This window comes from Abramis brama (assembly GCF_963993115.1).
Source record: "Abramis brama genome assembly, chromosome: 1".
Classification (NCBI taxonomy): domain Eukaryota; kingdom Metazoa; phylum Chordata; class Actinopteri; order Cypriniformes; family Leuciscidae; genus Abramis; species Abramis brama.
The window spans coordinates 67,712,121-67,856,299 of record NC_139963.1 but is presented as its reverse complement, the minus strand read 5'-3'; the positions used below and the strand labels follow the sequence as shown (position 1 = coordinate 67,856,299).

At 40.2% G+C, this 144,179-nt stretch overlaps 9 protein-coding genes and 1 pseudogene across 10 annotated transcripts; 4 read left to right on the top strand and 6 right to left on the bottom strand.

Annotated features, from left to right (window-relative positions):
• Positions 1 to 39,815: 39,815 nt before the first annotated feature.
• LOC311098265 (uncharacterized protein) lies at positions 39,816 to 49,536 on the bottom strand. Its single transcript, XM_084138367.1, has 10 exons — positions 49,323 to 49,536; positions 47,809 to 47,893; positions 45,740 to 45,864; positions 45,559 to 45,649; positions 45,263 to 45,369; positions 44,994 to 45,077; positions 44,847 to 44,914; positions 44,664 to 44,747; positions 43,316 to 43,370; positions 39,816 to 41,295 (listed from the first exon to the last, which is right to left on the bottom strand). The coding sequence occupies exons 2-10, from the start codon at positions 47,891 to 47,893 to the stop codon at positions 40,207 to 40,209; spliced, it is 1,788 nt and encodes a 595-aa protein (XP_083994493.1). The 5' UTR covers positions 49,323 to 49,536; the 3' UTR covers positions 39,816 to 40,206.
• Positions 49,537 to 56,630: 7,094 nt separating this feature from the next.
• On the top strand, positions 56,631 to 61,028 carry LOC311096093 (galactose-specific lectin nattectin-like). The gene is made up of 6 exons (XM_084135055.1): positions 56,631 to 56,811; positions 57,184 to 57,219; positions 58,248 to 58,327; positions 58,777 to 58,908; positions 60,672 to 60,777; positions 60,869 to 61,028. The coding sequence occupies exons 1-6, from the start codon at positions 56,754 to 56,756 to the stop codon at positions 60,928 to 60,930; spliced, it is 474 nt and encodes a 157-aa protein (XP_083991181.1). The 5' UTR covers positions 56,631 to 56,753; the 3' UTR covers positions 60,931 to 61,028.
• Positions 61,029 to 63,505: 2,477 nt separating this feature from the next.
• Positions 63,506 to 69,273, bottom strand: LOC311066428 (uncharacterized protein). Its single transcript, XM_084087612.1, has 8 exons — positions 69,100 to 69,273; positions 68,773 to 68,850; positions 66,866 to 66,931; positions 65,628 to 65,723; positions 65,321 to 65,419; positions 64,435 to 64,453; positions 64,281 to 64,332; positions 63,506 to 64,177 (listed from the first exon to the last, which is right to left on the bottom strand). The coding sequence occupies exons 1-8, from the start codon at positions 69,170 to 69,172 to the stop codon at positions 64,115 to 64,117; spliced, it is 546 nt and encodes a 181-aa protein (XP_083943738.1). The 5' UTR covers positions 69,173 to 69,273; the 3' UTR covers positions 63,506 to 64,114.
• A 440-nt stretch (positions 69,274 to 69,713) lies between these two features.
• Positions 69,714 to 72,834, bottom strand: LOC311082220 (uncharacterized protein; the record flags this gene model as incomplete). The annotated part of the gene is made up of 5 exons (XM_084112954.1): positions 69,714 to 69,832; positions 70,179 to 70,256; positions 70,736 to 70,852; positions 71,996 to 72,298; positions 72,501 to 72,834. The coding sequence occupies 5 exons, from the start codon at positions 72,832 to 72,834 to the stop codon at positions 69,714 to 69,716; spliced, it is 951 nt and encodes a 316-aa protein (XP_083969080.1).
• A 2,946-nt stretch (positions 72,835 to 75,780) lies between these two features.
• Positions 75,781 to 82,419, bottom strand: LOC311082209 (junctional adhesion molecule-like; the record flags this gene model as incomplete). The annotated part of the gene is made up of 6 exons (XM_084112943.1): positions 75,781 to 76,038; positions 76,203 to 76,298; positions 76,499 to 76,603; positions 81,506 to 81,856; positions 81,942 to 82,286; positions 82,380 to 82,419. The coding sequence occupies 6 exons, from the start codon at positions 82,417 to 82,419 to the stop codon at positions 75,902 to 75,904; spliced, it is 1,074 nt and encodes a 357-aa protein (XP_083969069.1). The 3' UTR covers positions 75,781 to 75,901.
• A 1,524-nt stretch (positions 82,420 to 83,943) lies between these two features.
• Positions 83,944 to 89,911, top strand: LOC311067810 (acetylcholinesterase-like; annotated as a pseudogene). The gene is made up of 4 exons (XR_014609558.1): positions 83,944 to 83,976; positions 85,390 to 86,908; positions 88,501 to 88,662; positions 89,527 to 89,911. The product of XR_014609558.1 is annotated as an acetylcholinesterase-like (transcript).
• Positions 89,912 to 96,778: 6,867 nt separating this feature from the next.
• LOC311096111 (galactose-specific lectin nattectin-like) lies at positions 96,779 to 106,053 on the top strand. Its single transcript, XM_084135083.1, has 6 exons — positions 96,779 to 96,838; positions 97,228 to 97,263; positions 104,462 to 104,541; positions 104,984 to 105,118; positions 105,652 to 105,760; positions 105,891 to 106,053. Exons 1-6 carry the CDS (start codon positions 96,781 to 96,783, stop codon positions 105,947 to 105,949), a joined length of 477 nt encoding a protein of 158 aa, XP_083991209.1. The 5' UTR covers positions 96,779 to 96,780; the 3' UTR covers positions 105,950 to 106,053.
• Positions 106,054 to 118,821: 12,768 nt separating this feature from the next.
• Positions 118,822 to 123,233, top strand: LOC311079076 (galactose-specific lectin nattectin-like). The gene is made up of 7 exons (XM_084108243.1): positions 118,822 to 118,897; positions 118,971 to 119,044; positions 120,535 to 120,570; positions 121,758 to 121,837; positions 122,263 to 122,397; positions 122,848 to 122,959; positions 123,071 to 123,233. Exons 2-7 carry the CDS (start codon positions 118,987 to 118,989, stop codon positions 123,127 to 123,129), a joined length of 480 nt encoding a protein of 159 aa, XP_083964369.1. The 5' UTR covers positions 118,822 to 118,897; positions 118,971 to 118,986; the 3' UTR covers positions 123,130 to 123,233.
• Positions 123,234 to 127,836: 4,603 nt separating this feature from the next.
• Positions 127,837 to 132,375, bottom strand: LOC311082198 (interferon-induced very large GTPase 1-like). The gene is made up of 2 exons (XM_084112937.1): positions 128,442 to 132,375; positions 127,837 to 128,382 (listed from the first exon to the last, which is right to left on the bottom strand). Exons 1-2 carry the CDS (start codon positions 131,441 to 131,443, stop codon positions 128,217 to 128,219), a joined length of 3,168 nt encoding a protein of 1,055 aa, XP_083969063.1. The 5' UTR covers positions 131,444 to 132,375; the 3' UTR covers positions 127,837 to 128,216.
• LOC311082187 (GTPase IMAP family member 8-like) lies at positions 131,828 to 135,812 on the bottom strand (the record flags this gene model as incomplete). Its single annotated transcript, XM_084112926.1, has 2 exons — positions 135,361 to 135,812; positions 131,828 to 133,356 (listed from the first exon to the last, which is right to left on the bottom strand). Exons 1-2 carry the CDS (start codon positions 135,782 to 135,784, stop codon positions 131,828 to 131,830), a joined length of 1,953 nt encoding a protein of 650 aa, XP_083969052.1. The 5' UTR covers positions 135,785 to 135,812.
• Positions 135,813 to 144,179: the final 8,367 nt, after the last annotated feature.

Sequence of the window (144,179 nt, the reverse complement as noted above, 5' to 3'; positions counted from 1 at the left end):
TGTACCAACCCTGAAAAAGTGTATTCGTAACAGAGATATTATGTCGTACATCCAAATGGTTCATTGAACCTTTGCACATGTTTAGCATGAGGAATACAATTCTTTAACTGTGTTGATAAGTTAGAATGCATGAAATACCATTAGACCCTCCTTTACACTGTAAGATTAGAAAGGAGCAAGCACCAATTAGGTGGTGAAATGCACTATACATTTAAATCACTAGTGAACAGAATAAGAAATATGACACCCTTCTCACTCATGGATTCAGTGTTCTGTGAGAATTTCTTGCGTTTTTACCTATAACCTATCTTACTCTGCATCGACTTAACTTACAGCAGTGACGAGCCCAGAAATTTTAAACTGAGTGGACCTTGGTGAAATAGGGTGAACTTCAATGCCTACTCTTAAATTACATAATTTTACAATATAGTGGTTAAACGAATTACAAAATAAAAGCAAAAAATGTAAATAAGGAAAATAAAATAAGAACAAATCAAGACATTATAAGCATATGGAAATAGAAAAAACAAAGTTACAAATAAAGTAAAGTATAACAGTAGTAATTAGATACAGAAATACAATAAAATAAATAATAACACTGTCGTCTTCATTCTATAAATTAAATTAAATGTAATTAATCATTTTAAAGCTGCAGAAGTGATTTTCCTTTTGTCTTCTGTTGTTTGATTAACATAACGACACAAACATAAGCAGATTTCTTAAACGTACTGCCAATTTACGATAGAATAAACACTGACACACATCTGATTTCTTTCTGAGCTGTTTGCGGTCACTTTAAGACATAGCTAATTGGTTTTATGAGAATAATTGCCAAGACTTTGTTATTTCGAGATTTGCGCAATTCGAATTTTGCGCGTATGTTTCCTGTAAAGTGCAGAAAGTGTTTGCATGCTTTTTGAAATGCGCGTCTCCGTGCTTAAGAGTGTGTGTCCATTTCAGTATGTGTGTGAATGTGTGCACAGAAAACAGCTGACTTTAACATCATCTTGCGCTCAAATTGATTACAATTGCTTGAATGTTAACATTTGCAAGGTTTAGTAACACATGCAAATATACTTTCTATATTATTTCTTTATAAATGATGCATGTTTAAGCGATTATTATGAAAGAGATTATTATAATTTGTGTGTGATTTCTTTTGATTTATTTTGTGTCTCTTCTGACTGTGTCAGCCAGCCGTCAATCTGAGTGGGCCAATGCCACCCTGGCACTTATGTAGCCTAGCAAATGAGTCACAGTCAGTTTTGCAGCTGACATTCCTTGAATAAGCAAGGTTTGGGACCATCAACCTTGAGTTCAGGGTATATATGAAGATTTTGGTTCCAAAAATGTTTGTTATGATGTTTTTATTGTGTTTTATTGTGTTACTAAGATGTATTGTTTTATTTATGAAGGCAAAACATACCAAATGCAGTTTGATTGATATTATTTGGAATGCACACTCAAAAAACAAGATTTTTGAAAAATGTATCTTGTTATGAAACCAAACTCTTCATATGATGGTAAGTTAATCTTGCTTTCTGGTATACACCTCTTTTGTAACACTGACACAAATTTTATTTTTAATTTTTTCTAGTGTGTACCCCGGAAAAAGTTACACATAGGTACAAGCTTCTTCTGAGAACATACAAAAAAATTCGGAGTGTTCCTGAGTGCTTGAAAAGGCACAACATAGACAAAGCCACCTTGGCCTTGTCTAATATCGTCGCAGAGGTAGGTATGAGTACAGACTTATTTATAATTTCAGTCATGTTGTTAAACAGCTTGCAGTAAGTATAAATTATTCACCACTCCCTACTATTACACTACAATATTGATGTTAATTTCCTTATTAAAAATGCAGTCAAATCTAAAAGTCCTGCAATAAGTCATCCTTCATGAAGGTGATAATTTTAAGAATATTTAGTGATTTAAAAGTATAATCATTTTTGCAATGTGCACAAAGTTAATGGTGCTAAAGAGTCTTTTCTATTATTTTATCCATCCTCTTTATCACTGAGCCTAGGCAAAATAACAGAAACGCACTTCTTTATTGCTATACACTCCAACAGCAGTATAAAATATAGCCTCTAGTAAATTACTACCTATTAAAGGGCAGGTTTAATGGTATTTGATGCATTCTGATGTATTAGCACAGTTGAAGAGTTGGATTACTCATGCTAAAGATTGGCAAAGGTTAACAAAAGAAGTTAGAGTATTTCTAGGCCAAAGTCATACCTCCTCTTTCCTTAATTTTTTTTAAATCACTTTTAACAGAAAACATGATGTACTTTATAAAACAAGTTGATAGTCAAATTCAGGTACATGTCTTGACTGAGCAGTGCTTACTGCTTTTGTAAATAAATTTAGAGTTTTTTTCTAGGTTTTTGTTTTTATTTTCCAAGTAGTCTTATAGACCCTTGATGCACCACTTTTATTATATTCATTAGAAGCTACTGTATTTATTCCTTAGCTTTCTAAACTTATGATATGATCATCATAAGTTTATGATATGATCTGTACTGTTATAAAATGTATATACCCGCTGATATATGTATAGTCTTAATTTGGGTGGTCAATCTGTACATAGAACTAGCTAAACCAAGTAGAATTACTCTAAAAGTCATAAATACAAAAAACATATGCAATTATTAGTGAATGAGACTATTGGCCCTATTTTAATGATCTAAACGCGCTGTCTAAAGCGAACGTTCTAAACGGCGTGTCAGATTCCACTTTTGCTAATTTAACGACGGGAAATTTGTTTATGCGCCAAGTGCACAGTTTAAAAAAGTGTTGTTCCTATTATCCTTATGAGTAATGGGTGTGTTTTGGGCGTAACGTGCAATAAACCAATGAGAGTCTCATCTCTCATCCCCTTTAAAAGCCAGTTGCACTGGCGCTATGCCTAATCCCTATTTAGATGGTGGAATTTGTAAACTGAAAAACTAAATGGAGGAACAAGACCACCAGTTAAAGATTGATGTTAAAAATTGTGTTGTTTTTATTTGTATTGAAATTGTTTTTTTATTTTTATTAAAACCTTTAAAAGCCGTTTTCTTTCAGTCGTGGAAGTAAAAATAGCAGGCTTTTAATTGCTGTAAATGTATAGATAGCCTACATAATCGCTCATAAAATATTTTGCAAATATGCAAAAAAAGGTTTGTACTCTAAAAATACTTTATTTTTAACAACAGGAGATAAAGAATTTACAAACGTGTGGAGAACCGAAACATTTCAGCACTCAGACAACACCCTGAGAGTTTTAAAAGCATTACCGGTACTTAAAAATGTTTCTCATCTCATCATATCCAGAGGTACAAAGTCATCATATACAAATAAATCCGTGGGGTAGCATTTAAAAAAACATTTAAAAATAGATGCAATATTTGCATTTGTTTAAAGCAAAACATTTAATTACTTACCAGGCTACAGGTGAAGCAGCTCTTTACGCCTTCTAACGTCTCGTAATCGGTCCTCATTTATGTCCAAGAGACTCAACAATAATCTTTTACATTTTAATCCTTTAATTTTTCATATTATAAAAAGGGTTGTGTGCTACTGTGCATCCATGTGTGATAAGCAAACGCGCATTGTCGTCCCGTATTAGCCTACTAATGCACTCATTAAATAACAAAAACAATATTGCGCCATTGACTTTAGACTTTAGAGCAGGTTTTAGTTGGTCAATGGCGTAGTCTATTTTAGTTGCCTCAAAATAGCAATGCGTCAACAATGTGCCTGAACACACCTCATTTTTTAGACCAGAACGCCCATGGGCGCAAAATTGGCACAAATGCATTTGCTGTTTAAACAACATGGCGCTAAACGTGAAAATGATCATTGCGCCGGGTTGAAACTAGCAAAAGACACTTGCGTCAGGGTGTATGATGGGGCCGTCACTGTTTATGTAATACCCAAAACATTATTGGTGCACTAGTGCAACCTTTTGTGATATTCTACTAACTACATTTCTGTACTTGTGATTACAGGTGACAATAGCATCAGATGGGGAACAGTTTTCTGTCCCTGCATATACCCCAGGGACCACTCTGCAGTCCTATGCCAAGGACTTGCAGCAATTTGTGGCCTCCTGTCCCCAACTTCAAAAGAAAATTGAGGACATGAAAAAACAAAACAAGCTGCTACCTGTAAAAAATAAGTTTCGGCATAGATTTTTATTGTGTGTTCAATTTGTTTAAACCAATTGTTTGTTTTCTCTGTTCAACTGTTGCCGATTATTGTTATTTATACACTTTGTACAGTTTCTGTTCAGTTGGTTTAATTGTGCTACTGTTCTTATTACTAATTTTAAGTACTAATTTAGAAATTTGTTGATAATGCTAATGGTGAAGCTAGGTTTGTCTGTTTCAGCATACTGGTTTAATGTTGTATTTACCCTGTAACTACACAGAACAAGGGGGTAACAAGCTCCACTTTAATTTACAGCCCGCAGGAGTTACACTTACCCTGTAACTACACAGAACAAGGGGGTAACAAGCGCCACTTTAATTTACAGCCCGCAGGAGTTACACTTACCCTGTAACTACACAGAACAGGGGGGTAACAAGCGCCACTTTAATTTACAGCCCGCAGGAGTTACACTTACCCTGTAACTACACAGAACAAGGGGGGTAACAAGCGCCACTTTAATTTACAGCCCGCAGGAGTTACACTTACCCTGTAACTACACAGAACAAGGGGGGTAACAAGCGCCACTTTAATTTACAGCCCGCAGGAGTTACACTTACCCTGTAACTACACAGAACAGGGGGGTAACAAGCGCCACTTTAATTTACAGTCCGCAGGAGTTACACTTACCCTGTAACTACACAGAACAAGGGGGTAACAAGCGCCACTTTAATTTACAGCCCGCAGGAGTTACACTTACCCTGTAACTACACAGAACAAGGGGGGTAACAAGCGCCACTTTAATTTACAGCCCGCAGGAGTTACACTTACCCTGTAACTACACAGAACAAGGGGGTAACAAGCGCCACTTTAATTTACAGCCCGCAGGAGTTACACTTACCCTGTAACTACACAGAACAAGGGGGTAACAAGCGCCACTTTAATTTACAGTCCGCAGGAGTTACACTTACCCTGTAACTACACAGAACAAGGGGGTAACAAGCGCCACTTTAATTTACAGCCCGCAGGAGTTACACTTACCCTGTAACTACACAGAACAGGGGGGTAACAAGCGCCACTTTAATTTACAGCCCGCAGGAGTTACACTTACCCTGTAACTACACAGAACAAGGGGGTAACAAGCGCCACTTTAATTTACAGCCCGCAGGAGTTACACTTACCCTGTAACTACACAGAACAAGGGGGGTAACAAGCGCCACTTTAATTTACAGCCCGCAGGAGTTACACTTACCCTGTAACTACACAGAACAAGGGGGTAACAAGCGCCACTTTAATTTACAGCCCGCAGGAGTTACACTTACCCTGTAACTACACAGAACAAGGGGGGTAACAAGCGCCACTTTAATTTACAGCCCGCAGGAGTTACACTTACCCTGTAACTACACAGAACAAGGGGGGTAACAAGCGCCACTTTAATTTACAGCCCGCAGGAGTTACACTTACCCTGTAACTACACAGAACAGGGGGGTAACAAGCGTCACTTTAATTTACAGCCCGCAGGAGTTACACTTACCCTGTAACTACACAGAACAAGGGGGGTAACAAGCGCCACTTTAATTTACAGCCCGCAGGAGTTACACTTACCCTGTAACTACACAGAACAAGGGGGGTAACAAGCGCCACTTTAATTTACAGCCCGCAGGAGTTACACTTACCCTGTAACTACACAGAACAAGGGGGTAACAAGCGCCACTTTAATTTACAGCCCGCAGGAGTTACACTTACCCTGTAACTACACAGAACAGGGGGGTAACAAGCGCCACTTTAATTTACAGCCCGCAGGAGTTACACTTACCCTGTAACTACACAGAACAAGGGGGGTAACAAGCGCCACTTTAATTTACAGCCCGCAGGAGTTACACTTACCCTGTAACTACACAGAACAAGAGGGTAACAAGCGCCACTTTAATTTACAGCCCGCAGGAGTTACACTTACCCTGTAACTACACAGAACAGGGGGGTAACAAGCGCCACTTTAATTTACAGCCCGCAGGAGTTACACTTACCCTGTAACTACACAGAACAGGGGGGTAACAAGCGTCACTTTAATTTACAGCCCGCAGGAGTAACACTTACCCTGTAACTACACAGAACAAGGGGGTAACAAGCGCCACTTTAATTTACAGCCCGCAGGAGTTACACTTACCCTGTAACTACACAGAACAAGGGGGGTAACAAGCGCCACTTTAATTTACAGCCCGCAGGAGTAACACTTACCCTGTAACTACACAGAACAGGGGGGTAACAAGCGCCACTTTAATTTACAGCCCGCAGGAGTTACACTTACCCTGTAACTACACAGAACAAGGGGGGTAACAAGCGCCACTTTAATTTACAGCCCGCAGGAGTTACACTTACCCTGTAACTACACAGAACAAGGGGGTAACAAGCGCCACTTTAATTTACAGCCCGCAGGAGTTACACTTACCCTGTAACTACACAGAACAGGGGGGTAACAAGCGCCACTTTAATTTACAGCCCGCAGGAGTTACACTTACCCTGTAACTACACAGAACAAGGGGGTAACAAGCGTCACTTTAATTTACAGCCCGCAGGAGTTACACTTACCCTGTAACTACACAGAACAAGGGGGTAACAAGCGCCACTTTAATTTACAGCCCGCAGGAGTAACACTTACCCTGTAACTACACAGAACAAGGGGGTAACAAGCGTCACTTTAATTTACAGCCCGCAGGAGTAACACTTACCCTGTAACTACACAGAACAAGGGGGTAACAAGCGCCACTTTAATTTACAGCCCGCAGGAGTAACACTTACCCTGTAACTACACAGAACAAGGGGGTAACAAGCGCCACTTTAATTTACAGCCCGCAGGAGTAACACTTACCCTGTAACTACACAGAACAAGGGGGTAACAAGCGCCACTTTAATTTACAGCCCGCAGGAGTTACACTTACCCTGTAACTACACAGAACAAGGGGGTAACAAGCGCCACTTTAATTTACAGCCCGCAGGAGTAACACTTACCCTGTAACTACACAGAACAAGGGGGTAACAAGCGTCACTTTAATTTACAGCCCGCAGGAGTAACACTTACCCTGTAACTACACAGAACAAGGGGGTAACAAGCGCCACTTTAATTTACAGCCCGCAGGAGTTACACTTACCCTGTAACTACACAGAACAAGGGGGTAACAAGCGCCACTTTAATTTACAGTCCGCAGGAGTTACACTTACCCTGTAACTACACAATTGAAACGGGTAACAAACACTACTTACTATGTAACAATATGGAACAACACTATTTGCACAGTAATTACAGAGAAAGGTACTCTTATTAAGAAAACAAAAAAAAAACTTTTAATTACAGTATATTGTGACATTTAAGTGTCATTGCAATACAATGTGATGAGGTAAGTACATGGTACGTTCTAAATTAAAATCATAGCAGAAACTCTTTTTTTTTGGCTTAACGTTAAGTAGATTAGTAAGAAAAGCCAATAAATAAATTTTTTTATCATACTGTGCTTACATACAGCCATATATAAGTTTAATTTACAACCCACAGATGTCAAAATTACCCCGTAACTACATTGCACAAGAACATATTTTGCCAGAAATGTGATAAAAACTTGAATATACAACAGACGTACAATTTTTGCCTGGAATATATTAACAGAATAGGTACCTGTTAGTTTTAAAATAATTACATTATAAATAATTTGCTTGTATATCTGGTTGTACCCCTTTATTACCCAAAACTTAACATATTGTTCCCTTATACCTACACGGAGGTACACTATAATTACAGAAACGTACACCGTAATTTCGGTTTACTTACGCAGTTGTTTGCGGGTCGTAATATAAAGTGTTACCTACATTTCTTGTCTATTACCACTGCAGCTTATACCAACGACATAGTTAGCACATCCTTTGTAATTGAAAGGGTTTAATGACTTGTATGGTTATGGGATAATGCCATGATGTGTTGTGCGTGACTCTTTAGCTCCGCCCATGACACGCCTCCAGGAACTCGGCTGTTTCAGAAAGAATCGGTACAGCACATCTGTCTTTTATAAATCTGATCAAACTAAAGACTCTTCGAAGATAGGAATGAGGCAATACTACTCTTTACTCAAGATTAACATGAGCTTGGCAGAAACTGTCTGTGTTATGTGCCCTTTATGGATTTGCAATGATTAAGACATGTAGGCCTATATTTGACATTAAATGCCCATGCCTTCGTGTCTTTAAGTAGGCTATTATTTGTCACGTGTCATGTTTAAGCCCCATCCCCTCACTTCCGGTTCTGGTGCTTCGGCTCTGCAGTGGTTTCTACGGAAAACTCAAACACACGTGATCAGTCCAGTTGAGCACTTAATCCATAACGCTGCTTCTCAATCAAAACGTATGATGTACAAAACTCGGCAAAAAAAATAAACAAATCTTTTCAAGTGTCTCTAATCAAGCAAATTTGTACTTTATATACACTCAGTTCTCGTGGCACTCACAATGTGTCACTTACCGCGTCACTCCAACAGCTAATGCAATCCACAGGGAAAAAACTGTCCTTTATCCAATTTTTCCCCCGATAATATTCCTTATCGAACAAGCTTCTCAAACACGACACAACACACCACTCTTCACAATAACCACCCGTCAAATATAAAGATTTACCAAAAATAATCACTTTTCAAAATGAGTATAAATGGGCTCGTTCTGGGCTTATCTGCTTGCTTCATCGATGAGGTGTATCCTTCAACATTACTAATGCATTAAAACGCGTTCAGCGCTTCCACATTGAGCATTTTAAAATCACTAATTTGCCTATAACCTGCATGAGACATACATGCACAACATAAAACAAAAGCTACATTATGAATAATGAAAGAAAAAAAATTATCTAGGCTCTGTTCTGGGAATGTTCCAACAAAACATTCCCAGAAAGCGCATGATTCAACACAGGTTTTAGGAAAAGTGCAATAACAAATTAATGTAAATGTGAAAAAAAGTCAAACCTGAGAAAATTGGTGTTCCAAACAGCAAAACCGAGTTTTTCAGCTGGACAGTAAAACAGATGTCTTGTTTTCTTGAATTCTTCTGCTGTATTCTTTTGCCGTTACGTTGTGGGCTTAAATAAGTGTACTCATGTAACGTAAGATGCACGTCAGCCAATCAGGATCTGCATCTTACTGAAATGTCAGATGTCTGCTCTCTCTTTCCAGTAAATCACATGACTTATACCACAGGAAAAATACCACAGTATGGGTCTGGGTGGGAGAGTGGCAGAGTGGGAGGCAGAATTGTGACTGTAGAAAAGAACATGAATGTCTTATTTGATCTTGAGATGTCTCAAGACACATAATCTATGTGAATGTGGTGGGGTAGTGGAAGGGCAACAGTTACACTTATGGACAAAATAGAGCAAAATAAAGAGCAGACTACGCCAGGCAGCATGTGTCTGCGGCTAATTGTGAAGTATATTATTGTTATTGGTTGTTTCTTTCAGGAGCTGAAGGCCCCCGGTGTAGGGAAGCTAGCTGTCCTTGCCCTTTTGGTGGTGGTGTTTCCTTCACCGAGTGTTTTGCCGTTGGCACCTGCGTTTCTTTCACGTAGCGAGTGTGAGAGTGAGTGTTTGTGTGGAGTAGAATTTAGTGAGTTGTATCAACAAGTTATAGTAGAACAAGTTCAAACTACGAAGGAGGTCAACACTTTGCAAATTACTGGCCACAGAAGTTGAACAGGCTGGTGTGACCCAAGGAGTTTACTTCAAATTGCCATTGAAGCCCAAACATTGGAGCAGCCAACTGCTATAAACAAAAATAGAATAAAACACAACAAAATAAAGTCAAACAATACAAAATGAAAACAACAATTAAAGGTAGGGTAGGTAGGAATTGTGTTTGTTTTGTTTGTTTAAACTGTCTTTATATACCAATACATAATTAAAATGTAAGTGCTCTGAAAAAGAGAGTATACAAATCGAGTGACTGTAGAACTTTTAATCTGCAATAAACACAGCTCATTATTTCCATCCGGGACGAAACAATTGATTGGTTTGGGCGACTGTCACTCTCTCTCGCAACCATGGCAACCACCCCTGTTGATACAAGATCTGCCTACGAAGAGTAAAATTATGGCAGAGAAAGAGCATTCAAAATTCAAAACGACCTCCTCTGCTTCGCCCTCGACCCCGGACCTGTCCTCGAACCGACGATGCGGTACTTGTCTCCGGAGTGTAACGTTAGTCCTCATCAGAGTCAACAATGTTTTCATCATGGAAACTCTTACATGCAAAACACCGTATATGTTATGAATCTTACACGAAATTCACCTTCATCACAGTGTAACTGATGGTAATGGAAAAACGTGTATCAATGCAACCTGTTTTAGCTTTATTGGCTTATAAATATAGCTCGTTACCTATAAATATAGCTTGTTACCGAATCAAACAAAGTATATTTTAAACTTTACCAGTATCGATATGCTAGCTTGATAGTGAGTACTAAAAGCCATCTTATTTGTTTATATTTATAGTGATAAAGTTAGATATTTTATTACATGTGATTCTGACATGATGTCACTGCATGCACTGCGCTCCGTCCTCTCCACTCGTCTCAGGTAAATAATAAATGCGTCTTCCAGCTGAGCCTGAGCGTTTGGCGTCGCGTGTTCATGTGTTTTGGGGGCGTGGCTTTGGAAGGAGGAGGGGGTGGGAGTGAATGGAAATAATTAGCTGTGTTTACAACAGTCGCGAGAGGTCTACAGACACTCGATTTTTATACTCTCTTTTTCAGAGTACTTACATTTTAATTATGTATTGGTATATAAAGACAGTTTAAACAAATTTGGAATGTTTTTTTTTAGAAGATTCCTACCTACCCTGCTTTTAATTGGACAAAACAGATTAAATCACAGAAAAACAAATCCAAAAGGGAACGTATCAAAACAATAACGAAACGGTCACATCGTAGTATTAATGGCAGCAGAACAAACAGTGCAGTCTAACAACGTTGTCTAGGGAGCATTTTCCCCGCAGTCCACAGATACGAACCGCTCACGAGCGGATTGACGCACCAATAGTAGATCGCTAGGCCCACAGAATATTCAGTTCCTCACAGCCTTGTTCATAATAGGCAAACCGCAAATGTACAGGTGTTCCATCTGATCAAACACATGAGCTGTGATAAGGACAGCCTGCACCCAAGAGCAACGTCGCACCAATCCGGACCCTAACCTGGCTCCCGCAGAGCTGCGCGCGCACCCACACAGAAGCGACCGTGACAATGATGCATACCCAGGTGGCTTGAACTCCGCCTTAAATAGGCCAGGGGTAGCTGCCGATAGGCTGTCACACCCATCACTCAGGTGACAACCACGAATAATAGGGCGGGATCTAACCCGCCTTGCCACATATACAAACCAGATGACTGCTGAATGTTCATTGAATGCATGGTTTGTCATTGTTATACATAACTATACTGTATATTATTGTCAATTTGGCACTGATTTGATGCTATGGGAAGGATGTGCATCAGTTGAATCAGCTCACTCGTAATATTCCCCCGCCTGCTGGTTGAAGCTCTTCAGGAATGACAAAGACTCACTTGTGCTGCTTCTTTATGGAGGTTCAGTTTGTTGTTATACAAACCGTCCTTCCTCTGTCATTTACACTGATGTCTTCTTCAAGCTCTTGCTCTTCTTCACTGTAGTCTTCGTCTGTCTGGCAGTTTCAACATGTTCTCCTTACCCCCATGGTTGGTTAAGAAACATTACGTTCAGGAAACTAACTCAGGAACGATGCCCGTGCATCCCACATCAGAGCCCACCAAGATGGGCGTGGCTTATAGCTATAAAAGACCCATTATTTTGCCATTTTCCCATTATTTTGTCATTGCTGTGTTCAATTTCACACTAACATTCTCACTTGGAGCAAATAATCTCTCACACAATGTAACACTGTCCATCAATAAAAGGTTGAAAGAAATACTGACGAGGTCCTGATATTGATGAGGGAACGAAGAATTCGCATCAGCTGTGTGTGTGCTTGGCCATGCCAAAACACACAGATCACTTTGGTTTTGTCAATGGAACCATTTGGCAACTTTTTAAAAGTAAACTTAAAACGTAACGTTCCACTCATCCACTCAAAGTGTAACGTTAACCAACTCTTTGGCCAGCTCGCAAGCCCAAACAAGTCTGTGCGGCATGCCTGTTGTTTTGTTTCCAGTCTAGCTAGATCCGGTGTGGTGTTGTAGTTTTACTTTCAGACAGGACGCGGAATGCGCGGCGCTACGCCAATTTTCAAAACTTTTTGGATGCCCCCGTTTCTATTGGCCGCGCTGGTAATCGTCACAGCGGCAAATGTTGAAATATTTAGAATTTTGACCGCGGCATATGCGCCGCTGTGCTTGCGCTTTGGTCGATGAAGCAACAAAACGTCATGCCGCGTCCTGTTCATAGGTCCTGTTGCAAAAGCATGTGAAAAAAACTACAAAGTTTGCTAGGCCAAAAAGACTGTTAATCTCGCCAATAAAAGAATTAACGCCGTTAAAATGGGTTTGCGTTAATGCCATTAATAATGCGTTATATTTATATATATTAGGGCTGGGAACCGATAAAAAAAAAAAAAAGAATTAATCGCACAATTAGCTGTGATTAATCGCAATTAATCACATTTCCCCCAAACTTGTAATCATCAATATTTAAACGTGGAATCACTAATAAAATTAAACAACACGCACAAAAAAAAAAAAAAAAAAAAAAAATGTCCACACAAATTGGACAGAAAATAGCCCTATATTAAAATATTAAACATCAATATATCAATATATTATTCTTCAGTCAGTTCTATGCAACATACTCAGATTTAACAGACTAATTGTCAGATTTAACAGATTTAATTTGACTAATTATCAAGATAAAGTATAGTCATACAAAGCTATTATTACCAGAGCATGTGATAGAGCAGGTCATTTTACCATTGTTGCCCATCATGACTATACCAGGGCTATTCCAAACAGAAGTCTACTACTGAGAAATTTCACATTATTTGAGCGGACTTTGCTTTTCCAGTGCATGATCGGTACATGATTGGAGCGTTTGGGCCGTTAAGACAGAGCAGAACGCGCAGCGCAAACACGGAGTGGAACATTGAGCAGAGAGCACTGCGCGCCGACACACACACGGAACGGAGAGCACGGCGCACACACAGAGCGGAAAAGACCCGCTCTTGAAGTTACTAAACAAGCTGCACGAGAATGAGACCTGATCGCCAAACTCGAAGGGGCGGGGCAGCATATTTTCGGCCTTTTCAATTGCAGCCGCAACAGGAAGTCATTAAAACGAGACAAAAAAAAAAAAGGTGCTGCGTCAATTGCGTTATTTTTTTTATGCGTTAAACATCTCAAATTAAGATTAACACGTTATTGCCCCAGCCCTAATATATATAATACAAATCGAATGTTGTATTTGTAGCGAGATACCAGCAGTCACGTGACAAAAGAACGAAGGCCTCAGATTTGAAAGATGAACTAATCACTTCTGTTTTTGCATACAGCCTATGGGTTTGTGACTTGAAGAATGAAGTTCAGGATGATTTTCACATAGTTTTGTAGCAAATACAGTATTCTAGGCTATGTAGGCTAGATACAATTTTCAAAAGTCTTGTGAAGAAATAATCAGTATGGGTTTCATGACCTTATTTCAGTGACAATTTTTTTATTGTTTTTTTTTACAAACCACGCATAAACATAATTTTCTCAAAACTACAAACTTTTACATACATTCTGCTGACATTATTGTAGCAGAGTTTGTGCTGAATACAGTGTAATCAGACTTTAGCCATGAAAATGTCACAAGTAACAGAAATAAGCACCACTAATCGCTCACTGAAAGAGCTTCTGAGTCCTTTAAAAACATAGTGTAGTGGATGGCCTTCAAAAAGTAAGACCATTTTTAGTTTTGACCTCATCCTCTTCTCCACAGTAACCTCAAGTACCAATAACTGAACCAGCTCTCTTGATGAGCTTATTTATCCTATTTTTGTCATCAACAGATATGCTGCCCCAACCCCTGTTGTTAGCCTAGGAAGGGTATTTTACAGCCAATGAGAGCAAACCTGTCCTCCAATGAATGCTGTTATTATATGTTTAGTCACAGTGAAAGTGATTTCACCAAGAACTGGAACAACATCTTTGTTGATCTTGGAACAACATCATGTCTAACTTGGCAAAATCACTGTTAGTCACTGTGTACATCTCAGTAGATGTGCTGGAAATGTCAGATAAAAATAATGACACAGTGTATGGGAATAGTTAGTCTGTTTTTTATTTGCGCTCCATGAGATGACGCATAGGAACAGTCTGTTGCTGTTCATGGTCAGGGACTATTTTTTTCCAGCGGAAGGAAGGCTTTTAGGGATTTTACTTCATGAAAGATGCATTGATACATATTTTTTGGCTTCAATATTTGTATTGTGTGGTAACCATTTTATAAAAACAATAAGGTACTGGAGACTAGTGCTGTATCGTGAATAAGTCACGGCTGAAGGGGTTACTCCGCTTCACGTCATGCCTAACAACACCCTTCAGTCGTGACTTATTCCCAATACAGCACATCCTCGAGTATCTTATTGCTTACATATGCTGTCACAGTGTCTGGTTGTGTTTCCCCAGGTCTCCACTAGATGTCCTCCTTACGCCCACGGTGTCTTGCACTAAGAACTTCATCTCCCACAATTCTGTCTGTAAATTACACCCAGGTGTCTGTAGTTTGTAATCACCAGCTGTCTATCGTTATCCCCTTGTCATTCATGTATTTAAAGCCCTGTTTGTCTTGTGTTCCTTGTGGATCAATGTTAGATGTCACACCGCTTTGTTCCCGAGTTTCCTGTCTCCAGTCAAGTTGGTTGTTTTATGTTTTTGGACTGATATTCTGGATTTTGACCCTTGCCTGTTTGTTGATTACCCTTTTTGGATTGCCCTATAATAAAACCCCGTTTACTGCATTTGGATCCTGCGCCTCTCTTCAGTTTTAGCGTGACCGTGACAGATTGATCCACCAAGAGATGGATCCAGCAGGACGGGGTTTTGCGCCCGGTTTTTCTCGGGAGAGAATTGCAAGGTACGCAGCCTTAAGGTCTCTCCGTCAGAGGGGGACCGACGTATCGAGCTTTGCGCTCAAATTCAGCGCTGCTGCGGAGGGACTGACATTGGGAGAGATGGCTTTAAAGGACTTATTTAATGTTAGTCTGGATGATCCCTTGCCTCAGTGGGAGATGAAGGGGCTGGAAATTTTAGATTTTCCGGGCTTCACGAAATATCTCCACCATCGTGCTCGGTGGGATGCATCGGACCCGCCTGCATCATCGCTGCCCAGCCCAGAGTTTGCATCCCCGCTGCCCAGTCCAGAGAGTGCATCGCCGCTGCCCAGACCAGACACCGCTCAAGCCCCAGAACCCAGTTCAGAGCCTGCACCTCACTGTCGTAAGCGACGGAGGAGGAGAAAGACCCCCGATTCCCCCAATGTCCCGGAAGCTTCCGCTGCGGAGGAGCCGGTGGCGTCTGTTCCTGAGCCTGAGCCGGTGGCGTCTGTTCCAGTACCCGAGCTGGTGGGGCCAGTTCCAGTGCCCGAGCCGGTGGCGTCTGGGACATTATCAGATTACTTCGAGCGTCTGGTCAGAATCCTGGAGATGCCTTTTGGACCCACAGTGTCTGTTCCTGAGCCGGAGCCAGTGTCTGTTCCTGAGCCGGAGCCAGTGTCTGTTCCTGAGCCGGAGCCAGTGTCTGTTCCTGAGCCGGAGCCAGTGTCTGTTCCTGAGCCGGAGCCAGTGTCTGTTCCTGAGCCGGAGCCAGTGTCTGTTCCTGAGCCGGAGCCAGTGTCTGTTCCTGAGCCGGAGCCAGTGTCTGTTCCTGAGCCGGAGCCAGTGTCTGTTCCTGAGCCGGAGCCAGTGTCTGTTCCTGAGCCGGAGCCAGTGTCTGTTCCTGAGCCGGAGCCAGTGTCTGTTCCTGAGCCGGAGCCAGTGTCTGTTCCTGAGCCGGAGCCAGTGTCTGTTCCTGAGCCGGAGCCAGTGTCTGTTCCTGAGCCGGAGCCAGTGTCTGTTCCTGAGCCGGAGCCAGTGTCTGTTCCTGAGCCGGAGCCAGTGTCTGTTCCTGAGCCGGAGCCAGTGTCTGTTCCTGAGCCGGAGCCAGTGTCTGTTCCTGAGCCGGAGCCAGTGTCTGTTCCTGAGCCGGAGCCAGTGTCTGTTCCTGAGCCGGAGCCAGTGTCTGTTCCTGAGCCGGAGCCAGTGTCTGTTCCTGAGCCGGAGCCAGTGTCTGTTCCTGAGCCGGAGCCAGTGTCTGTTCCTGAGCCGGAGCCAGTGTCTGTTCCTGAGCCGGAGCCAGTGTCTGTTCCTGAGCCGGAGCCAGTGTCTGTTCCTGAGCCGGAGCCAGTGTCTGTTCCTGAGCCGGAGCCAGTGTCTGTTCCTGAGCCGGAGCCAGTGTCTGTTCCTGAGCCGGAGCCAGTGTCTGTTCCTGAGCCGGAGCCAGTGTCTGTTCCTGAGCCGGAGCCAGTGTCTGTTCCTGAGCCGGAGCCAGTGTCTGTTCCTGAGCCGGAGCCAGTGTCTGTTCCTGAGCCGGAGCCAGTGTCTGTTCCTGAGCCGGAGCCAGTGTCTGTTCCTGAGCCGGAGCCAGTGTCAGTTCCCGAGCCCGAGCCAGTAGTTCCCGAGCCGGTGGTGCCAGTTCCAGTTCCAGTCCCTGAGTCGTTGGTGCCAGTTCCGGTGCCTGAGCCGGTGGTGCCAGTTCCAGTGCCAGGGCCGGTGGTGCCAGTTCCAGTGCCTGAGCCTGTGGTACCAGTTCCAGTGCCAGTTCCAGTCCCTGAGTCGGTGGTGCCAGTTCCAGTGCCAGTTCCGGTGGTGCCAGTTCCAGTGCCAGTTCCAGTGGTGCCAGTTCCAGTGCCTGAGCCGTTGGTACCAGTTCCAGTGCCAGTTCCAGTCCCTGAGCCGTTGGTGCCAGTTCCAGTGCCAGTTCCGGTTGGGCCAGTTCCACTGCCAGTTCCGGTGGTGCCGGTTCCAGTTCCTGAGCCAGTGGTGTCGGTGCCAGTTCCTGAGCCGGTGGTGCCAGTTCCAGGGCCAGTTCCAGTGGTGCCAGTTCCTGAGCCGGTGGTGTCGGTGCCAGTTCCTGAGCCGGTGTCGGTTCCTGTTCCTGAGTCGGGGTCGGTTCCTGTGCCATGGCCGCTTGAAGGGTCGTCTCCTTCCTGGTCTCCCGAGGGTTCGTCTCCGCCCTGGCCGCCCGAGGGAAAGTCTCCGCCCTGGCCGCCCGAGGGAAAGTCTCCGCCCTGGCCGCCCGAGGGAAAGTCTCCGCCCTGGCCGCCCGAGGGAAAGTCTCCGCCCTGGCCGCCCGAGGGAAAGTCTCCGCCCTGGCCGCCCGAGGGAAAGTCTCCGCCCTGGCCGCCCGAGGGAAGGTCTCCGCCCTGGCCGCCCGAGGGAAGGTCTCCGCCCTGGCCGCCCGAGGGAAAGTCTCAGCCCTGGCCGCCCGAGGGAAAGTCTCCACCCTGGCCGCCCGAGGGAAAGTCTCCGCCCTGGCCACCCGAGGGAAAGTCTCCACCCTGGCCGCCCGAGGGAAGGTCTCCGCCCTGGCCGCCCGAGGGAAAGTCTCAGCCCTGGCCGCCTGAGGGTTCTTCACCACCGTGGCCGTCCGAGGGTTCTTCACCGCCGTGGCCGTCCGAGGGTTCTTCACCGCCATGGCCGCCCGAGGGGTCTTCACCGTCCTGGCCGCCTGAGGAAGAGTCTGCGCCATGGTCGCCGGATGAACTGCTTGCTCCGCCCCGGCCGTCCAATGGGCTATTTGTGTCATACTGGCCCCCTTTGAATCTGTTACCCACTGTTTCTGTTTCCCTTCATGGACCTGGCCCCCCGTCCCTCCCCCTGATCCTCCACCGTGCCACCTCCCTCCTGAACTTTTGTTTTGTTCCATGTCCTGTCTTGGAGTGTCTGGGAGCCACTCCGTAGAAGGGGGGTTATGTCACAGTGTCTGGTTGTGTTTCCCCAGGTCTCCACTAGATGTCCTCCTTACGCCCACGGTGTCTTGCACTAAGAACTTCATCTCCCACAATTCTGTCTGTAAATTACACCCAGGTGTCTGTAGTTTGTAATCACCAGCTGTCTATCGTTATCCCCTTGTCATTCATGTATTTAAAGCCCTGTTTGTCTTGTGTTCCTTGTGGATCAATGTTAGATGTCACACCGCTTTGTTCCCGAGTTTCCTGTCTCCAGTCAAGTTGGTTGTTTTATGTTTTTGGACTGATATTCTGGATTTTGACCCTTGCCTGTTTGTTGATTACCCTTTTTTGGATTGCCCTATAATAAAACCCCGTTTACTGCATTTGGATCCTGCGCCTCTCTTCAGTTTTAGCGTGACCGTGACATATGCACTATATATGCATCCCCGAATGCACTTTTTATTGGAAACCCAAACAAGCAGTACATGTAAGAGAAACAATGTTTGATATTGTTTACTTACTTAATGATCAAGTAAGAGAAACAATGTTTCATATTGTATGTAGCACCTCACTTTAAGCAGCATGTGAACCGATCATCTTTTCTAGTTATAGCACGTAATAAACATGAACGAACATCAGAAGGTTTGTTGTTTCAACCGCAGAAAGACATTGATGCACACCATATTTTAAGTTTGAGTACATAAACCACACATCTCACATATTTCAACAGGGTATCTTGCTTTATTATTATTTATAATGAATTTCTTAAATAAACAAACTTCAACAACATAAGGGCCGATCATTTGAGCACTGCTGATGACACTGTGAATTGATGCTCGAGTGATCAAGTATTCTAATGTATAAAAAAAGCTTTCCTTCGATTCCTCCGTCCTCCTTTTCTTTCCTTGCAGCCTTCCCTCGCATCCTACAGGGGGAGGAGCTGAGACGCGAGGAAAGGAAGCGAGGAAAGGAAACGAGGATGCACAAATAAGAAATGAGAAGCACTCATGGTCACATTGGATCATGTGAGATGATTGACAGCTGTACAGCGAATAATAGAGCTCTGATGTCATAACTGACGCAAATTAGGAAGAGGAGACCCATATCTAGCTCTGATCGCTGTTTGAGCTCTTCAGATCGCATACTTCAGTGAATAGAAATGTTATTCTGTATGACAAAATATTTTACAAACATGTGATAATTAATCATTATTTCTCCAAATATGCGCAATATAGCCCTGACGGATGCTGTATATTGCATGTATTTGAACACAAATAAACCGGAAAAGACGTGAATGAATGTTGTATGATTGATGATTTCTATTCAAAATAACGAACGTTACAGATTCATTATTTTGCACTCCTGGCATAAATTAAGAAATTAATGTCACTGCAAACCAGTTTAATCATTAACAGTGGTCAAATATCAAAGCTGGAGTCTTAAACCTTTCTAATGATGCTCAGTTTGTCCAGATCAAGTAAGAGTGTGATGTTATAATGAGTAGCCTAATGAATGTTGAACAACAATAATCTGGGGCCGTCTGCGATCTTTGAAAGGTTCCTTTCTCTGGTTCCAACCTCTGGCGAACTCAAAGGTTCAAGGATCTCTGATTTTTTTTTTTTTTTTAAGAATGTAGAAAAAATAGATGCTTTATTCAAACACTTTAATAACTTTTTAATCTATCTAATTACAGTGAGTAACAACACAAATCAAATGCAAATAAGCACGCAAAACAAAGGAACAGAGAAATAAGGTAGATGCACCATTGTTTGAAACTGTGCTAGAGAAGTCATGTAAGTATGTCAGGTGCTTCAACAAACAAGACTTCTGTATAGGATGCACCTACTTTATGTTTTATCTCTAATGAGGAAGCATTACACTACTGAGAAGTGCACATGCAAAACCAAAATGGGCATTTACCAATCAGTGGCCAATTTCAAACTACAATAAATGTTTTTCAACAATTTGCTAAAATCATGAAGGCCCTCCCCTAAACCAAGCCCCTAGTGGATTAGAGAAAATCAGGGTAAAGCGGTTGAAAAAGTCCATTGTGGTTTGAAAACGCCCCACTGATAGAGAAACACCCACTAGTGTTCTGCAGAAATACATGCCTGAATGATCTTGTGCTCATCAACAAATCACTGTTAGTTCAATGTCACTGTCTCCACCCATGTGTGCTATTGAATTTCATCAAAATTTCAATGCTGATCCAACACACTTTAAACATTTAAATGTCAATCTCAACTAAAATGATGGTTTGGATCAAAACTCAACATTGCATCAATGTCACCATGCTATCTGGGAAACAAGGTAATTAATCACACACAGCTGAACAGAATGACGAATCAAATTAACATCCATGACATTAATCGAAACTAACTTTAGCTGGACAGTAACTTCATTCTAGAGCTGCTATAAAGCCAAAACAATCTCTGTGACTAAAATTTCCTATTATCACTGTAAAGCTGCTTTGAAACAATTTATATTGTTAAAAGCGCTATATAAATGATTTATATAAATGACTTATATATGACTTTCCCTTTCAGTCGATGTAATGGCCTTCAGAGTAAAGTCCCTGTTTACTGCATGAAGTTGTGGTTGATTCACCGGTGTGGTTGATTCACCGGTGTAGCGCCGTGAGGTGTTCCTGGCTGTTTTAGCTTTTTTCCTTATGCTAGAGACTCAGCTTCATTAGTTAGCAGTAATGTGTTCGAGGACCCGCTTATGCCTTCTCATGCACTCTGCTGCTAACTAAGGAGGCAGACCTGGTCTTTGGCCGCCTACGGGCTCTCTGAAGCTAGGTCTCTGCCTCCGAACCGTTGCCTCATTCTGAGTAGGTCTGGCATGCTGAGCCTTTTGGGGTGGTCAGTTGTAGCGCTGAAAAGTGTTCCTGATCGTCTCGATTGGTTCGTGTATTTTTGACTTGGCTAAGGCGATTCAGTTCGTCTGGCACCCGTTCGGCCCGGTGCTGCCTGTGTCACTATGTGTGCAGGTAGTACCGTGACGAGCGTGGTCATCGCTTCCCACTGGTGAGGATTGCGGTGAGGCCATTCCTCCAGCCGATATAGAAACGGGTCTCTATGGGATCCGTTTCTGTAATACTTGGGTTACAGTGAGTTCATTGGGATCTGTGTTTACTGTTCGGGCCTTCAGGTAAAACTGTGGGTCTTCAGTGGTTGCAACAAAGGACCTGCTGGATCAGTACTTTGGGCTCCACTCTTCCACGAGACATGGGTCATCCTGTGCCTGGCGTCTGGGGTGGAGGTCTCGGTACGGTCCTTACCCTACGAGTGCTGCATAGCCAGTGGGGTTCGCAGGTTACCTGAGAGGGGTTCCTTTCCTAAACAGAGAGGAACCTTTCTTAGTCTGGAGGTGAACTTGGTTTACATGTTTCCCATGGGACCTATCCGTGTTGGGGTGAGAAAGGGTCCCACTGATTAATTTCAGAGGCTCCTGGGGCATGTGTGAGACGCAGCCATCCTGGATGGTTTCCTTCATGTGTTGACCATGTGGCTTCCTCGCTGGTCCAAACTCACCTGCCACTACCTCCGATGGGGCTGAAGCTGGGTACGCTTCTCCACAGTAGAACTTTGGCCTGCTCAATCATGCCGCCTCAGGGCCTCATGATAGTAAACGCCATAAGAGAGTGGAAACCCCATCCCCCTAGGTGTCAGTAGGGAGGATTATCTGGGCTGCACTGGGTCATCCGTGCTGCTTTGGGTATTCCCCTATCTTTTCGCTACTCACTGGGGAACGAACTGACGGAACGAACTGACGCCAGGGTTCACGCTAAGGGCGTTTCCCGGTGAGCTTTCTTGCACGTCAGTGTGCTATGTCAGATTGGAACAGTCTTCATTTGCCCTGTTCCGGCCCAACTAGACTTATTCCTCGAGAGCCTTCTGACTTCCTCTGAGTCACTCAGAGATGGGCATCGATGGCACCCACACTGAGCCCTAAACGGCAGCTTGGTTGTGGTGGTTCAGTATCTACCTCTGAAAGAGCTATGAATACTAATACTTCTGCGTGAGCCCCCTCCATACTGGAGGCCTGCTTGTGATCTGAAGTAGAACCAGTTCGTTGGCGTTCTTAGAAATAAGAACCCCTAAGATGTTCAGTCATTTTGTCACTTCCCTCCTGCACTAGAATTGTGGGGTGCGGCTTCTGCTCCACCTTTCTGGGTGACGATGTTCTCATGGGCACGTCACGGTGCGTCTTCTGAGGGGGGTACAATTTGATCGTCTGGTTCCTGAGCAATGCAAAGGGTCATCCTTCTTGCATAGCTCTTACCTTCTCGGAGACTTCTCCAGTGCCATGCACTCGGAGCGGTCCCCTGAGTAGTCAGGTAGCGAGTTAAAAACCTGTTTTAAGTAACAGTTCACCTATTGTGTTTTACTCCTCAGAGGGTGGGAATTTGCATCATTTCAGTTGACGAAGTGTGCCTGGATTCGAGCCAGGGCTACTCCTGCAGGGGAACCTGGCCTGGATATATGCCAAGGCTCCCATCTCTCCTGTAATGGGTATAGATATTGAGCCTGCGAGCGCTGCCTCGGAGGAGGCAGACCCAGCCCTGACTTTTCTCTGCTTCTCTCGCTCTGCGGTGGTAGAACAGAGCGCAAAGTCTCGGTACCGGACTAACTACTTGTCTGTTTGGGGACCAGCAGAAAGGAGTGCAGTTCCCTGTGCGTTGGTTGGCCCACGTGGGAATGTGTGGCCATCATCTTGGTGGGTTAAGAGTCTCTCCATCTGGAGTGTGTGCTCTTTCCTAAGCGTCCCCCCTCCCTTCTGCAGCTGGAGCCACCTCAATGACCTGTTCCATATGTGTTTTCCACATGTTACTCTCATGTAGATGTGGCTTTGCAGCGTAGACCTCTCCTTCAAGGTACACTTTCCCAGTGGTCCTGTGGAACAGCAGTGACTTCCTGACCTAAGCTCGACCGTCCGCCATGCGGAGGCTCTTGCAGCTTTGTGTTTAGGCACTGGAAGGTGGCAGTAGTAGTGGCGTGTTAGAGGATCCCATACAGTCGGTATACGATCGACTAAGTCGAACATTACCCGACTGAAAGGGAACGTCTCAGTTACCAATGTAACCCTCGTTCCCTGAAGGAGGGAATGGAGACTTAGTCCCCTTGCCACTTCTACTGGACCACCGCTGACTGGGGCACGATCTGCTCCTCAGCGAAAAACAACTGGTAGGTGTATCTACTTCCGTGTTTATACCCGCAGGGTAAGGTGGGGCGTTGATTACGCACCTGCCAATGTTGTTGATTTTAAGAGTAATCAGAGTAATCGGGCTCACTAGGCGTTATCCCATACAGTCGGTATACGATTGATTAAGTCTCCGTTCCCTCCTTCAGGGAACGAGGGTTACATTAGTAACCGAGACGATATAAATGACAAACTAACCAAAGGCAAGACGGTGCAAACTGAAAACAAAGTCCATCTGATGTGTGTGAGTGTGACAGTCATGCATTCTAATAATGCGATGCATAGATTCTCGTCTGTGGGACGCAGCATTTCTGGTTTTTTTTTCGGTTAATAGTCATGGATTGTAACTTGATTTAATGAAATAATAATAATAATAATAATTCAACTCAACTACTCGAATCTTGACAGAACTACTGCTTTCTATGTGGTCTCCTCACCAGTCAGAGGCCAAGAGTGTTTGAGGTTTTTTCCAAAAGATTTTTTTTTGCTTTAGAAGGAGGAGGGATGTTTCTTATTTCAGCTTTCCCACTGTTGCCACGTTCTCATTTTGTGAGTAACCAGTCCAGCAGGATGAGGCTGCTTATTCCACCGCTTTTATGGATACTGTTGGTATCCAATTACCAGGTTTCTACTCAAAGTCGGTAAGTTGAATTTTAAATATACTGTTTAACATGTAGGTTGATTTTGTGAATTATTATCATTATTATTATTATTATTTTCACTCATGAATCAAATAACAATGACAGATGAGGACAATCTTGAGTAACTAGTTTTAGTAGTTCAGAAGAGCAACAGAAGCCCATGATTAAATTAAAAAAAAAACATAAAATGGTAAAAAACTTGCAACTCGCAACATAGTCCAGTCATTTTAAGCCAAAATGGAGGTCAACCTTGAACAAATTGCAATAGAAGCAAACTCAACTGATTATGTATCCTCAATATGTCCTGAGTAAGGAAAAAAAAAGTCATGAAGAATCCCATTAGGGGAAAGTTTCGAAAAAGACCCAAATATAGCCTATTCATACGCCTACTCATTCTTACGTGAATAGGGTAAAAATGTTAACCTTTAGATATCACCATGAAAATTACTGAGTTGATTACTTACATCAAGACAAACAAAAAAATGTATTACAAGTTTTTTGAAATTGTTTGTTAACATGGACAAACAGTGCATGATCTAATTACGTATGTGCTTATTTGCATAAATACCACAACAGATCTAAACAGTGGGTATAGCCAGGTGAAAATGTCTTGTTGAATCTTGTTGACATAACAGTAAAATACTTAATGTTAAGGTCTGAATGGAACCCATTTAGGCTACCCATGAGCATTAATATATAGAGGCAGGAAGAAATACTTTAGAAACCTGCCTTTATTACTTTTTTAGAGATGGGGTTTGGGGCTGGGTCCGTGGGACTGTTTCTGGGGGACGAATCTGAGGCAAGAACAGGAGACAATGGTAAGGAGAATGCAGAAGACAAAAGGTAAGTAAAATAAACAGTGAATCCCCAGAAACAGTCCCACGGACCCAGCCCCAAACCCCATCTCTGCAATAATAATTAATCAAGGCTGGTTTCTAAAGTACTTCTTCCTGCCTCTATGTATTAATGCTCATGGGTAGCCTAAATGGGTTCCATTCAGACCTTAACATTAAGTATTTTACTGTTATATGTCAACAAGATTCAACAAGACATTTTCACCTGGCTATACCCAATGTTTAGATCTGTTGTGGTATTTATGCAAATTAGCACATATGTAATTAGATTATGCACTGTTTGTTCATGTTAACAAACAATTTAAAAAAAACTTGTAATACAATTTTTGTTTGTCTTGATGTAAGAAATCAACTCATGGTGATATCTAAAGGTTAAAATGTGTACCCTATTCACGTAAGAAAAAGAATGAATAGGCGTATGAATAGGCTATGTTTGGGTCTTTTTTTAAACTTTCCCCTAATGGGATTCTTCAGGACTTTTTTTTCCTTACTCAGGACATATTGAGGAAACAAAATCAGTTGAGTTTGCTTCTGTTGCAATTTGTTCAACCTTTTTTCATAAAATTACTGGACTAACAACACGTAACACATTGAATTAAACATTAAATTATTAAATAGAAAGACTAAAGTTTTGTTTTGTAAAATATATATTAAAAAAATAATTGCAAATTAATTTTTACATTAACTTTTACAGTGTAAATTAAATCTGTTTGTAATATTTGAAATGATCTGCTCTTCAGAAGACTTGGATTAAACTTCTCAAATAATGTTACTTGTACAATGTTTTTATGAACGTCAAAGTTTTGGGTGGAAAGCAGAAATATCTGATGTGTCATCAAAAATATATTTTTGGCATTGAAAATGAACAGGAGTCTTATAGGTTTGGAACGACATGATAAATGATAAAAAGGGGTGAATAAATTATCTTTTTTTTTTTTTTTTTTTTGGATGAACTAACCCTTTAAATACAATAGAATGTTAAGTATTTTGCTTGTGTTTACAGTGGCAATCAAGCTCTTGACTCGGCACCAGAGTAAGTACATAACTATTCTTGGGATTTAAGCATTCAGCTCTTCAAAATGATAATTGATTAAAATCGAGAAATTTATAATTTTAACCCGGCCCTAGAGTGCTTAGTATTAATGCAGCTGACCTGTGTCTCCAGGGCTGTAAAGCGGTTTATCAGTTTGAAGGAAGATGTATCCAGACCGAAACGACACCATGATAATTTTCACAGCTTTGTGGAAACTCCCAAATTCCGCAACCAGTCTCACAGTTTTTTACGAATCTTTTTTCAACAGGTTTGGATTGATCTTATGAAAAGAAAAGAAAAAAGATTTTATGTGCTAATTACTTATCTCAAAGCTTTACCTGATTTACATTTCTAGTTTCTACACACACAGACAATAAAAACACTTGGTCTTCTGAGCCAACCTCAATGGTTTTTAGATCACTATAGTAGTTGTCTGAATTGAGGATGGCAGAATCCCGCTTCAGGACGGATTCCTTCCCGAATGTATAGACAATGATTTTGACTGTGATTGGCTCGGACAGGCTGTGCGCCTCTAGAAAGATATTCAGTTTGGTTCCAAGTCTCTGTCTTGCTGGAACTATATTCATTCATTACATTATACATATACATTATACATTGCATATACAAATACTTCATTACATTAGTTCCATTTAAGTGTGTGAGTTCAGATGAAGCATGCCTATTTCTGAAATAGCCTCCTTACATCCATCTAAACAATATACATTTTATTTTTTATTTTACAGAAATACAAAATACAAATGTGTTATATTATGCTGATACATTATTTTTTACAGTATATCAACATGCCACTTTACAAGCTTCTTTTGTAGGCTGAACTAATCCAGACAAACAGTAATATTTAATGTGCTGAGAACATCTAGTGGATTTAAACAGCACTGCAGTCTCTGACCTCTGTATTTAGAAGAATTAAAAAAAAATTCTCTGCTTTTGATATTTTGATACTCTGACATTTACTGATTAATCTATGTTAGCGTTATTCGAACAGTGAATTATTAGAGGAGGATTATTTTTTTTTATTTTTTTTTTTGCTTAGGTTACAGTGAGTAACCAGGATGGATCTCCAGCCCCCAATATCCCTGTTAAACTCAACTTACTTCAAAAATCAATCAATAGACACAGAGGCACTATCAGTGTCTCCATCAACATGCCTGACGAAAACAGGAATCATATGTTGAAGGTACATTGAACACCATAGAAACTCATTCAAAGTTAGGTATTAAGTTAAGGTCCATGACTCCACACTGGCATTTGGGACAGGACTAGTATACACCCTTAAAAAAACACGTTCCAAAAGGGGTTATTCACAGTGATGCCACAGAAGAACCGTTTTTGGTTCTCCAAAGAACCTTTAGGTGAACAGTTCTTAAAAGAGCACTTCTTCTTAGATGAAAGAATATTTTAATAATCTAAAGATACACTAAACCTTTTTTAAGGCTAACTAAACCAATCGTGATTGGTGTTGCATCATGACGTAATGTGAGACGACATACACGGAAGCTAAAAAAGGACGCCAGCACACAACAGAGTTAGCTTCTGTGATGAAGCAAGACGCTCCCATGCAGGGGGAGGTGTGGCAAAGGGACGCAGTGTCTTGTTCCCTTCTCAGGGAACAAGGGTTACAGTCGAGCACTCATGCACCCGGCGTAGAAGGGAGGTCCAGACTATAAAACCTTGTGAGCGTGGCTCAGCCAGCCACATCACATACCTCCTGGATAGGGGCCCCTGAAAGGAGGGCTCTAGAGGACGCCAAGCTACTGGTTGAGTGAGCCCTCACGGCCAAAGATGAAGGCAAATTGCGCACCTGACAGGCCAGGGAAATAGCCTGAACTATCCAGTTGCTGATGTACTGTTTAGAAGCGGGGAGCCCCTTCTTGGGTGACCCGAAACACATAAGCAACTGGTCTGACTTCCGCCAATGAGAAGACTTCTGAACATAAATATTGAGAGCTCTGACAGGGCAGAATACGCCAAATGGTGAACACATTCCATTTTAGGCCAATTTTAGACAATTTCCTGGTGGATGGAGCTCTAGAGCTGAGTATGATCTCGATTGCTTCTGCTGACAGGCCAGCTTCTAGGTACTGTGCCTCCTCAGGAGCCAGACCCAGAGCTTCCATAGCTCTGGCCGAGGGTGAAGCAGGTCTGCCTGTGACAGCAGGTCCCGCCTGATGGGTATTAGCCATGGAGGGCCGTCCAGGACCGATTTCATGTCTGAGAACCATACTCAGGCTGGCCACAACGGGGCTACTAGCAATAGACTGACCCTGTCATGACGGACCCTCTCCAGAACTCCCGGGAGCAGAGCGATGGGGGAAATGCATATCGGCGGGGCTAGATGCTTGAGAGAAAACCACAGTGGGACAGTGTGTTGTCTCTTGAGATGCAAACAGATCCACTTCCACTGGGCCGAACCTCTTGCATATCGACTCACAGAGACCTCATAGAGGGTGCCCTGATGATTAGATAGGACACCAGTGACATATTGTCTGTTCTCACAACGTGGTGACCTTTGAGGTCTGACAGGAAACTCCTCAGAGCTCTGAAAACCGCCAGCATTTCCAAGCAATTTATATGCCTGGAAGAAAGATGGTCCTGCCATAGACCTCTCGTAAAGTGGCTGTTCATGTCCGTGCCCCAGCCGTGAGGGAGGCGTCTGTCGAAAACTGCTTCCCGGCGACATGACGCTTCCAGCACGGGACCTTGGGACTGGAACCAAGATTTCTTCCACATAGATAGCATCTGCGCGTAACCCTGATCATGCGGAACGGGTTCTCCCTCTGGGAAAAACCCCTTGGTTTTCAACCACCACTGCAGGGCCCTCATGTGCAGAAGGCTGAATGGAATCACATTAGATGCTGCTGCCATGAGGCCTAACACTTTTTGAAAATGATTTAGAGTGATGGCCTGGCTTAGCTTTATCCTGGACAACGTGGCCAGGATGGACCTGATCCGTGCAGGAGACAATTGGGCCCGCGTCGTAACCGAGTCCCACACCACCCACAGGAATGTAGTTCTCTGGGCAGGTGCCAACACACTTTTCTTGTGTTGAGTCTCAACCCCAAGCTCTGGATGTGGCCAAGGACCAAAATCCCCGCCTTCGATGCTGAACACATCCACTTCCTCAGAAGCAGACAGCTCAAACATGGGGTTCTCCACTCTTGCGGAAGAAGTCAGTGGGCGGGCTTTCGCACGAGGAGGGAGAGCATCAGAACTGGCTGAGGAATCCTGAGAATGTGCCTCAGCAGTCTCCGGGTCCCCTGTCAGATCTATTTGCAAACTCCATGATGTGAGCTGCCGCGCACCACAGGGAGCGCAAGCCTGACCATCATAACTGAAGATGGCCAGGTGGGAGCGCAGCACTCAGATTGGCAGTGCATCACAATCCGCACAAGAAGCACCCTCGAGAGCTGCTTGAGCATGCTGCGCTCCCAAACAATGCACACACAATTTATGTGTTTCCCCACCCTTAACCCTCTGGGGACCACAAACGCGCCCGCGCGTTTTGCTCGTTTTTTTTTTTTAGCAATCAAAATAAACACTAAATGCTCTGTTAATTTTGATCTTTCATTTTCGTGTAATACATCAATCGATCCTGTTCAGTTTCTATTTTTTTTCTGTATACTCACAATAAAAATAAAGTGTTTTGCTTTTTGACAAATAAAGAAAAATTAACATGATGCGATTTCTGCCTTCTCTCTGTCAGTAAACTCCCATTTGAAACGCGTTCGAAAATGATCTATAACTCCGCGAAAATTCAGTCAAACAGGCAAACAGACCCACGGGCATAAAGCTTGAGATCGCATCTTTTAAATGAAGTCATTTATATAAAAAACAAATATTCTCAGCTTCTGTAATCTGTATAAAAAGAGAGCGACTCCTGTCGAGCTCATTAGGAGCTCATTCACAGTAATGTGACCACTCCCCGGAGAGCGCGTGCTATTCAAACTCAAATTCTGAGAACTATTTCAGAGCTGTGAAACGCCCACATCAGCTGTAAACAAAGCGCGTCGCAACTCCTCGCGAGTGAGACATTATAGCCTACCTTATGGAGAAAATATTCCTCAGAACAGTGCTGATGAGGAGCAATATCTCCTGAAATGAGGAGCAGATCCCGCTGAGGAGTGAGGTAGGCTGTTTTCTTTTCTCACGTGTGGAATAACGTTATGGAATAACGTTAGTGTAGGCCTATGTAAACCGCAAAAAGATGAATCGCATTTCTATAATATGATTCGCCTTTCTGTGAGATGAATGAAGGGGACATATTTGTAAAGACTGTTTAGCCTAAATATGAATCGCGCGTCTGTGTGTGAAAGAATAAACTGCTTTGCTATAGCCTACTGAGATGTGGAATATGTTGAAATAAAATGTATTTGTATAAGCAACGTATTAAACTGCAAAAAAAATACTATTTTTGTCAAAAATAAATTCATAGACTAAGATGTTACTGTAGATGTTCCAATGTTGGCTATATTCAAACTAATGAATACATATGATAAAATGTAGGCCTATAATCTTTTTTTTTTTTTTTTTTACAAAGAAAGAGTACACTTGAAATATTGTTGAAATTGTAATTATTGTTGTAATTGTAACATTTTGAATAAAATAGCAAAACATATTTACAAGAGAGATGTAAGCGAAATCTTAAATGGTCAATATAAGTCTTCTTCTAAATACATCTTTTGTCCTTGCATTGTGGCTCAGTCAGTTTCACACCTGAGTGAATGGCTCATTATGCAGAGTGGGTGGGACATTCATAATCTAAGGTGTAAACTACTCCTCCCCCTCGCATATTGGCTTTCCAAGCAAAACCTGTTTTACACCATTTAAATCAATGTATATTTTTTTGTGAATGATAAAGCAAGACTATTTTTACATCATTTTGAAGCTAGAACTCAAAGGGACAACATCAATTGGTCAAACTTCTTGTGGACACATATTTAATATGTGTTTTGTGGTCTTAATTCAGCAAATTTCATTTTAATTTTTTTCAATAACCACGCATAAACATTATTCTCTTAAAAATACAAACATCTACATACACGTTGCTCGCATATTATGGTAGCCCTGTTTGTGCTATATAGAGTGAATTTACACCTTTGCCATTAACATGTTTATAAATAACTGAAAAAAGCACAAATGTCAAGGCATGTCAGAACATCTCAAGGACCCCAAAAACAGCTTGGTCCCCTGAGGGTTAATGAATCGAGGGCAGGGATGCAAACATCTCTTGTATTGCTGACTCGCCATTTTTTGTCTAAAAATGTACATATATAGGAGATATATTGTTATTGCTTGTGACAGACAACACCAAATATGACAAACAATAACAGAGAGCGCTTGCTGAAGAACAGAAAGCTAACATTGTGTGCCGGCGTCCTTTTGTAGCTTCCGTGTATGCCGTCATGACGCAACACTAATCACTTGTGGAAAGATTCCATGGATGTCGCAGACAGGTTTTGTGGAACCACAGCTTAAAATTAAGAACTTTAAAAGTGAATATGTGTGTCTTATTTTGCTTAACATGTCTGTACATCTGTAGGTAGAAACAGCACTTCCTGGTGTGAATGCAGAAAAGCAGGCTGTCCAGGAGATGTCTCTGGAGCCATATTTAGGTTTTGATGGCTACAGTAAGAACTACCTGCACATCTCAGTGGGTGCCATCCAAGTGGCGGTGGGCAGCAGTCTTAACATCAAATTGTACATCAAAACAGCCTCACCAGAACACAGAAAGCTTGTGAAGCGGCTGACATACGTTGTGAGTGTTGGTAATATTGGGAAGCGTTATACTATATACTATTGCTATGACTGCAATACAGTAATCTTTACATAAACAGTGCTCTCTTTTCCTTACTTCTTCCTGTCTAGGTTTTGAAAAAAACAACAACAAAAAAAAACAAAACACATGGCCTTGCAGAAACAAAGCCAAAAATAATCATTATTCAACTGTTTAAATTGATTAAATTGTCAGGTTAATCACTCAATTTCCTATGCACTTAACATACATGCTAGTCAACTACTGTACATGTTCACTCTTAGTACATTGAAACCTAGCAAAGTTAGCGTCACATGTAACACATTTCTTCATAAATAACTACTTCAACAAATATACAAATTGTGACCAATTAAACATTATTTAAACAGTTATCATGAAAATATAGATTAGATTACCGGTTTCAGATGTATTCCTTTCACATTACATTTCAAATGATAACTTTCCATATTTCAAAACCACTTAAACATACAGTATGTAATTGCAAACATGGTACTCACCAAGGAAAAAGTAAGTGAAAGAGGAAAATAAAATAAACTTTTCTTTTTGTTTGGCCTTAATCTAGATAGTTTTAGTCTTCTTTCATGTGCATTTCTAACTTTTTTTGTTTGTCTCGATCTTTCTTTCCTTCGTCTCCTACTTTTGAGGATATGTTTCTCTATAAAATAATCTATTTTTAGATTATTTAAATTCTCTTTTAAGAGCTATGAACACAAATGAACACAAATGCACTGTCTAGCGTCAATCTGCATAATTTGCTTCGTCACGCTGAGAGAGCTGCTCTTGTTTTGTTTCTTCGCGCTCTACTACAAACTCACTTCCCGAGGCGGGACTAACCTCCGACCCAGGAGCACCGCCAGCAATTTTGGGCCCTATGAAAGAATATGAGGTTGGGCCCCTACCACACCCATTCCATTAATAAAATCGATCTCTGGGGCCCCCAAAAGTGCGTGGGCCCTTAGAATCGTCATAACTTTCACCCCCTTAACACCCCCCCTGCTCCGACCTCATCCAATCAAAACTTTCTTTGGCCAATTTCTTTTTTCTAGATTTTAATTTATAATATATATTAACTTAAATCTGCATTCTTTTGTTATAAATACTATAAAAATGAAATGCTTATAATTACTATTGATCTAGTCAGTGACCTGGGTTAGTTTGTTACATTCACTTCTTACAGATGTAGTTAATTTAAACAAATTTACATTTGCATCCCAACTTAAACTCAATGTTTCACTGTCCATTTCCATGATACAAAATCAAACACTTATTGTTGCCATTGTGGCAAATGACTCTTAAAATTCGGTGGCAGTTAAATATTCAGCAAACGTGTAATGTGATTTTCAGAGAGAAAATTATAAATCTACATATTTCAATAATATCTTCATAATTTTTAAGGAATGGTTGTTGAATAAAAATTATGTTGATTAAAATTAAAAGTAAAAGTAAAAAAGCACCACCATGTTACATTTAATAAATTAAATATGGTTGAGTATAACAAACAAGTAGCCCTTTAGATTATTCTATCCCTTGAGGTAGCCCACGCTCACAAAAAGGATGGAAACCTCAGATCATCTGAGGGATTTCAATGAGCTTGTGTTGTGGTATGAATATTACAGACATGAATACTGATGTTTGATTTCTGTTGCTGCAGGATCACAGAACTGCTGCTATTAAAGAACAGATATTTACACTGGATATGGCTCTGGATTCTGTTGATGATATATATGACGGCTGTGCAAAGAACATGAGACTCCAGGTGGAAACAAAATATCTGAAGAAGGAACTCGCTATCTCTAAATCTGATTTTAAAGGAGCTTGGCAAGATGGTGAAAACAACTTTGAGCCGCCAGAACAAAACTTGACAAGGATTCATTCAATTGCCATGTATGTGTACACAGACAGAGAAGTCTATGTTGTTTTCAATAATGATAATCGTCATGGTAAACAAAACTACCCAATTGAGGCATATGAATGGTATTCACTTCACTTTCTGTTAACTGAGGCGATACAGATTCTAAAGAAAACACAAAATGAATGTATTCGGACTTATCGCCGTACAAATGTTAAATTTAATGTGAATGTACTGAACACAGCAGTTCGTTTTGGCTCATTTGCATCCTCTTCTCTTGATCCTGACATAATTCATTTTGGAACTGTATCTTGTTTTGACATCTACACTTGTTACGGTGCAGATGTGTCAAACTATTCTAGGTTTCCTTATGAGAAAGAGGTGCTGATTCCTCCGTATGAGACGTTTAATGTCACTGATGTCAAGTCAAAAAGAGATCAGGAAGATCTCCAGTGTGAAACCGTCTACACTTTGAAAAGCATTGGATATACAAGTTACCTGAACTGTTCTTTATTCCCAAGACCAAGGCCATAAAGAAGTCCAATGTTCTCCACAAAATAAATGTATTTGTCAGAAAACATACAGCACTTTCAACATAATGAAATAGTTATTGATTTTATATACTTTTTTGTACTTTTATCATATTACTGAACAATTTCATAAGGGTTTGCTTTGTAGCAAACTCTTCTATATCAATGCAGCATAATACATATTACCAATATCAAATATATATATATAAAAAAAATGTGTTTAATTAAAATTAAAACAACTTACTTTCATCCCATACAAGACCATTCTGTTTCATTTTTTTGCATGCTAACGTTCACCATTGCTGACTAAAAAACAAAATGTTAAAGGCTCAATATGTACAATTTTTTGCATTAAAATATCCAAAACCCAATAGAACAATGTTATATATTTTGTTAACTTTTACTTACATTATCCAAAATGTTTCCAACAATGTTTAAATCCAGAGAAATCAGCAATTTTAACCAGTAATGGCCTGTTTCATAGCGTTGCCTATCAATAATGTCATATCCGCCTTACCCCCTGATTTCTGGTTTTACATAAAGACGCTTTAATATAGAAAAAGTAACGCTTTACAAGACAAGTTATGGATTCATGCATCAACCCAGCTAGCAGGGAACGTTCTCAGAACTTTGGCTAACATTCCCTACAAGTTTGGTTGATGTTTTAAAGAAAACATTTGAATGTAATGTTCAAAGAATGTTTTAAGGATGTTTTCTCATTTCAAATAATGTTCCTATTAGGCTAAATGTAAATGTGACAAAGCAAGGGTTTTAGGGCTGGGCGGAGCACTAATTATGCCCGTGCTCAACAAACAGATTGCTACAATAACCAAGTTGATAAAAAAGGGCATTGACATGCAGCCACACTCATCTCATTGAAAGGTTCAATTATCACTGACAAAGGAACCGGGGCTTACCAACAGGGGCCGTCTCAGACAGAATAATGACCCTTAAATAAAGAAATCACTATAATCACAGTGCACACACACTAGCACACACGCCGACTAATGTCAGTGAAGAGCAAGACACACGGTGAAGGACACACCACCACCCAAAGAATGTCATTCGTCTGCCCCGGTGCCCAGATCCTGTCCAAAACAAGAGAGAGATAAAAAATAGAGCAGAGATATGTATGAGCAAACAATAATGCAACAATATAAAGTATAAATTAAATGCAGTTCAGGGAAGGGACCAAATACTATGTTCTACCCGGGTCTGCATAAATCAAATCACAAATAACAAAAACCAAAACATAAGCAAACTCAAATTAAAGAAACAAACTTATAAACAAATAACCAAATATCTTCAGCCGTACAGCTCAACCGTAACGGTCCGTGTACTTTTGCGTCCATTCCTTTTTCCTTTTTTAACTTGTAAAACGAAAAACATGTTTTCTTCTTTAATTAATTTTTATATTGTTGAAAAAATAATCACATAGCCTACTTATTTTCCTTATATACAATACTTATTTAATTGAAAATCAAATAATTGACATTCAACTTTTTTTCCGTTTTACAAAAATGTAAAATTTGATTTCTGCATTTCATTTGCGCATATCATGGTCAATGTATTGTCCAGAGGGCTTGTCCGACCCGACTTTCTGCGGCTCGAATTCCCTTTGCTGACAAATAACCGGTCATCAACTTACAACAGAATTTTCCTGCCTGTAGAGTGGTGGAACAAATTAATGGCCTGGTTTCACAGACAGGGCTTAGACTAAACCAAGATTAGGCCTTGTAAGTAGCTTTTATAAACATGCCTTTGAAAAAAAGAAGAAGAAAAAAAAAAAAAAAAACAGTACTGGTGTGCATCTTGAGACAAAATATCTCAAGTCTCTATCTGACTTAATTTAAGATATCTCAGTGCAAGTTGCTTTCAGTTAAAACATGCATGTTAGTCTGGGACTAACTTAAGCCTTATCTGTGAAACCGGGGGTATATGGACTACAGACAACAGACTGTATAACAGACAAGCCTATATTAGTTGACTTTTTCTCAGCGGAGTTGGTTCAATCAGTGTTTAAGCAGAGGCAGATCTTTGAATGCTACTGCATTTAACTGTCACTGTGAACAAAATAAGATGCGCGATACCAACGTCTGTGTGCTCTAGGTTACGGTGTAATCAGATTTGTTTAAACCTGCCATCCAGTGTATGTTAAGCCATCTTCCGAGTCAAATACACATCAATGAGCATTATTGACGTATAATTTTTTTTAACTAAAAATTTGATTTGTGCAATTTAAGACTCGAAGCACATGTTTCATGTTTACCCCTTTGAATTCAGATAATTTGAGTTTAAGGGCACATGAAAACGGGTTACAGTTCACTGTACCCACTAAAATGTCACGATTCCAACAACAAAAAATACTTTATCTGTAAAAATAAAGTATATAAAAAAAAAAAAACGTAAAATAAAAATCTGTACCAACAGGGCCAGAAGGATTATCAAGGATCCCCATCACCCCTGCAACAAACTGTTTGTAACCCTCAGGTCAGGCAGACGCCTGCGCTGTCATAAAACACGCACAGAAGAGGATGAGGAACAGTTTTTTCCCTGCGGCAATCAGAGCCCTGAACTCTGCACTCTGAACACTTTAACTTTTAACACTTTTAAACCCAGCCATATTGAACTTTAACATTTGTACATCTGCCTGTTGATCTAGTTTTAACTTATATCTATAATAATATTCTTCATTCATAACTATTGCACATTTATTTCATTACTATTGCACATGTAAATTAGGCATAATCATAACTTAATTATAACTTAATAATAACTTAATTATAACTTCCGCTAAAACCTTTATTGTATTTTATCGTATTTATTGTATTCTATATTATTTTATTTTACTTACACTGCATTATTTCTATTTTTTATTTTTACTTCAATTGAGCACAGAAGTACAGTACATGTCACAAAAACATTTCACTGCGCATCTTGTATGAGTATGTGACAAATAAAAACATTTGAATCTTGAAACAATTTAGATAAAAAAATGAGCACATCAAAACGAAAACACAGATACTTGACAAAAGTAGAAATGTCTTTTACCTGTTCTCTTCGACCGACAGATAAGTGAATGCAATGCTCCGTCTCCTTTAAAATGTTTCAAAATGGTGGAAATGTTTATCGCGCGATCGCGAGAACAGTGATCTCTAGCCTACATAAATATCAAGTCTCGTGTTGCCAGTAGTCCTGTCTCAGTAGGGCTGTTGCCATCTGTAATTGCATTTTTATTTTATTTAAAATTAAAGACATTCAAATAATATCATAGATTGTGTATGAATGTTATGTGTGACAGCACACATGAAGCTGCGTGGGCGAAAAACATGTAAACAATTTTAAGACTATTTTGGCTATACTAATCGCTGGTCTAAATCAGGGCTATTGCCAAGCCGTTAAAAGTTGACCACTGATTGCCTCGATTTTGCCGGGTGGGCAAAAAGCAGAATGCACATTGCCCGTCTAATTCAGAGCTAAATCTACAGATCGACCATGTCATGAAATGACACTTGCACCTAGATATTATTACCAATGCGACATAATGGGATATCAACCATCTCATACGCTGCCTGGACAAAAAAACTACAATTAATCAGTTTCGACTATAAGTGGGCTACAAATAGCCGGTCTGACTACGAGCTAAATCGTGGCTATGCACAGCCTACACACAGAACATGTCAAAGAAATGAAACCAAACACCTTGTAATCACAGTTGACTGTGCCTACATGATGGAATATCATACATCTCGCAAGTTATTTTGCAAAAAATGCCATGTAACCAGATTCAACGTTATTTTGGCTGAAAGTGGGTTGTACATAGCCGGACTATATCAGGTCTATAGTTCACAGAGACGGCGAAATGACGGCTATTGCTTTCTGGGAACAAACTTATGAAATACTGTCTCGTCTAGATGAAGTAAAACCTGAATCAGTTTTATGAATTCTTTAAAACAGTGTGAATGTGAAGAGATAAGAAGGTAGACTTATTTACAAGTCATGTTTTTAATGTTTTCACAGTACATATCGTTTCAAAGCAGCTTTACAGAGATCTGTGTCTTAGCGTCAGTAGCTTTAATGCATTTGACAGTAGCTACGTGTTCAGTCTATAGGTATGTACGTTTGAATATATGCGATGTTGATATATGTGCGCAGGCATAGTCTTCCTTTACAAATTGGCATCGTCAAAATTACTTAAAAATTCATAATACAGAATTTTTAGTCGCTGAATTACTATTCAAAATCTTACAAAAATCTCAAAAACTTACGACTTCAGTCAATATTAGGCAGTTATCATGTTTTTCACTTTAGATACTGATCCAAATAATTAGTAGTTCCTTTAGAAAGATTTAGTAACACTTGAGTCATTACTAGTGAGTTACCATTAACCTTTATTATAAATTATGCAGTATTCGTGTTATGAACCTGTATATATTAGTTCTCTGGAATGTATGAAAAAAAAATAGTTATTGATTAGCTCAACTGAGCGCTATTACTTACTAATTCGTTAATCAGAGTTTATTGTTAGTTAAAAGTAGTTACTTTGCTCGAACAACAACTGCTAAAACTTGAAATGGACACTGTTGTGCTTTATCATCCTCCTAAAGCACACAAAGATTTTTCTAAATTAATTTGTGAATTTTCTTGGGGACATCATATCAAACTTTGATAAAGTAATAATTCTTGGAGATTTCAACATTCATGTGTGCAGCCCGTCAAACACATTTGTCAATTCATTTATTAGTCTTACTGACTCCTTTGATTTAATTCAGTGGGTGAAAGGCCCCACTCATTTCCAGGGCCACACACACTCGATCTTGTGTTAACGCATGGTGTATCCATTGAAGATCTGGAACTGGGCGATTTTGGTATTTCAGACTCCTATGGAGTCTCCTATGAAGTACTAAGGAAAAAAATTACTAAATTCTGATTTTGAAAAGCACGCCTATTACACTGGTTGCCGGTCCACTATAGAATAGATTTTGAAAGTCCTTTTAATGGTCTATAAATCTCTGAGATCCAAATCAGGGACTATTAGTGGTTCCAAGGACTAAATTAAAACTAAGAGGTGACCGGGCATTTTGACATTGTGGAATAGTCTGCCGGTTAGTATTAGGACTGCGAGTACTGTGGGAAATTTGAAACCAAAACTGAAGGCTTATTTGTTAGAAATAGCTTTTAATCGATGATACAGTGGCATGTCATCGGTTTATTGTCTGTAATTTGTTTTAATTGTGTTTATGTTTATGTGATGTACAGCACATTGGTCAAAAGTTGTTGTTTTAAATATTGCTTTATAAATAAAGTGACATTGACAAATCTAGATAACATTAAAAACAAGAGACATCAACTTGCCGACAAAGGCTTGGATAGTCAAAACTATGGTTTTCCCAGTAGCAACGTATGGCTGTGAGAGCTGGATCATAAAGCTGAGCGCAAACTATAATTGGTGCTTTCGAACTGTGGTGTTGGAGAAGACTCTTGAGAGTCCCTTGGACAGCAAACAGATTAAATCAGTCAGTCCTAAAGGAAATCTGTTCACTGGAAGGACAGATACTAATGCTAAAGCCCAAACTCAAATACTTCGACCACATAATGAGGACCCTGATGCTGGGATTGATTGAAGGCAGGAGGAGAAGGGTAAGGCAGAGGATGAGATTGTTAGATAGTGTCATTGATGCAATGAACATGAAATTGGGCAAACTCGAGGAGATAGTTGAAGACAGGGAGGCCTGGCATGCTGTACTTCATGGGGTCGCACGAGTCGGGCACGATTGGGAGACTGAACAACAGTCTCAATAACAACAACAACAACAACACACTCTGTCCATTATTTATTTGTCTTTAAACTTAAGAACACTTGCTTATAAGAATATTCTCATATTGTGTATAGAATCCTTTAGATACAGGTTTGACATTAGTGTATTTAATTATAAAGGGAGTAAATTAAATTACTTTTTTACAACAACAATGAACCATCACAAAACTTACTTAAGCTGGACTGTGACACTGTTTTCTTCTAGAAACAAGAAGAGCTATATAAATAAAGGTGACTTGACTTGATATAATCACAAAAACTCAACCTACACACAGGAAGTCTGGTTGTTTCGGAGCAACACATTAAATATTTAGATTGATTATACAAAAACTCTTCTTTTTTTTTCTCTTCACTCGGTAGGATGTTACCCGATTCTCTGACTAGAATCATATCTATATGTTTAAACAATTTAAATCATTGTCTAATTCTCTGTCAAACCTGGCCAATTCTATATAGTCTTTTAGTTCCTCTCTTGTTTTTTGTATTTCCTTCTGGACATTGCAGAGCTCATTATGTGTTCTCCTCATCTCTGCAATGGATTTGAGGACACTGGATTTGACCTTTTCTGGATCATCTACTTTTCCCTGTCTCATCTGGTGAATGTCTACAGAATCCATCACTATGAAGGCGACATCAAGGATGACTAGTAGTCCACTCAACACTCCTGAGACTGCTTCTGCCACAACTCGTCCTACTCTTGCAGTCTGAGTAGCAATTCTGCTAATGTTTGCCAACAGACCTAAATTCATGAGTTGTGTGGCATTTGTTTTCCCTAAAACATTTATTTTGTCTAAATTGCATGATATTTGTACATTGTCAAAAGTCGAGTTGGCGAAAAAAACACTGAACTTTGTGATTTTTCTCAGTACCTTTCTCAGTGTGTTCAGTGGTGTGAGAATTGGTTCGCTTACAGATTTATACTTCTGCTGAATTTGTTCAAGGCTCTCTCTGAATGATTTTTGTTGTACAGTATTAGTAATGGTGGATGCAGCACCTGTTACTCCACCTGCAACTCCTACTCCAACACCAACACCAGCAACAATCAGAGACGCCCCAAGAGTGAATGGAGCCAAGATTAAACCAACTAATGCAGTGATTCCTCCAGCTGCTCCGATCACTGAACCTGACAGACTCCCCGCTGTGGCGCTGTAATGCGCAGACTCCATAGAATCCGTTATTCTTCCCCACTCACTAACTAAGACCTCAATGTCTTTATGGTGCTTGTTGTAGGCCTTATCGAAGACGCTGACGGACTTCATGAAACTCTGTAGCAGTGCCTCTGGCGTTCTGCTGTTTCGGTCTACTGCATCTGCCAGGAATGGTTTCGCTAGAATCTCTTCAGCTGAAGGTCTGTCTTTAGGGTCACGGCTGAGCATTTGTCTGATTAATTCCCGTAGTTGCTCTGAGTATCTCTCTGAGATGTGAGGGAGGCTTCCTGCCATGCTGACAGCATGAAGTATGTGACGCTGCATGCCATCTGCCTGTGGAGGAAAAAAGAAAACAATTAAGAATCTGGTTAGTGTCAGTAGGGGTTGAAGAAAAAAAAAAAAAGGAAAGTAACACTCCTGATCTAGACGCAGGTGTGACACATGAGGGTAAATCAAAAACCATGGAAGCAAATAATAAAGACAAAGTAATCTTATCTGGCAAGAGTACAAAACACAACTTCAAACTCAGGGGCAATTTACACAAAGTCCTTTGTGGATGAGTCTCTGGTGTTGCGGTTGCCAGCTTCACCCAAGAAAGTGGATCCTCCGGCTGCTGGTCCCAGCACTCCACCTCCCCCTTCAGCCTGTAGTCCCTACGGCTCCACCTTGGCCCCTCCCTCGGGCTCCACCAGGCTCTTTCGTCCCTACAGTTCCACCTTGGCTCCTCTCTCCCTCAGGCTCCACCAGGTTCCCTCGTCCCTACGGCTCCACCTTGGCTCCACCCTCCCTCAGGCTCCACCAGGCTCCCTCATCCCTACGGTTCCACCTTGGCTTCTCCCGCCCTCAGGCTCCACCAGGCTCCACCAGGCTCCCTCATCCCTATGGCTCCGCCTTGGCTCCTCCCTCCCTAAGGCTCCACCAAGCTCCCTCGTCCCTACGGCTCCACCTTGGCTCCACCCAGCTCCCTCGTCCCTACGGCTCCACCTTGGCTCCACCCTCCCTCAGGCTCCACAAGGCTCCCTCAGGCTCCACAAGGCTCCCTCATCCCTACGGCTCCACCTTGGCTCCACCCTCCCTCAGGCTTCACCATGCTCCACCAGGCTCCCTTGTCCCTACGGCTTCGCCTTGGCTCCTCTCTCCCTAAGGCTCCACCAGGCTCCCTCGTCCCTACGGCTCCACCCTCCCTCAGGCTACCTCGTCCCTCAGGCTTCACCAGGCTCCCTCATCCCTACGGCTCCACCCTCCCTCAGGCTCCCCCAGGATCCCTTGTCCCTACGGCTCCGCCTCGGCTCCTCCCTCCCTAAGGCTCCACCAAGCTCCCTCGTTCCTACGGCTCCACCTTGGCTCCACCCGGCTCCCTCGTCCCTACGGTTTCACCTTGGCTCCACCCGGCTCCCTCGTCCCTACGGCTCCACCTTGGCTCCTCCCTCCCTCAGGCTCCACCAAGCTCCCTCGTCCCCACGGTTCCACCTTGGCTCCTCCCTCCGTCAGGCTCCACCAGGCTCCCTTGTCCCTCAGGCTTCACCAGGCTCCTCCCTCCCTCAGGCTCCACCAGGCTCCACCAGGCTCCCTCATCCCTACGGCTCCACCTTGGTCAACCCTCATCCCTACGGCTCCACCTTGGTCAACCCTCACCCTGCCTGCGCCACAGACTCAAGAACCTTCCACATTTTACCACCTCGGACATTCTTTGCTGCAGCTATGCCTTGGTTGCCTGAATCATGTGTTGCTCAGTCCTATTGGCTCTCTGTCTGCGCCTAGGGCTCTTCTGTCAATGGCTGATTCTCCATCTGCCGTCCCCTGGATGTCATCAGCCAATACTCCATCATGGCTCATCCCTCCGTCGACTCCGCCATGGGCTTGCTCTGGTGTACCACATGTCCACTCCTCCCATCATCGCCATCCTGGTTCCTTCCACCAGAGCTTCCTCTTCACCAGTCCTCCGTCCACATCCGGAACCACCTCCTCAGCCCCAGCCAAGAGGGGGGCGTTCTGTCACGGTTATGCGCTTTACTTTAATTTTTACTGACTTTGTGTCTCTTCAGTCACGTCTCATTTGTTTTAAGATCTCGCCACAATCTGTTGTCATGGACACTGATTCAATCATCACACCTGCTAGTCCTGTAGTTCGTTATCTCTTTGAGTTTTGTTCCTCAGTTTGATCTGTTGAGGGTCCTGTATTTGTGCACAACACACTGTTTTGTGGTGTTTGCTCATTGTTTAGATTTCACGTTTTGAGTTATTTAATAAATGTTTTATTATTTGATCCTTTTGGCATTTCATCATCATCATTGGACTGAAAGTGTGACAGTAATATGGTGTTTTTTGAGAAAAAATAAAAATAAATACTCACCCACAAATCAAGCATGCAGAGATCATGGAGCAACCATCCCAAAGACCAAATGTCACTAAAACAGCCGATGCATGACAATGAAAATCAAGAAGTATGTGTACACTGTAAAACATGTTATATGCTATCTACTTAAAAATATAATGTGTAGTATTGCTACCATAATTTTTTTGTGTATTATAAGGCTTTTGCCCTATTCGGACAGTAATGGTTTCTCATGTGGACGTCTGTAAAAACACCTCAGTGATAAAACATATGCATTCATATGTTATATATATATATAACATATGGCAATTTATTGATGGTGGAGGAGCGAGTTTTTTGATCCTATGAACCCACGAACCCACTGTGGTCGCATGATTGTCTGCTGTAAATAAATGAATATGAATAAATTCATATTTAATTTAATAATAGTATAATAATGTAGAAAGATATATTTGAAATGGTTTTCAGTCTTGCATTTTATCTCAAAAGGATGTAATTTTAAAAATATGGGAATCAGCTGAAACAAGTTATTGAAGCCTCTTATTTACATGAGGTAAAAATAAAGCTGCTTGTTTAGTATTTTTAATGTTGTGTATAATAGCCTACATATTTTAAAATTCTATCATATATATTGCTGTCACAATAAAGGCCCATTTCAAATGTTTATGTGCTTTTTTCTCTTTCTCCTTTTTGTTCGCTGAGGTGGAGCGGTGATGAAATATTGTTCTTATAAATACTTTCCAGCATTTCAGTAATTAAAAACTACATCTTTAAAACATGCAAATTACAGTGAAGTGCATCAGTTATCGTGCATACGGTGCTCAGCAGTGATCAAAAAGGATTTAAACAGTGAATCAAGAAAGTAAATCCCCACACGATCTTGGTGTTCTTCAATAAACAGTAGGTAATTCAGCCGGGGATTTTTACGCGGATGATGGGAGAAAAACACTGACATTCTGAATTCAGACGGCAATAAAATCACTGAATAACCCCTGTAAATGTTGAAAATACCTCACAACCCCATGAGAAAAAATGACCATCTGAATAGGGCTTTGGTTTCTTTAATGGAATCTACCTGAATAAATCATGCAAAATTGTCTAAATTATAACAAGTCTATAACACAATAAGTCTATGGCACAATGAACTTTATTTTTAGTGAAACCTCGCGCAACTGCAGGTAATGGATAAGTGTGTAGGAGAAAGGACAAAAATGCCTGATGAAGGTCAAATAAAGAAAAGTTGATACTTTTGCAAGCACCGATCAAGTATCAAGGATCAAGCATCAAGGAAATTTAATTCTGATTACCTTTTTAGAATGCTGAACATATCAATATTGTTAATACATTCAGTTATCCAAAAGCTTACCTCTTGGAATTATATTTCTTCCGATGAACTTCTGGGCTGATGTAGAGGTTTGTACCCACAACTGAATTAGCATATTCATCAGCTCTGCAAAGGAAATACAATGTAAACTCAAACCTGTAACAGTCCAGGACTTTTGGTTTTGATCCATCACTAGTTCCCATTATTGTTTTTGTCTTTCTTTACCTTTCCAATGCTTTTGAGCTTCCAAAATCTCCTAGACTGATGTAACCATCTTCAGTCAGGAAGACATTCTAAAATTACACAATAAATCTCATAAGTCTTCCAGATTTGACTTTGTGAAGTGATTTATTGTGCTTTATCAGTGCATACCTGAGGTTTAATATCTCTATGAAGAATGTTCTTCTCATGTAGATACTGCAGAGCCAGACAAATCTGAACCAGCCAGTCGAGGATCTACACACATGGAGAAATCCCAATGTGTGAGTCAGTGTGTGTGTGTGTGTGTGTGAGTGTGTGTGTGTGTTGGGTATACAGAATATACAGTTTGTACAGTACAAAAACCATTTTGTCTATGTACATACTAAATCATGTTTTATGTGAGAGTGGTTTAAAGTATAGAGAATAGAATAGAAACTCACCTGTTTTTCTTCAAAAAAACTTTCATCTTTCTGTTTCCCCATGATTTTTGAGAGGTCTCCTCCTTCACAATACTCCATCACAATATAAATGCGTCCTGCTTCTTTATCTACATAAATGAACATCCAGTCAGAGAATGATTTAACTCTGACTGTATTAAAATAGCTTCATTTTCTGAAAGCTACACTGATGTTTATATTCAGTTAACTGTAATTTCATTTTTCAGAAACACAACAAAAAAACGACCACATTTTTAATTTGGAACAAAGTAACATTATTGTACAAAGAAAAAAAAAACCTTCAAATGAATCCACATAAGTAACAATATATCCAAACTGCAGCGTTTTCAGGATCTCGACTTCATTTTTGACAGAATCCAGTTCCTCCCCCTGAAAGAAAGAAGAAGAAGAAAAACCTTCCATTGAAGCGACACTGTTATTGGAGGGGAAAAGTTGGTCAATACTCAAGTAAGATCTTACATCTCTGGAGTTCATCTGTTTGACCACATAAAGATCTCCGTCTGCGTCTTTCACCAGAAACGCCATTCCTGAAGCCCCTCGTCCAAGCTCTTCCTCAATGGTGTATCCATGTTCTTTTAGCACTTCTATAATCCAGATTTACAGTCATTTCTACAAAATACTGTAAGCACTCGAGATACAAGAAACAAAGCTTTTACAAACGTTGAATCAGCTGAACCATTTCCTCCGCAACATGACCCTTTTTCCTGTGAAGTGCTCAAAACACCACAAACTGACTCTCAGAACTGTGTGAATGCAATGAAAACTCAGTCCAAACATGCAAAAAAAACACCTTTCACAAAATGATTGCAGATATTTTCTTAAATGTGTAATCTATTGAAGAGTTAGATCACCCAAGAATGAAGTTTCTGTCATTAATTCCTCTCCCTCATGTCCTTCAAATCTTCGGAACACAAATGAAGATATTTTTAATGACATCTGAGAGTTTCTGTCCCTCCATTGACAGTTTACACCACTTCCAACTACCACTTTAAATATCCAGAACAATAGGATAGACATCATTAAAGTAATCCATGAGACTTCATTGCTTTAACCGCTATTTTATGAAGCTACGCTAGTGCCTTGTATGCGCACAAAAACATAATTTACCACTTTATTTAAAGGGGTGGTTGATTATGATTTCACTTGTATAACTTTAGTTAGTGTGTAATGTTGCTGTCTGAGCATAAACAACATCTGCAAAGTTACGACGCTCAAAGTTCAAAGCAAAGGGAGATATTTGCTTTTACAGAAATCGCTTTTTAAGGACTACAACAAACGGCTGGTAGAGACTACACCACATTCCTCCCGGGTTAGTGACATCACCAACCCTAGAATTTACATAAACCCCGCCCCCTGAACACGATTTATAGATTATCATGACAGAATATGCTAATCAATGACTAGAAGATAACTACACATCAGCTACATAAGTTCATCAACTAACCATTCAGAAATGTCCTGTTGCTTCTACATGTTGTCACTTCTTCTTGAGTCTCTCCATCATTGTCTGACTCCGGTTTGAACATAAAAGGCTAAAAGTTTTTGAAATGTTCTGTGTGTGTGTGTGTGTGTGTGTGTGTGTGTGTGTGTGAGGTAAAAGGACACCAGCTCTTGAAGCTCCGCCCCCTGTGCCGGGAGCAGCAGCTCATTTGCATTTAAATGGACAGACACCCTCAAAAAGTGACAAATTTAACATGCTATATGAAAATATCTGTGGGGTATTTTGAGCTAAAACTTCACACACACTCTGGGAACATCAAAGACTTATTTTACATCTTGTGAAAGGGGCATTATACCACCCCTTTAAGAAAATATTGCTCTGCTCATGCACATGCGCGCGTGTTCACAAGAGAGATGACATTGTTGCGTGAACACTGTTCAGGAGATGAACAGAGGTCTGGAACGACACGAGGAAGAGTAATTGATGACAGAACTATCTTTTTTAGGTGAACTAACCCTTTAAATGTAATCTACATAAAACACTATTACTATATTATTTTCCTGTATGATTATCTAGTTCATGTATTTGTGTGGTTTGTTTTTTTGTGTTTATGGGGAGCCTAGTTTACTAATAAGAGACAATTAACTTTTCGTTCACACTGTCACTCCAAATCTGATTATTTGTGTTTTCAATTTGCATGTGATCTAAACGACTGACCTTCCACACTGTGTGTATTCATAACGTTTAGTGTGTCCCGTCCGTGGCACTTTTGCATTTCTGGAATTGGTTTCTATGGCAGTGACATTGCATTACACCGAACAACAACACAGCGATTGTGTATAAATGTGTAGCACCACACTGGACTGAATGTCTAATGAGGCAGACACACACAAGTATAGGTTGTCATATATTTAAGTTATCAGAAATTTATGGAAATATATTCCAATTTTCAAACATGAAAAAAATTAGACTCAGTTTTCAGTCCTCGCCTGACTCTGGTCCATTGCCATCAGATTGTGGTTTCTAAGAACGATTTGATGATTATTCTGCAATATGCTCCTATTGTGTGTGTGATATTTGTACTCACTGATCACGCCAGGAGAAACGTTCATGCTGTGATCTGAGGAACTGCTGACAGCACTGGCGTCTGAGAGTCTGTGATACTCATCCATCTTTAGGGGAAACATGCTGAATATTAATGACGTATGAAGCATTTCAAAGATTACTGACAGAAGACTTTTAGAGTTCATTATGATATGCAACAGAGATCTCCTTATGAATCTTAATTCTGTCATATTGTATTATTGAATGTGTTATTGAAGTGTGTTTTTGTCCTCCTGGAAATCTTGAAAATGCACATGATTGCTGTATCATTCAGGTTAACCCTTTAGGAATGAGCAACAGGGGTGAAAAACTAGTAGAAACACACACACACACACACACACTAGGTCTTCATTTCTTTAGAAATGAGTTTACAGTGCTTTAGACTTCACAGCGCTTTAGAAATGAGTTTACTGCATATATCATCACCAATGAATTATGTCACCGTGGCATTTTTTTCAAAATTGAGATTCAAAACAACTGATTAAAAAAAGAGTGATGGGAAATGTTCTCTAAATGAGGGAAAAGGGAGATGTATTCATATTTTGTATTTATGTAATTTCTCTTTCACACTACCAGAGGACGCATAATGTATTTATGTTGACAAAGAAAAAAAAAAAAAGATTGTGAGTAAAATAATTTATGTATACTTTTTATGTTATTATTTTTATCTTATATCTGTTATTTAACAGTTGATATCGTTCTTTAATACTGATCTAACAGCAGAAACATTCGCCACTGTTTTAGTTGCCTTGTATATATATTTTTTTATTAGATTAGATAACATTTTAATCTGTCATATGGTCATGTTTCACCAATGGGGCATGTTGTCACATTTCACTTTCATTCTTTCGGGGTAAATCAAGAAAATAAAAAAATACACTGTATTAAAGAAACAAAACCACATAATTGTACTAGACGTGGGTGAAATTAATATGGGGAAAAAAAAATAATTCTCTGAACCCTAAGTAGATTTACACATATTATATATATATATATATATATATATATATATATATATATATATATATATATATATATATATATATATATATATATATTGAAAATGAATGGACTTGAATAGATTCATGTAACTAAGTATTTATATTGGCGCAGCAGCCAATCAAATATCCCTGTGGAAACGAGTCAATAATATCTGGGAGAATATTTAGCAAAACAGGCTCATTCACTTAAGCAACATTTATTGTTCGAATTTCCAGAAAAACTGGTTTAGTTTAAAGCTATTATTTTACTTTATTGAGAATTTTGCCTAACTTTCATACAATCAATAGCCTAAATTAATATGAAATCTCAAAATGTTTCAATCACGCGTCCACTATTCTAAATAAAGAAAGAAATAAAGTACAGTGATCACTTGGTCAAAGCCTTAAAGACATTTATTTTTTATTTATTTTTGGATATTTATGAAACTACGATTATGCTGCATCGGATTTTAAACTGTAAACACACACACACAGTTACATTAATAGCATGACATACCCCTGTTGTTGCAGTCCTGATCGAACCTCTTGTGTTTTTATTGTGAACTAATGAAGGATGAGATTAAACAGATTCAGCTTCAGCACGTGCCAAAATGTTTGCTTTACAACGCGACGATAAAAACTATCCACTGTAGTGTTAAAGCACGCGTGTAACATAAAATACGTCTCTTTCTCTTTCTCTTATAGTATAACTTCCTTCTCTCGATGTCCCCAGAGTTGCCAAGTCCTCTTATTAGCTACGCGACTGTGGACTTATCTTGAAGAAGAAAGTCGCTTATAGATTTGTGCAGCAAAACCAGACAACACTGCCATTAATGTTTCTTTTGTCTTACTCTTAAACTTCCACCGTCATTATATCGCATTATACAGCATTATATCGCATTATACAGCATTATATCGCGTGTCCACCCGTTCGCCAGAATCACGTGACTTCCTGAACTTCATGAAACAGCAAACCTTGGCAACCTCGTTCAGGTGCATCTGATGATTAATGTGTGTTTTTCCCAGCAATGAATAAAAGCGGGTTTTGACAAGAGTTTCACTGGTTTCAGATCAGGGTTTGTGCTAAACTGGTTTGGGAGAAACTAACACCATCAACTGACCTTTAGTGTGTTGACGTATGTCCTACTGAAAATATGAGGCTTGAATGAAGACTAAGCAGTTATTTGACTAATGAATCAATGGTTTGTACTCTCTGGCATGTTTTTTTTATTTTATTTTATTTCTATGTGTATTAATAGGCCTATGTAATTTCTGTATACTAGCCTACTAAAGTGATATGGTTAATAAAAAAAGAATAACTAAGACTAAGAATAACAGCAATAGAAAGAATTGTTAAAGAAAAGAGTTAACAACAACCAATATAAATCATGAATGTAACATTAAACACTGCATCTGATCAATTATTGCAATCAAATGTTTATTTTCCATGTTTCATTCTGATATTCCATGTTTAATGTTCACATAAAACATAAGGGACAAACCAGTCTAGGTTCAAGAAAAGAGATACACACATAACATCTTAAAAAGTTCAAGAAAAAAGGCAAATGAAAACTATTTATTAAATTATTTAATTCACTTTTTTTAAACTGTTTAATTTTAACAAAAAAAATATATCTTGATTGATATTTTATTCTTAAATGACCTGTCTCAACTTGATTTATGACTGTCATCACATTAAACTAATAAATTGTGTTTCATCAGTAATAATTAAGGTTAATCAGTGCAATAGCTACAGATATTATCAAAACCCACAGACATAGAACCATCAATCTCAGAATTCAAAATATTTACAGAAAATATTAATTGGTATTCCTCAAGTGAAAATCTGTCGTGCAAAAGTCAATTAAAGGCACAATATGTAAGATGTTCGGATTAAAATATCCAAAAACCACTAGAACAGTGTTATATATTTTATTAACTAATTAGCGGTGAAAATTACACACTGTGGCTTAAAAATTACACACGCTTCTCTAAAGTCTCTATAATACTGTATCAACATTTAAACTGTCCAACCAGTCGAATGTAAGCTGTGAAAATTAACATCTCAGCGCCTCCATTAACAGAGAATGGATGCCACTAAACACCACAATAATTAATATGCATAAAGAGTAACTGATCAAAAGATACATTTAATGAGCGATTAGTGATACAAAACAAATAGGCTACATATGATACAGATACATGCGCAATATCATTAAATTATATTTATTATTTATAGAATTAATTATTAAGGAATTAATTTTATAATCAGTGTCTTCAGGATTGCTAAAGATACAGGCAGGAGAGTTGATTAGGGTTGAGCTGAACTCTGTGTTTGGACTCGATTGAGTTTTTATCACATCTACGTGCTCTTGAGTTTTGCTACTCTTTTACCTTCATAGATAAGCAGCCCGACTAAAGCTGGTTTAACTTCACACATGACGCCCCCTGCTGGTGAGGAATACTGACAGCAGATGGAGCTCATCAATCGGCAATCTACTGATATTCCTGCACTTCCTGGATGTCAAATGTTGAATTTGCTGTCGAATTTGAACCACTGAATCTGTGGAAGCGAAATAAAATGGACCAAAAATGACCTGTTGAATATTAGTTTGTATGAATTGACCATGAATGAAGGAACCATGTTGAATTGCAGCCCATAAAAATGCAAACCCTAAAAATACAACCACCGTTAAATGGTAAATGGACTGCATTTATATAGCGCTTTCACAGACCTATGGCCACCAAAGCGCTTTACATAGCCTCACATTCACCCATTCACTCACTCATTCATACACCGACGGTGGTTAATGCAATGCAGATTTATTCAATTAGTGCAATTCAACAAGCTTTTTTGTTTAAAAAACTTTTTGCATTACTTTAACTCCATATTTTGTTTAAAGAAAGCCATTTTGTGTACATATTTCCTGTATTTTCTGTTTGTATTTTTATAAAGAGACAAAAAATAAATGTGGATAATCATTAAAACATTGTTAAAAACAACAAATCTGTGGTGGCCTAAGACTTTTGCACAGTACTGTGTATTAATCTCTATATAAATATATATTGTCTTTATATTTATATATTGTGAATAAATGATCAATTTAAAAAAATGCAGTTTGTACATTGTACATAAAGAAGAGCTGTGATTGATATAAACACGTTTAGGTGTGATGAATAGTTTACACTTTAGATGAGGTGAATGTGAATGATATATTCATGCGTTCACTATAAAAGGTTATATTATGTACTGCATTTGCTGACGACAGCAACAATCCTCCGTTCATTCAAGGTGACTCTGACATATTCAATGTAATGTTGATTCCAGCAACTGCTCATGTTCTCTTTCTCACATTCTGTTTACACAATGCTGTCACATTTGTGAGAATTTACAGGCAAAAACAGTTTTTTCATGCACCTGTCAAACCTGAGATTTTGTGTTTTTAGGCTTTTCAGCTCGGACTGGTGGAAAAAGAAAATCCATCCAAAATACACTTTCAAGTGTAATTTTATAGCACTCTATCTATTCGTGTTTGTGAAATCTATTCGTGTTTAGTTGTTGTGGAGTTACATTGATTCATCTCATCACTTGCAGTTGCATGTACAGTCCTGTGTAACTTTTACACAAGTTGACACAGTTCCCTGAGGTCTTTATAAGACAGATGTGACATTAGTGTTCAATGCTCATCTGTGCAGCAACGACAGAACGGTTTGCTTGCTTTGCTCGAACATTTGCCTTTGTGTTAGAACTGGTTACACTGTAATGGCTCGGTGGGTGGAAACATGCAGATTAAGGGCCAGAAATATTATTTTAAGATCCCCTTCAGAAGGGGAGCAGAATCTGTTATTTTTTGACATGCTTGCAGAGAAAGGCTTCCCAAAACAAATTACTGGGTCACTTTTCATGTTTTCTGGGTTGGTAGAAGCACCGGGGACCAGATTATAGCACTTTAAATACTAGATTGGAACAATACTATGTACTCTGAGAAGTGTTGGTTTACCACTGGGGATTTTGCTGTGTACCTGTGTTGTAGTAATCATGATGACCTTGATTAGCTTGTTCAGGTGTGTTTGATTAGGGTTGGAGCAAAACTCTGCAGGAAAGTAGATCTCAAGGTCCAGAGTTGAGGACGCCTGAGATAGGGCTAAAGACTGAGGCTGAAGTCAGTTGTAGTTCTTGTGTTTCTCTTTCCTTCAGTGATTCTGCTTGTTAACAGCAGGTGTTCATCACTAATGCTCAATCATCACTTAATTATTCAACTAATTATCTCTGTAACTTTAACACTGTAGTGTGGGACCATAGCCTAAGTGATCTGAGTTGTGTTGATTTAACACAGGGGATTTTAGGGGCTGTTTACATGACACCATTTTTAACATTTTAAACTTTTAATGCATTCTGGTCGTTCATTTACACGACAACAGCATTTTGGGTGCCAGAAATTATTATTTTGATTTTTTTTAACGGGTTTCAAAGTGCAAGCTTTTGAAAACAAAAATGCAAATCTCTGCAGACAATGACACGTAATACGTGTTCAGTCTATAGTGTTTCATCGCCATCTACTGGCCTGGCAGCAGAATAAAGGGTTTTTAGTCATTTTCGTGGATTCGTATGAATGGGGATCGTTTTGACAATGGTGTCGTCTACACGCAGAAAACTCAAAGGAAAAACTTGTCATGTAAACGTACCCTTACTGTAACGATCACCAGCTGGAGTTGCCCTTGAGAGCCACCAGAGGGCACTCCACGTAAGACCATTATCACTCTCAAACTACATTTCCCAGAACTCACTGCCTGGACTCATTATCACTGATCACATTCACCTGTACCTCTTTCACTGATTGCATTCACCTTTGTCTTATCATCCTGTTAGTCTCAGTCTATATATACGTTGTACATTCATTCACTCACTGTGAAGTCTTGTTTGTGTCACACTGCATTTCTGAGCATTCTCCTAGTTTTCGTGTTTCTTGGTTCTTGATATCTTGCCCTGTTCCCTGGATTACTCTCTTGCCTCTGGTCCCTGCCTGTTTGTTTGTTTTGTTTGTTTCTTTGTTTTGACTGCCTGCCTGTGTATGAACCTTGCCTGTACTTTGGATTACGCCTCTGGATTGCCCCAGCCAATAAAGCTGCATTTGAATCTACCTTCGAGTCTTGGAGCAGTTCATGACAGAAGACTTCGCCATACCCAGATCCAGCAGCAAGGACAACATGGACCCAGTAACTAGACTCTGCTCCATCTTCCAGGATGGTCGCCCCATAGAGGACTATGTAGGTGAGTTTGTGGCTTGTTGCCACCTGGCCCCGCTGGACGACGGGGAACTCAAGGATTGCTTTTGGATGGGACTGGATCAGGACGTGAGTTTTTATTTGCCTGAGGGGGACCCCAGATGGACTCTGGTTCAATATATAGATTTTGTTTTGCTCTTTTGTGGGTCTCCCTTCATAGTGGGCGAGGTTGAGCCCGCACTTCACGTCGCTTCTGCTGATCCAGAGACTGTTCACGTCGCTTCTGCTGATCCAGAGACTGTTCACGTCACTTCTGCCGATCCAGAGCTTCACACCAGTCCAGCCGAGCCTGCACTTCAAGCCAGCCCAGAGTCTCCTTCGTCACTGGTCCCGTCCAGCTCAGAGTCCTCTTCACCGCTGGTCCCGTCCAGTCCAGAGCCTTCACCGTTGGTCCCGCCCAGCTCAAAGCCTTCTTCACCGCTGGTCCCGTCCAGCTCAGAGTCCTCTTCACTGCTGGTCCCGCCCGGCACAGAGCCTTCACCGCTGGTCCCGCCCAGCTCAGAGTCTTCTTCACCGCTGGTCCCGTCCAGCTCAGAGTCCTCTTCACCGCTGGTCCCGCCCAGCACAGAGCCTTCACCGCTGGTCCCGCCCAGCTCAGAGTCTTCTTCGCCACTGGTTCCGTCCAGCACAGAGCTCTCATCGCTGCCCAGCACAGAGCCCTCATCGCTGCCCAGCTCAAAGCCCTCTTCGCCGCTGGTCCTGCCCAGCTCAAAGCCCTCGCCGCCGCTGGTTCCGTCAAGCTCAGAGCGCGCTGATTCCGATCCAGAGACTGAGCTTCCCGTCACTTATGCCGAGCCAGAGACAGAGCTTCACGTCAGTCCTGCCGAGCCAGAGCCAGAGCCAGAGCTTCACGTCAGTCCTGCCGAGCCAGAGCCAGAGCTTCACTTCAGTCTTGCCAAGTTAGAGCCAGAGCTTCACGTCAGTCCTGCCGAGCCAGAGCCAGAGCTTCACGTCAGTCCTGCCGAGCCAGAGCCAGAGCCAGAGCTTCACGTCAGTCCTGCCGAGCCAGAGCCAGAGCTTCACATCAGTCCTGCCGAGCCAGAGCCAGAGCTTCACGTCAGTCCTGCCGAGCCAGAGCGAGAGCTTCAGGTCACGTCTGCCCGTCCAGAGTCTCGTCCCGCCGAGACTGAAATTGTTCCTGAATCTGATCCTGATACTGATCCTGAGCCTGAATCTGTTCCTCTTCCTCTTTCTGCGCCTGTGTCTTCGGACAAGAGGGCCGAATCCACGCCTGTGTCCTCGGACAAGAGGGCCGACTCCATGCCTGTGTCTTCGGACAAGATGGCCGACTCCACGCCTGTGTCTTCGGACAAGATGGCCGACTGGGCCTGTGTCTTCGGACAAGATGGCCGACTCCACGCCTGTGTCTTCGGACAAGATGGCCGACTCCACGCCTATGTCTTCGGACAAGATGGCCGACTCCACGCCTGTGTCCTCGGACAGGATGGCCGACTCCACGCCTGTGTCTTCGGACAAGATGGCCGACTCCACGCCTGTGTCTTCGGACAAGATGGCCACCGCATCCCCTGAGCCCGTTCCTGTTCCTGTTCTTGAGCCCGTTCATGTTCCTGAACCGTTGAATCCGCCTGAAGGGTCGTCTCCGCCCCGGCCGCCTGCACTGCCTGCTCCGCCCCGGCCGTCTGCACTGCCTGCTCCGCCCCGGCCGCCTGCACTGCCTGCTCCGCCCTGGCCGCCTGCACAGCCTGCTCCGCCCTGGCCGCCTGCACAGCCTGCTCCGCCCTGGCCGCCTGAACAGCCTGCTCCGCCCTGGCCTGCCGCCCTGCCAGAGTCTTCAGGTCCCCTTCCGCTGCACGGGCCTGGCCCTCCGTCCCGCCCCCGGGTCCGCCTCCGCTCCACCTCCCTCCTGGACAGTTTTAGGAGCGTCTGGAATCCGCTCCTTAAAGGGGGGGCTATGTAACGATCACCAGCTGGAGTTGCCCTTGAGAGCCACCAGAGGGCACTCCACGTAAGACCATTATCACTCTCAAACTACATTTCCCAGAACTCACTGCCTGGACTCATTATCACTGATCACATTCACCTGTACCTCTTTCACTGATTGCATTCACCTTTGTCTTATCATCCTGTTAGTCTCAGTCTATATATACCTTGTCCATTCATTCACTCACCGCGAAGTCTTGTTTGTGTCACACTGCATTTCAGAGCATTCTCCTAGTTTTCGTGTTTCTTGGTTCTTGATATCTTGCCCTGTTCCCTGGTTTACTCTCTTGCCTCTGGTCCCTGCCTGTTTGTTTGTTTTGTTTGTTTCTTTGTTTTGACTGCCTGCCTGTGTATGAACCTTGCCTGTACTTTGGATTACGCCTCTGGATTGTCCCAGCCAATAAAGCTGCATTTGGATCTACCTTCGAGTCTTGGAGCAGTTCATGACACTTACTGTGTAGAAATGGGTCAAGTACAAACTATAGAAGTACAGTGTTTGAACAGGATGTGAGAACATGAGCAGATGCTGATAAACTAACTCTCCTCCAGTATATAAAGATAACCCAGAGCTCAACAACGCAATATCCAGACATTCACATTGATCTACTGAACTGGTTTGTGTCGTGAAAATACACAATTTAACCATTAAACCTTTTTAATAATTATTTATGTATAATTCTGTTTTAAATTCCGTGCAGAGTTCAGTATTGTTTGAGAAACAATGGCGGTCTGGACTGTCTACCTGTCTCTCGGTCTTCTCGTAGCTTTGAGTGTTTCAGGTAAGAGCATTATTCCATGTTTCACATCATAACTGTTAACTATAGCACACCTGGGACTCTGTAATGACTTATCAGAATGGTTTAATATAGTTTGTGCAATAAAATAAAGTTTGTTTCTTAATTATTATCATAACAGTAAGACAATAAAACAATAATATTTATACAATTATATCAGCTAAAGTTATAGATTGTTAAAAAATGTATTTGTATTATTATTATTTTGAAAACAAAATCATCAACAAATGTATGTGTTAATCCGTAGTATATTATTATTATTAGTAGTAGTAGTAGTAATAGTATAGCAGTACCACTACTACTGCTGCTGCTACTAGCAGTTCTGTTTTAATAATGTAGTATTTCTTTCTTTTTAAGTGGAAACGAAGCCTATTGGAAATGAACGTTGTCGCGGTAAGGTTTCTCTAGTCTTCTACTTCTCTTGTCAGTGTGTATGTAAAGTACAGTCCAAAAGTCCAAAACCTTTGCATTTCTCTACCTTACCCAGTCAACATGTTGATCTCACAGTGATCTCTCCATATGATTTTCAATGCACGTTTTCCCTCCAGTTTTTTTTTTTTCAAGTTTGATGTCACCATTATGGTGATCGGTGTTTGCTTTAGTTGGGCAGTTTGAGTCTTGTTGTATTAATGGCTGCTGGAGTGTGTTATGGCAGAAACAATAAGAGAAAATATGATCAGATGATGTCATTTACTTGATGATGATGATAACGATATAATCATCAGTTAGTGCTCTGATCAGGTGATCTCTTCTAGACCTTCATATGTGTTATAAATTTCATATAATTGATCATATTAATATTTCAACAGCATGACGTTCAACAGTATTTAAATAAAAAATCTATACATTTCAAATATTTTTCATTGAGACTCTCAACATTCAAGAATCAGCACATGAATCTCAATAACGGTGACATGCTTTATGACGCAATGCATTTTGGGAGACACTGATGAGTTTTGTAAGATGCACCCAGAATGCATTACGGTAGAGAACCATGTCACCATTATTGAGATTCACATGATCATTCTTCATTCATGTCAGTGGCAGAGGTTAATTAGTGGCAGATGTTAGTTAGTGGTTAATTAGTGGCAGAAGTTAGGTTAGGTAGTGGTTAGTTAGTGACAGAAGTAAGTTAGTGGTTAGTTAGTGGCAGGTTTAGTTGTCACAACGAACAAGAAAGGTTGACATGGAGAAGATAAATCTCCTAATTTAATCAAACGGTGAACGGAGGAGAGTCTGCTGGAGAAAAGAGAACGAGGCAGAGATCGTAAAACAACAAGAACTAACATGGAATCCGATTTTTAGAGATGGGGGGAACTGAGCGATTAGAAATGTTCTACCTTAAATGTTATTTAATTGCATAAATGGTCATTAATGGAAAACAAAACAAAAAACAAACAAATAAAACTTCCATTTAACAGCCTGCAAGGAAGGGTGGTCTGCCTATGGATGCAGATGCTTCAAGATTTTCTTTGACCTTCAAACATGGGCTGATGCAGAGGTATGATACATATGAAACATAAAAATCATATTATATTCTTGGTTAAATTTACAACTTAAGCTATGTAAACATCTTTGACACCTGTTAATTTTTGCAGGAAAATAATTTCAACTTGTTCCTCAGTTTAAAAACAAAAATATGTCCACAGTTAATAATGGAGTTCTGGGGGCGCACATACATCACTGTGATGAGAATACAGACACAACACAATTCATGTTGTCATGAGAGGATCACTAAATATATTGTTAACTTAATACGTGTTAAGTTATATCTAATCTATATGTACCATATAACTAACCTTTTATAGTCTCACCTCTAAAGACAGAATAAGGCAAAAAATAAACTACATGAGTAAAAATTATTTCGATGTTAATTAAAGGCGTGTCACAGATTTTAATTTAAAGCTATACATTAATTTTATACATTTATGTTTGCTCATGTCTCTACAGAAATTTTGTTTGGCCTTGGATGGGAACCTTGCTTCTACACACAGCAAAGAGGAGGTCAGTTTTGTACTTAGTTTGATGAGAGGAGGTGGGAGCTGGAATCGTTCCTGGATCGGAGGTCATGATGCTGTTCAAGTATGCAAATATTATTTTGATTATGCTTTTTGTACTACTGCACAGCAAAATCCCCAGTGTTAAGTCAACACTGCTAAGTAAGGAATAATGTACATACAGCCGGTTGGTCTATTTATATAAACCAGACTATTACTAACCAGACAGACTTTATTTCTGTCAGACGTCAGCAGTAGTTCTCATTATTCTGATCAGTGTTTGCTAGTTGGGCAGTTTGACTCTTGGCTTTTCATGTTTCATGTTTTCATAAAAAAAAAATATATACATATATATAATTTTTTTTTTTTATTGGGAAAAATCTTTAGACTCACACAGACATGAAGACATCAGCATTTGAATCTCACTGTTACTACAACCAACAAGTAACTTAAAAAGCAAAGAGTCAAACTGCAAACTAAAGTTGCAGTTGTAGTTCTTGTGTTTCTCTTTCCTTCAGTGATTCTGCCTGTTAACAGCAGGTGTTCATCAGTAATGTTCAATCATCATTATTAACTAAATCACAAACATAACCGGAAGCAGGAAATGGAACTATGGGAAGGCCAAGCCTACCAAGCCTAAACAAAGTACTGGTCTTTCCTTATAAATTTTGATACAGAGTTTTATTTTATTTGTCACTTCGGGGTAGGTACACAAAACTAATTTTCGCAACAACGCTTTATCTGTAGAGTGGTAAAGGGATCCTCCATAGGGAGAGACTAGTTGGCACTTCAGCACTGCGTTGTCATCGGTCCAGGCGAAGGTCCTTCATCAGATCTGGATCCGGCCTGGATCCGGCAGGCTGCGGGAAAACCTCGGGATAAACAAAGACACTAAAATTAGCGTAGATGCCATTCTTCTCATGATGTAACAAGTACATCAGGATTTATGGGAAGTGTTCCCGGTTCCGGCTGACCTAATCTATGCAGCCTAACATTGTATTATAGAAGTCTATAATGTATTATGTGAAAGCTAGGTCAAAGAGATGTGTTTTTAGTCTAGCTTTGAACTGACAGAGTGTGTCTGCTTCCCGGACAATGGTAGGAAGACTGTTCCAGAGTTTTGGTGCTAAATAGGAGAAGGATCTACCGCCAGCAGTCGAACACTTCCCATAAATCCTGATGTACTCGTTACATCATGAGAAGAATGGCATCTACGCTAATTTTAGTGTCTTTGTTTATCCCGAGGTTTTCCCGCAGCCTGCCGGATCCAGGCCGTATCCAGATCTGACGAAGAACCTTCGCCTGGACCCGATGACAACGCAGTGCTGAAGTGCCAACTAGTCTCTCCCTATGGAGGATCCCTTCACTCTACAGATAAAGCGTCAGAAAAATTCAATTTGCGTACCTACCCCGAAGTGACAAAATAAAATAAAATTCTGAATCAAAATCTATAAGGAAAGACCAGTACTTTGTTTAAGCTTGGCTTGTAGGGAATTCCAAACCTGCGCACATATATTCAAGCACACATAACTATAGAACCAATTCTTAATGTGCATGTGAACGCCATCAGCGTTTCTCACAGGTTCGCGTTTAAAGTCTGTGTAGAGAGAATGGTGTCGCCTTAGCGGCCCCTAATTTAATAACAAATGATTGTTGCGACGGAAGCGAATCGATTAAAACTATCTTTAGCTAGAAAATAACTTTATTAAAGAACCGCTATAAAGCCAAAACAATCTCTGTTACCTTAAATTATACGCTTATCTCTGTAAAGCTGCTTTGAAACAATCTACATTGTTAAAAGCGCTATATAAATGAAGATGACTTGACTTGACTGACTTCTGTTCACAGGAGGGAACTTGGTTCTGGAGTGATGGAACCAAAATGAACTTTGAACACTGGTCGCCTGAGCCCGATGATGACTGGTACAATGAGCGCTGCCTTGAGCTGCAATATAGTAAGTGCTTTTAATGTTCATAAACACATTATTTAGTTTTTCATAATATACAAATGATAAAAAACAACATTGTTTTTCTTTTTTGCAACAGGTGGTGGCTACTGGGATGATGACGTATGTACTGTAAAGAAGTCGTTTGTGTGTGTGAACTGAACCAGCATGTGCAAAATCAATAGAAGAAACAAGCACCTTTAACTAATTTACTTTCCTTTAGAAATGTTCAATGGAGGTAATAAATGTGTTTTAAAAAAAAGGATAATTTAGGTTGTTGGATTGTTTTTTTTTTGTGAATGCTATGTTAAATGACGCCTGTTAAACACCATTTTTTATATATACTTAATTATAATAAACCACTCCACGGTCTCTCTTTTCTCACTAACACAAGTTAGAATAACTAATTTGGCATCCTAAAATGGCACCAAGAGTAAAAAAAATAAAAATATATATATTCACAGACTTTGTGGCTCAGATAAGGTCCAGTTCTGGTTTATTTCTTTGCTCTTGGCTGACATGTGGCATTGCTATGGCCTGCTTGTGGCCCAGATCTGGCAAACAGGAGCGGTCCACCCAAGGGCCGTCATTCCACGCTGCATGAGGGCCAGATAATCTTTCCACATGTGCCAGACGTGGGCCGGATCAGGGACGTCACAATGTTTCAATGTGGGGAGGAACTAAAAATAAAGGCATTGACCAACTGAAACCTGCTCTAAAGTCAATCAATGGCATAGTATTATTTTTGTTATTTAAAGAGTGTGTTAGTAGTGCGCCTATGTGACTCCACAACGCATGTACAATTTGTTTATTACACACACACACACACACACACACACACACACACACACACGACACATATTACTAATAAAATATTATTATTGTGTATAAAGATATGGAAGACAGCAAGCCTTGTGTCAATGCAGAAAGTCCTTTGTTTTCTCAGAGATCATCTTTGCTCCAGCCGTGCAATCCTTACAATCCCACAATCCCACATACTGACATCCGTGTCCCTTTTTGGAAAATCTGCTTTTTACATAAACACGATTGTTCTAAGCTGTAAATGAAAGATTATATGTAGTAATCTGAAGTAAGCTTAAGTGTAAGTTTACAATACTATTTCAGACTTTCCTCTTAAAAAAATTCATGTTTAATTAGCTGTTTCTTTTTTAATTATTTGTGAAACGTACTAGTAATTAGTAATTTCCGAAAGGAAAAAAAAAAAAATGTTTCAAAGTCATTTCTACACATTTTTTTTTCAGGGTAATGTTAGCAAATTCAAAAGTTGTGTTGGTCTTAAACTCGATGCATCAAAACTTGTGATTGATATATTCAACACACTGTTAACAGTTTCAGAGTGAAATTACAGTTTATCCCAGGTTAATAATTGCATTACTTTCACAGTTAGTACTCGTGAAAAAAAAAAACGAAATAATGGAGGGATAATAACTTCAGGAGAGGTACATTTATGATTTCTTCCTTCTGTTGAACACAAAAGGAGATATTTTGTTGGTAACCAGACAATCAATGGACTGAAGTCAGTGGGGTCCATCATCGGTTTAGTTTACATCATTCTTCAAAAAAAAAAAAAAAAAAAAAAAAAATATATATATATATATATATATATATATATATATATTTAACTAACTTTAACTAACTAACCCGAAAACTCTAAATTACCTCCAGATATAACAACCTAAACTGCTGATGCAGTAAATACAGCAACAAAAAAACATTGATAAAAGCAGCATTATTAATTATTTATGCCCCAGTGCATGATGAGAACACCAGTACCAGAAAAGTTGAGTAGTCTTTACTTAATTTTATAATATTGATATTTACACTTTAATTTCTACAACCTTGAATTGAGTACTAATATATTATTGACTTTTTAATAGAAATTGTATTTTTTCTGAAGTATTAACTTCACAACATTTTTTATCAGTGTATTTTTGATGAATGTTCTCATAATGTTGGCAGAAAACATTCTTTGAATGTTCTTTAAATATTAAGAATCACTAACTTTCTGACTCAATAAAAACAGCTTTGGATGATACATACAGAAATCCCCTGAGTTTGAATAACAGTCCAAATGATGATGTATGACTTTCTCAGATTAAAAAAAAAGACAAGTTATGCAGTGAACATTGATGACACACAGATTAAGTGTTGGAAGTCATTTCTCCCTCCACTGGAGTCATGGGATTTGTGGGATTTGACCTCGGAACACACAGACCCCTTCTGATTGGCTGACATGCATCTTGTGTAACATGAGTACACTTATTACACAATGTCCAGCAGAAAAACTCAGTTTGCTGTTTGGGCTACCTGATCACATTACTACAGTAAACGCAGGGAAATACTAATCAGCATGTGAAGAAATAATACACTTTTAACAACTTTACTATATGAGCCAAAGAGGGCAGAGGTGATAGTCTGTTGTGATGTTGGTCTATTAATGATTTTAATGTTTTTCCATTGGGGCTTATATAAGATTGATTGAGGTTAATAAATCTGCATTGTATATTATTGTTAGATGACAACAGATCAATTTGATGAAACTAAAAGTCAATCTTCTATATGAGCAGTAACCAGCAACATAATAGAAACAGTCTACTGAAAAACTAGTGGTTCTTATGAAATCGACCAGAATAACTGGACAACTGAACACTTTTTAAGCAGAAAGTGTTTTTTTTCTTTTTCATATTTGACGAGCTTGAAGACAATAGAAAGCGTACTCTGAACATTTATTATTATCTGACAGCACTCACACACACATAGACTAAATTCAGATACTTTACAAAAGGATTTGTATGTTTTTACAAACTGGTTTGTAAACATTACAAAAATATATTTGGCACAGCCAATTCTGCACCTTCAGTGTATGACTACATACAGTACATTATCAAAATAAAGACAAACACAAACATAAGCAGATCCATTTTCAGTTGAAAAATCATTAAAAGTAAAAACAGTCTGTGCATTAAAGTTGATGCCTAATACTTATGCAATATCAAAAAAACATTTACAAAACATCTTCAACTCCCTCATATTTAAATAAATACTCAAAGATGAATATTCAACACATTTACAAAAGCGCTGTACCGAAATCTGACTGTTTCTGAAAAAAAAAAAAAAAAAAACTTTTTGATTATAACAAGCTTAATACTGCCATGATTAACTTTTGAAATGATTCAACAACCAATATAAAATTATCCAAGCAATTTGCAACAGAATGCAACACATTTTGAAGTCTTTATTCTGGTTTAGTTGGTTTTTACAGACGGAGAGAGCATCAGAGTACAGGAGAAATGTGGAAGAGTCCGTGTCTCAGTTACTGTGTCTGTCAAACAGCAGAATCAAGCGCTGACAGATTCTTCATTTCATGAGTCTCTGCTGGTTCTGTGTTCTGTGTTTAAAACAAGACATTGTTATTTGGCAACTACACATCTGAACTGTGAGGATGACAAACCTTGCAGATCAGTTTATATCACACATAATTCATGTATTACCATGAGTTGACGGCTGTGTCTTTTATGTGTGTTCCTTTGATTGTGTGTAAATCTGTATCAGCGAAGACAATTACAGATTTAACATTGATATACACAGTTGAATGTGCTGTATAGGCCCACATGAGAGCTGTATTGAATCAAAATCTGAACTTACTTAGTTGGAACAACCTTCCCTATATGACATTAGAGAGAGAAAGTTGTTTAACATGTTAATAATAATTATTAAGGGAAAATCAGAATCACAGGAATAAATCAGTCTCTGTAAGGAGTATGTGAATGTTTGTCTCATTTTACCAGCATTGAACCTCCTTCATTTCAATAACTGTTTGCATCTGTTACAAATTAACATTATGGATACTGCCAAATAAACCAGTGAACCACCAGCCCTGTTCACTGTCATATTAGCATACACTCTTAAAAACTACAGGTTATTTACTGTTATTGAAGCTTCAGTGAAGAAACTTTAACATCCAATGAATATTTCCATTGTTTCAAGGTTCATTATAGTGTAAAAGGTTTCTTTAGATTATTAAAAACTCACAATAAAGGCCTATTTACACCACTTCATGCATTTTTACTGACTGGAAAGCTATTCGATTTGTTAAAACGGTTCCATTTACACTTGGCCACATAAATCTGTCTCTGCAAAATCAATACAAATTCGATCTTCAGTTCCCGCGCTATATGCAAAATTAGTGTGTTTTGTGTTTACGCTTTATGCATAATTCTGTTTGAAAACAGTTGAAAACATAAACCAGTTTGGAGTTATGAGCCATTACAAGTCGTATAGGCTACATTTTATCACTGTAGCGCCACCATCAGGCCGATCGGGGCGAGCCTTGGTGACGTTGTAGATGCTGTGAGAACTATCAGCCCTAAAAGTTTCAAGTCTCTATGACTTACGGTTTGCTCAGCCTGATCACTTTTAGGGGAGAATGCTGATCCTTGGAAATTGTAGCATTTACAATTGGGTTTCAGTGCTACACCCTTGAACTCCTGATAATAATAAATAAAATATATCTTTTTTAAAAGATACTTACAGTAAGCATGCATTAGTAAAATGAGCCAATACAAGGCAAAAACACATTCGGAGGGGAAGACAATGACTCTCAGATCCTTCAAGATGCGCTCACCGTTTCCTAAGAATTAAAATGATAGAATAACATTGAAGAGAAATGAAGATACACGGGACATTTAAAAGCGAAACGGTAAAGCACATTTTAGTAGTTGTATAATGTTGTGTTCGGTTCATTTTCAGGAAGGTTTTTTTTTTTTTTTTTTTTTGTAAAACTGTTAAAAGTTAAAAGATTTCTATAATGTAATATACTATTTTAGATATACACTTACGTGCTTTCAGGATCAGTTCTGCTGTCAGTGTAACAGAGCTCAACAAAACAAGACCAACTGCTCCAAACATGTACATGATGAAATTACAGAGATGCACTATAACACACACACACACACACACACACACACACACACACACACACACACACACACACACACACACACACACACACACACACACACACACACACACACACACACACACACACACACACACACACACACACACACACACAAAACAAAACATCAAACAATCAAACAATCAAATAGTTGCATTAATTAAACTGATGTCTTGTCATTGCAACATTATATAGCATAAATACAATCAAGTTTATATATATATATATATATATATATATATATATATATATATATATATATATATATATATATATATATATATATACAGTGGGGAGAACAAGTATTTGATACACTGCCGATTTTGCATGTTTTCCTACTTACAAAGCATGTAGAGGTCTGTAATTTTTATCAAGAAAATCAAGATAACATTTTTATCTTCTTAAAGAAAAACTAACAGGTCTGTGAGAGCCGGAATTCTTACTGGTTGGTAGGTGATCAAATACTTATGTCATGCAATAAAATGCAAATTAATTACTTAAAAATCATACAATGTCATTTTCTGGATTTTTGTTTTAGATTCCGTCACTCACAGTTGAAGTGTACCTATGATAAAAATTACAGACTTCTACATGCTTTGTAAGTGGGAAAACCTGCAAAATCAGCAGTGTATCAAATACTTGCTCTCCCCACTGTATATATATATATATATATATATATATATATATATATATATATGAAGAGTTCAGATGCAAAAAGCCTCTAAGTGCCATCTGAAATTTTCTTCTAGAATGATCATTTTTATCAAGCTCGTATATTTAAGTTCAATAATTTCACTTAAATGGCAATGCAAATTACCTATTAATTGTCATTTAAGTGAAATTACTTAACCTAAATATACGAGTTTTATAAAAAATTATCATTCTAGAAGAAATTTTCAGATGGCACTTAGAGGCTTTTGCACCTGAACTCTTCATATATAAATATATATATATATATATATATATATATATATATATATATATATATATATATATATATATATATATATATATATATATGCATGTATGTATGTAAACTTTATTGTATTTATGCTAATTAGGATTATTACATTCATTTTTAATTAGGTTTCATATAAAGATTCAGCAGTGAGTAATTACATGTATTTGATCCTTGTTGGTTTGTCTCAGTCTGTTGTTGTCTCTGGATTCCTGAATGTTCTGTCTCTGTGTTAAAACAAAACTGAAATCTGATTCAAAAGCCAAAAGGATGTGAAGAGAATATGGATTTATCCTGGGATCATAATATCATAATAGCTATTCTAGTAATAACAAAATACAGACAACAACATGGTTTTATTGACTAATTTACTGAAAGGCCTACAAAATCAATCAATCAATCAATCAATCAATCAATCAATCAATCAATCAATCAATCAATCAATCAATCAATCAATCAATCAATCAATCAATCAATCAATCAATCAATCAATCAAATGGTCTAGTAAAGGTAGAGAATACCCAGTGTTGGGCAGTAACTGATTATTCAGTATGCATAATGTTTTCATATTCCAAAAATTAAGCACTTGAAAATACATTTAAATGTTAAAATACTCATAATCAGAATACACAATGGCAGTAAATTATTCATTATTGATTGATTCTCCCTAATTATTATTATTATTATTTTATAATATAGTTTGTTGCTTTTACGTTCAAGAAATACTCAGAACATGGAGAAGCCATACAGCATATATGGCAACTGAATTTACAGAAATCATTTCACTTTTAAGGAAAAGTGTGTGAAAAAATGCTGTTGATAACTGAATACAATATATTTGCAGCCTTATATACTAAACTGTTTTATGTTTTTCACATTTCAGTTTTTTTTTTGTTTATATTCAATGCCCCATAATGAAATGTGTAATTATTTAGCAAATGTATTAAAAATAACCAAAAACTGAAGTGTCACATTGGCATTAGTATTCAGCGCTGAGGTGAAGCACATTTGCCAGTGAGTGATTACAATCTCTGGTCTTTTGGAATATAATAAGATGAGCTTTGCACGCATGGATTTCTGTAAAGCTTGTCATTATAAAGTGAACATACGGCCCAGTCTAATGTCCTGAGTTATCTGGATCAGGTATTTATTTATTTATTTATTTATTTATTTATTTATTTATTTATTTATTTATTTATTTATTTATTTATTTCAGCTTTCCTTCTACCCTAACCAGTTCTCTAGTCCCTGCCGATTACAGTATAAACAGCTTCCACTGCATGATTAAATGAAATGATGAAACCTCGGCGTTGGGATGGTGTTGTACAGATGATGAACAGTGTCTGGTTTATTCCTGAGATGACTCTTGGAATCAAGGTTCATCAGACACTGAATCTTTGGGTGTCATTTTACAAATTTCAAGCATGTGTTATTCACTGAGGAGAGGCTTCTGCACAGCCATTTTGCCATAAAGATCAGATCAGTGAATGTTGTAGAGATGGTTGGTTTCTGTATATCAGTTAATTAATAATAATATGGCTTGGCAAATTATACGTTCAGATAACATCTTCCAAGTAAATGAACACGAGTGGAGAAAATTCTCTTCCGTCTTTCACACGCTCTCTGTACAGTAACTATCACAGCATGTCAAGCACTAACTAGGTTCATGGCATTAAATAAATAATGGTGCAAATACCAGTAAATTGACTAGAGGGTTTTGTGCTGGCGTAAGCTGTTAGTAAATCTGACCCCGTGTGTCAATGTGATATTTCAGTTTTTTTCTTATTAATACATTTTCAAAATTAAATAACAAATATGTTCTTGCTTTTTCATTATGGTATCTGGAGTGTAGATGTGTGTGGGGGGGGGGGGGGGGACTTATTGTTTTTTTCTTATAATAATATGAATGATGATTTATAAATTTTACATTTTTATTGCATTAGTTTGCATATATAAGACATACACATCACAGTAATCTAATTTCTACTTCTTAGCGCCATATTTTATGTTTTATAATTACAGTGTAGGGTAATAAAGGACACTGTTGTATGTCAGTGATGTGTAATACCTGTCATGCTGTTTTCATACAAAGCAATCATCTTCAGAACTTGCATAAATACAATGACCCAGGTCCATCCCAAATACTCTGTAGATTAAATAAAACACTTCTGATCAGCACATCTCTTACAAAACAATGATTTTAGTGTATTATAAATGTAAACCTTACAAAAAATATTTGTCCTTGCATAAAAGCCGACAAATTTGTGACTTACCACAACAAATCTACTTACAAATATTTTTGTTATATTAACAATATAACTATATAATATATTCGGGGGGGGTTTTTTCTAGATGAAAAATTACAATTATTTAAACATAAAATAAAGCAGCGTACCTTTCTCCCCTTCCAACATGGTTAGATAAACATAAATTACAAGGAAGATATCTAGGAGTGGTGTTGTTATCATCCAGAATGATGTTATCCATCTTTGGTGGAGACCTGTGAATGAAAAGATGAATTCATCAACTTTTACAGGTCACATAAATCACATACAAATCTGAGAACAGTCATCATGAAATCAAATTTGTTTGTTGTTTTACCTTGTAATATTAATACAAAAAATGTCATAACTGTCACCGTTATGTTCTGCTAGTTTTCATTTGTCACGTGTTCCTTGTTCTCATTTGCTGCCACTCATCAGTTACCATGGAAACTAACAGTAATCATCATCACAGTTGTTCGTTATTTTGTCATCACCATGTATTTAAGTTCCTCCTTGTTCTAAGTATCATATTAAATCTTATGTTATTGTATGATCGTCTTCATCTTCTGTGGAACTAAGCGTTACAATACCTTCAATATTTTTTTTTTTTGTCAATAGCAACTCCTGTTTCATGCAGACTTTAAATTATGATTTAGCAAATAAATTAAGCATTTATTTTTATATAAGCAGTGCATTTCTATTCATACAGTATCAAATATTATTATAGGATTTACTCTTTCCACATCTATACAACAATAAGAATGCGTTTCAGCATGTACTTACATTTGAATTCTGCTTGGAGACAAGGCGTAACTAGCATGAAGAGCAACAGTAGTGGTGGAACAGATTCCACAATTAAAGATCCTAAAATAAGAGAATACGTCTATTATTTTCCCATTAAAAAAAGAAAAGTCAATAACATGTAGCTAAAATACATAGGATTGCTCTGAAGATCTTAAACATAAATGTTAAACTACTGAAATAAGAGTCTAGTGGTTTTGTTATGGAGCTCTTAATGACTTAACTCAGTTTTCACATTCATGTCAGCATGTATTTCTACAAGCTGTTCTATGTCGAGCTGAAATTGGCTGAATTATAATCAACTGGATTTTTACACAGAATAAAAGATGGAATTAAACAGGTGGGATTTAAAACTACATGCTGCATAGCACTGTAATGAATTATGAAGGAATCAGTATGCAGGTGTTACCTAGAGAGGGAATTCCAAATGAGTCGATCAAATGGAACAATTGAGACCCAGACAAGATAATATTCCCCACCAAAAAAGCTAAAAAAAGTGAGAGAAAAGTAAGCATGAATGGAAGAATGAATTGTATGATTCCAACTTGGACTGCACTGCACCTGCTCTCTCTCTCTCTCTCTCTCTCTCTCTCTCTCTCTCTCTCTCTCTCTCTCTCTCTCTCTCTCTCTCTCTCTCTCTCTCTCTCTCGTTCTGATTGGTTGTTCATTTTGTAATGTTTAAACACTAATTTCATTTGTGAAAGCTTTCCCAACCACAGTGAGCATTGGCTATCTCAGTCGTACAGCAGTGAGGAACACTAAAGTCTGATGATTGATCAGGCTGAATGTCTGTAAGGTTTAATGTTTGGCTCAGTCACATGTCTATTCTCTTGACACCTGAAAGTCTCATCAATGAACAAAACCATTGTTAATAAACTCATTAACCTAATGAATCTGTGCTTATATATACTTAGCCTGCCACTTTAACAAAGTAAGTGTCGAATCAAATCATGCAGAAACACTTACTGTCACTCAGGCAACTGATACACGACAGCACAACAATTGCAAAGCTGAATCCAGAAGCTACACGAGGTAAGCTGCTTGTGTCATGTGCACTCTTTCTCCAGCCATATGTAAAAAGAACTAGAGGAATAGATAGAAATTAAACGTCACACAAGATAAATGATGTCCTGAGCAACAACAGAACATATCTAAAGATGTATTGAACACACATCGACACTTAAGGGGTTAAATGAAGCCATATTGACTTAATCTGTATCAAAGAAAGTGAAGGTCACCTAATGTACATCATTTTAGTATTTTGGGGTATTTTAGAAAAGGCTACAGTACATGCAGTAAAGTATAAACTATAATAAGGTGTAGTTTTATTATTTTGTATGAGCAATATTTTGAACATTCCACATTTAAATGTTTCTACTTTCTACTATGGCAGATTTCACTGTAATAGATATTCTGAGAAATCACACGTGTCTTTGTAAACAGCAAAAAAAAGAAAGTATTCCTGGGATACTAGACACTGTCTGTCTTTTAATCATTTTGAGTCTTCAGGTTTGACGATGGGATTTTAGAAAAAGAGAGGGAGGGGTGTAGCCTAGAAATCTAGATGCACCCTAGCGGCAGCAAAATGTATTTCGCAGCCAGGGGGGTCTAGCAACTCTCAATAGACCTTCTAGCTGCAAAAACCTAAATTGAGTCAGGCCAATCACGTCGTGTATAGAGTAGACGGGGGCGTCATATTAACATATGACGACAGAGTTGTGACGGCTGCCACTTGAAAACAAAGAATGACGGCTGCTGATGGAGAACAACGGTCTTTCGAATCGGCTTTGGCCGTGACTCGGGAGGACTTGGAGTTAAGTTTTTCTTTGAGAAAAGAGCAAAGAACGGCACTTAAGTCATTCTTAAAAAAAGGAAGATGTGTTTGTCGTTTTGCCGGCCAGATATGGCAAAAGTTGAATCTATCAACTAAGCTCCGCTGTTGGGAAAACGCTCTGGTTGGTTTAAGCGCTGTACTATTGCGTGCAGAGGGAATTTGAAAGACAGCCGTTTATCCCGCCCCTCGGATTAAACCGTGTCTATGGTGAGTTTCCAGACCTAACATCTTGATGTAGGTCTGGCTTGCCAGGCTAGAAGGGGTGAGATTTAATGGCTGAATTCTGGCCAAGTCTAATGAAGTTAAAGCAAAACAGGTAATATTTCATAAAGCACTTTTAATGTCAGAATAATGAGCATAACCTCTGATGTGAAACATTAGGATTTACTCACCTGAATAAACAACGACTGTGAAAACAGTCAATTCACTTGTTATTCTGAAAAACCTGATCCACGGGCCTCTGCCCCGGGTTGCGGGCTTCTCCGGATGGGTGGCGTGGAACTGATCGAGCAGGTTAGGATCAAGTATATCGTCTCTGGGTACCCATGAGTGTTCCTCGGGGCCGTATCCCTCCAAGTCCACGAGGTACTCCAGTAGACCACCACGGCGCCGGGAGTCCAAGATGTCATGTACCTGGTAAGTGGCACCCTCTTCTAGGATGAGTGGAGGGGGAGGTTCCGCCGCTGCGCCAGGCACTGTGGAAACAGAAACAGAGGGATGATGAGGCTTCAGCAAGGAGACGTGGAAGGTAGGATGAATCTTGTGGTGGTAATTGGAGTTGGTAAGTGACAGGGTTGATCTGCTTCACAATGTTGAAGGGACCAATGAACCTAGGACTCAGCTTTCGGCAAGGCAGACGTAACCTGATGTCCCTGGTGGACAGCCAGACCTTCTGACCTGGCTGGTACGTTGGAGCATCGGAGCGGCGAAGGTCGGCTGTCATTCTACGTCTGCGCAGTGCCCGTTGCAGGTGGTGGTAAGCAGAGTCCCAGACCCTCTCGCTCTCTCGGAACCAGTAGTCGACGGCAGGAACATCCGATGGTTCCCCAGACCAGGGGAATAGTGGGGGTTGGTAACCGAGCACGCACTGGAAGGGAGTGAGTCCAGTGGTAGGTTGCCGCAGGGAGTTTTGTGCATACTCGGCCCAACCCAGGAACTGGTTCCAAGAGTCCTGGTGGCCGTGACAAAAGGTACGGAGGAAACGTCCAATCTCCGGTATCTTCCGTTCCATCTACCCGTTCGACTATGGATGATAACCAGAGGAGAGGCTGACGGTCACACCTAGGAGCGAGAAGAAAGCCCTCCATACCTTGGAGATGAAGTGTGGTCCTCTATCTGATATGTCCTGGGGAATTCCATAAACTCTGAATATGGTTTGACATCAGCTCTGCAGTTTGCATGGCGGTGGGAAGTCCTTTCAGGGGAATTAGACGACATGACTCGGAGAATCTTTCGATGATTACTAGAATGCAGGTACAGTGATTGGAGGTAGGTAAGTCAGCTATGAAATCGACTCCTAGGTGTGACCAGGGTCTGTTGGGAACAGGCAGAGGATGAAGCTTACCAGAGGGAAGATGTTGTGGACTCTTCAAGATGGCGCATTCCTTGCAACCTCTGACGTACCTTCTGATGTCCGCTACTGTGTTAGGCCACCAGAAGCGTTCTTTTAGTAGCGAGAGAGTCTTATTGACCCGTGGGTGGCCAGTGCCCAGCGATGTGTGGGAAGTGTGGATGAGAGGAGTGCGCCATGTCCGGGTGATGTAGAGTAATGTAGAGTGGCGATGTACGGCCATACTCCGGGAGTAAATCAGGATATCATCTATACAGACCAAAACAGACTTGTGGAGGAACTCCCGGAGTACCTCATGTATGAAATCCTGGAATACGGAGGGGGCGTTGGCCAATCCATATGGCATAACGAGGTACTCGTAGTGTCCAGTAGGGGTCACCAAGGCCGCCTTCCATTCGTCCCCCTCACGTATCCGGATGAGGTTGTAGGCGCTGCGGAGGTCCAACTTGGAGAAAACAGTGGCACCTTGGAAATGTTCCAGCACAGCGGGGACGAGAGGAAGGGGGTAGCGAAACTTGACAGTGATCCGGTTGAGTGCGCGGTAGTCTATACAGGGCCGCAAGCCTCCGTCCTTCTTAGCCACAAAAAAGAAGCTGGAAGCAGCAGGGGAAGTAGACGGGCGGATGTAACCTTGATCCAGAGCCTCTTTGATGTATTCCACCATGGCCTTCTCCTCCGGGAGTGACAGCGGGTAGATCTTTCCACGGGGCACTGGCTCACCCTGAAGCTGACCGATGGCATAATCCCATGGTCGGTGTGAAGGCAGTTTGGAGGCTCGCTGGGGGGATAAAACATCACTGAAATGGGCATAACATGGAGGAACGTCCACCGAAAGTTTCTCCACTCGAATTTCTATGGATGTAGAGCAAAGGGGCAGCTCTCTGGCCCGAGGAGTAGCCGGCACCGGAAGTGCAAAGAAACAGTTTGGGAAGCAGCAGTCCCCCCACTTCAGAATTTTGCCGGTCCTCCAGGAGATGATGGGATTGTGCTGCTCCAACCATGGGCACCCCAGAATCACATCAGGGATTCCTCCAGAACCAGCAAATGTTGTTGTTCTACGTGTAGGGCTCCTACTTGAAGCTGTATGGAACCAGCACAGAGACGTACCTGCTTCCAGCTGAGGGGTCTGCTAGTTATCGAGTGAATCTGGTAGATGGACGGCGTGGCGGTAGACTTGAGCTTGAGCTGACGGCAGAGGGCGCCAGAGATGAAGTTGCCTGCTGACCATGAGTCGAGAAGGGCGATGACTGGAATAGTAACATCGGCAGCAGTTAAATTCACAATAGTAGAGAGTGGTTTCAAGTTATCAAACGTGGGAAATATAGCATTCACCATGGAACGAGGAGGACGAATGGGACATTTAGGGATGAAGTGCGCAGAGGAACCACAATATAGACACAGACTCTGGGTCAGCCGTCTATGTCGTTCAGCGCGAGTCAACCATGCGCCATCTATCTGGATGGGTTCATAGGCAGGTTCTGGAGGGCTGATGGACTCAGGTCGACGGAGGGATGGAAGAGAGAGTAGCGGGTCCTGGTGCTCCTCGAGACATGACTGCATACGAGTGGCGAAGCGGGTGGAGAGTTGGATGAAGCGTTCTAGCCCGATGGAATCCTCGTAGGCAGCAAGATGCAATCGCACGCGAGGGTTCAGACCCTGACGATATGTGGTGAGCAGGGCTTGTTCATTCCATCCGCTAGCGGCAGCTAGTGTACGGATTTGCAGGGCATATTCACTCACAGACAATGAACCTTGCCTTAACTGGTACAGTTGCTCTCCAATCGATGAATCCCAGGTGGGCGTCCCGAAAACTTCCCTGAAGTGAGGGAAGAAACTGGAGAGAGATTGGATTATGGAACTCTTCTGGGACCAGAGTGATTCGGCCCAGCGCAGCGCTTTGCTATTCAACTGTGATATTACGAACGCAACCTTAGCAAGGTAATTCGGATACAGGTGTGGTTGCATCTCCAAGACCAGTGAGCATTGTTGGATGATCCCATTGCAATCCTCCACCGATCCTGAGAAGGGTGTCGGTCAGGCCATGGGACTGGCAAGCACTGGTGGTGAAGTCGTGACGACAGTGTCGCTGTGGACGGTGCTAGTGGAACGGAAGGTAGTGCCTGACGAGGTCCTGGAAGGGATCCGGGGTGCTCATGCTGGTGTTCGTCGGTTTTCCTTAGTTTTTTCTTTACTTTGTGGTCCGGTATTCTGTTACAAGACAGAAGGAACAGACACAAGGATGCAGGTAATGGAATGTTTATTTGAACAACCAGGTGAGAGATCGGCAGTGCAGGTGAAGGAACGTGGGTGAGTAAAGATCCAGACAATTAAACTTGAATGATACAGTTCGTATTCTTGCAGATGGAGATCGGATGAAGATACACTGAAATAGCAGAGACTCAGGAGAATAAACTGGAGACGAGGAGCAACGAAGAAGACTCGGAGATAACACAAGGAAACTGGTAAGTAGATTAGCAGTCCTAATGGTAAGCACAGCATTAGCGTCTTGATGCAAACGATACCGGACAAAGACTGTGAGTGACAGTGAGGCTTAAATGCCGGGGGTGATTATAGTACAAATGATGTGCAGGTGTGTGATGTGCAGGTGTGTGATCAGTACTCAGGAGAGGGAGTGCGCTTTGATAGTGTGAGGGTGGAGCCTGGCGTGGCTGTGACAATTGTCATGCTATGTTTTTTTGTTGCCATCAATTTGCATTTACTGATCCCCTTAACAAAAATAATAATAATAAAGAACTTTAAATTCTAACATACCTTTGAGATACTTTAAATAAGACAAAGCCCAAATCAACATAACAGGTCTCAGAATATACAGAGCAGAGCAAGGGATGGTCTCATGGAGAAATCCTGGAACAGAATATTAATTGACAGGTATTAAACAATATTGATCAAATAAAACAATTTAAGTCCCATCACAAAAAAAATGTTGTAATTTTGTACAAAATTACAAAAAAGACTAATAAAATCTGCCACATGCTTTATAGTGCTATACTGTATACTCCTAAACTTACCTTCAGTGAGACCCCAGAGGATGAAGGCGAAGAACATACAGACATTTGGAAAAAAGACCAGAGAAAGCTGAAGATTCCAGATTGTTCTGCTGTTGACTGGAGAGAAGATGCAGAATAATCACAGTTAAATGAGCAAAACACTGTGACAGTTAATCCCAAGATTAATGCAGTTAATTAATACAGTTTTATTAATACAAGATTAATAAAACTAATATGAATAATAATTCAGATTAATATTAATACAAGATCAATACAGTTAATCGCAAGAAATAAAAAGGTTTTCCTTCCAAACACACCTGTGTTTTTTGATCTGCAGTAGATCAGACAGCAGAGCAGAAGTACTGCTCCAAATCCAGCAACAAAACAGAAACACAACACAGTTATGTGCCAAGAAGAGAAACCTGTGAAACACAGACATCCGTCATAACATTTACAACTGTGAGGCCTCCTTCGGTCGTTTGTCGACCATGGATATTTGCACCCTAAGAGTTTGTAGTGTTACGGCTAAAACAGCATCGTCGGTGGCTGGTGAGACCAATGCGGGAGTGACAGTCTCTGCTGCACAAAGTGCAGATGTAGTTGGTCGAGGGTGGATGTCCATGTGCGCGTCTCTTCCGACTGGTTCTCCTCTCCTCTGCTAGCTTCAGGATCTTCTCCTCACCTGTATTTAGCTGTTTCTTGAGCAGCCAGCACCAGCTGCTGCGGTTAGCTGCAATGTCCTCCCAGATCTCTGTATTGATGTCCAGTGCTTTCATATCGCGCTTACAGACATCTTTATATCTCAACTGGGGGCGACCTTGGGGTCTTTTGCTGTATGCGAGTTCACCATAGAGGATGTCCTTGGGGATCAGCCCATCTTCCATACGGCGCACGTGGCCAAGCCAGCGCAGTCTGCGTTGTCTGAGCAGCGTGTACATGGTGGGGAGGCCGGCACGGACAAGAACCTGGGTGTTGGGCACTTTGTCGTTCCAGCTGATGCCAAGGATGCGGCGTAGACATCGCATGTGGTAACAGTTTAGCTTCTGCTCTTGCTTGGCATATGTTGTCCAGGATTCACTCCCATACAGGAGGGTGCTGACTATGCAGGCTTTGTACACTGCCATCTTGGTTTGGGTGGTCAGCTTGGGATTTTCCCAGACGCGAGTGGTCAGTCGTCCTAGGGTGGTTGTGGCCTTGCCGATGCGTTTGTTGATTTCGGCATCTAAGGACAGGTTGTCACTGATGGTGGAACCCAGATAGGTGAACTGTTGGACTACTTCAAGTTCGTAATTGTCGATGGTGATGACAGGTAATGTGTCCACATCTTGGCCCAGCACGTTGGTCTTCTTCAGGTTGATGGTTAGACCGAAGTCTTTGCAGGCCTGGGAGAATCTGTCCATCAGACACTGTAGATCTTGTTCAGTGTGAGAGCTGACTGCTGCGTCATCGGCAAAGAGCATGTCTCTAATGATGATCTCACGCACCTTTGTTTTTGCTCTGAGTCTTGCGATGTTATAGAGTCTGCCGTCTGATCTTGTATGCATGTACACCCCTTCGGTTGAATTCCCAAAAGCATGTTTTAGAAGAAGGGAGAAGAAAATTCCGAAGAGGGTTGGCGCAAGGACACAACCTTGCTTCACACCGCTTTTGATGTCAAATGGTTCAGACATGCTGCCATCGTACTGGATGGTTGCCTTCATACCGTCGTGAAAAGATCTGATCATGCTGTGAAGCTTCGGGGGGCATCCGATCTTCAGGAGGATGTTGAAGAGCCCATCCCGGCTTACTAGGTCGAAGGCCTTGGTTAGGTCTATGAAGGCGACGTAAAGGGGCTTCTTCTGTTCCCTACACTTCTCCTGTAGTTGGCGAAGGGAGAAGATCATGTCCATTGTAGAACGTTCTACTCGAAAGCCACATTGGGACTCGGGATATACACGTTCTGCCAGCTGTTGAAGACGCACTAACAGCACTCTTGCATACAGTTTGCCCACGATGCACAAGAGGGAGATGCCTCTGTAGTTGTTGCAATCACTCCTGTCACCTTTGTTTTTGTACAGGGTGATGATTTTGGCGTCTCTCATGTCTTGTGGAACACCGCCTTCACTCCAACATTGACAAAAGATGTTAAATAGAGGCTGCAAAAGTGTGGTCTTGCAGTGCCTGATCAGGTCTGGAGGGATGCCATCATTCCCAGGAGCTTTGCCACAGGCTAAGCTGTTGATGGCCTTGCTGAGTTCTGCCAATGTTGGTTCAGCATCTAACTCCTCCATGATGGGCAGAGGATCGATGACATCCAGTGCTGAGCTGACAACAATGTTCTCTCTGGAGTAGAGCTCTGAATAGTGTTCCACCCATCTCTCTATCTGCTTGGTTTTGTCGGTGATCACCTTTCCGCAGCTGGTTTTCAGGGGTGCAGTTTTGCTCTGGGTTGGTCCGAGAGCTTTCTTGATGCCCTCGTACATGCCCCTGACGTTACCTGTTACTGCTGCATTCTGTATGTTATGACTGAGCTCCTGCCAGTACTCGTTGGCACATCTTCTTGCTGTCTGCTGTACTTTGCTCCTGGCTGATCTAAGTGCTTGAAGGTTTTTTCCACCTGGTGAGCGTTTATATTCAGCAAAGGCAGCACGCTTTGCTTCAATAACAGGGGTCAACTCCGCAGACTTGGCATCAAACCAGTCGCAGTTCTTGAAGGGCTTTCTCCCATAGGTAGCAAGAGCTGATTTCTGAATTGCCTCACGCAGGTGGTTCCATGATGTAGATGCGGTGTTACATGGGTAGCCTGCAGACAGAGCATCTTCAAGAGACTTTGTGAATTCCTCAAGCTTCTCTGGATGTTGCATCTTAGTCGTGTCAATGCGTGGCTTCCCGGCTTGTTTGGAACGGTGGAGTTTCTTTGGTAGCAGCTTGATCTTGCAGCATACCAGTGAGTGATCAGAGTCGCAGTCAGCACTATGGTATGAGCGGGCGAGAAGCACATGCTTGAGGCTTGTACGTCTGACGATGACCATGTCGAGCTGGTGCCAATGCTTGGATCGAGGGTGGCGCCATGACACTCTGTGTTGTGGCTTCGTCTGGAAATAGGAGTTGGTCACGCAGAGGCCGTGATAAGAGCAAAGCTCCAACAGCCGCTGTCCGTTTTCGTTAATCTTGCCAACTCCAAAGGAACCCAAGCAAGAAGGCCAAGAATTATGGTCTGCACCTACTCTGGCGTTGAAGTCGCCAAGGAGGACGAGGTGTTCGCTGCTATGGATGTTCTTGATGGCGTCATTCAGGTTGGTGTAGAACTCATCTTTTGCCTCAGGTGTAGAGGTCAAGGTTGGGGCATAGGCGCTGATGAGTGTAACTGGTCCCTCAGATGTATAAAGGCGGAGAGTCAGCAGGCGTTCTGACCCCTTGTCACATGGTTCGATCATCTTCAGCAAGGTGTTCCTCACTGCAAACCCTACTCCGTGCTCTCTGCGTTCCTCAGCACTTTTGCCTTGCCAAAAGAAGGTATAATCCTTCTCCCTCAAAGATCCTGATTCCGCCAGGCGTGTTTCTTGCAGAGCGGCTATATCTACCTTCAGTCTCAGTAGCTCGTTGTTAATGATCGCTGTCTTTCTTGCGTCCCTGATGTTCAGGAGGTTGTCAAGTCCAGTTGTCATGGTGCGGACGTTCCAGCATCCCAGATTAAGAACTGGTATCTTCTTGTTTCTTTTTCTTTTATTTTTGCTTGGTGCAGAAATTGCGGTCTGCTTGTCGGATTTCCTTATCCCCATGCACCCAATGAGGAAGGCAGACCGTGGCGGGACAGCACCTTACTGGCTGGGGACTGCCCAGCTTAAGGCGGGCGGTAGCTGTCCAATGAGATACAAAGATCTCTCCCACCGTCGGAAGCAACCCCTGGCGCCACACTCTACGCCAATCAAGCATTGTAGCTTATAACCGGTAAACTGCTGCTTCCCGTGTTGTTTCGACACTGTAAAGCGAAGCTGGAGTGTCCTCTCCAGGGCACAAGCCAGGGCAAGGTAATATGGAAGACCGGCTGTTGCCCAAGTAGCAGGTCCCCCCTTCTCCACGGCACTGGTTGATCCAACGGAGCGGCAGAGCCGATACAGTTCGGGACCAGCACCGTCGCAGGAGTTGCCAAAGTGAGATTGCGTACAACCACACGCTGCCTATGGGACTCCAGCTCCAGATTTTTCCTCAAGGTTTACTCCTGAAGTCTTTTCCCAAAAAGAGATGTGGCCGCAAGACAGCGGAGGTTTTTGACAGAGTTTACCTTCTCTGCATGAGGCAGGTGGCACTGGGTTACATGGTTACCAGTGGCAGGTATAACCTGACCTGACCTTAGCCGGGGGCTAAACTTTACACTGGATTCAAATACTTTATATAAAACTTCACTATATTGAGTAAAACCAGTGCAATTTCAAACTTTAAAAGAACTCAGAGCACTTGCAGTTACTGCTAGCTCACAATATCACACACAAGTCAAATCAAATCCAATAAGTTAAGCTAACTCATAACATTTAGGAGACCTGTAAGATCCATTTCTGTGACAATCAGATTTTAAAAATCGATGGTAGCAAATTGACTCACACAGACATCAAGAATCAGCATATGAATCTCAACAATGGTGACCATTCAAAATTGATTCATGCCGCAATGCATGCTGGGAGCCACGGATAAGTTTTGTATTATGCTAGTACCCAGAATGCAATTGCAGCATGAATCCTTCTTTAATGGTCACCATTGTTGAGATTCGTATGCTGATTCTTGATGTCTGTGTGAGTCTCAGTAATCCCATAGATGAAAATGTTCTCACGATGTTGCCGATTTTATCAGAGATTAGACACTGAATGAGATCTGTGAATCAGGTCACTAAATGATGATTGTCATCATCAAAACTTAACCATAAACACCTGATCTTATTTTGTCTTGACTTTTGTGCTATAACAGAAGTGTTTTATAAACACATGGTTACAGTAGACAGAGAAAATCCAATTATCTTGCTGGGATCTAGAAATGTTCTATAACTCATTCAGTTTGAGTTCTGTTTCAGTCATTGTGTCCACATAACATTCTGTAATATTTGAGTACAGAACTTTTTTTATTTAGTAAATATAACTGTTAGGTTTTACAGTTTAATGACGCTTTTATGGCATTGCGATCTCATGCTAATTTAGCTGTTAAATTAAATCTGACACCAAGTGTACAAAAATGTAAATACTTTTCGCTAAAAGTGTAAATATAGCTAAAATACCACAGTGTTTACCATAGCCTTTGAAGAAGGTTGGTGTTAACAGACTGCATTATTTATTTGCCATGTTTTGTCGACTCACCCAGTTGCTCCAGCTCTACAGTTGCCCTGGCTGAAAGTACTCCAGCAAACACTTCACACATGTAAACTCCTTTATCCTCAGTTCTGACACTCTTCAGTCTGAGAGAGAAGTTTCCTTTGGGGATTTCAGCAGTGAAGAACTCAACTCTGTCTGTGTATTGTTCATCTGATGAATCTGGTAAAGCTTCATTGTTTTGATAGAGCAGAACTGGAATATCTTCATCTGTTCTTTTCCATGAAACCTCCTCAATGTGTTCAGGTTTGATGTGAGAGTCTACAGAGCAGTTCAGAATGACATCCTCACCCACATATGCAGATGTGGAGCGACTCGATCCTGATACCAGCAGACTCTCTGAAAGAATAATGGTTTAAACATAAAATACATAAAATGCCATTTGATTGAAATTTTCTCCACAATTCAAGTGTCTCTCACTCACCAACAGCTTTTATATGAACCACAGTGTCATCAGACTCATGCTGACTGTAAACTTTACACGTGTAATTTCCCTCATCTTCAGCTGTCAGATCATCCAGACGGAGGGAGAAGTTTCCATGTTGAATCTGATCAGTAAGGAAATGAGCTCTATCATGATAATCCTGCAGCTGGACCTCTGCTCGACTCTCACCATCTAGAAACAGATGAACTAAAGTCTCTGATTCTGTTCTTCTCCATTCCACCTCCAGATCCTCCATTAGTAAAGGTTCATCAACATAACAGGGCAGAACCACTGAAGATCCCAGAGGAGCAACCAGAGGACCAGAGGGACCGTGCACAGTGAAGCCTAGAAATAATAGATGAACTGATAGCTTCAATAAATGAGAAAGAAAAACTCGAAAGCTATTTTCGCGTATCAATGTAAAGTGATCATACATACCATCAGCGGATACCAGGAGTATTGCTATGACAATAAACATAATGTATTTTACAAACACAAAAAAGAGCTATAAAACATAATATCTGTATCATGACCATACGAGTTTTTGTCCGCAGTCTTTCACACGAGGCCACGTCTAAACTTCTGCTTTCGCTTTTAGCTTACTTTCGCTTTCTTAAATTAAGCGCGCCAGATTCAAGGACAAGCGTCACTTTCGGTTGGCTCTTTATCGGTTTCTGTTGAACAATAACAACTAACATCACACACACACACACACACACACACACACACACACACACACACACACACACACACACACACACACAAAGAAATGGTAATATGAATGAATGCGTGTTTAACAGACACAGTGAAGTTCCTCTTGTTGTTTCTGTATATCCAGGTTTCAAATTTAGTTTTTTTTTATTTAATTTTTAATTTTTCCATGTCCTTTTTTGCTTGGGGCCCCTAAATTCCTTCAAATGGCCCTGGGGACTCCTAAACTTCAGTGCAGTTATCTCTTAACATTAAAATTTAAATCCGTTCAATAAAACAATGTTCTTTGTACAATGTATGTATTTGTACATCAAATGCTGCAATAATATTGTTAAAATGTGTTAAGAATATTTTCTATTTAAAGCAATCTTTGTCGTCCCACTTTAGAAAAGGTTGTTTCAAAAGTGGGACAGCATGTTTTGACTAATGTGGGACAGTCTAAAATAGGAACATGTGCATTAAGAAAGTTAAATGCCATACATGTATTTATGATAAAATGCTGGGCTTGTAATGCAGCAATATTATTTTTTTAAGATCAGGTTCAAAACTTTGGACTAAGGGACAGTAGCATACTGGAGTAGCAAGGGCTGCTTATTTTTTGTCATGAAGGTTTATTTTTTTATTTTTTTATTTTTTTTTGCATTACAATTTGCTTAATGCATGCTTTTGAAAATGCATGTCCTAAACTCCATGTGAAGAGTATCCTACAGAAGCTAAACAAGTTGATAACAGTTCTTAAGACATTTCATGTTCTAAAGTTTAATTTATTTTAATATTTGACTTCCATTGCATGGTTATTATTGTTGCTGACAAAAATCTGAACACTTTAATTTCTACAAGTTGAATTGAGCACTAATATACAATTTATTTTTTCATTGAATTGTTATTTTTTTTCTGAAGTATTTACTTCACAACAGAATAATTTTTATCAGTGTATTTGATGATTGATCTCGTAATGTTGGCAGAAAACATTCTTTGAATGTTCTTTAAATATTAAGAATCACTAACTTTCTGACTCAATAAAAATGGCATTAGATGATACATAGAGAAATCCCCTGAGTTTGAATAACAGTCCAAATGACAATGATGTATGACTTTCTCAGATTAAAAAAAAAAGTTATGCAGAGAACATTGATGACACACAGATTAAGTGCTGGAAGTCATTTCTCCCTCCACTGGGGTCATTGGATTTGTGGGATTTGACCTCGGAACACACAGACCCCTTCTGATTGGCTGACATGCATCTTATGTAACATGAGTACACTTATTATGCAATATCCAGCAGAAAAACTCAGTTTGCTGTTTGGGACGCAGATTTCCACAGGTTTGACTTTTTACATGTTCATTTATTTGTTATTTCACTGTTATTCAAACTGATGAATTTAAGTTTCTGTTTCATGGTACACTGTGTAGATGTTAGTTATATTGAATTATTTCCAGAACAGAGAGATTCTTGGTTGTCAGAATGTAAGTTTTATTTGTAATATATTTTAAAGTTGTTTTTTTTTACTAAGAAAACACTTTTTTTCCGATGAAGGCTATTTCTTCAGACTTAAAGGAGCTGTATGTAAGAAATGTATTTCAATTAATCATAAAATGGCCCTGATATGTCACTAGACATTAAGAAATCATGTTCATTTCAAATACTTATATCACTGACAACAGTAGTCCGGCCAGGATATTGTCATTTAAAAAGTGAAGTTGCAGCCCTCAACTGATGTTGATGTTGTCATGTTGTGTTTTGGCCTGATGCTCCACCCTCCACCTTTCTACCAATCACAAAGTCAGTAGTGTTTCGGCATCGGGGTTGCCAGCTCTGCTCTAGTTACCACAGCTACGTAGCAGCCTACGTTCCTGCTGGATCCTGCAGCCTATCTGGCAACCTCGAGAAACATGAATGATTATCAGTATTGAAAACATTGTGCTGTTTAATGTTTTTTGTGGATTTACAGGATTCTTTGTTTATAAGGAACAGCATTTTTTAGATTTATATTATTAAATATTTAAGTCTTTACTGTGACTTTTGATCAGAGGTGGAAGTATATGATTCTCACCACTGCAAAGACTATTTTAAGGAAACAAACACTTTTACAAATGAATTTTCCACATCATCAACAGCAGTCCCAACGTGCCAATCCTGAAGCTGCTCTGTATGGTGCAGTTTCTACTTAAGGAAAGTAGTTCTTCTCGGTAACGTAGACGCTCATTCTTCTTGGTCGGCACTTGGAGCTGAGTTGAAGTTGGGTGTCTCATAAAAAAACTCTGATTGTCTGAGCTTGACTCTCCATCTGCAGTAACTGTATGAGAGGTGTCATTAATATCTGTCTGACTGTCTCCGCTGGCTCCAGCCATGTAATATCACTATAATACGTGTGCAACAGGGGAGATGTGCTAGATATGTGCTTTTTAAATATGTGACTGGCATTTGGTGCGACTGGTGTTTGAGGTCTCTTTGGAATCTTATGTAAAAATCATTTATTTATTCATTTTAATTGTTTTTATTGTTATTTTATTTAAACAGTGTAGGCATGTTATCAATTTGTTTATAATCTGTTCTTATAATATTTGGGAAACTCATGAATTCAAACTAATGCTTCTGCTTTATGCATGGTGGTGGTGTTGTTGTTTTCTTAATATATATTTTTATATGGTCTGGAGTCTCTGAAACCACAAACAGAACAAGACTTGTTTTGATGGCTAAAACTCATTTTGATCTCCTTATGATTTTATTTATCAGCCTTGAAGACACCATGATGGGAATTCACCTCACATCTACTTTGCCAATTCTGGCTTTTTTGTTCTTCCAACCGGCAGCGGTGCAAGATGAACTGATCATCTCCACTGACAAAGGCCAGGTCAGAGGACTGAGGCTTCCTGTGCCAAGAGGTTTAGGGCACGTGGGGGCCTTCCTTGGGATCCCTTACGCCAAGCCCCCATTGGACCTGCTTCGATTCAAACGACCAGAGCCCGCTGAAGTGTGGAATGGGATACGAGATGCCACCCAGTACTCCGGATTCATTGTACCCAGGATTCATTGGAGCTGAGATGTGGAATCCCAACACCAAAATTAGTGAAGACTGTCTGTACCTCAATGTCTGGACTCCCTCAATCGAATCTCAGAACCGAACCAAACTCTTAGTCCCAGTTATGGTGTGGATCTATGGTGGAGGCTTTTCCACAGGTACTGCCTCCCTGGATGTGTACGATGGCCGTGTCCTCAGCCACTCGCAACAAGTAGTGGTGGTGTCTATGAACTATAGGGTAGGAGCACTGGGTTTCCTATCTCTACCTGAAAGTGAGAGCATTAAAGGTAATGCTGGTCTATTTGACCAGCGCCTGGCTCTAAACTGGGTGTCAAAAAACATTGCTGCTTTTGGGGGCGATCCATCCTCCGTAACCTTGTTTGGTGTGAGTGCAGGTGCTGGCTCTGTGGGACACCATTTGCTTTCTCAGGGCAGCCATGGCCTGTTCACCCGCGCAATTCTCCAGAGTGGCAGTCCCAATGCCGTGTGGGCGGCCGTGAAGCCAGATCAGGCCTGGAACCATTCTTTGACTCTGGCTCAGCTTCTGAACTGCCCACTTGGACCATCTGTTGATGAAACGGAGGCTTGCTTAAGAGCAGTTGAACCTGAGAAGATTGTCAGCCTTCAATTCAATGTCATTTCTGAGCCCATGATTATAAGTGTGCCCTTTCCACCAACAGTGGACGGAGAATTTCTCGTAGACATGCCTAGTGTCTTAATCCAGTCAGGACGTTTTCTGAAGACAGAAGTTCTTTTGGGATTGAACAAAGATGAAGGGACATATTTCCTTGTATATGGTGCACCTGGATTTGGCATCTATAACCAGAGTCTTATCAATCGAGACCAGTTCCTCACAGGTGTATCCTTGGCCCTTCCTGGTTCAGGTGACATGGCCAGAGAGGCGGCTGCTTTCCAGTATACTGATTGGACAGATGAGCAGAGCCAGCCAAAAAACAGAGATGCCCTAGGCTGGTTGGTGGGCGACCACTATTTTTCATGCCCCATGCTGGATTTTGCCCGTAGGTATGTTGAGAATGGTGGCAGTGCCCGATTGTTCCTCTTTAACCATCGCTCCAGCTTCAACCCCTGGCCTCAATGGATGGGTGTACTGCATGGGGATGAGATCCCATTTGTTTTTGGGATTCCTCTGAACCAGACTTTAGGATTCTCCAAGGAGGAGGAGGCCATGAGCAAGAGGATAATGGAGCATTGGAGCAACTTTGCTCGAAGTGGGTGAGTGTAAATCTGACACACAATCTACTGCATGAGCTTGTATTCTATCCTAATTCACAGTGTTAAATCTGTCTTTATTTACTCACTCTCACATCACTCCAAACACGTATGCCTTTCTTTCCTCCATGCACTGTCAGAAAAAAAAGTGGGAAAATTGTTCCTTTTAGGGGTACAATGTCATGAGAGCAGTGCCCTTAATTGGACAAGTTTGTGCCTTACTTACCCCTAAAATATGGCACATAATGTATGTATGTACCTTTTCGAGTTAAATACGGTACAAAAAATGTCCCTTTAAGGGTTCTATCCGTGTGACAATTGTACAGTAGTACACATTTTCTGATAGTGTGGAAGATAAAAGGAAGCTGTTTTGCCACTGTAGCAGCTGTCAAATCTCATTTGTTCTCTCATACTGTACCAACACAACACGCCAAGACCTCAATAATGTCAAACATCATTGGCTATTGCATGCCTATATCAATTAGGCTTGAAAGTTACCTAGAACATTGTCAGTGAATAACAACATACATTTAGTCTTTACTCTGTTTAACATAAAAACTCTCATGTGACTTGTAGCATCATATGTCTTGTGGTGTACAAAATGTGGAGGCTGTTCTATTCGTCCTTTTTGAAGCATCTAACATGATCTTTTCTCTTTCACTCATAATTCTGCCTTTTTGTTTTCCACAGAACAGAAAAAAAGAATGTTGTAAATTGTCATTCTTGACCAAACTATTATTTTAATTCTGAGAATATCATACTCAAATTTGTGTTTACAAGACAATTTCTTGTAATTTCTTGAAAATTTTAAGACAAAATATTTTTATATATTTACTATAAACGGTTAGGGAATTGTTCATATTTATCTCTCAGAAAAGTAGAAACCAGTGCAGATTTGGAGAAGTTTAATCTATAAAAGCTTCCCAGACAGCAACATAGTGTCGGCCCAGATCCGGGTCACATCTGGTACATCTGGCTTTCACCCATACCTGATGTGGGCCGGATCTGGGCTGACACTATGTTGCTGTCTAGGTTTTATCTGCTCACACATTTTTTTTTCAGTTGATGTGTAAAAAAACTAAACAGATCTTGGTGTTGCTGGCAGGCCAGTGTTGATTTGCATCCTCATTTGTTTGGCATAAATTATGGAGAGGCAAAAACAGCCTTTATTGTGGCTGTGAACAAGTTAAGTTTCTTTCAATTAACACTTCATACACTCTTCAAGCTGGAGGGGAATGACACTATGCCAATATATCAATGAACATGATCAGTAAACAAGATCACAATGGGACACGCTGAAGTTAATCTTTTCCTGAAATGGGCAGATTCGGTTATGAAAAGTATCAGGCAATTTGTTAAATGTCTTGTTTTGAAGACTTTGCTTTGCTGGGATTGTGCATTAAGATTCAAAGCCTCTGGTTGTAAAAGACTACAAGGCGTTCTTTACAAGAGTGCGTAAACGTCATTGAGTAATTGCATTGAATTATTTTTCTTTCTTTTTTGGCTTCAGTTGTTTTGGATTAGAAATGTATTGATGTTACTCGGTACCATACATAACCTGGTCTTTCGGTTGATTTCCTGGCTTGATGTTTCAGGGATCCAAGTGTCGAGGGAGCAGAATGGCCGCCATTCATGCTGGAACATCAGGAGTACGTCACGCTTAACACCGGCCTGTCGCAAACACTCCGGATGCTTAGAGCCCAGCAGTGCAAGTTCTGGGACAGTCTCCTGCCAAAACTGCAGTATTGCAGTAACAGGTGAGAGTCACCGAATAAGAACATCTGCGACCTGGAAAACGACCTGGAAAAAGTTGTCCACGCTTATATTTTTCCCTGTCTAGATTATTGTAGTGCACTTTATGTTGGGACCTGTCAAACGTGTTGCCCACCTGCAGCTGGTACAAAATATGCTTCAAGGTTGTTAACGAATGCTGGGAAAACAGAGCATGTTACTCATTTGTTATCTTTTTTAGGTTGGCTACCAATACAGTTTAAGATAATATTCTGATATATCTTTTAAAAGCACCTCATGGAATGTTTATGGAGTTTATTAAAAAATTCAAGGAATTTCAAGATTCACCTTTCACGTTTTTACACTCAGTGGCACCGAGACGAATGCGAGGGGGAGATTATTCACGACTGCCGGCAGATTTGAAATAATACGGCCACTGTAGGAGTTAAAACGCCCTCGGAATGGGAGGGGCTAAACAAGTAATATTCAGTTGGTAGTCATATACAGTTTCACCGCTAGATGGGAGAAAATCCTACACAGTGTAGCTTTAATGTTTTTAAGGATCGCTTAAAATTTGAGTACATTAGTACATGGATGTTTTTATGTTTTGTCTTATTGTTTTTGTTGCTTTTTATTGTAATGTACAGCACTTTGGAACTACAGTGGTAGCCTGTAAGGTGCTGTATATAACCAAACTAACAAACACACACACACACACATGCACCGCTGCACAAACTCAAATCAAACTCAAATCATGACTGCTGAATGTTTGTCTGGTCTAAATGACTTCTCATTATCAGTATGATATATATATTCATTCTCTCTCTCTCTCTCTCTCTCTCTCTCTCTCTCTCTCTCTCTCTCTCTCTCTCTCTCTCTCTCTGCTGTAGTGAGTAATGATGAAGTGGAAGTCTCAGTTCAACCGCAGACTTTAAACGCTGGACTGGAAGAATCAATTTATCGACTATGCCTCTGCCTGCTTCGGAAAACTTTAGCTTTATACTATACTTTATACTGTAGGATAAATATGTTTGCATCTCCTTTCTAATCATTTCTTTTACACCCTGTTTAGTCATACGCTCATAAGAGATGTGCTGTTTATTATCCATAAGAAGCAACATTGCATATGGTATAATCATGAATGGAGTTGTTTGTCTCTCTATGGATTATTTGTCTCCTTTCTTTTCTATATTGACTTTTTGTTCCATTTGTTGGTTTCAGCCTATGCCCTACACTTGCTATATAATCTATGGCACGAGCACAATAAAGCTGACTATTGAATGAACTACACTTCTGTGTGTGTGTCATTCTTGGTCCCCAGATCTGGTGTTCTTCTCTGCTCTGCATTGATCATTTCATATATAGAAGATGGATCCTAAAGGCAACATGTAAAGATAGAATAATATTGGTGCAAGAATCAAACCTTGAGGTCCCCCCTGCCCCCCAAAGAAGAAGCGATCTGGATGAACCTCCTTCCCCTGTGCTGACAGAGCAAGACATACCAGAGAGATATGATTTGAACCACTCAAGCACATTTCCCTTAAGACCAACCCAGTGTTCCAGACGGTCAATCAATATATCAAGATCCACTATATCGAATGCCATGCTGAGGTCGAGTAAAATCAGAAGAGCATTTTCACCATTATCCAGTGCCAAAAATATGTCATTCAATACTTTCACCAGCACAGTCTCTGTGATTGTTGACTTTGTTCTGATATGCAGTTTTATCTAACACTATAATCTTCACAGCTCAGTGCCTTTCTGATTCCTCCTCGAGGCCTTACAGTATGTGGTTGAGAAATGCTATTTTTTGTAACTCAATCTGTATCTTATCAAGGTACTTGGGTAAGAATATGAGGGGAGTATCACAGAGTTAACCAATAAGATTGTGCATGCTGAGGCTATCATACAAGAATTTCTAACTACTCAAAACAAAATCAAACATTTTTCTTTGTAAGCAGAAACTCTTTTTAGAACCATTCAGGTTGTTTATTCCATTGTGACATTATTTTAAGGACGATTAAGCACTTCGACTTCAAATGTAATTGTTGTAATTGTTTAAAGTAATTGAACATCATGGTAATATTTGTTGTACTACTAGTTTATATAGTAATTACAATCTAATGAGTATCATCGTTTAAAAAATGACAATGACAAAATAACCTCAATAGTAATAGGACATGTTCACATGGACATGTTTTTGTGAGATTTACCTCCTTTATGGCCAAGAAAATAAACTTTGAGTTCCATATTTTTAAACTATTCATTCAATAATTGTGTTTAATGTGGAATATTTTTCATGATTTGCTTGAGGCTTGTTCCTTGTTTTGTTATCAGATAACAAATTATTATAATATTTTTATTAAATGAAAAATTAAAATATTGATCAATATAAATCTGAAAGCGAGCCTGTAGAACACACAACAGCATTGGGTTTTGACTTTGAAACGTGCAGCATTCACATTTAATGCAATCACCTATTTAAGTTTATTAATCACAGGCCACTTTGCGATTCATATATATATATTTTCATCCCCAAGGTTAAGAACTCTTGAAAAGACCTCTTTTCTCATTCCATTTAATATATTTAAGACATTTTATGGATTTAATTTGATAAAACTGAATTTAAGACTTTTTAAAGGAGAACTCCGGTCAATTTTAACATGAGCTCATTTTTTTGTAAATTTGGAGTGCTGTCAGTACAGAGAACAACGACAAAAATCGGTGTTGCCTACACCATGGTATCCTCTTTTTAAAATTTTCACCCTGTTGACTTCAATGGGGCAAGTTTTAAACCTGCTTTTAGCCTCTTAACATCCTTGATGTGTCATTACAAGTGCACAGGTCATGTGAGTGATTCCTTCAGAGTGATCAGGGGTGAATCTGACTGCAGTAGATGTGAAAGATGTGAATAAAAATGATAATAATTCAGCCAGCGCACATACCTGTATTTACATCCTGTTTTCGGTCGAAGTCCATAGTAATCAATTGTCGAGTTTACGCGCGTGATCATAGGCACTAAACCTATGCGCGTGAACTCGACAATCGACTACTATGGACTTCGACCGAAAACAGGATGTAAATACAGGTATGTGCGCTGGCTGAATTATTATCATTTTTATTCACATCTTTCAGGCGTTGGACTATTTTCTTTAATCTTCTTTAAGCGCAAAGGAGCAACTGTGTCTAAAGTGCTGGAAAAGAGAGAGTTAAAAGTTTCTGTTGCAATATCAAGTTCTTCTAAGCTATCCGGGATGCTGAGATGATGAAACTGATTAGGAAGATTATTAATAAAGCAATCTTTAGTGGCAGAAGTGATAGGTCGAACATATTTATAACACGGAGTCGGCTTTGCAGCCTTGGCTAAATGTAATTTACATGAAACTAGATAATGATCTGAGATGTCAATTTCAACGGCATCAACATCTATTCCATGTGATAATATTAGATCTAGAGTATGATTACGATAATGTAGACAACTCCAGTAGAGTTTAGAATGTCTTTAAATGCCAATCCCAAAGCGTCTTTTTCATTATCTATACAGTGTAAGATAATTGTGTGATTCTGACTGGTCAATTTAGCTCAAAGGAATTATTAATTAATTTATAGGGAATTCGAAAGAATCACTTATTACAACCGAGCAAATGACTCGTTCGCGGTTCATTTGAACCGGCTGTAACTATCAGCTCTGCAATATATAAATATCCAAACTATAGTGAAACACTATGGTTAGCAAGGTAACTTAGATCAGCAGTTTAAGACATTAAATGTAGTTGCATGATGTTTGATTATAAGTCCATCGAGAATTGTTTTGGGATGATTTTATGTATTTTTGTAGTCAAAGTCTCAGTCTCTTTGGTTTGAAGTGATTTCAAAACTCTGGGTCATTCAGAGGTCCTTAAGGAGACTGGGGTCTGTTTTGTGTCTGTGTGGAGTCCAGCAGCTTCTCTGCTGTTATCTTGATCGAGCACCAAGCTGTGGCATCTCTGAACCAATCAGACTTTCCAACACTATCAAACGCTGACAACGTTTTCCTTTTAGTTGGGCTCATCTCTTTGAAGCTTGCATAGCCATAAAGTTCTTAGCTGGGGGTTTTCGTTGGTTAGGTAGACTGGCTGGAGCCTGATTTTATGGCTCTGGGGTTGGTGATTTGGTGTCTGGAATGTTGAGTCCTGTGTGGAATTATGTTTGAACAAATTACCCTGAAGATTCATTTGTGTTTTGGTTCGCACTCAATCCTACAACAGTATGTATATTAAAATCACCAACAATTAGTACTTTATCTGCAGCCAGTACTAACTCTGATAGAAAATCAGCAAATTATTTGATAAAGTCTTTATGGTGCCCTGGTGGTCTGTATACAGTAGCCAGCACAAATATTAAACGTGATTTATCATTTACACTAGATAGTGTTACATTTAGCAACAACACTTCAAAAGAATTTCATCCCTTGCATTTTGATTAAACATTCAAATTTCTGCATAAACTTCGACTTCTAGCGTTCATTGGCCATGGTGAGCAGCCAATAGCAGTGTTTCTGATCAATGTTTCTACTATCAATACATATCCCCTTTAAAACCAATGCATGAATACGCAGTTATCTCAGATAACTCAGTCCAGTGAAATCATAAACAACAGGTGTGTTCGAAGAACCCAATTATCCAGATCATGATTAGCCCGATGATATCATCTTGGATGTGTCATTTGATCTTGGATGTTTTAAGAGAGCAGCCAGAAAAATGGAGCGCAACTGGAAGAAAACAAAACCAGACATTTTTCAAATTTCATGGAGAGTGTAGAAGATTTTATTATTTAGAAAATAAGTAATTTAGCTATATATTTGTACATTATTATTTTCTCTGTGTGTGACTTTGGTTTGACTATTGGAAGCCTGAAGAAAGGCATGGAATGTTACCATTCTATTCTGAGAAGTCACATGATACAAGACCTTTACCCAAAATATCTATAGGGTGTGTGTTACCATCTTTGGAAAAGGATCTATCTAAGGATCTAACACACCCGATAAATGAGACTGTCATTATTTATAAGACTGCTAGAGGGCACTTCATTGTAAAACGTAACTATAGGTCGTAATACGCGTAATACCAATGGGGTCGTTTTTTTGGAGGAGGACAGTCTCCTTCTTGCAATTCCTCCTCCTTTTCCCCTTCCCCCTCCCCTCAATTAAAAAAAATGCAGTTTGTACATAATTTATAAAAAGGAGCTGCCTGTAAATTATATGAAACACGTTTACATGTGTTGAATAGTTTACACATCTATAAAATGTGTTAAACATTTTTCAGTAAGTACAGCATTTGCTGACGGCAGCACATATTCAAGGTATGTCAGTGACTTTGACATATTCAAGGTAATGTTGATACCAGCAACTGCTCATGTTCTCTTTCTCACATTCTGTTTACACAATGCTGTCACATTTGTGAAAATACTTATACAACATCTTCATAGTGTCACAGAAATTACATAGTTTCAGCTTTAAGGCGACACCAGGTGAATAGGGTAAAAAAAGATATCACAATACTACCCCAGTTGATTGATTACATTAAAAATTGCAGTCATGTTTTGTATGACAAGTTTCCCGAAATGTTTAAACAAAAATCTGAACATTGGATAAAGTCAAGTTCAAAATTCCTTTTCAGTTTGTTTTTTACAAAGCAGATTTTGGATATCTCTTTTTAGCACTTCCTAAATAAATAAAAAAATACTATCAATAACCAGATTTTTTTAAAACACTTTTTTTTATTATTATTATTATTAAATGTTGTATAAATTATATATGAACAAACCCCTCTGTAAAAGCCTTCAAAATATAGATATGAATAAAACTGTAAAGTTTGGTGTATGTAAAGCTGCTGAAGCGGAGATTTCTGGCTCAGTGTAGGAGAAAACAGCCTTTCAAAATATGGACAGTAGTTGAAATCTACAGATGTAAATAGATAAAGTGCTATAAAAAATACACTCAAAAGTGTATTTTGGATGTTTTCTTTTCACCAGTCACCAAAAAGTGCAAAATCTCAAAGTTGACAGGTGCATGAAAAAACTTTTTTGCCTGTATTGTCTCACCTTAAAATTAACAGTTGTGTTCATTTGATTAAAAATAAAAAAAGTTTGTATTCTTTATCATTTAATACAACATTTTCAATGCACATTATATTATCCAAATAAAACTGAAAAATCATCATGAATCTCAGAATTCATATGGGTTTTCCCACTTTTCATGCAATAACATCAGCACTAAAAGTGCTTGAACTCCAGAAGTTTGTGTAAACCCTGATGATCATCTTCTCCAGCATTAACATTAAACGTGTAGGCTGATGCAATTACAAAATTACACTACTGAATAGATGAATAATATATATTCATCTATTCTGTATACATACCAAGAACACACACACACACACACACACACACACACACACACACACACACACACACACACACACACACACACACACACACACACACAAAAACAGCATTAATTCACATCATAATAATGGTTTGATAAAGTGCACCTGATCATGATATGACTTTCTTTACAACAAATTATGTATTTGGTAAAAAAAATTATATATATATATATTTCAAAGACCACAAACTCACATAAAAAGCCAAGAGTCAAACTGCCCAACTAAATGAAACACTAATCACCATAATGATGACCAAACATTTTCAATAAATCATCAACATCTAAACCTCTGTTGATTCTCAATAAGAGCTTCTGTAGACGTCTGACAGAAATAAAGTCAGTCTGGTTAGTAATAAGTGAAGCTGGTAATGCTGTTTGTGGAGTTGTTTAATCCTCCTCTGCTGAGATCTTCCCAGATTTAAAGTCTTCTTTTATCTTCAGTTGATTTCATCTTATGCCGACTTCACACTGCACACTTTTCAAAGTAGTCGGGTCACTGTTCTTTTCACACTGCATGACTCTCTGGGGTAGCATTCAATTGCTGGTGTGTGTGTTCACACTGCATGATCGATCTGCGACGGGAGGTTTCACACTGCATGACTTTACAAAAGAAAGAATTGCCAACAACTTCTGTCTGGTCCGCAAACTACATTTCACAACCAAACACATGTGAGAAGTGATAAGGAAATAACGCAAGATCACACGTGTGTGAGACCTAAATTGTTATTAATAATGATAGCCCGCAAGAAGATTGCGATCCAAATTCTCTGTGCGCTGATTTGCAGTGAAAAGGAGAGAAAAAAAAAAAAAACGGATTATGCAGGAGGAAATGTTCGGGGAGACGAGAGCAAGGATTGTGTTTCTGCAAAGAGAGTCGGGGTAAATAAATAATTCTGCATTGTGCTGCTGTTGCTGCTGCTCAAGCAAATGTTTGTGCTTTAATTCTGTTTGATATGATTGTAAATATATCTCTTAAAATACTGATATTCTGGTCTATAACTCCTCCCCGAACATCCCGCTGTCCTGTATCTTGCTCTCTCATTGGCTGTCGGTCATCGCCGATGTAGTTTTCAGTCAGAACACATTCACACAGCAGGATTGTGAACCTCCGACAGGTCCAGATAGTTACCATGTCAAATATGTCATGGGCGTCTGCGACTCGTCTGTGATTCTCTCAGATTGTGTCTGATAATTCACACTGCATGATTGTCACTCGCGTGAGCGAGCACTGATTTGCCAGGCATTTTGATATCAGGCATTTGTCGGCGATCTCCCAAAACCTGTTGGCGAGCAAAAATCAGGGCTAATATCGTTCAGTGTGAACTCTGTGTATGAAGTTAGTTGTAGTTCTGGTGTTTCTCTTTTTTTCTGTTCTTGTTGTTCCTCTGTCCTTCATTTATTCTGCTCATTATCATTAGGTGTCACTACTAATGATCAGTTATCACTTAATTAATCACTTAATTATCTCATCAACTTTAACACTGCTTCAGTGTTACTTTAACACTCTAGAGTAGGACAATATGTGCCCTGAGCAGTGTTGATTTAACACAAGGGATTTTGATGTATAGAAGTGGGTCAAGTACAAACTATAATATAGGATGTGAGAACATGAGCAGGTGATGATAAACTAACTCTCCTCCAGTATATAAAGATAACCCAGGGCTGCACAACGCAATATCCAGACATCAACATTAATTTACTGAACTGGTTCAGAGAAACAATGGCGGTCTGGACTGTCTACCTGTCTCTCTGTCTTCTCGTAGCTTTGAGTGCTTCAGGTAAGAGCATTATTCCACGCTTAATATCATAACTGTTATTTTAACATGAACTATAGAACACCTTATCAGAAGAATGGTCTAATAGAGTATGTGCACTAAAGTAAACCTGAGTTTGTTTCTTAATTATTATAACATTTAGCCAATAAAACAACGATTATATCACTATATCAGCTAAAGTTGTTGATTTTTATGAATGTATTTATGTTATTACTTTTGACAATAAAAACATCAACAAATGTATGTGTTAATCCGTAGTATATTATTATTATTATTATTATTATTAATATTATTTTTGGTAGTAGTAATAGTAATACTATAGCAGTACCACTACTGCTGCTGCTGCTACTAGCAGTTCTGTTTTAATAATGTAGTATTTCTTTCTTTTTTAGAGGAAACGTATCCTGTTGGAAACAAACGTTGTGGCTGTAAGGTTTCTCTAGTCTTCTACTTCTCTTGTCAATGTGTATGTATAGTACAGTCCAAAAGTCCAAGACCTTTGCATTTCTCTACCTTAACAAGTGTGTGTAATACCTGATGATCATGTTCTCCAGCATGCTTTAAAAATGTTCTAAAGAGCATCTTGGAAGCAAGAAAATTTTGCTGGAAAACAGGTTTGCATAATTAAAGCTACAATATGTAATCTTTTTCACAACTAGGGGTCGCTAACCTCTTACAATAACAAAGGCGTAGATTGATGACGCACTGATAAGCGGAATCATGGAACTTGCCATCATACCAAAGGATCTAATAATGTTTATGGGAAATAATGTTTATGAATGAGTGAATACATTGCTGTTTTTAACATGACTGTGGTATGAAGCAGGGCGCGATTGCTAATGAGAGACAGACATCAGCGCCACACACGAGTTCTGCGGATATAAAGGAATATATAGGAATACGGACATTTCTACTGAACTACCCGCAAGTGTTGAATTAATACTCACACAGGTCAGTTTATTAGACGAATGAAACTTGTGAGGTAACGCAGCGCTGTTTCACTTGCTCTACACTTTCACACTAAACTGCATTTGAGTGTTGAAAGTTATAATGTTATTCTATGTTTTAGTTTGCTGGCTGTATGAGACTAGCAGTGAGCTAGATCAATATTAGAATAACATACTAATCATATTCTAACATTTCATCATGTTGAGCTATATAACGCAGTTGTCCATGTCTGTCGCCATGGTTACTATGGCAGTACGAGCGGAAACCTGGGATAACACGGATATTACGTCATTGACAGGCGACAAGTGAACAGGGATGAGCCATCATTTAAAATTGGAATTTCTCTGAAATTAAAAATCTTTGGGAACTTTTGGGAGATTGTAAGTACATAACTGTAGGAAATATATCACACTGTGCAAGGGATTTTTGGATATTTTATTACAAAAATCTTACATATTGTAGCTTTAATGTAAAATTACTTATTAGTGACTAGGAAGAGTGCAAAATCTTAAATGTCTTTCTCTTCACATCATGGTGTTTCTGTGTTAAAATAAAATGTAAATATATTCACTATGGTAAGCCTGGTAGTGGTTAGTTAGTGGCAGAGGTTAGATAGTGGCAGAGGTTAGATAGTGGCAGAGGTTAGGTAGTGGTTAGTTAGTGGCAGAGGTTAGTTAGTGGCAGAGGTTAGTTAGTGGCAGAGGTTAGATAGTGGTTAGTTAGTGGCAGAGGTTAGATAGTGGCAGAGGTTGGTTAGTTACACTTAATCTGACTCCAATTTCAAATGATAATCAAATTTAGATAGTGTTTCTTATTAGAAAATAATTGTAATATTGATTATGACTTAATTTAGATCTTTGATTATTCTGAGTATCCATACTTTCAGTTATTAATTCATTATGGACCCAATGCTGCACAGAGATCGCGTCAGTCGGATTGTGTTTCTCACGGTCACAAACTTGTCAGTTCTGACTTTAGTCAGTGGATGCAGGGTTTGCTAATAATTCAATTCAATTCAATTCAATTCAAATTTATTTGTATAGCGCTTTTCACAATACATATTGTCTCAAAGCAGCTTTACAGAAAGTGCATTTCAGAAATGTACATAGAAAAATACAGTTAGTTAATCATGTATTTATTTAGGGCCAGCGTTGAGTTGTCTCTTCACAGGCGCCAAGTCGTCTCTTCACAGGCGTCGAGCCGTCTCTTCACAGGCGTTGAGTCGTCTCTTCACGGGTGTTGGGGCATCTGAAGGTTCCATGAGAGGCTGGATACAAACTGGAACTGACAAACTCTATTTACTAGCGTCCCGAGATAACGACAGAAAAGCAGATGGGAAATAATTAGCATTGCTGCTGTTCATAATATTAATGCATTCGATATGATTCACCTGTAGTATAAAAGGTAGTATTATGCGAACGTTTACCTAAAGAGATGTGTCTTTAATCTAGTTTTAAACTGGGACAGCGAGTCTGAGCCTCGAACAATATCAGGAAGGCCATTCCACAGTTTAGGAGCTAAATGTGCTTAATACCTCTTAAGTCAGTTGCCTACTGCTCACTCATGCAAAAAAGTGTAGTTTATTTAGCCACTTCCGTACAACTTGCCAAGTCAGTGATAGACAGAAATCAAAAGGTCTTCAGATGACGTGCCTACTGCTCTGTTCATATGCGCCTTTAGTTTGACCTATTGAGCTGTGGTAGCACCAGCCTCCTCATAATCTACTAAAATAATGATTTCAGAAAACTTCAGAATAAATCAAGATGTAACATTTATTTGTCAGGTAAAAATGTATCATGCCAATTACAGAAGTAAATGATTAAAAGCCAATTCAGAAATAATAAATACATGACATAATTTACTCAAAGATGACTCTAAAAGTAAGCAATGCATTCTTGACAGAGACACCACAGTGGTGTGTCAGGACTTTCCAACAGGAAAACACTGACACAGCACTGTATGGGGGAAGATCCTGGTTACTCATTCCCTGAGTAGGGAACGGAGACATTATGTCGGATGACGACGAATGGGGTTTCGCTTAGAAAGCCTATCAGCTTCGAGTATAGAAAATGAGCCAATGGCAATGAAATGCCATGAGTCTGCAGAATTTGCATAGTGTAACTCCACCCCACCTCGTGGGTATATAAGGAAGTACGCCGGCAACATGCAGATATGTTTCTTCGCTGAGGAGCCTAGACTGAACTCCGGCGATCCCAGCGGTACAGCGGAAGTGGCAGGGAGACGTTCCCTTTCGTGGTCACTCTGAGTTACGTCGAATGACGACGAATGGGGTCTCCAGTCTAATCACGCCACCTCGGCTGTTTTCCAGTGCCCTGCGTAAGACTGAGCTCCCTATCGTGAGACTGGCACGGACGAAGGAGTCCTACTTAACACAGGAATACCAAGGTACACTGGGAAGCATATCACAGCGGAAATATGCAATTATGCCCAGCCCGAAGGGGGGGACTTAGAATACACATATGACCCTGAGGGGCTGCATATGGAGTAACACTGCGGTGTCCAGCCGCAGGTGGAATATTTCAACCCCAGGGGTGGCAAGGTGGCTTGCCGAGGGAAAGACACATGCTCAGAGAGGCTTACAGTTGAAATACACATGTGGGGGTCGCCCAGAGGAGGAACCATGCACATGGATGCACCTAGCCAAGCACGAAAGCTGCCGGTGGCATAACTCTGGCGTTGACGTCAACAGTGCTGGAGGAACTCAGGGCTTATTAGGCTCACCCGAGGAAATATCGCACGTATCCTGTCCGTGGAGTGTAATGGCGAGCAAGCGACGACACCTGAGCAGAATCTAGTACTGACTAGTTGAAGCGAGTACATGAGAAGAAACTGGCTCCACTCGAAGATAATAGAATATCGCAAATGTGTTAGGTGTCACCCAGCCTGCAGCTCTACAAATGTCTGTTAGCGAGGCGCCATGCAAGAGGATGCCACACTCCGAGTGGAGTGGGCCGTCACACCAAGGGGGCATGGTCGACCTTGCTGCTGGTATGCCAAAGCAATGGCGTCCACTATCCAGTGAGACAACCTTTGCTTGGAGAGAACCTTTCCCTTCAGCTTCCTACCATAACAGACAAAGAGCTGGACTGAGGTCCTGAAACACTGTGTTCTGTCTGCGTAAGCACGGAGGGTGCGTACCGGACAGAGCAGTGCCAAGGCTGAGTCTGCCTCCTCCAAGGGCAGCGCTTGCAGGTTCACCACCTGGTCTCGAAAGGGTGTGGTGGGAACCTTGGGCACATATCCAGGCCGGGGTCTCAGGATCACGTGAGAGTTCCAGGCACGCTTCGTCAACCGAAAATGCATGCAGGTCCCCTACTCTCTTGATAGAGGCCAATGCAACCAGGAGCGCTGACATTGACAGAAACTTAAGCTCCACTGATTGCAGAGGCTCAAAGGGAGCACTCTGCAGGGCAGTTAGAACCACTGAGAGGTCCCAAGAGGGTACGAGGGGAGGACGAGGATGATTCAGTCTCCTCGCTCCCCTCAGGAACCTGATGATCAGGTCGTGCTTTCCCAGAGACTTACCATCAACTGCGTTGTGATGTGCGGCAGTGGCGGCAACATACACTTTCAGGGTGGAGGGAGACAGCCTTCGCTCCAACCCCTCTTGCAGGAAGGAAGCACGACACTGATCGGGCATTTCGTGGGTTCTTGATGTTTAGAAGAACACCAGTTGACGGAGAGGTTCCACTTCAATGCATAGGCATGCCTCGTGGACGATGCTCTAGCGGAAGTGATGGTAGCCACCACCGCTGGTGGTAGGGTACTCAAACCTGTCTCGTCCCGTCCAGGAGCCACACGTGGAGGTTCCAAAGATCAGGACGAGAGTGCCATAGGGTGCCCCGTCCCTGAGAAAGCAGGTCCTTCCTCAGGGGAATTGGCCAGGGAGGTGCTGTCATGAGGAGTACTAGTTCTGGGAACCAGGTCCGGTTGTGCCAATACAGGGAAACCAAAATGACTCCTGCTCCTCATCCTCCCTGATCTTGCGCAAGATCTTCAGGTTGATCACTGCAAACAAATCCTGTGGCCGCACGTACTGGAGGATGCGTTTGGCCGTGAGCATCTTGAACGGCAGCCTGTGAAGGGAGCGGTTCAAGACACGCAGGTCGAGGATTGGCCGTAGCCCACCGGAATTTTTCCAGTAGGGGCTGTAAAAGCCTCCCCCTGAAGCGGGGGAGGAGACCGCGCGAACTGAATCGCGTAGCCGAGCCTGATGGTTCTCGCGACCCAGCGGGACAGTCCGGGAAGCTCTAGCCAGGCTCCCAGAAACTGCGCCAGCGGGGTCATTCGGTGGTGCAGTGAGGCGGAATGACCGGCCCAGCCGAGGGTGGCATAGCGGCCCTGTGCAGGGGTACGGTCATTAGCCGCGTCCTGCCAGAGGAGGCCAGGGGAGGACCAGCGTCCCACGGGGCCGTGCTCTGGCAGGGGTCTGGCGACAGAAGAGGATGAGAGGAGCGTGGCCCGTGGGTGGCACATGCTGTCATCCGAGAACTCTGTGACAGAGGGGGACGATAGTGGTGGGACCCGTGGGCGGTGCGCACTATGGTCCGAGAACTCTGTGTGCTCAGGGTTGGGGGAACCAGTTCTGTCTTTAACCACATTAGGGTACTGCTTGTCGTTGGACAAGCAGCGGGGAGTGGAGAACAAAAGATTTTCCCCCGGCCCTCCACCGGGGGAAGGAGTGGCCCTGCTACCATCTCCTGAAAAAAACTAGTTGCCAACCCTGAGCAGCCCGTCTCAGGGGCACCGCTTAGCCTGGCATTTAGCGGGGCGCGGGGCCGAAGAGAGCTGTGGCACCTTCCTGCGACTTCCTCCACGACGCGACCCGGGTGGAGGCTGCTGCTGGGGCCGTGCGGGAGGAGCGGGAGCTGCAGGAGGGCGCCCTCGGCGGCGAGCAGGCTGAGGATTCTGTGCCGACGGCTGGGAGGAGGCAGCAGCGGGCCGTCTGGGCAGAATATGCTTAATAGCCTCAGTCTGCTTCTGAGCGGTCGAGAACTGTTGGGCAATGTCCTCGACCGCACCGCCGAAGAGGCCGGCCTGGGATATGGGGGTGTCGAGCAGAGGAGTCCGCTCAGCCTCCCGCATATCGGCCAGGTTCAGCCAGAAATGTCTCTCCTGGACCACAGCTGTGGACATCACCTGGCCCAGGGACTGTGCGGTCACCTTCGTCACTCAGAGAGCAAGGTCGGTGGCGGCATGCAGCTCATCAAAGAGCCCTGGGTCAGTCCTGCCCTCGTGCATGTCCCTGATCACCTGGGCCTGGTAGACCTGCAGGATGGCCATGGCATGCAAAGAGGCGGCTGCCTGTCCCGGTGCTCTGTAAGATTTCGCCACCAGGGTAGACGAAAATCTACAGGCTTTGGATGGGTGCTTAGGGTCACCACGAGAGGAAGCGCTTGCCGGACACAGCTGCATCGCGACGAAACGTTCCACCGGGGGAACCCCAGTGTACCCACAGGCAGTGGCCTTATCGAGGGGAGGAAAGGCAGAGTAGGTCAAAGAGTGATCGCAGGAAGACAATGGTGTCTTCCAGGACCGCGTGACCTCCTCATGCACGTCCGGGAAGAAAGGTATTTGGGTTGGATGCCGACGGGGGTCAGCGGCCGCACCCAAAATCCAATCATCCAGCCGCGAGCACACAGGGTCGGGTGGCAGGGATCTGACTCGGGCAATGCTGGAACACCCGGAGGTGGCAGCACAGCCGAATCTTCACTTCCCGATGACTCCGGCCCACCTTGTGATGCAGCGATCGACATTGCATCCTCCTCTGGAGCGCCGAAAGAGATCCGCGGGGCCTCCGTAGAGGGACCAGCGGTCTCAGTCTGAACACTCGCGGGTACCAACGCTGGAGAGGGGGGTGTGGACCGTGGACAAATTGGCAGTTTATTCCACACCGTCACCCTCAGGTCACCCTGGCCACCAGCCGAAGTACAGCCTCTCGTGGAGACCGTAGATCGGGGTGTGGATGAGGGGACTCACCCGGTTCCGGGGGAGAGGAGAGAGTTATCAGATATCTTGAAGAGACATCACCCAAAGAGGAGAACAGAATTCTCCTAAGTTCTCAGTCTTTCTCATTATACCAATGACTGCAATGAAATTAAGACCATTTTACCAATCACACTTAAAATGATACCAAACATGAAAAGGAAAAACAATAGATTCACAAGATACATCATTTGTGATATATATATATATATAGACATTTTTTGTGAATTTTTGGTGACTTGACTCAGGGAAAGAGGAAGGGTGGAGGGAGAGGGAGGTGCTGAGATAAGAAAGGAGAAAAGTTTAGACAAGACAATGTCCTGTGCTCTTTCTTTGCGATCTTCTGTCAAGGGTGCGTTTTATGGCTTTATTGTAGGATGAGTTTTATCTCAGCTTTTGTCTTAGCTGGAAAATCAAGTCTTACATTAGTGGTTAGTTAGTGGCAGTGCTTACTTAGAAGTTAGTTAGTGAAAGAAGTAAGTTAGTGTTTAGTTAGTGGCTGAAGTTAGATAGTGGTTAGTAAGGTGTTTTATTGAACAGATAAACTGTCATATGTATATCTCAGTTACATACTGTACCTTTAATACCTTTAAATGAAAGTTATCAATTTAATTACATGAATTGGTAAAAAAAATAAAAATAATAATAACACACAAGACTTCCCTTTAACAGTCTGTTGGGCAGGATGGACTGCCTTTGGATGCAGATGCTTCAAGTTTTTCAATAACGCTCAAATGTGGATTAATGCAGAGGTATGATACATCCAGCTTGTAATATGACGTAAAAATCATATAAGTATATTTTTGGTTAAATACAACTTAAGCTCTGTAAACATCTGTGACACCTGTTAATTATTGCAGGAAAATAATTTCAACTTGTTCCTCAATTAAAAAAAAAAAAAAAAAAGTTAACTAGGAAAATACAGACACAACACATTTCATGTTATCATGAGAGTAGTGTGTTAGGATCACTTAAAAACTAGATTAATTATATCTAATCTATATATACAGTATAAGCAGAACCTTTTCTACAAAAGTAGTCCTGTCTCAAAAGGCAGATTTTATACTTCTTTTGTACAATAATAAATTTGAAGGCATGTCACAGATTTTGGAAAATTAATTCAAAATAACACTTTTTTTCCTTCTTTTTTTCCTTTTTTTTTTTAAATATTGGTCTTTACTCATGTCTCTACAGAAATTATGTTTGCAGTTTGATGGGAACCTTGCTTCTGTGCACAGCCATGATGAGTACACTTTTATACAGAACCTGATTAGATCCGAAACTCAGGCCACAACTCGTGCCTGGATTGGAGGAAATGATGCTGTTCATGTATGCAATTCTTTTTTTTCTTTTTTTTATCATGCTTTTTGTGCTACTGGGCATTTACAGTTACATTATTATTATTTTTTTTTTTAAATGCATAAAGATAGGTGCCCATCTCATGGTTGCCAATGCCCTTAACAAACTATTCTGAGGACCAAAAAAAAAAAGCTAATTACAAAAAAAAGATAAAAACACACCATTGTGGAACATATTTTTGGCCAAAGAATCCTCTAAATGTTTTTTACTATTATAACCTTATCGACACCTTCTGATGTCAAATCAGCTTTACAGATGTGAAATAGATGGCTGATATTGATAATTGAGCAATTTAGCCCTGCCTTAAATATTCTTCACATATTCTTTACTGATACCCTTTCTGTGAAATAATTTCTGTTCATTTCTGTTTAGATTTCTGACATTTTTAAAGTGGAGACGGGGTTATTGCTAATGCGAAATAATCTTTTAGATGAATAAAGATTAAATTAAGCCATGTGAGCTGTGGACATAAACACAATGTCTTTTTTCTCTTCTGTTCACAGGAGGGAGTTTGGCTCTGGAGTGATGGAACCGAAATGAACTTTCAAATATGGTCGCCTTATCAGCCCGATAACCTTCATGGACAGCACTGCCTTGAGATGAACTTTGACTGTAAGTAACTGCTGTTAATGCTCATAAACTAATCTAAATAGACTAAATAAACTTTTTTTTTTTTTTTTTTTTTTTTTTTTTTATAATACACAAATGATTAAAACAGATATTTTGTTTTATCTTGCAACAGATGGCAACTGGAATGATGACCCATGTTTAACAAATAAGCCGTTTGTGTGTGTGAACTGAACCAGCATGTGAAAAATCAATAGAAGAAACAAGCACCTTTAACTCATTTACTTTCCTTTAGAAATGTTCAATGGAGGTAATAAAAGTGTTTTAAAGAAGGTTAATTGTGTTTGTTTGATTGTGTTTTGTTAATGATAAGTTAATGAGTCAGTGACACCTGTTAAACACCATTTTATAATTTGGGTATCACTCCACAGTCTCTCTTTTCTCACCAACACAAGTTAGAATAAGCAATTTGGCATCCTAAAATGGCACCAAAAGTAAAAAAAAAAAACAACAACAAGGGGATTGCTTGACTAAATCCCAAAAAATAAATAAATAATTAAACAAGTAAAATTATAATGTGAAAAAGTTAGTCACACTCACCAAATATATTAAAGCCACTCTTATTTTTGTGTCTCACTACCAGGTTATTATCCTGTACCTTTAATAAATGTCATGTATTTACTCCACTTTCTCCAAAACCAAGTAGTCTATATGACATTTTTTCATATGCATCAACTTCCTGTAAGGCATGAAGGACGGCGATCATGGCAAATCCACAGACTAACTCGTGAAAGCTCAGTAAATGCAGTATTTGAAAATGACAAGAGGCATGACGTGATTGGCTGCAAATTGGCTTTAATTTTTTGGTACAGAAAATGTGTTATATTCGAATATTGTTTTATATTACTGTTCTTTGAAAAGTATGTTCTACTGTACAATAGTAATATACAGTATTTGTCAATTGCTTTTATTTTGGTGAGCCTGTAATGTAACTGTGGCATTCAATCATTCGCACAGAACATGTAGAATTCATATTTAAATAGTCAAATATTCACAGACACTAGTCCATATCGCAATTTGATCAGGGGCCGTATTCACAAAGCATTTTATCTTACCACTAGGAGTTCTCCTAAATCGCACTAAAAGATTTTAGCTAGGAGTTTTCTCTTAAAAGTTATTCACAACGCCTTTCAGACCTACTCTTAGTAAAGAAAAATGACAACTCCTAAACTAAGAGTGAGTCTTCGTTGCTATGTATGACGTCATTACTCATGCACGAGCTTGACTGAAGTGACCACCTTGATTGGCTGATGATTGTAACGCGGGAATGATTCCAAACCCCTCCCCTACGATGATGAGTGACAGGTCTGAGAAGATGATGAATAACTGAATAAATAGCCTAAATGAATAAACAGTAAGGCAAAACAAATAGCCTAGTAGCCTAATGAAACATATGGATTGATGCAATATCTTTGCAACATTATTGAATTAATCTGTCACTATATGCCTCTGCCTACGTTTGCAAAGAGAAGAACATTTTAATTTGATTCACAATGAAATGTTACAATTAGTTTACATGCAATGAGTAGCCTAGTTTTGGTTGTTGTTGGTGGCGTTATTGCATCCCTAGTTATGCCTACAATGCAAAATTGTTCCCTCGCGATTGGAAGCTCCTGTAGCCGCCGCGTACGCATTTCAAAACATCGCAACGTGAAATGCCACAAAAAGCGGTTTGTGAATAGGTCTTAGTGAGTTAGGAGTCCTCTCGACTTCTTTTAAGCTGTCCCAGGCTTAGGTGCTACTTTTAGGGCTAAAATGCTTCGCGAATTACTCTTAATCAAAAAAATTAGGAGTCCTAAAGTTACGAGTGACACGCCCATTATTTTTAGGAGTTGCTCCTAAATTCGCCAGTTAGGAGCTACTTTTAGCCTTAAAATTCTTTGTGAATACGGCCCCTGGTGATTTATCTAAAATTTAGCCAAATTCTCCATTATACAGAAAATTAAATTTTTATTCATGGGAGTTTTGTGTTTTCTACATTGCAGAAATCATAAGGCTCTAGCTTTATAATACTAACATAAGTGTTCCCTTTCCCAATTACAATCAGCGAACACAGTAAAAGTCAGTGGTATTGTTTGAGGGAGAGATTTATTTTCAGCACCAGCTACCAAATCATGGTCTACCACACAGAGACCAGGACCTGCTTAAGTGCTAATGGACTGCATTTATATAACGCTTTCAACAGACTCATGGCCACCAAAGCGCTTTACATATTGCCTCACATTCACCCATTCGAGAGACTGTTGCCTTTGGCTTGCTCAGTTGGGGATATTTGGGATATTTAATTTAATTAATCAATCAACAATACTATTGATCAGCATTACCAAACGTGGACGTTTTCCACTAGAAACAAGCATTGATGTATTATTTTAATTTAATACTGTGAAGCTGCTTTGATACAATCTGTATTGTGAAAAGCGCTATATAAATAAACTTGACTTGACTTGACATTCATTCACCGACAGCGGTGTCAGCCATGCAAGGAGCAGCTCATGTCTTGCTCATGGACGCCTTGACACTTGGTCAGGTGGAACCGGGGATGGAACCACCAACCTTCCGGTTTGTAGACAACTTACATGAACCACTGAGCCACTGCCACCCCAGTGACAGTTATGGAGAATGAATGAAGTGAAATGTGCACATTCAAACCTTTATGAGGAGGATAGCGTGACTGCGGCTGGAGCGCTGGTTTAGTTTAATAGAGGCTGTGGTGCGGTTTAAACTTGCGGGGATAAAATGAGTGTCAAACTCAGCAAAGGATGAGAGTGGTGTGTGCGTTAGACCGGGAATGAGGATGTTTTTGTCCTTGTCTTCACGGATGGGTTCTGGGAACCAGGAGATAACAGGTCCAGCACCTACAGACACAAAGCTAATCAATATTCCAGAGCAGCTGCCCACTGAAATGGGGTTTAAAGCTAGGCCAGTCACGCACTGTGAAACAGTTCGAGAGACTGTTAGCCTCATGGCAGCTTCCTGTCAGACCTGAGAGGCCATCATGTGCTTGTCCGTACAGACAACACATCGGTGGTCTCTTACATAAATCATCAGGGGGGTCTGCGGTCGCATCCACTATGCAAACTGGCGCACCAGATCCTCCTGTGGTCCCTAGGGAAGATACTCTCTCTGAGGGCAGTGTATATCCTAGGGTGCCAGAATATAGGAGCAGACATCCTGTCGAGGCAGGGGCTTAGGCCAGTGGATTGTGGTGGAGTATTTATGGGAAATTTACGGCCAAACAGAAGTGGATCTGTTTGCGTCTCAGCACACGACGCACTGTCCCCTGGGGCTGGAGGCTAAGGTGCAGATGTGGCCGAGGCTACGTCTGTACGCACTTCCCCATGTTGCTCTGCTCCCAGGAGTTCTGGAGAGTATCCGCCAGAACGGAATAAGCCTACTGCTAGTAGCACCACGATGGCCGAGCAGAATTTGGTTTGTGGACCTTATTTATCTCCTCGACAGCTCTCCCTTGGAGCTTCCGATCAGGAGAGACCTTCTGTCTCAGGCTTGGGGCACAATCCTTCACCCTCACCCAGAGATTTGGAACCTATTGGGACGGTAATACCGTCACCCTTGGTGGTCAGAGCTCACTCTACTAGGAGTATGGCAGCCTCTGCTAACAGTCCAGCTAACAGTCTCCTTCTTGCGCTTCCCTTTCCCCTTGAGTTCATGGACCTGTTGCTATGACAGCAAGTCCAGAATGAGCGTCGAAGAACCAAACAATCCAAGATCATGCCAAATAGTCAACAATGAAATCCAGCTAACTGAGTTAGCGACGTACGGAGAACGGACCCCAGTCCTGTCTAAAGTGAGTGTTAACAGTCGGGCCAAAAAATTGGATCTGGACAAAAGATTGGATCTGTGCATTATAGACTTGCAGTGTAAATGCAGACTGTCGTTATTTACAAGACTGCTAGAGGGCGCTTCATTTTAAAACGTAACTATAGGATGTAATACGGGTAATGCCTATGGGGTCGTATTTTGGAGGAGGACAGTCTCCTTCTTGCGCTTCCCTTTCCCCTTCCCCCTCCCCTCAATTAAAAAAAAATGCAGTTTGTACATAATTTATAAAAAAAGAGCTGTAAATTATATGAAAAACGTTTACATGTGTTGGATAGATTACACTTTAGATTACGTGAATGTCAATGATTTATTCATGCATTTACACATAATCTCTAAAAGGAGTTAAACATTTTGTAGTATGTACAACATTTGCTGACGGCAGCAACAATCCTCCGTTCATTCGAGGTGACTCTGACATATTCAAGGTAATGTTGATTCCAGCAACTGCTCATGTTCTCTTTCTCACATTCTGTTTACACAATGCTGTCACTTTTGTGAAAATACTTATACAACAGCTTCATAGTGTCACAGAAATTAAATAGTTTCAGCTTTAAGGTGACACCAGGTGAATAGGGTAAAAAAAAAAAAACTTCTAGATATCAATCCAGTTGATTGATTACATTAAAAATTGCAAACATTTTTTTGTATGACATGTTTCCTGAAATGTTTAAATATGAGGTGTTATATAATAAATTATGCACTAACTTGTATACATTTTAACACAGCAAAAACTCCAGTGTTAAATTAACACTCCTGGGAGTGTATATGAGTCCACACTCAAGAGTGTAAAGTGTTAAAATATGAGTGTTAAATTAACACTCAAGAGTGTTAAAGTTAATGAGCTAATTAAGTGATTAATTTAGTAATGATTGATCATTATTGAAGACACCTGATGTTAACAAGCAGACTCACTGAAGGAGAAAATCATAAATTGTAAGCCACCGTTATGGTGATGGGTGTTTGCTTTAGTCGGGCTCTTGACCCTTATACATTTACTTTAGATTTTGTTTGGCTGTTGTATCTTATAACTGCCAGATGAACAAAGAGAAAAAGTGATCTGATGGTATTGGTTATATTATGACAATCATCATTTGATATTGATCACTGAACTCATTAAGATCCTTATTTCTGACTTAGATTTATGTTGTTGATTACAGCATAACTGTGAATCTGCATAAATATCCAGAATTTTAGATATAATACAAAGGATTTCTTAAAAGTTGTTTAAAAAAAAATAAAAAATCTTTCTTTTAGGCACACACAGACGTCAAGATTCAGTCTATGCATCTCAACAATGGTGACGAGCAGAATATTCAATTAGGAAAAGTAAATTACATAGACAATTCAGATCATAATGTATTCATACCGCAATGCATGATGGGAGCCATAAATGAGTTGTGATTGGTGGCAGCCACTGCAACATGCTTTATTATTGTCACCATTGTTGAGATTCACAGACTGATTATTGATGTCTGTGTTTCTAAATAAATTCATTTGAAAGTCTTTTGATCAGAACAATGGTTATGAAATATTTTTGGATTATATGAAAAATACTGAAAATCATGTGCTGTGGAATCACAGAGCTGCTGTAATTAACAAGTTAAGCCATCTCAATAAGTTTTGTTTTACGGATCATAACATGATTATGTCAAAACATAACCAACACCATCAGATCACATTGTCTCTTTGTTCATCTGACTGTTATAAATCAATAACAGCAGACAAGCTAAATTTAAAGTAAACATATAAGTGTCAAGAGCCCAACTAAGCAAACACCCATCACCTTAATGGTAACTTACAATTAGTGATTTCCTCCTTCAGTGATTCTGCTTGTTAACATCAGGTGTCTTCAATAATGCTCAATCATCACTAAACTAATCACTTAATTATCTCATTAACTTTAACACTCTTGAGTGTTAATTTAACACTCATATTTTAACACTTTACACTTTTGAGTGTGGACTCATATACACTCCCAGGAGTGTTAATTTAACACTGGAGTTTTTGCTGTGAACAATCTGAACATTGGATGAAGTCAGGTTAATTTTTTTTATATAATAGAATCAAAGGTTTTTACAAAGCAGATTTTGTATATCTCTTTTTATCACTCCCTAAATCAGAAAATACTATCAATAAATGTTGTATAAAATCAGGCAAATTATATATGAACAAACCCCTCTGTAAAAGCCTTCAAAATACAGATATGAATAAAACTGTAGAAAAAAAGTTTGTGGTATGTAAAGCTGCTGAAGTGGGGATTTCAGGCTCAGTGTAGGAGATACATAGCCTAGAAATCTAGACGCACCCTAGCGGCATCAAAATTTATTTTGCAGCCAGGGTAGTCTAGCAACTCTCCGTTGACTTTAAAGCTGGAAAAAACAAACTCTAGTTAGGCCAATCACATCGTGTATAGAGTCGTTGGGCGGGTTTAACATAATGACGACAGAGTTGTGCCGGTTCCACGTGAATTCCCTGCCACTTGAACACAAATAAGAGCTGCTGCTGGCGAACAGCGGTCTTTCAAATCGGCTTTGTCCGTGACTCTGGAAGGCTTGGAGTTAAGCTTTTCTTTGAGAAAAGAACAAAGAACGGCACTTAAGTCATTCTTAAAACAGGAAGATGTGTTCGTAGTTTTGCCAGCCAGATACGGCAAAAGTTTAATCTATCAACTAGCTCCGCTGTTGGGAAAATGCTCTGGTTGGTTGTAGTGCTGTCCTATTGCATGCAGAGCGAATTTGAAAGACAGCCGTTTATCCTGCCCCTCGGATTGAGCCAGGGCCGGAGTGGGGCCACTTTTCAGCCCGGGAGTTTCAGGCCCAAGACCGGCCCACTTTTTCCATGGTGGAATTCCAAATTAGCACTTTTTCCAAATTGGATAAATGAAGCAACAGTTCAGCTCTTACTATTGTGTAGTTTGTATTAATACCATGGTTCAACAAATAATGTAAAGGTTAAATAATAATTCACTTAGACTTTATAAGAAGCAATTGTGACTTTATTTCACGCAATTCTGACTTTATATCTTGCAATTCTGACTTTATAACATGCAATTGCGACTTTATTTCACGCAATTCTGACTTTATATCTCGCAATTCTGACTTTATAACACGCAATTGCAACTTTATTTCACACAATTCTGACATTATATCTCGCAATTCTGAGAAATAATGTCAGAATTACGAGATGTAAACTTTTTATCATGTGGCGGAAACAAGCTTCCATACCTCCTGGTCTCTTTCTCCCATCCATCCTCCCTGATGCGTACCATTACGGAAGGGCCGGCCCAGCTATCGGTAGGCGCCGGCAGTGCCGCGGTAGCCTACCTGAGAAAACGTTTTGAAAAAGACGGGCTATGGACCCAACCAACTCTATAGGAGGGGAGGGGAGAACTCCCTCACATGGTACAACCCATGCAGAGGCTGCACGCTGCGGTGTCAGAATGCGGAACGTGTGTAGCCTAATGTAACTAACGTGACAAATGTGAAAAAAAAAAAAAATCCTCAACCGGCCCAAAAGTATTCAGGAATCAGGAATTCTCCCGATTCTCCCGATTACCCACCCCGGGCCTGGATTGAGCCCTGACAATGGTGAGTTGCCAGACCTCCATCTTGATGGCTAGGAGATACAACTCATTTTGAGAAAACAGCCTTTAACAATATGGACAGTAATTTGAAATCTACAGAATTCATATGAGCTTTTAGCCTGGGTTTCCCCATACTGCCTTGCTCGCAGCGCGATTCTATTCACGCTGCTAGGCAGTCTGGACACCATGGGACAATTTTTCCCCTGAAAAAGGGAACCAATCACAGAACGGGGAGGGAGCAGCAAGATGATGACGACACCGAAGCAGTTTGTTTATATCAGACTCGACATTACCTTCTACCCTCATGTTTATCTTGCACAAACGGTAATATTCGCTAAACGCCATCGTGTACAAATAAATCTTTGACCCATCGTCTTTTTCCTCGTCGAATTTCTGTCACTCTACATACGTCATCTGGTATAATTGAAGCGATTGGCTATGAGCTACATACAGGCGCATTTGATAGACATTCATAGCGCCCAATAAACGGCTCTGGGCATTCGTAAACCACGCCTCAAATACGAGAAAATGCGCACGTAGTTCCCAGACCAAGTCTCAATGAGACTTGGTCTGACGTTAGCCAGGCTAATGAGCTTTCCCACTTTTCATGCAATGACATCAGCACTCAAAGTGCTTGAACTCCAGACGTTTGTGTAAAACCTGATGATCGTCTTCTCCAGCATTAACATTAAACATGTACTGATGCAATTACAAAATTACACTACTGAATAGATGAATAATATATATTCATCTATTCTGTATACATACCAAGAACACACACACACACACACACACACACACACACACACAAAATAAAAAACAGCATTAATTCACATCATAATAATGGTTTGATAAAGTACACAACCATATTACCTTGTGTATCAACCATACACAACCATATCAGCAGGCAGTGCAGGCAACCAGGGCGAAGCAGGCAGTGCAGGCAACCAGGGCGAAGCAGGCAGTGCAGGCAGCCAGGGAGGAGACGACTCTTCAGGAGGCCAGAGAGGAGACGACTCTTCAGGAGGCCAGAGAGGAGATGACCCTTCAGGAGGCCAGGGAGGAGACGACCCTTCAGGCGGCCAGGGAGGAGACGACCCTTCAGGCGGCCAGAGAGGAGACGACCCTTCAGGCGGCCAGGGAGGAGACGACCCTTCAGGAGGCCAGGGGGGAGACGACCCTTCAGACGGCCAGAGAGGAGATGACCCTTCAGGAGGCCAGGGAGGAGACGACCCTTCAGGCGGCCAGGGAGGAGACGACCCTTCAGGAGGCCAGGGGGGAGACGACCCTTCAGGAGGCCAGAGAGGAGATGACCCTTCAGGAGGCCAGGGAGGAGACGACCCTTCAGGCGGCCAGGGAGGAGACGACCCTTCAGGCGGCCAGAGAGGAGACGACCCTTCAGGCGGCCAGAGAGGAGACGACCCTTCAGGAGGCCAGGGGGGAGACGACCCTTCAGACGGCCAGGGAGGAGACGACCCTTCAGGCGGCCAGGGAGGAGACGACCCTTCAGGCGGCCAGGGAGGAGACGACCCTTCAGGAGGCCAGGGGGGAGACGACCCTTCAGGCGGCCAGGGAGGAGACGACCCTTCAGGCGGCCAGGGAGGAGACGACCCTTCAGGCGGCCAGAGAGGAGACTACCCTTCAGGAGGCCAGGGGGGAGACGACCCTTCAGGCGGCCAGGGGGGAGACGACCCTTCAGGCGGCCAGGGAGGAGACGACCCTTCAGGCGGCCAGGGGGGAGACGATGCTTCAGGCGGCCAGGGGGGAGACGATGCTTCAGGTGGCCAGGGAGGAGACGATGCTTCAGGCGGCCAGGGTGGAGCAGACGGTTCAGGGCTACAGGGCGGACCAGACAGTTCAGGAGACCAGGAGGCAAAAGAGTAATCCACAAAACAGGCAAAAAAAACAAAAAAAAACAAGAGACATGAAACAAGGGAAAATGCTCGGAAATGCAGTGCAACAACATACAAAATTTTGCAGTGAGTGAATGATTGAACATGGTATAAATAGGCTGAGACTAACAGGGTGATGAGACACAGGTGAATGCAATCAGTGATGATGAGTCCGGGCAGTGAGTTCTGGGAAATGTAGTTTGTGAGGGAGTGATAATAGTCTGCAGTGGAGTGCCCTCTGGTGGCTCTCAAGGGCACTCCAGCTGGTGAATGTTACAGAAACACTGATCACAATAATGGTGACCAAACATTTTACAATAAATCATCAACATCTAAACCTATGTTGATTCTCAATAAGATCTTCTGTAGACGTCTGACAGAAATAAACAAAAAATCTGGTTAGTAATAAGTGAAGCTGGTAATGCTGTTTGTGGAGTTGTTTAATCCTCTGCTGAGATCTTCACAGATTTAAAGTTTTATTTTATCTTCAGTTGATTTCATCTTATGCCGAGTTGAAGTTCACACTGCACGATTTTTAAAGTATTCGGGTCACTGTGACTATCTGGGGTAGCATTCAGTTGCTGGTGTGTGTGTTCACACTGCATGATGGATCTGCGACAGGAGGTTTCACACTGCATGACTTTACAAAAGAAAGAATTGCCAACAACTTCTGTCTGGTCCGCAAACTACATTTCACAACCAAACACACGCGAGAAGTGATGAGGAAATGACGCAAGATCACGCGTGCATGAGACGTAAATTGTTATTAAAAATGATAGCCTGCAAGAAGATTGCGATTCTCTGTGCACTGATTTGCAGCAAAAAAAAACAAAAAAAAAGATTATGCGAGAAGAAATGTTCGGGGAGACGAGAGCAAGGATTGTGTTTCTACAAAGAGAGTTGGGGGTAAATAAATAATTCTGCAATGTGCTGCTGTTGCTTTGTTTCTGTTTGATATAATTGTAAATATATCTCTGGTCTATAACTCCTCCCCGAACATCCCGCTGTCCTGTATCTCATCTCTCTCATCGGCTGTCGGTCATCGCCGATGTAGTTTTCAGTCAGAGCACATTCACACAGCAGGATTGTGAATCACAGACAGGTTCAGATATTTATTATGTTAAATATGTCACGGCCGTCAGCGACTCTCTCAGATTGTGTCTGATAATTCACACTGCGTGATTGTCACTCACGTGAACGAGCATTTGCCAGGCATTTTGATTTCGGGCATTTGTCGGCGATCTCCCAAAACCTGTTGGCGAGCGAAAATCATGGCTAATATCGTTCAGTGTGAACTCTGTGTATGAAGTTAGTTGTAGTTCTTGTGTTTCTCTTTTTTCTGTTCTTGTTGTTCCTCTGTCCTTCAGTGATTCTGCTTGTTAACATCAGGTGTCACTACTAATGATCAGTCATCACTTAATTAATCACTTAATTATCTCATCAACTTTAACACTGCTTCAGTGTTACTTTAACACTCTAGAGTAGGACTCTAATTTCTACATGAAACAAATTATTCTATACCTTTTTTTTCAAATAAAATTGTTAAATGAAAATCATTTGTTCTATTGGCTACGTAAAAGTACTTTTCCCAACTATTTACAACATACGTTAAACATAATAAAATCAACATAAACATTTAAATTTACAGTACATGAAATAAGAAAAAAAGATTTTATTGAGCTGAGCAGGGAGACCCTGGACCCTGGGATGGGCTCCACAATAGAGACTCTGTTAAGGCCTCTCTGCTGGTGGGACATCATCTGGGATGGTCTCCAGAGTGTTTGAGTGCATATTTCCTCTGTCCACTAAGTTGTCTACCAACAGGTTTGCAGGGCTGACTCAATCGACGGCTGCCATGTCACTGAGATTCTTTTCAGAAAGAGTATATTTCTGAAAAAAAGTAATTTTTACTAATACCGCATTGGGGAAAAACTACAGCTGCGTCCCATATGAAAGGGCACACCTGAAGCGCTCGGACCGGTCTAGCCTACGGAGGAATTATTCTTGTTGCTTGGCAACTGTGACTGCTGCCGATGACGAGCGGGAGTAATATTCAATGTTCAATATTCGGTTTTATATTCAAACAGGGTTGAAAACCTGTATGTTCACCATGGTCCATGTGTACATAATAAAAAGAATACACTAGCCTACAAAATCACATCAAGCTAAGATATAAGTGAACATTTGAACCTTAAAAAAAAAAAAAAAATATATATATATATATATATATATATATATATTAGGGCTGTCAATCGATTAAAATTTTTAATCGCGATTAATCGCATTATTGTCATGAGTTAACTCGCGATTAATCGCATTTAATCGCACATTTTTTATTTGTTCTAAATATACCTTAAATTAATACTTTTCAAGTTTGTAATACTCTAATCAACGTGGGCATTGATAAATATAGATGCTTTATGCAAATGTATGTTTATTATTGAAACCATAGTCAATATAGCATGAAGACGAGACATGTTTCAAAGGTCATAGATGTTTTTCAAAGAACTTGTTCATGTCTATTAGACACATGTAGAAAGAACAAAGAAATACCAGGTTCCCATTACTTCTCTTTCTTTGCACTGAGCAATTAACACAAACATGTTTAGATTTTTGCATGACAGGGCAGCTCTTCTGAAAATGCTAAATGTACATTTAGCATTTATTATTACATTGTAGTTTGTCTCTCTCTGTGCCCATTTTGATGAAGCTAAATTCTCAATAAATTCTCAATAAAACGTATATTTTACTGTTTCTGTTGTCAAACAACGGAATGAATTTGAAATGGTGACTGAAACGCGACCAAATAAACATAACCAGCTCTCCCTTCCAAGACGTTAATCTGCACAAAAATTCTGATAATCGAGCCGTCGTCTGGTGAAATCAAATACACATATGCTAAAGACAATATCCGTGCTCTGATTTCGGCTATATTTGTAAAATTAGAGAAGCAACATAATATCTGTGTTTAACTGAATTAAAGCGCTGCTCCTCCGCGTGAGACGCAGAGAGAGAGAGAGAGAGAGAGAGAGAGAGAGAGAGAGAGGCGCGCGCGCGCGTGCTGGGAGAGCAGTACCGGCGGTACCGGTATATTCTCAGAAACTAAATAAGGTTTGGGCGCTTTGTTGAAGGGAAAAAAATCGCTAAAGGGGTCTGCAATGTCGCTAAGTTGCCAACACTGTGTATCTCCATTTCTCCAACTAGGGGTTGGGTCACGGGTCAAACAGAAAATACGCGCTGCGTTAATCGTCCGTTAAAAAAATTAGTGCCGTTAATATGATTTTGCGTTAACGCGTTATTAACGCGCTAAATTTGACAGCCCTAATATATATATATATATATATATAGGCCTATGTAAGTTTTATTTTATTTTCATATATCATTACATTATTTACGTAAGTTAACACCCAATACTTGAACAGTTTAAAGTGTAATCCGCCAATTCAGGACGCAGCCTCTGAATTGGGACGCAGCAAACCAGCTTAATTTAGGGAGCGGTAATCGGGAACACCTGTTGCGGAATTAGGAAATTCTATGAAGGCTACATGATGCGTCCTTTGAAGGATGCATAGGCTGCATCCTTGAAGTCTTTGAAGGATGCAGCCTTCACATTGGGACACAGCTCTCATGTGCCCTGAACAGAGTTGATGTAACACAAGGGATTTTGCTGTATAGAAGTGGGTCAAGTACAAACTATAATGTGAGAACATGAGCAGGTGCTGATAAACTAACTCTCCTCCAGTATATAAAGATAACCCAGAGCTGCACAACGCAATATCCAGATATCGACATTGATCTACTGAACTGGTTCGTATCATGAAAATACACAATTGAACCATTTAACCTTTGAAACAATTATTAATGTATATTTCTGTTTCAGTATTGTTTGAGGAACAATGGCGGTCTGGACTGTCTACCTGTCTCTCTGTCTTCTCGTAGCTTTGACTGCTTCAGGTAAGAGCATTATTCCACGTTTCACATCATAACTGATATTTTAACATGAATTGTAGGCAGCATACCTGGAACTCTGTAATGACTAATCAGAAGAGTGATCTAATAGAGTATGTGCACTAAAGTAAACCTGAGTTTGTTTCTTAATTATTATAACATTTAGACAATAAAACAACAACGATTATATCATTATATCAGCTAAAGTTATTGATTTTTATGAATGTATTTATATTATTACTTTTGAAAATAAAAAACATCAACAAATGTATGTGTTCATCTGTAGTATATTAGTAGTAGTAGTAGCAGTAGTAGTAGTAGTAGTCATAGTAGTAGTAGCAGTAGTAGTAGTAGCAGCAGTAGCAGTAGTAGCAGCAGCAGCAGCAGCAGTAGCAGCAGCAGCAGCAGCAGCAGCAGTAGTAGTAGTAGTAGTAGTAGTAGTAGTAGCAGTAGTAGTAGTAGTAGTAGTAGTAGTAGCAGCAGCAGCAGCAGCAGTAGCAGTAGTAGTAGTAGTAGCAGTAGCAGCAGCAGCAGCAGTAGCAGTAGTAGTAGTAGTAGTAGTAGTAGTAGTAGTAGCAGCAGCAGCAGTAGTAGCAGTAGTAGTAGTAGTAGTAGTAGTAGTAGTAGCAGCAGCAGCAGCAGTAGTAGCAGTAGTAGTAGTAGTAGTAGTAGTAGTAGTAGTAGTAGCAGCAGCAGCAGCAGTAGCAGTAGTAGTAGTAGTAGTAGTAGTAGTAGCAGCAGCAGCAGCAGCAGTAGCAGCAGTAGTAGTAGTAGTAGCAGTAGCAGCAGCAGCAGCAGTAGCAGTAGTAGTAGTAGTAGCAGCAGCAGCAGCAGTAGCAGTAGTAGTAGTAGTAGTAGTAGTAGTAGTAGTAGCAGCAGCAGCAGTAGTAGCAGTAGTAGTAGTAGTAGTAGTAATAGCAGTAGCAGTAGTAATATAGTAGTAGCAGTAGCAGCAGTAGCAGCAGTAGTAGTAGTAGTAGCAGTAGCAGCAGCAGCAGCAGTAGCAGTAGTAGTAGTAGTAGTAGTAGTAGTAGTAGTAGCAGCAGCAGCAGTAGTAGCAGTAGTAGTAGTAGTAGTAGTAATAGCAGTAGCAGTAGTAATATAGTAGTAGCAGCAGTAGTAGTGGCAGCAGTAGCAGCAGCAGTAGTAGTAGCAGCAGTAGCAGTAGTAGCAGCAGCAGTAGCAGCAGCAGCAGCAGTAGTAGTAGTAGCAGTAGCAGCAGTAGTAGCAGCAGTAGCAGCAGTAGTAGCAGTAGTAGTAGTAGTAGTAGTAGTAGCAGTAGCAGCAGTAGTAGCAGCAGTAGCAGTAGTAGTAGTAGTAGTAGCAGCAGTAGCAGTAGCAGTAGCAGCAGTAGTAGCAGCAGTAGCAGTAGCAGTAGTAGTAGTAGCAGCAGCAGCAGCAGCAGCAGTAGCAGTAGTAGTAGTAGCAGCAGTACCACTACTACTGCTGCTACTAGCAGTTCTGGTTTAATAATGTAGTATTTCTTTCTTTTTTAGAGGAAACGTATCCTGTTGGAAAGAAACGTTGTGGTGGTAAGGTGTAGTCCAAAAGTCCAAACCCTTTGAATTTCTCAAGTGTGTGTAATACCTGATGATCATGTTCTCCAGCATGCTTTAAAAATGTTCTAAAGAGCATCTTGGAAGCAAGAAAATTTGACAGTTTTGCATATTATTAGTAACTTATTAGTGACTAGGAAGAGTGCAAAATCTTAAATGTCTTTCTCTTCACATCATGATGTTTCTTTGTTAAAATAAAATTTTAATAGATTCACTATGGTAAGCCTGTTATAAGGGTTTATCTTTTAGACCTGGCTGTCGGGATAGTTTTTGGGGGAAATTGGGTATTATCTTGGCTCATTTATTTATATTTGTAAAACACAATACATATTTGTTATTCCACTGGATTTCACTCAAACTGACCTTTGTACTTGAACATTGCTTTCTGTTTGTTTGCGAGTCGAGTTTTGCGAAGTAGATCGAGTTTGTTTGCAAAATGCTGATTTGTTTGTTTAATTGTGGCACATAATTCGCTCCATAGAAGTTGCTCCGCTGCTTTGACTCGTGTATGGTGTGAGAGGCTAAGGTTAGTTAGTGGCAGAGGTTAGTCAGTGGTTAGTTAGTGGCAGTGGTTAGTCAGTGGCAGAGGTTAGTCAGTGGTTAGTTAGTGGCAGAGGTTAGTTAGTGGTTAGTTAGTGGCAGGGTTAGTTGTCACAACGAGTGAGAAAGGTTGACATGAAGCAGATAAATCTCTAACCTCCAGAGTATCACCCGATTTAAACAAATGGCAATCAGAGGAGAGTCTGCTGGAGAAAAGAGAACGAGACAGAGCTCGTGATAAAACAAAAATCAACATCGGCTCTGATTTTCAGAGATGGCGAGAACTGAGGGAATTGAAAAGTTGTAAAAGCGAAGTGGAGATGATGGTGTTTTTATTACTCAACTGTTGAGTAAGGTGTTTTAATGAACAGACAGACTGTCATATGTATCTCTCTAACAGAGTTCACTGTAAAGCATCTATTGTGAAGCGTCGCCTTCATCTGCTCTGTCATGCAAAGCCGAAGCACGACCAAAACAATGTTGCATGCCTTTTTGTGTTTTAACCGGTAAAGGGACAAAAGTTACATACTGTACCTTTAAATGAAAGTTATTAATTTAGTTACATGAAAGGTCATTAATGGTAAAAAATAAAAATAATAACACACAAAACTTCCCTTTAACAGCCTGTTGGGCAGGATGGACTGCCTTTGGATGCAGATGCTTCAAGTTTTTCAATAACCTTCAAACATGGATTGAGGCAGAGGTATGATACATTCATCTTCTAATATGACATAAAAATCATATAAGTATATTCTTGGTTAAATACAACTTAAGCTCTGTAAACATCCGTGACACCTGTTAATTATTGCAGGAAAATAATTTCAACTTGTTCCTCAGTTTAAAAACAAAAATATGTCCACAGTTAATAAATTACAATGGAGTCTAGGAGAATACAGACACAACACATTTCATGTTATCATGAGAGTAGTGTGTTAGGATCACTTAAAAACTAGATTAGTTATATCTAATCTATATATACAGTATAAGCAGAACCTTTTCTACAAAAGTAGTCCTGTCTCAAAAGGCAGATTTTGGACTTCAAGTGTACAATAATACATTTGAATGTCACAGATTTTGGAAATTTTGTATAAAATAAATTGGTGTTTGTTCATGTCTCCGCCTCTATAGAGATTCTGTTTGGACTTTGATGGGAACCTTGCTTCTGTGCACAGCCATGATGAGTACATGTTTATACAGGACCTGATTAGATACGAAACTCAGGCCACAACTCGTGCCTGGATCGGAGGAAATGATGCTGTTCATGTATGCAATTTTTATTTTTATTTTTTCTTGCTTTTTATGCTACTGGGCATTTACATTTACATTTACATTAAAACATTTTTCAAAATGCATAAAGATAGAGGTTTTTTTTTTTTTGTCCTCTAAATAGTTAGTTTAGGGCATTGGTTTCCATGAGATGGGCGCCACTCACCATGATGATGTCATACTCGAGTATGACACTATTTTGAAACTTGATGTAAAATAGATGGCTGATGAGCAATTTAGCCCTGTCTTAAATATTCTTCACATATTATTCACTGATACACTTTCTGTGAAATAATTTCTGTCCATTTCTGTTTAGATTTCTGACATTTTTAAAATGGAGATGGGGTTAGGGTTCATGAGGAATCATCTTTTATATGAATAAAGATACATTTAAGCCATGTGAGCTGTGGACATAAACACAATGTATTTTTTCTCTTCTGTTCACAGGAGGGACACTGGCTCTGGAATGATGGATCCAAAATGAACTTTCAAATATGGGCGCCTAACCAGCCCGATAACCGTGATGGAATTGAGCACTGCCTTGAGATGAACTATGGCAGTAAGTAACTGCTGTTAATGCTCATAAACTATCTAAATAGACTAAACATTTTTTTTTTTTTTCATAATACACAAATGATGAAAAAAAATATTTTGTTCTATCTTGCAACAGATGGAAACTGGAATGATGCCCCATGTACTGTAAAGAAGCCGTTTGTGTGTGTGAACTGAACCAGCATGTGAAAAATCAATAGAAGAAACAAGCACCTTTAACTCATTTACTTTCCTTTAGAAATGTTCAATGGAGGTAATAAATGTGTTTTAAAGAAGGTTAATTGTATTATTTTGATTGTGATTTGTGAATGATAAGTTAATGACTCAGTGACGCCTGTTAAACACCATTTTATAATTTGGGTATCACTCCACAGTCTCTCTTTCCTCACTAACACAAGTTAGAATAAGTAATTTGGCATCCTAACAACAACAACAACAACAACAACAACAACAACAACAAAAACACAGAGATTGCTAGAATAAATCCCAAAAAATAAATAAATAAATAATTAAACAAGTAAAAAAAAAATAATGTGAAAAAGTTAGTCACACTCACAAAATAAGAGTGTCTTTAATATACATGTATTTTGTGTCTCACTACCAGGTTATTATCCTGTACCTTTAATAAATGTCAAGTATTTACTCCACTTTCTCCAAAACCAAGTAGTCTATATGACATTTTTTCATATGCATCAACTTTCTGTAACCCATGAAGGACGGCGATCATGGCAAATCCACAGACTAACTCGTGAAAGATCGGTAAATGTAGTATTTGAAAAAGACAAGAAAACTGCCAAAAAATCCCTGTTAATCTTTAAGTTTTTATACATTTAAATTGTGTTTATTTATTTATTTATTAATTTATGTATATGTATTGTTTTATTTACTTTAGAGTTTTTATGGTATACCAAATAAAATATCCCTATTATTTTTTATAAACAGAAACCACCCAGTGCTATTCTATCAAGTTACATTTTAACACACATTGTGTGTTAAAAATCTACACAACATGTGTAAAAATACCATCAGCACACTCTGTGTTGTTTTTAACACATCTCTTTTTACAGTGTGTAGACTTTAAGATCCTGTACGCAACATAAAAACAAATGTGCAGATAACGGTGACATTGCTGATCTTGCGCTGTACAACCACAATCATAAAAACCTTTTAAAAAATCAGATATTACACACTTGCTGAGATAAACAACATGATGATAATATTATCATATGATTTTATTAAAAATCATCTCATGGCTATTCTTGCTGCTTCAAATGTGCAAAATAAACACACAGTTAGTGTAACCAGAGTAAAATTAATGATAAAGAGTTTTATTTTTTGCTGTTGTTTTTGTCGTGACTTTAGCTGTTTTTTGTGATGTTCAGAGTTGATCTGATTATATGAACATTTTGTCGATTGTTATCATTGTTGAGATTCATGAGCTGATTGTTGAAGATGGCCGAAAAGACTCAATGTCTCATTAAAGACTCAATGTCTCATTAAAGACTCAATGTCTCATTAAAGACTCATTGTGTTAATGTTCTCAAACAAACAGGCCTGTGAAAACTAAAGATATTAATATACAATATTTTGTCAGTTGCTACATTTTAATTTAATTCAAAGTGCAAACTTGATTAACTGTTATCTCTTCATGAACTTTTCTCAAAAGCACCGCCGGCACGAGCAGAAAAAAAAAATCTATTTCTATTAATTTCACTGTGTGGGGAATTGGCAAATTTGCGCCCCCTCTCAGCTGCAGGCGCCCCTGCTTGCTGAGAAGATGCCGTGCACAGAAGCTGTTTGTTTGAGAAGGGGAAAGGAGTGGGGGCACGGAGGCGCGGAGGCGCGGGCGCGGATGACAGTTCACCTCTGGGTCTCTCCCAAATGGAACGGACAAGGGGGGGGGGGATCCATATAGTTATCGAAGTCAGTCACACCTCGACTTTCTTCCAAATAACGCACATTTCATTCTATAAATACAGGCCTCTATATTTCCTAAACAGTTTTGTTTTTCTGAATGGTCTAAAAATAGGTAATACAAAACGATTACTTGGTCACCACCACCAAGGTGAATTGGTTTAGTCTTGACTTCTGGTCGTGACTCGTGAGTGACAGTTATGGGGGGATCAGGGGTCTCGCCCAGGGTGTAATTCAGTGTAGAACCGCCACTGAAAAGATTTCACCATTAAATGAAATGATAGGACGGCCTCTTATATCTAATGGAGCATCTACAGATTCAGCACCATGGACAGCGATCAGAGCTTGATTAATAATAATAATAATTTATTTTATTTATGGGCGGATTAGTGTCGCTTCAATGCGGAAAGATGAAGAGTGTCCATGTGAACTGCACAGGCTCTCAGTCAGTAACAGGACAAGCGAATCTGGTGTTGAATACAGAGATGAATGAAGCAGATTTAGCTGAATATGATCTGTGGTGTTCGGATCGGTGGCTAAAGTCTGCCATCATAGCCAGATAAAGCTCTAGTTACTCCCTGTGCTCTGGGAAAACATGACTGAGGATATCTCTGTAAATACCTAAAGCAATTCAATAACAGAGAAAGTTTTCAGGAAGACCACAGCCATGTCTCCACAGTTATCAGATTTGTTCTTATGTGTGGAGACACAGTAACAGCAGCAGCTGGAGACGAAACATCTACTGGAAACCAGCGCTGGAACTGCACTGGAGAGGTGATGATGAGACTCTGGAGGAGGAGAAGACGCGGCAGTACAAATCCATTTACTGAATAATGCTAACTTGACTGCTTCATTTCCACTGTAAGAGTGTCATTAAAATGCTTTGTGTTGCAGTTACATCAGAATCAGCTCTTCCTCATCCTCTGGTCAGCTGGAGAACCCAAAGCTAGAGCTGATGTGCGCTAACAAGTTTCTATAACTCGTTCATATGGACAATCAGTGTGAAATGATACTGATGAACTCTTGTGACACTGAACAGAGAATGATACAAATATGAACTGTAATTGCATAGTGCTTTTGTTAACAATTTTGTCTTTTCAACTTTTATAAACCTAGTTTTAACATTACTACAGTCCACTGGAATTGCACTGCATTTCTGTTTTGAAGCATGTGTTCTTGTATAGCCTTTGTTGATCATCAACACAAATATTTCTGCAAGTAAACACATTTTCACGCTGTTTTAGTGCCCCGTTGACTTTAATTTTGTTGTTCAGACACACACAGGGCAGAAGTGGAAGATCAAAGGTCATCAGCGAGAGTTTGAGGGCAGCATTAGAGATTTTGATCACAGTATTGTGTAATAAACATTATTTTCATGAAAAATATTTTAGTAATGTCTAAGTAATGAATTTGAGTATAGACTGAAATACTGTCAGCGAATTAAAAAATCTGCTATGGATCATTTCAGTTTTATCACTTCAATTCGTTTCAAGTCAAAACTAAACTTTTCATAATACAAGGTCTATGATGTGTCCTCAGAGATGTGGACATTATTAAGTGAAGTAGTAATTTTGATATAAATCAGATCGACGGCTCTGAGATGTTTAATTTGCCGTTTATTTCTCACACTTTCCGGTAACACTTTATAATAACTGCATGCTATTAATCATTAGTTAAGCATTACTAAACAGTTAATTCATCATTTATAAAGCATTAATAGACATTAATAATCAGTTTATAAATACAGCTATAAATGCTTTATTCTTGATTTATAAGCATATCTATAATGTGTTTAACAATTGTATTTTCATACTTTATTAATGATCAATTTATCATTTCTAAATGAAGAATAGCATTATTTTCAAACCAGTTATTTAGGAGTACATAAGATCACTTAGAAAGTGTAAGTAAATGTAGTAGATTCAGGTAGTTATAAAGCATTAGTTGTGGTCAGTTAACTATGTTTGTGAGCTCATCTAAAGTGAGGACTAGTTATGCCTTGTAAAGCATTTATAAAGGAGATTTAAAGACTCAGTTTTCTTCTAAACAGAAAAAGGAAACAAACACACACAGTGATACAGAACATAGAAATATTAACAGCCTTTAAATCTCCTTTATAAATGCTTTACAAGGCATAACTAGTCCTCACTTTAGATGAGCTCACAAACATAGTGAACTGACCACCACTACAAAATACTTTATAACTACCTGAATTAACCCTGAATTACAGTAGAAATACATGTTAATAAAGCCTTTATTAACACACTAACTATTACTATATGTCTGAATAATAATATGTATTTAAACAGTTTATTAATCATTTACTTACACTTTCTAAGTGATCTTATGAACCACTGACAACTCCTAAACAACCAGTTTGTAAATAATGCAATACTTCATTTAGAAATGATAAATTGATCATTAATAAAGTATGAAAATACAATTATTAAACACATTATAGATATGCTTATAAATCAAGAACAAAGTATTTATAACTGTATTTATAAACCACTTATTCATGTCTATTAATGCTTTATAAATGATGAATTAACTGTTTACTAATGCCTAACTAATGATTAATAGCGTGCAGTTATTATAAAGTGTTACCCACTTTCCTCCAACCGTTTAATCATCATCACTGAGCTTTAACAAACACATTCATATATGCACTTCAATCATAAATCAACAATCTATCATTAATATTCGTATCACAGATCTTTTTCAGTTCATGATGGAGATTAAGCTGTTTTGATTAGCAAGTAAGGGATAATGTAGAGCGAGGCGGCTGTTATAGCGAACACAACCCCGACAGGATGATCGGGACCCTGACGCGAAGCGGAGCTTGAATCAGCCTGAAGAGGTTTATATTCGCTATAACAACCGCCTCGCTCTACTTTATCCCGCTTATTACATGGCTACCTACCAAATAAATCAATAATTTGCCACAAAATATTGATTTAAAAAGGAGTTTATTGATTTAAAAACGATTGTATTGCTTCTGCTAAAGAAAATATTCCGTTCCGTCTCTACGGTTAGAATCCTGCATCCATAGCAACGCTCTGTTTTTCATGGCAACGGTGTGTTATCCTTAGTAGCGTCTGTTATCAAGAAATAACACACTGCATTCTACATTAGAATTCAATCAAGCAATGTAATAAAGATATGTAATAGCAAATGCGATTAATCGTGTCAGCTTCTTTTCAGATATGAAAGAATTACACTAACCCTGATGGTTCACTGTGGATTCTCCTTTCAATCTACATAATAAAGGCTTGAATAAAATTTAAATGATTATATCTGTGATCTGAATCTGAGAGGAGACACAAGAGTCTCATTCTTTATCTGCTTCATTACACACATTTACCTAAACTCTCAATAGCGTCCTGTTTTGAGTATTTTTTCCATTCATGTAGAATCTCACCACTCCCCTCAAATGTTTTACTGTAGAGTTTTTCCAGATCTTTCTGGAATCTGCACACAAACCACTTCCAGTAGTTCAGTTCAGAGAGATCAGGGCTGATGCTCCAGTCTGCATAAACTCCTCCTGCGCTTCTGTAATCTCTATATTTAAAAACCTTCCATGTGGTGTATTAAAGTCCTGATGACTTGCTACTAAATTTGTGCAAATATTAGGACAGAGATTCTGTGTTGAGCTGTAATATGTTCCATTAATTCCCCACACTCTGTGGAAAGGAGCACTGTGATCTCCATCATGGTTTTCTATGGTGTTGGTGCAGACGGCTTTACAGAACGGACACTGAACCCAACAGCACTGACAGAAGTGATCAATCAGAAGCTCATCTGGCCTGAGTTTACTGTCCAGCTTTAATGGAAATGACTTTGTGTTGAATCTACTGCTGATGTCAGTCATTATAGCAGGAAGTTCATGTCTGATAACATCTTCTAGGAGGTTGAAATCATCAACATCATCATGTTTGACTCCACTGAGGTCTTTTTCAGAGAAGATCAGCACATCTGAGAGCTTCTGCGTGAAACTCTTCAACCACAAACCAACATCTCCTCTGTTCTCTTCAACATGTTCAGTAGATTCATGTGCTGCGTTCATGATCTTCTGCTGCAGGAGTTTAATCTTCTCCTCCATCTTGGGTAAAACACTGACACTGAACTTATCAGTGATGTGCCGACTGACTTCATCTCTGATGAAACTCTTATAGTGATCTCTGGGATTATGAATGTAGTTCATGTATTTGTTAAAATCCTCCTCTTCAGCCAGTGTCTTCAGGATGTGTTTCTCCAGATTTGATCTGTTGTTATTCAGTGACGGACAGTTTAATCTCATTTCATCAGCCAGATCTCTGGCAGTCTTCTTGTAGACGCTCTGCTCAACGGGATCTTTCAGTTTCTGACAGATGATCTCACCAAAAATGGCAGCTGATGTTGCTCCATGACAGTATTTCTGGGAAATACTATAGTACTCTTCTCTCTTCTTCTCAACATATATTACAGGATCATTGGCTTCTCTGAACAGTCTGTGTTGGTCAGTGATCGTCTTCTTTGATCTCTTACAGATGGAAATAACCAAATCCATGAAGAATTCATTCTTGAACACATATTTCACTGATCCGAACTGATGTTCTGTCACTCTTGCCTTGATGTAACCTGTGAGCTGTTGAATGTAACTGATGTTATAGCCCATCTTTGAAATGTTAAATGACTGAATCATTCTGTCTGTCTGCTGAGCAACATCTGGTGCATCAACATCTCCTCTGGTGGTCCTGCCAGCACTGACGGCAAACTGGAGCCCAAACATGGCGTTCAGCATGGTGGATTTCCCAGAGCTCTGAAGCCCTAAAACTGACAGCACAAAGACTCTCTGGTCTCCCAGTTTCTGGATGAGTTCATCTAGAACAGCAGAGATCCAGATCACAGGAACATGAGCAGCATCTCCATCCATCAGCTCCAGTGGAAATCCAGAGATCATCATCTCTGCTGCGAGACTCGGGAGAGAAGAGAAGTGAAACTGCAGGCCTTGCTTTTGCTTCTTCACAATATAACATGATTCATAGATCTGACCGATCTCCCTCATGATGTGCTCCAAACCAAAGCCTGCAGCCTGAAGATCCTCAGATATTCTCTCAAGTTCAGCGTTGAGTTGTTCAGATTTATCATGATTCTCTTTCAGTTGCATGACTTTTGACCATTTTTTATCAAATTTGTGATGTAGATCAAATAAGTCAGCTGAGGCATTTTCATCCAGGAAAATTCTGAGCCATTCAAGGAAAAACATCTTATATGTAGCATAGGAGTTCATTTCTTTAATGAAGATCTTCATAAACACACTGACATCAGATTCATGCTGCATTTGACGGACTTTCTTCATTTCAGTTTGTTTCCTTCTGATGTCCATTTCTATATTTTCTCCTTGAGGTCGATGTAGCTCTTTGTTCTTCTGACTCCACTGATGCCACAGTTTCCCCTGACAGGGCAGAAATGAATCTTTGATTTCTGTCAGATCTTTCTTCTCCAGTAAACTCATCATCTGCTGTGCTGCTTCTCTTCCTCTCCTGCAGTCTTCATCATCTTCCTCATCTACTCTGATGTCTGAGTGTTTGGACACATCTTCAAGTTTAAAAGTGGAAGATGATTCTGAGAGACAATCATTTATCGCTCCCCTGAGTTCTTCAGATACATCTGACTGCTTTCTGTCTTTCAGACCAATCTTGAATTTACCTTTCTTTAACTTAGTTACAGCAGAATCATCCTCAGTAAAAAGACAAATGAGTGGCTTTGAGTCCTTGTACAGGTTTTGTATATTTGCTGCATGTCTGTCATTCCCACCATTCCCTACATCACCATGTAGATTACAGAACGCAACACATTCAGTGAATTTATCCGTGTTTCTCCCAGAGGGGCAGAACCAGGCGATCTCCACCACTCCATCCATCAGGACTCTGGATCTGCTGCTGCCCGGGCAGTTCCTGTGGAAGAACGTGTTGTGTTTCTCATTGATCAGACTGTTCATCAGCTCAGACTTGGATGAAGACACAGAGCCAAACCTGAAGAAAAACACCATTGGAGTTTCTGCCTTGTAGATCGGCTGGGTTTGACTGATGGTCTCATTGTTGGTGTTTCTCATCTTCCAGCTCTTGTTGATTTGTCTGAATGTCCAGAGAGGAAACTCAATCTGTTGTGTGAATGGATCAGGAACAAGCAGAGGCAGAGCGTACTGACACTGGGACAGTTTAGTGACCATCAGCTGCTTCAGGAAACCATCCGCACAGTGAAATACGGCCATCTGAACATCCATCGGGTGAATGAGTTCAGATTGACTGTTTCCTTCATTAGACAAAGACATTTCACCAAAAATATCAAACTCATCTTCAGATGAGTCTTTGTCTGTTTGTTGTGTGTCATCCTGTTCATTAGTCTGTGTAGTTTTAATATATCTTGCTCTGTAGTTCAACATCAGTAGTTTTTGAATGAAAGTCTGAATCAGCTCCTCTTCAGCACAAGACTCGTGTGACTGTAATGAATGTTTGGTTATCTGAAGAACATCTGCAGCCCTCAGATTATTGAGGTGTTTGACTTCAACATGGAGTCTGTGAAATAGACACATGATTTCACTTCTCTCCAGTTTTTCTTCAAATTTCTGTTGTTTATCTTCTCTTATGTTTATTTTTTCTTTCAGTCTCTTCTCTAAATCCTCTATTTGTCCTCGTCTCTTTCTATTCTCTCTTTCTCTCTGATTATTCCCTCCATTTCACTCTTCAGTCTCTGTATCTGTTCATCACAAATCTGTTTTTCTCTCTCTCTTCTTTTCTCATCTTCTTCTCTTATCTCTCTCTCTTTGTCATGATTCTGTCGTACTTCCTCCATCATCATCTTCATTCTCTCTTTCTCTCTGATTATTCCCTCCATTCCACTCTTCATTCCCTCCATTTCACTCTTCAGTCTCTGAATCTGTTCATCACAGATCTGTTTTTCTCTCTCTCTTCTTTTCTCATTTTCTTCTCTCTTTGTCATGATTCTGTCGTTCTTCCTCCATCATCATCTTCATTCTCTCTTTCTCTCTGATTATTCCCTCCATTCCACTCTTCATTCCCTCCATTTCACTCTTCAGTCTCTGAATCTGTTCATCACAGATCTGTTTTTCTCTCTCTCTTCTTTTCTCATCTTCTTCTCTTATCTCTCTCTCTTTGTCATGATTCTGTCGTTCTTCCTCCATCATCATCTTCATTCTCTCTTTCTCTCTGATTATTCCCTCCATTTCACTCTTCAGTCTCTGTATCTGTTCATCACAAATCTGTTTTTCTCTCTCTCTCTTTTTCTCATCTTCTCCTCTTCTCGTCTTTTCCTCCAGTTTCTGCTGGTCCCATTCCTCTCGTTCTCTTCTCATCTGGATTTTATATCGTTCTTCTCTTTCTGTATGTTCATCATCTCTTCTCTTTCTCTCTTTTTCATGATTCTGTCGTTCATTCTGTATTCTGTTCATCAGACTGTCTATTTCTGTGTTGTATGTAATCTGAAGTTTTTCTTGTTCTTGCTTCATTTTCTGTATTTCATGTTTAAATGTCTCTCGTTCTCGTCTCATCTTGTCTTGTATCTTTCTCTCGAGCTCATCTCTCTCTTTCATTTCTCTTTTAAATCGTTTTTCTCTCTCATTAAATTCTTCTCTTCTCTGTCGGTCTTTGTCATGATTTTGTCTTTCAATCTCTTTTGTGTTAATCAGTCTGTCTATTTCTGTGTGGTATTTGACCTGAAGATTGTATTTTTCTTTCATCAGTTGCTCTATTTTATTTTTAAATGTCTCTCGTTCTCTTATCATCTCTTCTTCTAGTTTCTGCATCAGTTCTTCTCTTTCTCTGACTCTGTCCATCAGGATCTTCATCTGTTGTTCTTGTTTTTCTCTCTCCATCTGTCTGAACATCTTACACGTGTAGAAACTCCCTCCGTTTGCTTTCACCATGTTGTCTATCTTCTCCAGTAGATCAGACACCTGTGTTCGGTCTCCAGGCGGATTATTGTTCAACACATGAAATCTGTTTCCACACGCTTCAATCAGCTTCATCAGAGGAGATCCAGGTTTCCCCAAACACTGATCTATAGTTTTGTTCTTCAGAAAATCGCCTCTGGTGAAGAGCACCATGGTGAACATTAAAGATTTCTCACCAAACGTCTCTTGGATGATCTTCACTGTTGTCGCTTCTTCTTGAGTGTATCGTTGTCCTAAATTGAGCACAATGATGAACACATGTGGTCCAGGCAGGATCATGGAGATGCAGTTGCTGATTTCTCTCTGGATCTCCTCATTAGTAAGTTCAGTATCAAACAGTCCTGGAGTGTCGATCACAGTAACGCGTCGGCCGTTGATTTCAGATGATTCTTTTTGACTCTTTTTAGTCACGGACTCTTGAGATGTTTCTGCTGTAAACGCTTCTCCTCCTAAGATGGTGTTTCCAGTTGCACTCTTCCCAACTCCCGTTTTTCCCAGCAGCACAATCCTCAGATCATCTTCACTCTCTGTTGAACCTGTAAAAGAGGAAATGTTTAAAGCCTAAAAAGTTTACAAAGTGTACAGTTTGTGCTATAGTTTAGAGTAATATTGTAAACCCCACCACACAATGGCCAATCAGATGCATTTAAGATATAATCCACACACCGCTCAAAACTGAGTTTTTGTTCAGTGCTGAATTTTGTACGCTGGCGAATCCTCTAATTATAGCAAATAGTGTTATGAAAGATTCATTGTGAAGTCAGCTTCATTGATTATAACGAGGCTTTGTGAGATCGAGATGAACTGAGATGTCAGCTAGGGATTATTAACATTGCATGCATTCTGTCATACCAAACCATGCACGCAGTAGCCTGCTTGCTTTCATGCTAAATTAACATAAACATGAATACAGATTTAATAACAGGAGCGATTATGCTGGGATGTGTAGGTTGTGGCTAGGCGACACGTAACTTGAAACTATTTCATACCTTCGGGAGAAGGTAACATATTTTAGCTGGAGCGGGACTGAAAAATCGGTCTCTACATCAACACCCTCAAAGCTTCACAGTCCTGTAGCTCGTCCTGGGTCGACATTTCATTCTGTAACATCAGGCAGTTTTGATTTACATGCTGTTTAATGTTGATGATCGCATTATTTTACATTTGCGTGAGCAATCTTCTATCGCTTGTTTCTGCTTCTTTGCCGTGGTGCAAGTCTTTCAGAAGATGTGTCATATATCATATATCAGTGAAAACACGGAAAGCTAGAAAATTCCTTCAATGGCGAGGAAAGAGTTAAGAGATAACGAACTATGTCTGCATGAATACCCGGTTAGACGGATCTTTTAAAATGCTGTAATTCAGTGTGTATATGAACGTTCAATCGCAATGCGGTGCTAAAGAGAACTGCATTCAGGATCGCATGCTGTCTAAGGCATCTTTCTGTGCACACACTTCAGGTGTTTCAGCGCAAGTAACGCACTGAGATCTATTTTGTGCTTAACTCTTTTAACATCAAGCACATCCCACACTTTGCCTCATTCAATGCATATTCTTTTAGCAAAAAAACAGACCCTAAACATCCGACTCAAGTGCTTTGCTTCCAAAGGTTTCATGACCAGTGTCTGAAGTGGAAGACAATGAACTTGACATTGGCAGGCGGCAGCCCATGACGTCACTACAGGTGAGACCGAGAGCATCTGTTCAATACACTATCCACTTCTTGTCTGAAGGAGATGTGTGCAGGAATACCAGAAGCATGGCATAGGGACACAGCTTCTTGTTCCCTATTCAGCCGCCGACAAGCAAGAGATATTCAAACCCCTCTCAAGCTCATGGGCTCCAGCAGGTCCTGAATCGCAGGGCACAGATGGCTGTCCCGATTCTCTCGAGAGGGACAGATGAGAGCGAAGTTTCCTCAGAGCTTGCAATGCATGCATACGGCCCTTCAAAGACACTCATAGGTCATAGCTCCTCACCCATACACATAACGCACATATCATGTGGTGTCAGAAAACGCTGACACTGATGAACACACATTTTAAAATTTGCAGTGCTAGTGCTGGCCATATTATAAACTTGCCTGTTCAGATCGCATGTTCAAACACACTCCTTTAGAAAATAAGTTGATGATGTATTGCACAGGAGTTACACACCATTTTATACTCCCGGTCTCACCTATAGTGACGCCTGCCATTGTCAAGTTCATTGTCATGTTTAGATTTCCAACTCGGACTTCGGTCATGCCCAAGGCATTTGGATAAATACAGAGGTCTTGATCAAAGCAACGCATTATAGTAAAACTTTCAGCCTCACCATTCCAAGGGATTGTAGTCGTTTGATTATTGTAATAATCTACTTTTCATTTGGAACACTGAAGCTTGACCTTTGACCTTGTTTTTGTACAGTCAGAATGTGTTTATTTTATTTTAGAATATTCTGAATTTCACCTCTACTGTTGTAAAATACAGAGCACCACATAAACGAGTCCATTCAGTAAATGTCCCATCTAGTTCAGTTTAAATTGTTCTGGTCATTACCTTGTGACAGTAAATGTGTCTCTAGAGAGTCGATTTTCTTCTTCATCTCTTCAAATTGCAGCAGTTTTTTCACCTGCGCCTCCAAAAATGTTTTTGTGGAGAAAAACTCTCCTCTGTTTTCTCCCACCATCTTCTCAACGTTCTCCATCAATGTGGACACTTGTGTGGTGGGATCAAAATATTGTTGTCGTCCTCCAAAACCCTCAATGACTGACTGTGTTTCTTCATTGAGCTCTGCTGTCTGATGCTCTGATTTCTGCATTATGAGGATCATGGTGTGTTTGTTGATTCTGGAGCCGAATATCCTCTGGATCTCATCCATTTCTGCTTTATCTTCATTATTGAGTGGAGCTTCAGGAACTGTGAGGAGGAAAACATGAACTCCAGGATCACAGAGAGACACACAGCGGAGAGTCTGACGCATTACTTCCTCCTCTGAGAGCTGAACGAGAGCTGGAAGCTCCACCAGACGGACCAGACGCCCATGAAGCTCCTCGTCTGATCTTCTGATCAGCTCCGATATGGAGGATTTTAATGTGCCGTCACTTCCACACACAACCAGATTCAGCTTCTCTGAAACTGATCAAAGAAAAACAAGTGCTAGAATTTACAAATTCACAAATTAGCATTTACAGCGCTAAATATTACAAACTGATCATAGACACAGTTCATCAAATCTATATAACTATATCATAATGCAGTTACTGTAAATCAGCTTAACATACAGTTGGGGCGATTCAACTCTGGACTACTTCTTTCCACTGCAAAATAAACACACACACACACACAGATTGTTAGTGGATCTATTACTGTGTATTACAGGATTTAATTAATTAAATGATTCAGAATAAAGATATACAGTCTGAATCAAGAAATAATATCTACAATCTTTAATGTCCCCCTGTGGTGTAAATCTAGCCTTTAATGTTGTTTATGGAATTAAATAACCATTAACCCTCTGAGGTCTGAGCTGTTTTCTGGGCCCTGGAGGTGTTCTGACATGCTCTGACATTTCTGGTTATTTCTGTTTCTTGTGACATTTTCATGGTTAAAGTCTAATTACACTGTATTCAGCACAACCTCTGCTACAATAATATATCAACAGCATGTATGTAAAAGTTTGTAGTTTTGAGATAATGACATTTATGCGTGGTTTGTGAAAATACAAAAAAAAATTCTCACTGAAATAAGGTCATGAAACCCATACTGATTATTTCTTCACAAGACTTTTGAAAATTGTATGACGTAGCCTCGAATATTTGCTGCAAAACTATGTGAAAATCACCCTGACTGCTCATTCAGATAAGACAATATATTGATTTAAAAATTTTACGACGTGTTTTGTGTGAAAAAGCCTTATGCGAGAGCTCATTAATATGTAAGCTTTTCTCACCTGAGAAAGACAAAGAACCTCCCCTAACGGCCCTATTAGGAGCTATCAGGCCCTGTCATTCTGGGCAACCTTGCACAATACTGTAAATGAGGAGATTTAAAAAATAATGGCTTTTAAATTGTTTGGATTTATTTACAACACAGCATCGTCCAAAGATACACAACACATGCCAAAAAAGCACTTATTGAAAACAATGATCCAAAGACAGAGACCTTTGTGCCATTCCTAAAAACATACATACCTTTAATTTCCAAGGTGTTTGATTTTCACTTTACCATGTACAGAGACTCATGTGAATTTTGAATTCAGCAGTCCTCAGTGTCATCTGGGCCCTGAAAAAAAAAGTGAACATACTGATATCAAGAGAAAGGCCTGCACGATTTTGGGAATAAATTTTAGATTTTTCTGGTTAAAATTGTTTTTTAAAATTCACAGAATACACACACACACACACACACACACAAATGTTTCCAACAAGATATAATGAACAGTGAACACCAGGTTTGTTGTGCCTTGTAGGCATAAGCTATGCGCAGTGCTGGATAAAATAATAATAACCTATAACAGTATAAATCTTCCAAAAGATTTAAGTAACAACTAAGCTAGAGAAAAATATATTGATTATCATGTTACTTAAAATGTTTCCATTCGTGGTCCATATGAAATGAGATAATAGTAAAAACATGAAGCTGTTTGTTTTTCAAACGCGATCGCAATCCAAAATATGATACATTCAAACGTGATCACGATCCAAAATATGATACATTCAAACGTGATCACGATCCAAAATATGATACATTCAAACGCGATCACGATCCAAAATATGATACATTCAAACGCGATCACGCTCAATTATAAAACATTATGGTTACCATATACATATCTACGTTTGAGCAGATATCCACAAACACAGTAACAGTAAACACGGGTCTAAATATTATAATATTCACCATCTAGCAACAGTTCAACTGCAATGTGAAATTTATGCAACAATAGCAAACTAATATGTAAGAATTTCTTACCTTATCTTTCTTGTCTTCAAATCGCGTTCTTCTTCTCCTGATGTAAATCCAATGTAAGCTCAGGCACGTCTTTCAAACTCGACGAAAAGTGAAGTGAAGTGTTTTGTTGTTGAGGTAATGAGCGAGTTCGCGTTCCATGTGGAGATTTGCATGTGAATCTCTTTTGCGCGAGTAGGCGTGGCCAAATTAACTGTAATGAGCAAGTGTTTGAGAATCTGGACATCTTGTTGGTTTTATACAAATTACTTAAACAGAGAATATTTGTTTTCGTTTTGAATCGGATAATTTAAAAGTACACACTTATATGTTTATAAAGGTTTATGGCTCATAAATGTGTGACAAGTATTCGCAGAGTTTTGTTTCAGTTTATAGACGTGCTCAAGAAAAAAAAGTTCACCGCGACAGAGAGGCAGAACGCACACCCTGTTTATTTTCTTTATTTTACAAAAGCACAATGTTTTGATTTGATTGTAAGTGGACACATACAAAAGTAGAAATATCACAGATTCTTTTTTTATATTTCTTTTTTCTGTATGACCATAAATGACGGAGAAATTTAAGTTTATAGTGCTACAATGTGGAGAAAATCCAGCAAAACGCGCCGGCGCGTTTGTCGACCTCAGAGGGTTAATGTCAGATTTAGATTTGTCTGTGTTCATCACCTGTGCAGTCAGGGCTGGACATGTTGATATGCTGTTCTCTCCTCTGTTTCTCCAAGTCTTCAGCTGATTAATTCTTCAGCTGATCATCTTCTGTGACTCCTGACATCTGTCTGTTCATCGTCCTGCAAGACATTCTTCACAATATTTGTGTTCATGTCGTATGGAGCTGCTCATCTGCTGAGAGTCACAGGTTTGATTCCCAATCAACAAACACACTGATCAAACATTCAGCTTCAATTCACTGTTAGTCACTTTAAAGCTACAATGTGTATTTTTTTTGCCACTAGGGGTTGCTAACTTCTTCATAACAATATCAAAGGCGTAGATTGATGATGCAGTGAATAAGCGGATTGGAACTTGTCGTCATGCGGATGGATCTAATAATGTTTATGGGAAATAATGTTTATGGATGAGTGAACACATTGATTTTTTTACATGACTGTGGTATGAAGCAGGGTGCGATTGCTAATGAGAGACAGATCTCAGCGCCACACGCGAGTCCTGCGGATATAAAGGAATGAGGGCATTTCATTCTAACAAAATAACTTGCCCACAAGTGCAGAATTAATACTCACACAGGCCAGTTTATTAGACGAATGAAACTTGTGAGGTAACGCAGCGCTGTTTCTCTTGCTCTACACTATCAAAGTCTGCTTGCCATGGTCTATAATGTTTGAACGAAACAACAAACATTCTTACATATTGTACCTTTAAATAAAAGCATCTGCTGATTTCCTGATGTAAATAAGCTGCTCTCTGCGACTTGATACAATAAAAACGTCCAAAATATAAAATCAGTTGAACAACATGATATAGATCTTTAATCTCTACACTTACAGTTTCTGCAGTAATTTGACATTGTTTGTGCTGCAAAATCTCATTGTACATGTTACATTTGTACCTAAAGAACTTTCACACAGATTTGCTTCTGATATAATAAACTGAAACCCACGTTACAGCACCTCATCAAGTTATGAATCACATTCATCAGTTTTGTTACATCTCACATTTACATTTGGTTACAATTTATTTTAGTGTCATTGTTACAGTGTAATTATATATTTAAGTACTGAGTAATATTAAGCAACTACATGTACTTACTATAGGGTTAGGGTAGGATTAGGATTTGGTTGAGTGTTAGTTGCATGCAATTATGCATCATTTACTGTGGTAAGTACATGTTACATATGTAACAATGATACTGTAAAATAAAGTGTTACCGAGGGTTTTTATAAGGAAACGTGATACCTGTGTCGAAGTTTCATTGAGTCTGACTTTCTCTTTTTCTTTTTTTTGAAGTTTCTTTCTTGCCAACATGAAAGCAGGAAGAGGTTTGCAGGTGGAGTCAGTCGCATTGCAGAAGTAAAAACAACAAGTCCAGGTTAAAGTTCAAGATACAGTTCCTATGAGAATAGGCTCTGTCTGTCTGCTGGAAAGATAACAGCACAAGCGTCTGCTGTGTAATCACATCATTCTCTTTACTGAACTTTGAACTGAGCTCGATCCTCAATATACTCTATGTAGATCACCACTAGAGGGCATAGTTACTCCAAACACTATGATACCCAATTCATTACACTTTCCTCCTCACTCGATTTATCTTACTAAGAAACATAAAATATAAAACTATTAACTTATTACATAGCATTTACACTTAACTTAACACAATGCTGCTAAATGCAAAATAACTACAAATCAAGCCTTTGTGGAGGTTTCCTACATCTCTCAGGATAACGTCTCTGTGAGCTTGGCTGAGGTTCAGGTGACACTGGAATTGTCACATCTGGTTTGTCTTCGTGCGTCTCAGAGTCATTCACGTTAACTGAGGTAGGAAGAACAGTGTCAACAGTATCGCTGTCCTCGTCATTTGAATCAGGGACAGGTGAGGGTTTTGATCCACCAACTGGTCCACCATGTGTTATCTCCAACAACACATTGGTTTGTTTTCCACAACACGTCGAACATTGGGTTTAATGAGATGCAAGCGAGATCTTAAGTTCCTCTTCAGAAACATCATCGCTGGTGTTTGACCAGTCGTGGAGTGTGTTGCGTTTCTGTACATGAAAAGGAAGTTGTCTATTTTGTGTTGTAGTGAGACGTTGTCATTGTCCTTTGCTTTTATTGCTTTCTTGATAGTCTGTACAAACCTTTCTGCAAAGCCGTTAGTGGCAGAATAGTATGGTGCGGAAGTGATGTGTTTGACTCCATTCAGCTTCATGACTTTCTGAAACTCATCTGAGACGAACTGTCGTCCGTTATCCGTGCACATCTGTTCTGGCAATCCGTTCCTGGCGAATATTGTCCTCGACACAGAAACAGTCTTTTCAGATGCGGTTGTCTTCATCTGAACAACTGGAGTCCTTGAATGGTCCAGCAAATATGCCGGTTATAGATAGAGGCTCGTTGGAGATGTGAAATGTAGGCGTCTGCAGTGAGAGAAGTGAAAACAGCAAGACAGACCGTTCTCTCGTCTCGTAGTGGATCAGCAACTGAATGGCTTTCTAATCAGTTCTTTAATATGACTTAACATACTGTAAAAAACACAACTTGAAAAAAGGTGAAATGACTGATTTTGATGTGTTGGTTCAGCAAAAACACACTGTGAAAATCTCGTACAAAAAAAAACTTAGTACTAATTTCCCCTAGCTTTTTCTTGTAGACTCAACTTTTGTAAAAAAAAAAAAAAAAACAGTTATACGAACTGAAAATAAGTTGTATGTGACACACACACACACACACACACACACACACACACACACACACACACAAAAAAAACAAAAAAAAAAAAACGTTTAGTTGAGTTAACTTGACATTATTTGTTTTCTGGAGAGGTGCAACTATTCTGTAACAAATCTTCAAAATTTCCCAATTCAAAATATATTTGTCTATTGGAAACAGAAGTTCTTATTAAGAATAAGGTTCAGATGTAGATTTTTTATTGAAAATGTTTGGTCACCATTTAGGTAATGAGCGTTTCCTTGAGTTGGGCAGTTTGACTCTTGGCATTTAATGTGAGTTTGTGATCTTTGTAACAGTGTTTAACAAAACACATAATTGGTTGCAAAGAAAGCCATAAACAAAAATGATCAGCTGATCTACATAACAGCATCATAAAGGGGAATAGTTCACTATTCTTATTCCTGGAAAGTGATTATTTGTGAATAATATATTATATTTACCAACAAAACTTTAATGCAACAGATCAGACATGCTGAATTTTGTTTTTTAAATACATTGTGGGATTTTTTTTTTTTAGAAACACACACAGACATCAAGAATCAGCATATAAATCTCAACAATGGTTACATGTTTCATGCCACAATGCATGCTGGGAGCCATGATTTTAATACTATGGTGACTCCCAGCATGCATTGCGACATGGAGCATGTCACCATTGTTGAGATTCATATGCTGATTCTTGATGTCTGTGTGTGTGTCAAAATAAAATTTCTCATATAATGTATTTTAAAATCAGAATTCAGAATTTCTGATCTGCTGCAAGAAAGTTTTGCTGGTAAAATATTAATAAAAAAATAATAAATTTTAGTCAGAAATAAGATTAGTGATTTATTCTAGTTTATGAGGCTGAAAAATTGATCATGTGCCTCGCCTGAAAAAAGTGCAGGAAAAATGGACAGTTTTCTCTTCTCGCAGTGGATCAGACACTTACGAGATCAAAGATGGAGATCTGTTTGGTTACCTCATAAAGGTTTGAAACAACTTGAGGGTGAGTAAATGAAGACAGAATTTTCATTTTTAAGTGAACTATTCCTTTCAGACTTCTCTCTGTTCCTCAGCAAGAGTAGCTATCGTCAGCTTGTGAACAGGTTTTAAGAGGAAACTCTTAACTGAGAACTATTACTGTTATTTAGGAGAACTCTTAGTGGTAAGATCAAATGTTTTGGTAACACTTTATAATAACTTTATAATAACATTCAGTTATAAGTCGTCTACAAGTGATTAGCAAATGATTAACTAATTATGTGCGAAACATCACTATGCGTTCATAAATGATTAATAAGTGATATGAATTGAAATGCAAAAATTTCACTTCATTGTATAACAGGATAAAATTGTATTTGCCAGAAAACCTGAAAGAGTGACCAGCTGATCCAGCTTGATCACTGATCTGAGGACTACGTTGGCAAATCAGCATCAAAAGTCATTTATTTGATAACCAAGTGCTTGGCTTTACATTACCATCTCAGACCCCTTTAAAGCGAACTAAACCGAAGATCATCCTGGGAGGTGATCTGGGACCGACCGGTTCGCTTTCAGCTTCGGTTCGCTAAAAATGTCCATTATGAGCACAAATCAGTCCGGGCTCGCTTGATTATTCCATTTGCGAATTCCAGTGATGTTTGGTCATCAGATGCCTCCGTAAATCGGCTGTTCATCATGGCTGCTGCTTCTGGCAGATCTAAACAAATCATTCGTTCACAAGGTACACGTGCACGAATAGTCAAATATTCAATCTGTAATTATTATTAAAAAAAAACACTATTCGAATTTTACTACATTATAATGGTGTCTAAAAATTTATGAATAAAAAAAAACGTCTTTCTCATTAAATGTCATTTAAATCAACGAAAATTGGATTTTTATGAGCCCAAATATTAACACAATATATTTGAAAAATGCCCATCTCTACTTCAGAAATGTGTAAGAGAGATGTGCCTGCATGCCTTGCCTGTTTAAAATTATTGGCCTTAAACATTTAACATGCAGCATTCAGGAAACTATTATTATATATATATATTTTTTTATGGTGCCAATTACACTGACTAAGAAAGCAATAATTTTAAACTGGACAGTTTGTACACAAATGTCACGGTTGACAGAATGCTTGGAAAAGCGGAACCCTTTTTCCATGTTCCCCGAGGGGATTATTTTGGTGTAACGCCTTACTCCGGTTCCGGGTGTAGCCGAGGCATTGCCCGACCTAATTACCGCTGATGCACGGCAGGTGTGAGAGAGAGAGGAGTGGCGTTTGTACAGGCTTTTCGCTTCACAAGAGGAGGATAAAGAAGCCGTTCAGGAGAGAAGAAGTGGTTGGATTCAGTTGGTCAAGATGGTTGCTTGTGGTGCAGTTGCTGGTCGGTGTTCAGTTGATTAGTTGTTCGGCTGGGTCTTTGTCGTCACGTCTGGGGGTAGAAGATCTCCTGTTTGGGCGCTTACATTGGACGCTGTAATCCTGGAAATTCGTGTAAGTGAGGAACTGCCATTGGAGTCTGTCGTTTAGAGCTGCTTGTGGAATATTACTGGATTGAACTGCTGCTTGGATCTGTGCTGGAAGAGGAAGAGAGAAAGATAAGTGAATTAATTACATCGTTGAATCAAATGTAAAGCTTGAAGAAAAGACTGTGAATGTGAAATTTACTATTGAGGAGGACGTCTGTTTCAGATACACTGGAGAAGAACTGAGAGTTGAATATTCCCATTGAAATGCATGGATGAAGCGAGGCTTCTGATCAGCCCTACTGTGTGAGTGATTTGCAGTTGTTTGCCTTACCTGATGCACGTCGAATTAATGCTGTGGATTTGTAGTGAACACGAGTGCTGTGTGCTATGCTGAGAAAAGTCTCCCAACGCCTGCTTTCATTCTTGTGAAATGGTCTACTTGTCCCCATCCAAATTCCAGAACGATACCACTGAACTGGTGAAGTAATGCTTTGTATTATCTTCTCTTCCACTGAGTATTGTCATGGAGTAATTCCTCATTGAAGGCTCTTGTTGATCCTC

Excerpts from the sequence above, each read along its gene's own strand:
- LOC311098265 (XM_084138367.1), bottom strand. The coding sequence starts at position 47,893 with ATGGATGAGTATCACAGACTCTCAGACGCCAGTGCTGTCAGCAGTTCC. Across the intron at positions 45,370-45,558 it reads TTATGTGGATTCATTTGAAG|ATAAAGAAGCAGGACGCATT; the intron begins GTTTTTTTTTTC and ends TCATTTATGTAG. Across the intron at positions 44,748-44,846 it reads AGCTCAAAAGCATTGGAAAG|AGCTGATGAATATGCTAATT; the intron begins GTAAAGAAAGAC and ends TTTCCTTTGCAG.
- LOC311096093 (XM_084135055.1), top strand. The coding sequence starts at position 56,754 with ATGGCGGTCTGGACTGTCTACCTGTCTCTCGGTCTTCTCGTAGCTTTG. Across the intron at positions 57,220-58,247 it reads TGGAAATGAACGTTGTCGCG|CCTGCAAGGAAGGGTGGTCT; the intron begins GTAAGGTTTCTC and ends TCCATTTAACAG. Across the intron at positions 60,778-60,868 it reads CTGCCTTGAGCTGCAATATA|GTGGTGGCTACTGGGATGAT; the intron begins GTAAGTGCTTTT and ends TTTTTGCAACAG.
- LOC311066428 (XM_084087612.1), bottom strand. The coding sequence starts at position 69,172 with ATGATAACAACACCACTCCTAGATATCTTCCTTGTAATTTATGTTTAT. Across the intron at positions 66,932-68,772 it reads GTATGAAAACAGCATGACAG|AGACAGAACATTCAGGAATC; the intron begins GTATTACACATC and ends GTTTTAACACAG. Across the intron at positions 65,724-66,865 it reads CCAACAAGGATCAAATACAT|TGCATCTCTGTAATTTCATC; the intron begins GTAATTACTCAC and ends TGTGTGTTATAG.
- LOC311096111 (XM_084135083.1), top strand. The coding sequence starts at position 96,781 with ATGGCGGTCTGGACTGTCTACCTGTCTCTCTGTCTTCTCGTAGCTTTG. Across the intron at positions 97,264-104,461 it reads TGGAAACAAACGTTGTGGCT|TCTGTTGGGCAGGATGGACT; the intron begins GTAAGGTTTCTC and ends TCCCTTTAACAG. Across the intron at positions 105,119-105,651 it reads GAGGAAATGATGCTGTTCAT|GAGGGAGTTTGGCTCTGGAG; the intron begins GTATGCAATTCT and ends TTCTGTTCACAG.
- LOC311079076 (XM_084108243.1), top strand. The coding sequence starts at position 118,987 with ATGGCGGTCTGGACTGTCTACCTGTCTCTCTGTCTTCTCGTAGCTTTG. Across the intron at positions 119,045-120,534 it reads CGTAGCTTTGACTGCTTCAG|AGGAAACGTATCCTGTTGGA; the intron begins GTAAGAGCATTA and ends TTTCTTTTTTAG. Across the intron at positions 120,571-121,757 it reads TGGAAAGAAACGTTGTGGTG|CCTGTTGGGCAGGATGGACT; the intron begins GTAAGGTGTAGT and ends TCCCTTTAACAG.
- LOC311082198 (XM_084112937.1), bottom strand. The coding sequence starts at position 131,443 with ATGTGTCTATTTCACAGACTCCATGTTGAAGTCAAACACCTCAATAAT. Across the intron at positions 128,383-128,441 it reads TTTAATACACCACATGGAAG|CCCTGATCTCTCTGAACTGA; the intron begins GTTTTTAAATAT and ends CTGGAGCATCAG.